This window comes from Chiloscyllium plagiosum, unplaced genomic scaffold (genome assembly GCF_037043375.1).
Source record: "Chiloscyllium plagiosum isolate Xiang-an unplaced genomic scaffold, Cpla_swu_hap1 HiC_scaffold_6, whole genome shotgun sequence".
In the NCBI taxonomy this organism is placed as follows: Eukaryota; Metazoa; Chordata; class Chondrichthyes; order Orectolobiformes; family Hemiscylliidae; genus Chiloscyllium; species Chiloscyllium plagiosum.
This window is the reverse complement of record NW_028270144.1, coordinates 105,497,552-105,641,730: the sequence shown is the minus strand read 5'-3', so window position 1 is coordinate 105,641,730 and position 144,179 is coordinate 105,497,552.

Sequence of the window (144,179 nt, the reverse complement as noted above, 5' to 3'; positions counted from 1 at the left end):
TCTATAAAGAAAAGAAAGAGAAAAAGAAGAATGTCAGACATTGTGACACTCTGGGTGTTGGCTCTGAGGGAGTTGGATCAGTGTCAAAGGCTCTCCATGTGTCAATAAAGGAAGACTTGGTTCTCCATGTTCTATGCAGTTATTTCAGGGAAGATGTGTTTTTCAGCTACCCCAGAAACAGGGTGCAGTCCTTTGTAAAAGGTTTTGCAGGAAATTTGCCTGAATATTTGTGAAACTAGCTTAAAGGAGAAGAAGACACACATTTCCAGTGAATCAGAGGGATGCTGGGGTGGGGGCATTGCTAATGGAATTTCTCTAGTCTCTTCTGCAGAACACTAGAAATTCCTGCACAGCCAGCAGCGATTGTTTAGTGAATTTGCCACCATAATAAGTATTGTATGTGTCTTTAATGGGGGAGGAACAATGGATATCTGTGTGCTTACAGGAAAAAGAGCTCATAATGTTTGTGCAGGTCTAGACCTGCATGAACATCCTGGAAAAGAAAGAGATGCTGAAGTGGGTTTGAATGCAAACAGACCTAATTAAGACAGACTGTGAAGTGGATCCAGAGCCTCAAAAGATTGAATACCCCAACATCTAGGCATAGAAGACCCTCTGATGAATAGAAAGCATTGTGCCTGGATGTGTACCTCAAGTCCAGATGATGAGTAGTTAGAATGTGTTGAATATAAACAGACCTCTCATAGAGTCATAGAGTCAAACACCATGGAAATCGACTTTTCGGTCTAACTATTCCATGCCAACCATGTTCCCAAACTAAAGTAGTCTCACCTGCCTGTGTTTGGCTCATATCCCACCAAACCTTTCCTATTTGTGAACTTATCCAAATGTCTTTTAAACGTTGTAACTGTACCCACATCCACCATTTCCTCTGGCAGTTCATTCCAAACACTAATTGGTCTCTGTGTAAAAAAACGTTGCCCCTCATGTCCTATTTAAATTTTTCTCTTCTCATCATAAAGATATATCCACCAATTTTGAACTTCCTCACCTTAGGGAAAAGACCTTTGCTATTCACCTTATCTATGCCCCTCATGATTCTAGAAACTTTATAAGGTTACCCTTCGACATCCTATGCTCCAATGAAAAATTCCCAGCCTATTTTTATAACTCAAATACTCCATTTCCAGCAACATCCTAATAATATTTTTCTGAACCCTTTCCCTGTTTAATAATATCCTTCCTAAAAGGAGGGACCAGAACTGCACACAGTACTCTAGAAAAGGTCTCACCAACATCCTGTACAATCCCAACAAGACGTCCTAACTCCTATATTCAAAGGTCTGAGCAATGAAGGCAAGTGTGTTAAACTCTGCCTTAACCACCCTGTGTAGCTGTGATGCAAATTTCAAAGAACTATGTATCTGAATCCCTAGGTCTCTCTGTTCTACAACACAGGGCCCTACTATTGATTTTATAAGTCTTGTCTTTGTTTGTTTTACTAAAATGTGATACCTTACATTTATCCAAATTAAACTCCATCTGACACTCCTCAGCCCATTGACCAAATTGATGAACAACTCTTTGTAATGTTAGATAACCTTCTTCACTGTCCACTATGCCACCAATTTGGTGTCATGCACTTACTAACCACACCTGCCTTTCAAACACAATGTTCTAGGTTCAAGTCCCACTCTGGGACGTGAATGCACCAATCAAAGCTGACTCATCAATATACAGGTACAATGCTTCAGATAGAACCTTGTCAAAAGACCCATGTATCTGCCTGGGGGATGTAACAGATCCCATGGTGATATCTTTAAGAATACCAGGGAAATCATACAGACCAATAATAGTCCCTGCAACAACATTACAACAAGCTGATTAGCTGTTTCTGTTCGTGGGAACCCGGATCTTGGAAAGGTTACTGAGTATTGGAGGACAACGAGCAAGTTTCTTGATAGTTACAGAATATAAAGGGCAGCAGTGGAGCTGACAGCACAGGGGCAGCACTATAAGAAGTACCTGCAAGCCTGTGAAAATGCTTACCTGACTACACTCGGAGTTTGCTGATAATAACTTGCAGAAAGGAAGTGAATGTATTAGATTAGATTCCCTACAGTGTGGAAACAGGGCCTTCAGCCCAACCAGTCCACACTGATCCTCTGAAGAGTAACCCACCCAGACCCATTCTCCCCTTTGACTAATGCAACTAACACTGGTGCTATGAGGCAGCAGTGCTAACCACTGAGCCACCATGCCACCCCCGTATTGTAGCCAAGTTTGCAGATGGTACAGAAACAGATGGAAAGGCAGATTGTGAGAGGGTTCCAATAAAGATATTGATAGGTGAAGCAAGTGAGCAACAAGTTGGCAAATGGAGAATAATGTGGGAACATGTGAAGTTGTTAATTTTGGAAGAGAGAACAATAGAATAGTATTATTTAAATGGAGAAAAACTACAGAAAGCTGCAACACAAAGGGACTTGGGAGTTATTTGTGCACAAAACACAGAAAACTAGCACACAGGTGAAGCAGGTAATTAGGATAGCTAATGAAATATTGATCATTATTTCAATAGGGTGGAGTATAAAAGTAGGAAAATCTTTCTACAAATATACAAGGTGCTGGTGAGATCACATCTGGAGTCTTGTGAGCAGTTTTTGACTCCTTATTTGATAAAAGGCATTTATTTCATTGGAGGCAATTCAGAGTGGATTCGCTAGAATGATCCATGGTTTGCAGGAATTTTCTAATGAGCAAAGGATAAACAGGTTGGGACTCTACTCACTGGAGTTAAGGAAAATGAGAGGTGACCTCAATGAAACTTATGGGTTTCTTAAGGAGCTTGACAGGATAAATGCTGAGGGGATGTTTCCCCTCATAGAGTCTAGAACCAGAGAGTATAGTCTCAAAATGAAGGACTTCCATAAGACTAAGACGAGGAAGCATTTCTTTCATCAGAGCATTGTAAGTCCTTTGAATTCCTTGTCACAGCGAGCAGTGGGGGAAGAGTCCTTGTGGTTATTTAAGGCTAAGATAGATAGATAGATTCTTGATTAGTTGGGAAATCAAGGTTCTAGGGAAAGGGCAGGAAAGTGGAAGAGTATAGGATCAACTATGATCCTATTGAAAGGCGGAGCAGGCTTGCTGGGCCAAACAGCCTATTCCTGTTCCTATTTCATATGTTCTCTCTAAGGTGCACGTGTGCAGGACTGTGCAGCCCTTTGTAATGTCCCAACTGTGATATAATTTAAAATGTCAGCATTGTAATGAACAGGCTGTGCAGAACAGTGGGCCGATGGGTAAGCTGTAAACTGCAAACAGAGTCAAGATTAGAGTGGTGCTGGAAAATCACAGCAGGTCAGGCAGCATCCGAGGAGCAGGAAAATTGACGTTTCGGGCAAAAGCCCTTCATCAGGAATGCTCGAGCAAATACTCTAGCATTGGAGAAGGAAGGAGGTGGGGGGTGGGTTGGGGCGAGAGAGAGAGAGAGAAGGTGGGAAAGATAAAGGGCGTAGGAGAGAGGGATCAGATTGGAGGAGGTGCAACAGCACAAAGAGATTGTAGGCTTGACTGGACTAGCAGCTAGGTCAAAGTGGAGAGAGGAGCTAATGGGTCCTGAAGTGAAATAGTGGCTATATAGGGGACTGGCTAAAATCTCAGTATATCTAGGCAGACTGAGCTTTAGAAGGTAAAGCACTCCAGATACATAGATCAGGGATTGTGGGGGAGATTTGATTGAATATCATACACTCACAGAGTCAAAGAGATGTGCAGCACGGAAGCAGACCTTATAGTCCAACTTGTCCATAACGACCAGGTATCAACCTTTGAGGTACAGGTTGACTAGCCTTGAATTGACTGAAGGTGATGAGGCACCTGCCATTTGGGAGTGCTCCAATCAGCCTAATCCTGTTTCTGTTACTCATCATAAATGGAGACTGGTCGATTTCCCCTCTTTACCCAGGGTTTAGCTGTATACCGAGCTATCTGCAATGGCTTAAATCAGATACGTTATTCCAGAATGGTGACAGCATTAAGGCTTCACTGGTTTGCTTTTGTTATGAAACCAGCTTCTTCAGAGTTAACCCATTTTTAGGAACCTTTGTCTTTGCACAATGACCTTATCCAAAAAGCGTAACAACTTCAAGCTCGTGCAATAACTGAATAGAAGCAATAAAGCCCAGAAGATACATTTAGTTTTTACAATTATTGTTCCAACTCTCTCAGGCATGGCATTACAGAATCAAATCATTGCCAGAAAACATTCTCTATTTATTTACTTGTTACTTGCTATGCCTGTCAACAGGAGACAATAAGCTTAAACAACTAAGAGTTGTCAAATCAAATGACACAGTTTCTCTTTGGATTGCTTTCATTTTGTATTCTTTCACAGGGCAGGGATGTCAGTTGGGAGAAGATAAACACAGTCATCTCTTCCATTGCAGACAGTCGACAATCTATAGCAATTGATCTTCAAACAATAGGACACAACAGAAAACAGCCCCTTACCAAAAATCAATGTGTTACTAAATTTATAAAGATGAAATATCAGTGATATAAAGAACCTTAGCCATGCAGGGTGTCAAGGTGATTTCTCACACAGTATTGAAGGCAGTGCCACTCGAAGGTCAATGCCCTTCTTTGCTCTGCCAGGGTAAATGCCAGACCCTCCTCTCTGTGACATCAACTTCATCTCTGTTGCTGTACCAACTTCCCACCAAGCCTCATGCTCTGCCACTCTCACTGTTGCATACAGCATTTCCCCTCACTCACTCTTGTTCCCCCTGAAACTCCCATGCCATTAAACTTGCATGGCGTCGGCACTGCCTACTCACTTGCCTGGCACATCTGACCACCTTCATACCACTTGCATCAGCACTAATAACTGTTTCAACCACTTCAATCTCACTTAATCACAAAACAGAACACAATAGGGCAGAAAGGTGCTGGATGGGAGGAAGGGTGCCTGAAATCAGGTTCTTTACCCGCAGTGTGCACTCCTAGAGCTGAGTCCTCAGACAGACAAGCCAATGGGAGAAGACATTCAGTTGGAGGAGGAACCACACACAGACCTCTTCAAAATTTTTCCCTACACAGGAGTGAGGGTGCTGGGCCCTCCACCTCCACTCTGCCTGCCTTCCTTCCCTCCTCTGACCCCTGGAAGTTCAAGCTGAGGGAAGGACATCTTGCTTCTAGGAAGAAGACCCTTAGCATATCAGAGTTGTCCAGAGACACCTGGAGCCCCAGTCAAACCTCCAGGGCTAACAGGCTCCACTCCCCATGAGAAACGGACGTTAGGGCAATGCTAAGTTTCAGTGGGACAGAAAGAGAAAAGAAACATTTTGAAGGCTCTTTAATGGCGCAGATTACAGTGCACTGTATATTAACTTTCTCTTTTATATAAATCAGCAGTAAGCTGAATCCACCAGCTTTCCACTCAGAATTCTATATTTAGACTTCCCGGTGCCAAGTTTATTCAGTGCGTTTGATTAAAATAGAGAGTTCCACAATAAAGTCATGCAGTTAATAAGGTGCTTAACAAACAGTAATCCTATTAATATCATTAATTGGCAACTTGCTGCTGCTTAGCAAGAAACCTGTCTTCGTAGATTTCCTACAACACGGGAGCAGGCCATTTGGCCCATCAAGTCCACACCGACCCTCCGAAGAGGGTCTCACCCAGACCCACTCTCCCAGTCCTGTAATTCTGCATTTCCCATGGCTAATCCACCTAGTCTGCACATCCATGGACACTATGGGCAATTTAGCATGGCCAATCCACCTAACCTGCATCGCTTTAGGGCAGCAAGGTGGCTCAGTGGTTAGCACTACTACCTCACAGCGCCAGGGGCCCAGGTTCGATTTCAGCCTTGGATGACTGTCCGTTTGCACATTCTCCCCATGTCTGCATGGGTTTCCTCCTGGTGCTCCAGTTCAAAGATGTGCAGGTCAGGTGCTTTAGCCATGCTAAATTGCCCATAGTGTTCAATGATGTGTGGATTAGGGGCATTAGCCGAGGTAATGCCCCTAATCTAGAGTAATAGGATAGTGGAATAGGTCTGGGTGGGTGACTCTTCAGAGGGTTAGTGTGGACTTGTTGGGATGAAGGGCCTGTTTCCACACTGTAGGGATTCTGTGATCTATGATCTTTGGACTGTGGGAGGAAACCAGAGCACCTGGAGGAAACCCACACAGACATGGGGAGAATGTGCAAACTCCACACAGGCAGTTGCCCGAGAGTGGGATGGGACCTGGCTCCCTGGTGCTGTGAGGCAGCAGTGTTAACCACTGAGCCACCGTACTGTCTTAGTGCCTGGCAAATGCATAAAAGGTGCAGTGAGTTGCTTCCAACATCATGATAGATCTCACTGGATCTCTCGTGCAACTCTGCCACAAACCTCGCCATAACCCATATCATTCAGGCCCCTATAAGATTCTGTCTCATTAAACTATTCTCTAAATTCTTTTACTCTCTTAATATAAATCTTAACGCTCATCAAAATGAAGGAAAGGAGAAAGGAGCTTTTATTTGAATTGATAACATGAATTGATAACATCTGTAGATGCATTTGCCACTTTAGCATAGTACAAACAACTTACTGGCCAGGTTGAAATTTTGTTCTATAATCCTGATACTCTGCCTTTCTGAATGAGATTGCCATCTAGCGCCTATCTGTATTGTTGTGTGTTCGCTCCATGCTCACTAAGAAATAGACTAAGAATTTTTAACTGCTTTCACATACAATATTACTGACATTATAGGAGAACATTTAATCCCCCATCCCAGAGGTCAAAGGTCAGCTTGTGTCTCACTACCCTGTTTGATTCCTAACTTGAATCCAATTAACTAAACCATTTTACCTTCATGTTAATGCTGCAAGAATGTTCAATGCATGAATGAGGAATGAAGTGATGCTGTATAATTAACTTTGAACTTGTTTAGAATAATACTGAAAGAACTTTGCACATACAGTAATCTGATCTGGTGGTGCCTGATGCTGTCACTGTGTGTGCATGAGAAAGGAAAATAACATGCAAGCATTTACACACAATGCATCTCATAGGTACATTTCCACTGTAGTTTAGATTAGAGTGGTGCTGGAAAAGCACAGCAGGTCAGGCAGCATCCGAGGAGCAGGAAAATCGATGTTTCAGGCAAAAACCCTTCATCAGGAAGGGCTTTTGCCTGAAAAGTGAATTTTCTTGTTCCTTGGATGCTGCCTGACCTGCTGTACTTTCCCAGCACCACTCTAATCTAAACTCTGGTTTCCAGCATCTGCAGTCCTCACTTTTGCCTACATTCCCACTGTACACAAGTGTACTTACACAAACGTATAAAAATGAAGCTGTGGGAGATCAGAACATCGCTGCCAATGCACTGAGACTCAAAACTCATGTCCTTTCTTGAGTTAAACATCGGTGATGCATGTGTATTTGTTTCATTTGTGGTTCGACAGTAGCCCCATTCTCACAATTACTAAAATCAGAAAAGGAAAAATTTAATAAAATTACCTAAACTGTTATCACATGCGAAAATATACAGTGAGGACACTGACATTTATTGTACAGTGCACATTTATAACTGTGCTGAAACAAGTTGAGTCACAGCTGATTATTTTTCTCTTCATTTACTATGCTTTGGTTTCAATTACCTCTCAGAGTGATAACATCAACCAGTTCAGAAATATTGGAATAATTTTGGATAAGACTTTTACCATGTTGCTTGCATAGTGGTATTCCAGATATTCAAAACAATGTTTTTAAGAATGCTCACCACATGTTGCTAAGTTAGACACAACACATGAGCTTCGACTCCACATGCTATTAATCTTCACAAAAATAAGATTTCCAGTTTTCACTAATTTAAACGAAAACAGTGTTGTGCTGTTTTTCCTAGACTGTAGTAAATGGTGCATAATTGGTTGGAAAAAAAATGTAAATATAAGTTAAAAACCTTCTCAATGGCTAATCCTTTCCAGCAGAAATGTAATCTATAATTGGAAATAGGATTTTTAAATTACCGCTGTCTAAACTTTTTCTTTATTCTTTTAGGGCACATTGATGTCACTGGCAAGGCCAGCATTTGTGTCCCATCTTGAACTATCCCGAAACTTAGAACATAGAACATAGAAAAGTACAGCACAGAACAGGCCCTTTGGCCCACGATGTTTTACCAAGGATTAATCCTAATGTAAAATAAAATAACTTAACCTGCGCACCCCTCAATTCACTGCTGTCCATGTGCATGTCCAGCAGTCACTTAAATGTCCCCAATGATTCTGCTTCCACCACCACTGCTGGCAATGCATTCTATGCATTCACAACTCTCTGCGTAAAGAACCTTCCTCTGACATCCTCTCTAAACTTTCTCCTAATATCTTCAAACGATGACCCCTCGTGCCAGTCAATCATGCCCTGGGGAAAGGTCTCTGGATATTGACTCTATCCATGCCTCTCTTTATCTTGTATACCTCGATCAGGTCACCTCTCTTCCTCATTCTCTCCAGAGAGAAAAGTCTGAGCTTAGTCAACCTCTCTTCATATGGCAAGCCCTCCAGTCCGGGCAGCATCCTGGTAAACCTTCTTTGCACCCTCTCCAAATCCTCTGTGTCTTTAGTATAGTAGTGATACCAGGGACTCACCAGGGACTTGTAGAGCTGTAGCAAAACCTTGCGGCTCTTCAACTCAATCCCCCTGTTAATGAAAGCCAAAACACCACATGCTTTCTTAACAACCCTATCCACTTGGGTGTCAACTTTGAGGGATCTATGTACTTGAACACCAAGTTCCCTCTGTTCCTCCACACTGCCAAGAATCCTGTCTTTAATCCTTTATTCAGCATTCGAATTCGACCTTCCAAAATGCATCACTTCACGTTTATCCAGGTTGAACTCCATCTGCCATTTCTCAGCCCAGCTCTGCATCCAGTCTATGCTGCACTGCAGCCTGCAACAGCCCTCAATAATATCAACAGCACCTCCAACCTTTGTGTCATCTGCAAATTTACTAACCCACTCCTCAACCTTCTCATCCAAGTCATTTATAAAAACTACAAAGAGCAAGGGCTTAAGAACAAAGCCCTGTGGGACCTCACTCAACACTGACCTCCAGGCAGAATACTTTCCATCTACAACCACTCTTTGCCTTCTGTCAGCCAGCCAATTCTGAATCCAGATAGCTAAGTCTCCCTGTACCCCATACCTCCTGACTTTATGAATGATCCTACCATGGGGAACCTTGTCAAATGCCTTACTGAAGTTCATATACACCACATCCACTGCTCAACCTTCATCGACCTGTCTTGTCACCTCCTCAAGGAACTCAATTGGATTTGTGAGGCATGACCTGCCCCTCACAAAGCCATGCTGACTGCCTTTAATCACGCTATGCCTTTCCAATAGTCATAACTTCTATCCCTCAGAGTTCTTCCTAAAACTTTGCTGACCACAGATGTAAGACTGACTGGTCTGTAATTGCCAGGGATTTCTTTATTACCCTTCTTGAAAAGAGGAACAACATTCGCCTCCCTCCAATCCTCTGGTACGACTCACGTGGAGAGTGAAGAAGCAAAGATCTTCACCAGCGGCTTAGCAACCTTCTTTCTCGCTTCTCGGAGCAGCCTAGGATAAAACTGATCTGGCCCTAGGGACTTATCAATCTTAATGTTTGCCAAAATTCCCAGCACATCAACTTCAACAATCTTGATCTACTCAAGCCTGTATCCCAGCTCCTCAAAGTTCTCATTCACAACAAGGTCACTTTCCTTAGTGATAACCAAAACAAAAAACTCGTTTAGGGCTTCCCCTATCTGCTCAGACTCTGCACACAAGTTCCCTCCCCTATCCTTGATTGGCTCTACCTTCTCCCTGATCATTCTTTATTCCTCACATATGAGTAAAATGCCTTTGGGTTCTCCCTAATCCTTCTTGCCAGCCTTTCTCGTGCCCCCTCCTGGCTCTCCTCAGTCCATTTCTGAGCTCCTTTCTAGCAAGCCTGTAATCCTCTAAAGCTGTGCTAGATCCTTGCTTCCTCCACCTTCCGTAAGCTGCCTTCTTCCTTTTGACGCGAAGCTCCTCTGTTGTCATTATCCAAGGTTTCTTAATCTTACCCCTTCTTACCTGTCTCAGAGGAACAAATTTGTGCATCACTCGCAACAACTGCTCCTTAAATAGTCTCCACATGTCTGCTGTGCCCTTTCTGTGGAATAATTGCTCCCAGTCTGTACTTCCCAAATCCTGTTTGATAGTGTCATAATTACCTTTTCCCCAATTAAACATCTTTCCTTGGTAACTGCTCCTTTCCCTCTCCAAGGCTGTGGTAAATGTGAGGCAGTTGTGATCACTGTCACTAAAGTGTTCTCCCACCGCGAGATCTGACACCTGTCCTGGCTCATTGCCAAACACCAAATCCAAAATGGCCTCCTCCCCTCGTCGTCCTGTCTACATACTGAGTAAGGTTGCTCCTGATGTGGTCTCCTGTACATTGGAGAGACTGGGCGCCTCCTAGCAGAGCACTTTAGGGAACATCTCTGGGACACCCGCACCAATCAACCACACCACCCTGTGGCCCAACATTTCAACTCCCCCTCCCACTCTGCCGAGGACATGGAGGTCCTGGGCCTCCTTCACCACCATCCCTCACCACCAGACGTCTGGAGGAAGAACACCTGATCTTCTGCCTCGGAACACTTCAACCCCAGGGCATCAATGTGGACTTCAACAGTTTCCTCATTTCCCCTTCCCCCACCTCACCCTAGTTCCAAACTTCCAGCTCAGCACTGTCCCCATGACTTGTCCTACCTGCCTATCTTCTTTTCCACCTATCCACTCCACCCTCCTCCCTGACCTATCACCTTCATCCCCTCCCCCGCTCACCTATTGTACTCTATGCTACTTTCTCCCCACCCCCACCCTCCTGTCATTTATCTCTCCATGCTTCAGGCTCTCTGCCTGTATTCCTGATGAAGGGCTTTTGCCCGAAATGTCGATTTTACTGCTCCTCGGATGCTGCCTGAACTGCTGTGCTTTTCCAGCACCGCTAATTCAGAAAATACATACTGAGTAAGGAAATCCTCCTGAACACACCTGACAAAATCGGCTCCATCCAAACCATCTGTACTTCGAAGGTTCCAGTCGATATTGGGAAAGTTCAAATCACCCATAACAACAACCCTGCTACATCTGCATTTTTCCAAAATCTGCCGGCCTATGAGTTCTTCAATCTCTCTACTGCTATTATGGGGTCTGTAGAAAACCCCCAATGAGGTGGCTGTTCACTTGCTGTTCCTAACTTCCACCCATACTGATTCAGTAGACAAACCTTCCTCGATAACCTTTGTTTCTGTAGCTGTGATGCACTCTCTGATTAGCAATGCTACACTCCCTCCTCTTTTTCCACCTTCCCTGTTCTTTTTAAACATTCTAAACCTTGGAACATCTAGCAACCATTCCTGCCTCTGTGAAACCCACATCTCCGCTATGGCCACAACATCATTGCCCCAAGTACTGATCCATGCTCTAAGTTCATCACTCTTATTTCTGACACTCCTTGCGTTAAAGCAGACAAACCTTAACCGATTCCTTTATTTCATCATGTGAGAGATTTAATACATGCTGTCACTGCCCCATCTACAACTGCTCCCCTCTCAGATATGTAGCTCGGATTCCCGTCCCCTTGCCAAACTAGTTTAAACTCTCCCGAACCACACGAGCAAATCTCCCACCCAGGACATTTGTGTCCCTTCAGTTCAGGTGCAACCCGTCCTTCATGTACAGGTCCCACCTTCCCCAGAAGATATCCCAATGGTCTAGGTACATGAAGCCCTCCCTCCTGCACTGGCTGCGCAGCCACATGTTAAGCTGCATTTGCTGATTGTTCCTCACCTCACTATCTTGAGGTACCAGTAGCAACCGGAGATCACTACTCTACTTGTCCTGCTCTTCAGCTTCCAACCTAACTCTCTGTAGTCACTTTTCAGATCCTCAATCCCTTTCCTGGCTATATCATTGGTACCAATATGTACCACGATTTCTGGCTGCTCACCCTCCCCCTTCAGAATCTTGGAAACCCGATCGGCGACATCCCGGACCCTGGCACCGGGGAGGCAAGATACGTTCCGGGAGTCCCGTTCCTGACCACAAAACCTTCTGTCAATCCATCTAACTATTGAGTTCTCTACCACTAGAGCTTTTCTATTCTCCTTCTGACAACTATGGCTTTCCCCTTGTAGGCCGTACCCACTAGCAGTATCCAAAACGGTATACTTATTGCTGAGGGGAGCGGCCACAGGGGATCCCTGCTCTATCTGTTGGTTCCCTTTCCTCCCCCTGACTGTAACCCAGCTGTCCTTATCCTGTGTCTGAGGAGTGACCACCTCCCTGTACATCCTCTCAATTTCTCCCTCAGCCTCCCGGATGATCCGTAGTTCATCCAACTCCAGCTCCAGTTCCCTAATTCGGTTTTCAAGGAGCTGGAGTTGGGTGCACTTACCACAGATGTAGTTGGCAGAGACATGTGAAGTGTCTCTCACCAGCCACATTCTGCAGGAGGAACATGCTATTGCCCTAACATTCGTATCCTGCTACGCTGAAAGCCTGACAGGACTAAACAAAGGAAGAGAAGAAACAAAATGAGGAAACCTGAAAACTTACCGAGTTTACAGGCTCTTACTTAGGTTAGAGGAGGTTGCTTGGAGGGAGGCCCTACAGTGTAGGGTCTCGGGTTTAGATCTCACCCACTTAAAAACTTCCCGGCAGCCCTCATTTCTCTCCGCCCTCTCTCCTCACCGCTCTGTTAAAAAAACCGTTTTATATTCACCTTCCCAGCAGTCCTTTGCTCCTCCCCCACACCTCTCAACAAAATCAAGTTTTTTGCAGGTAACTTGCTAGGGTGTGTCACAGTTTCACAACCATTTTTGTCGATATGGAGTCACATATATGCCAGATCAGTAAAGGACAATGGTTTTTCCCTGAAGAAGTTTAGTGAGCTTCGATGGGTTTTTACAGTAATCGATGGTAGTTGTTATGGTCACCATTGCTGAGACTAACTTTATAATCAATGTGTCTATCATAGTGGCTGGAATTTGGAATTTTAACCAGAGGTGATAGTTCAGCCCATTGGCTAAAACCAGTGGAGATAGGACTGTCTCCTCCAGTTCTAGAACCCAGAATCTGCTTGGGAAATTGGTTTATTGAAGACATGTTTTTTCTCACCACCAACCCTTTACCCCTGTGTCTCATGTCCTAAACAAGAGGGAGTTTCAGTTTCAAGAACTACCAGCTGTCCTTTTCTCTGCTCTTCCAATGAAACAGTTTGGTGTATTTCACCCAGTGTTTCAAGTTGAGAGTTAAAGATATCCCCATGGGTTTATAGTGATGGCTGGGTATGGGGTGGTGGTGGGAATGGAGGAGTTGGCCTGTTCTGCTATTCCTGTTCCAGTGGATCTGCTCCCCTGGGTATTATGCCACCAGCGCTAATAAATTGTGCCACCACCTCTTGAGGAAGTTTATTCATCTTGTGAAGATTTAAAATAGGTGACAGTGTGAACAGATATGGATTACTGGCCCATCAGCAAATAAAGTATTAAGCAATTGTTAGTGACAATCTCGAAACATTTTGCAGGAGTTGAAGAGCCTGAAAGAGCTTGTGAATTCTCTAGGGAGCCATGAATAGCTAATGAGGGTTAAACATTGTTGTAGTCCTCACAATCACACAATAATCTCAGAGTGAGGGAACAGTTGGGAATGTGCATCAGCTAATGGAAGATGCTTCCCCTGGAGACTGTTTAATTGAGGGCAATCTGAATTTTGAACATTGGAATAAGTTGAATTAGGATTAATCCAATATATTGTATTATCATTGATTTATTTTGCTGGCTTGTTGAGGTAGTGTGGGGCAATGTGATTGATAATTATTTAGTCTAGCCTTAAAAATGAAAAGAACTGCGGATGCTGTTAATCAGAAACAAAAACAGAAGCTGCTTGAAAGATCCTGAGCTCCACATTCCTGATGAAGGGCTTTTGCCTGAAACGTGGATTCTCCTGCTCCTCGGACGCTGATGACCTGCTGCACTTTTCCAGAAGCACCCTCTTGATTCTAATCTCCAGCATCTGCTGTCCTCGCTTTCACCTACATTCCTGTCTCAGGCTGGCTGCATTGCTCCAGTGAAGCTCAGTGCAAGCTGGAAGAACAGCACCTCATTTTCCACTTGGGGACCCTGTAGCCCTCTGGACTCAATATCAAATTCAATAATTTTAGGGCCTGAACTCCCCTATGCCCTTGTCTCCTACTACCTATACCAGTCTCATAGTCTGCCATTATACATTACCTATTGGTAACCACTAATGGTCTCAATTAACAGCTACTCACCCGCCCAGACAGATTATTATCAACTCCTTTGTCTGTCCTACTGTTCTTCTCTCTTTGGGCTTTATTCCTACCTGTTGTTTACTCCTTACCCCCTCCTCCCAACCTATCTTCTGCAAGGGAATCCCTGGAGGTATTTTGGTGATACAGGAATTTACTGAAGAAGGAAATCCAGAAGGCGAAAAGGAGGTGTTAGCTGAGAAGATTAGGTGAATCCAAAGAGGTTCTTTACGTATATTAAACAAGAAAGAATAACTAGAGAGAGAGTAGGACACACCAAGGACCAAAGTGGGCATAAATATGTCGAACCGCAGGAGATGGGCAAGGTCCTCAATGAATATTTCTCCTTTGTGTTTACTGTGGAGAAAGACATGAAGACTTAGGAACTTGGGGAAGTTAGTGATCACATCTTGGGGATAGTCCATATCACAGTAGAAGAGGCATTGGATGTGGTAGAATGTATGAAGGTGGATAAATTTCCTGGTCCTTACCAGATATATCCAAGAACATTGCAAGATGCCAAAGAAATTGTGGGGGCCCTGCCTGATATTTTTACAACATCGCTAGCCATGGGTGAGGTCCCAGAAGACTGGAAGGTAATAAATATTGTGCCAATAGACAATAGGTGCAGGAGTAGGCCATTCTGCTCTTCGAGCCTGCACCACCATTCATTATGATCATGGCTGATCATCCTCAATCAGTATCCTGTTCCTGCCTTATCCCCATAACCCTTGATTCCACTATCCTTGAGAGCTCTATCCAACTCTTTCTTAAACGAATCCAGAGACTGGGCCTCCACAGCCTTCTGGGGCAGAGCATTCCACACAGCCACCACTCTCTGGGTGAAGAAGTTTCTCCTCATCTCTGTCCTAAATGGCCTACCCCTTATTTTTAAGCTCTGTCCTCTGGTTCAGGACTCACCCATCAGCGGAAACATGTTTCCTGCCTCCAGAGTGTCCAATCCTTTAATAATCTTATACATCTCAATCAGATCCCCTCTCAATCTTCTATTCAAGCCCTTATGCAAGAAGGGCTGCAAAGAACTATAGACCGTAAGCCTAACATCGCTGGTAGGTAAGTTACTTGAGAAGATTCTGAGAGATAAGATATACATGCATTTGGAAAGACAGAGTTTGATTAGGAATAGTTAGCATGGCTTTGTGTGTGGGAGATCATGCCTCACAAGTTTGTTTGAGTTCTTGGAAGTGAGCAAGAAGGTTGATGAGGGCAGGGCAGTAGATGCAGTATATAGAGATTTCCGTAAGGCTGCTCTGGAAGGTTAGATCACATGGAATCCAGGGGGAGCTTGCAAATTAGATACACAATTGTCCTGATGGTAGGAAGCAGAGGGTGATATAGGAAGGATGCTTGTTGGACTGGAAGCGTGTGGCTAGTGGTGTGCCTCAGGGTCGATGCTGGGCCCATTGCTCTTTGTTATCTATATCAATGATTTGGATGAGAATGTACAAGACACGAGTAGTAAGTTTGCAGATGACATTAAAATAAGAGGTATCGTGGACAGTGAGGAAGGGTATCAGAAATTGCAGCAGGACCTTGCTCAGCTGGGGAAGTGGGCCAAGAAAGAGCAAATGGAGTTTAATATAGCTAAGTGCAGGGTCTTGCATTTTGCAAAGTCAAGTCAAGGTAGGAGTTTCATGGTGAATGGTAGGGCCTTAAGGAGTGTAGTGGAACAGAGGGACCTTGGAGAGTTCAGATGCACGGTTCTCTGAAAGTGGAGTCACAGATAGACAGGACAGTGACCTTCATCAGTCAGGGCATTGAGTATAGAAGTTGAGAAGTTATGTTGCAGTTGTACAGGATGTTGGTGAAGCTGCACTTGGAGTATTGTGTTCAGTTTTGGTCACCTTGCTATGGGAAGGATGTTATTAAACTGGAAAGAGTGCAGAAGAAACTTACAAGGATGTTGCCAGGACTCAAGGGCCTGAGTTATAGAGAGAGGTTGGACAATCTAGGATGTTTTTCATTCGAGTGTAGGAGACTGAGGGGGATCTTACAGAAGTGTATAAGATCGTGAGAGCCATGGATAGGGTGAATGCACTCTGTCTTTTTCCCAGGTTTGGGGATGGAAGGACGAGTGGGCATCAGTTTAAGGTTAGAGGGGAAAGAATAAAAGGGAAACTGAGGGGAAAGTGTTTTCGACAGAGAGTGGTACGCTTGTGAAATGAACTGCCAGTGGAAATGGATTAGGGGTGGTTACATTAACAACATTTAAAAGGAATTTGGACAAATACATAGATAGGAAAGATTTAGAAGGATATTGGCCAAGTGTAGGGAGATAGGGTAAGTGTTGATGGACATTTTGGTCGGTATGGATCAGATTGGGCCAGAGGGCATGTCTCGGTGCTGTATGACTCTATGACGTTGTATAAACCGACATTTTCTGAGCTACCATCAGTTCAGAGGAAGGGTCACTGGACCTGAAGTGTTAACTTTGACTTCTCTTCACAGATGCTGTTAGACCTGCTGAGCTTTTCCAGTAAGTTCTGTTTTTGTTAATCTAGCCTTATATTCAATTATAATTTTCAATGTGAATTTAGACAAAGCCAAATCTCCAATCTTGATCCAATTGTTAAATTCTTATCATGAATGTTATTGTTTTGATCTTGATTTGAAGGTTAAGCAACAGTCAAGCAGCACCATTGTGAATTATGTTTTGTACTTTTAATCAGAACGTTTTTCATGAAATATTGGTTGCATAACTGGTTTTTCTGATGAGAACAATATTTTGAATTAGACTGAAGTGAATAAGTGGATGGTATAAAGTTCACACCAGCCTGACTGAAAATGAAGATTTCCTGTTTAAAATGGTTCTGAACTGGTTTTGAGTGCGGAGCTGTGCAGTTCAAATAATCAAGTGTCAGCCCATTGCCTGGACCAGAGCCAATTCCCATTGATCAGTGAACACAATGGTGAAGGTTTACAACAGTGTCAGTGCTATTAAAATCAGAGACGGTTAGCAATTCGATTTGGAACACCACACAGGGCTTTAATATTACCCTCAGCAGTTTGGTTGACTTTGTGCTTCTAGAAACATAATGTTTAAATATCAGATTTTGAGAAACATGCAGATTAAAACAAATTCTATACCTTTCAGCTGCACATGTGTGTTCATTATGTACATCAATGCAAACAATACTTGTTGAAATTTATGCTTGCATATGTATCTCCATGACAAAACAATAAATCCTTAAATTAGTGCAGGGATCCTTTTTGCAGTAGAGAGCGGCAGGAGCTGGGCGGAAGTGAAGTCGGAGCACAGAGCTGGTCGGGAAGGTAAGTGATTGTTATTTAAGAACTTACCTCGACTCCAATGGTCTTTTCGCAGCAGAGTTATGGCAGCGCAGGCCGTGGACTGTTCCTCCTGCAGGATGTTTGAGGTAGGGGTGACCGCTGATGGTCCTGCCGACTTCATCTGCAGTAAATGCAGCCAGCTCCAGCTCCTCACAGACTGCGTTAGGGAACTGGAGCTGGAGTTGGATGAACTGAGAATTATTCGAGAGGCTGAGAGGGTGATAGATAGAAGCTACAGGGACATAGTTATGCCAGAGAACAGAGGTAGCTGGGTAACAGTTAGAGGTGGGAAGGGGAGGAAGCAGGCAGTGCAGGGATCCCCTGTGGTCGTTCCCCTCAACAATAAGTATACCGCTTTGGATACTGTTGGGGGACGGCCTAGCAGGGGTAAGCTGCAGTGACTGCGTCTCTGGCGCGAGGTCTGGCTCTGAGGCTCAGAAGGGAAAGGGGGAGAGGAGGAGAGCGCTAGTTATAGGAGACTCTATAGTTAGAGGGACAGACAGGAGGTTTTGTGGACATGGGCGAGACTCTCGGTTGGTTTGCACTCTGCGGGGGGGTTTAAACTAATTTGGCAGGGGGATGGGATCTGGACTTGTAGTCCAGCAAGTAGGTTAGCTGTTTTTCAGGATGTCCATGAATGTAGGGAGGCTGTGGAGAAGGTATCACTGACAGGGAATACTTGCAGACACAGAGATGGGTTCAAGTGTGTATACTTCAACGCAAGGAGTATCAGAAATAAGGTGGGTGAACTTAAGGCGTGGATCGGTACTTGGGACTACGATGTTGTGGCCATCACGGAAATGTGGATAGAAGAGGGAGAGGAATGGTTGTTGGAGGTTCCTGGTTACAGATGTTTCAGTAAGATTAGGCAGGGTGGTAAAAAAGGAGGGGGTGTGGTGTTGTTAATTAGAAATGGTATAACAGGTGCAGAAAGGCAGTTCGAGGGGGATCTGCCTTTGGAGGTAGTATGGGCTGAAGTCAGAAATAGGAAAGGAGCAGTCACCTTGTTGGGTGTTTACTATAGGCCCCCCAATAGCAGCAGAGATGTGGAGAAACAGATTGGGAAACAGATTTTGGAAAGGTGCAAAAGCCACAGGGTAGTAGTCATGGGCGATTTCAACTTCCCAAATATTGATTGGAAGCTCTTTAGATCAAGTAGATTGGACAGGGCAGTGTTTGTGCAGTGTGTTCAGGAAGCTTTTCTAACTCAGTATGTAGATTGTCCGACCAGAGGGGAGGCCATTTTGGATGTGGTACTTGGTAACGAACTGGGACAAGTGATGGGCTTGTTAGTGGGTGAGCATTTTGGTGATGGTGACCACAATTCTGTGACTTTCACCTTGGTTATGGAGAGAGGTAGGTGCGTGCAACAGGGTAGGTTTTACAATTGGGGGAAGGGTAAATACGATGCTGCAAGACAGGATCTGAGGAGCATAAGTTGGGAGCATAGGCTGTCAGGGAAGGATGTCGTTGAAATGTGGAACTTTTTCAAGGAACAGATACGACGTGTCCTTGATATGTATATACCTGTCAGGCAGGAAAGAAATGGTCGTGTGAGGGAACTTTGGTTGACGAGGGAGGTTGAATGTCGAGTAAAGAGGAAGAAGGAGGCTTACATAAGGTTGAGGAAACAAGATTCAGACAGAGTGTTGGAGGGATACAGGATAGCCAGGAGGGAGCTGAAGAAAGGGATTAGTAGAGCTAAGAGAGGGCATGAAAACTCTTTGGCGGGTAGGATCAAGGATAACCCCAAGGCCTTTTATGCTTATGTGAGAAACATGAGAATGACGAGAACAAGGGTAGGTCTGATCAAGGACAGTAGTAGGATACTGTGTATTGAGTCGGAAGAGATAGGAGAGGTCTTGAATGAGTACTTTTCTTCAGTATTTACAAATGAGAGGGACCGTATTGTTGAAGAGGAGAGTATGAAGTGGACTGGTAAGCTAGAGGCGATACTTGTTAGGAAGGAAGATGTGTTGGGCATTTTGAAAAACTTGAGGATAGAAAAGTCCCCCGGGCCTGACGGGATATATCCTAGGATTATGTGGGAAGCAAGAGAGGAAATTGCAGAGCCGTTGGCAATGATCTTTTCGTCTTCACTGTCAACAGGGGTGGTACCAGGGGACTGGAGAGTGGCGAATGCTGTGCCCCTGTTCAAAAAAGGGAATAGGGATAACCCCGGGAATTACAGGCCGGTTGGTCTTACTTCGGTAGTAGGCAAAGTAATGGAAAGGGTACTGAGGGATAGGATTTATGAGTATCTGGAAAGACACTGCTTGATTAGGGACAGCCAGCACGGATTTGTGAGGGGTAGGTCTTACCTTACAAATCTTATTGAATTCTTTGAGGAGGTGACCAAGCATGTGGATGAGGGTAGAGCAGTGGATGTAGTGTACATGGATTTTAGTAAGGCATTTGATAAGGTTCCCCATGGTAGGCTTCTGCGGAAAGTCAGGAGGCATGGGATAGTGGGAAATTTGGCCAGTTAGATAGAGAACTGACTAACCGGTCAAAGTCAGAGAGTGGTGGTAGATGGTAAATATTCAGCCTGGAGCCCAGTTACAAGTGGAGTTCCGCAGGGATCAGTTCTGGGTCCTCTGCTGTTTGTAATTTTTATTAATGACTTGGAAGAGGGAGTTGAAGGGTGGGTCAGTAAATTTGCAGACGATACGAAGATTGGTGGAGTTGTGGATAGTGAAGAGGGCTGTTGTCAGCTGCAAAGGGACTTAGATATGATGCAGAGCTGGGCTGAGGAGTGGCAGATGGAGTTCAACCCTGTCAAGTGTGAGGTTGTCCATTTTGGAAGGACAAATAAGAATGCGGAATACAGGGTTAACGGTAGGGTTATTAGTAAGGTGGAGGAGCAGAGGGATCTTGGGGTCTATGTTCATAGCTCTTTGAAAGTTGCCACTCAGGTGGATAGAGCTTGTAAGAAGGCCTATGGTGTATTAGCGTTCATTAGCAGAGGGATTGAATTTAAGAGTTGTGAGGTGATGTTGCAGCTGTACAGGACCTTGGTAAGGCCACATTTGGAGTACTGTGTGCAGTTCTGGTCACCTCACTTTAGGAAAGATGTGGAAGCTTTGGAGAGGGTGCAGAGAAGATTTACCAGGATGTTGCCTGGAATGGAGAATAGGTCGTACGAGGATAGGTTGAGAGTGCTAGGCCTTTTCTCATTGGAACGGCGAAGGATGAGGGGTGACTTGATAGAGGTTTATAAGATGATCAGGGGAATAGATAGAGTAGACAGTCAGAGACTTTTTCCCCCAGGTACAACAGAGTGTTACAAGGGGACATAAATTTAAGGTGAAGGGTGGAAGGTATAGGGGGGATGTCAGGGGTAGGTTCTTTACCCAGAGAGTGGTGGGCATGGAATGCGCTGCCTGTGGGAGTGGCAGAGTCAACATCATTGGTGACCTTTAAGCGACAATTGGATAGGTACATGGATAGGTGCTTAAGCTAAGACAAATGTTCGGCACAACATCGTGGGCGGAAGGGCCTGTTCTGTGCTGTATTGTTCTATGTTCTATGTTCTAAAAGTAGTCACTCAGAATTACAGCCACAATCTCTTGCAAATGCTTTTGTGTCTCGCTTGTTTACATTCTGATTTTAATCAGCATGTGATTTCTTAGCTTTATTTTGCACAAATTGTTTCCAATTCCTTCTCATGATTCATTTAAAAGATTATTTGTCTCTCTCTCTCTACAACCCCATATCCAAGTGTGCCACAACAAGCCTGAAGTGACTGTAAAATGGGAACCAAATTACCCTTTTATTACAAAATCAAAGCATTGGAAATCCTAGAAATCTAAAATGAAAGTATATGTTGGAGGTATTCGGCAAGGGTCGTAGCATCTGGGAACAGAGAAACAGAAATAACCTTTCAGGTCGATCAACTTTCATCACTTCTTGCCCCGAATGTTAACGTTGTTCTTCTTGCCACAGATGCTACTAAATCTGCTGTGGGTTTTTCGGCATTGGTAGATTAGATTCCCTACAGTGTGGAAACAGGCCCTTCAGCCCAACTCTGACCCTCCGAAGAGTAACCCACCCAGACCCATTTCCCTCTGACTAATGCACCTAACACTGTGGGCAATTTAGCATGGTCAATTCACCTGCTCTGTACGTCTTTGGACTTCTGCGTTACCTTTTTATTTCTTCCCTGCGTAGTGACTTTTTCTATAATTTAACAACACTCCTTTCCTCCAATTTTATTTAGAATCATACAGTCATAGAGATGGACAGCACAGAAACAGAAACTTTGGTTCAGTTTGTCCAAGCTAACCACAACCTAATCTAGTCTCATTTGCCAGCACTTGGTCCATATCCCTGTAAACCCCTTCTGTTCATAAAACCATCATTTAACCAGCCTCCACCACTTTGTCTGGCAGCTCATTCCATGCATGTACCACCCTCTGTGTGAAAATATTGCCCCTTAGATCCCTTTTAAATTTTTCCCTTCTCACCCTAAACCTATGCCCTCTAGTTCTGGACTACCCCACCCTAGAGAAAAGACCTTGTCTATTTATCCTATCCATGCCCCTCTTGATTTTATAAAACGCTATAAGAATCACCCCTCAGCCTCCGATGTTCCAGGGAAAACAGCCCCAGCCTACTCAGCCTCTCCTTCTCGCTCAAATCTTCCGACCCTGGCAACATCCTTGTAAATCTTTTCTGAACTCTTTCAAGTTTCACCACATCTTTCCGATAGGAAGGAGACCAGAATTGCACGCAATATTCCAACAGTGGCCTATCCAATGTCCTGTACAGCCACAACATGACCTCCCAACTTTACTGATGCTAAATTAGCTTTGATAGCATTATTTCAATGCAAGGACAATATAAGATCAAGAAATTTGAATGATGATAGAAAGCAAGTGCACCATGATGAAGCAGTATCTTGAATGAAATGCACAATTGTTTTAATGGAAACAAATCCTGTCGCTTTGGGTACATCCATTTGGTTAAGCTGCATTTCTCCCCAGAGTAATAACAGTGCAAAGATTCAGTAGAAGGATATTTTGTATTAAAACCTGCATGTTTGTTCAGCACTCCATGACTTTGTTTATGCATGTTGCAAATCAAAAGGGTTCTTATGTTTCATCTGTGTGACTCCAAATTCCATTTAGCATTAGTTGTATTGCAATGTACACTCTGGCATTGTCATTTTCATTGTATGTTTTATCTTATTAATACTACAAGCAAACTCACTCAGAGTAGGAGTAGGCCATGGCTGATTTAGCTGCACCCTTAACTTTAAAATGCTGCCTAACACCATCCACGTGTGCCTTAAAAACACCCCATGCCTGTCTCCACTGCTTTCTGGAGAAGAGAATTCCAAAGGCACTCAAATCTCCGAAGGAAAAACGTTTGTCCACTGTGGTTCACTATGGCAGCTCAATGGTTAGCACTGTTGCCTCACAACGCCAGGGATCCGGGTTCGATTCCTGTCCTGGGTGATTATCTGTGTGGGGTTTGCATTTTCTCCCTGTGTCTGTGTGGGTTTTGACTGGGCTTCCCGTTTCCTCCCACAATCCAAAGATGTGCAGCTTAGGTGAATTGACCAAGCTAAATTTCCCATAGTGTTCAGGGAATTGTAGGTAAGGTGTATTAGTCTGGGGTAAAATGTAGATTAGTAGGGGAACGGGTCTGAGTGGGTTACTCTTCGGAGGGTTGGTACGGATTTGTTGGGCCAAAGGGCTTGTGTCCACACTGTAGGGATTCATTTCCATCTTAAATGGAAGACTCCTTATTTATAAGCTGTGCCTCTGGTTCCACTCACTCCCTCTTTATAATAGTTGCAATACTCCCAGGATTCTGTGTGCCTCCTACTCTTCATTACTGAGGGAGAGGACAAGTCAACTGTTTCCACTTCTTCACAAATGCTAATCTGAATGCATTCTGATAAAACAGCCTAGAAAATCCCCATCTTTTGACTTACCTACCCTGTCTTCCTTTCCTACCCATGCCTAAGTTTGGAAGCGAACCAATTCTTGGTTTGAATCCATTTTTTCCATATCTTTTATAAACTTACACTATGTTATATGGTGTGGGGAGGAGAATATAGTTAGTTAGAGGTTTTATCCTGTAATCCTTTAGACATTGATTTCTCATGAACAACAGAAGGCTTCAACTTCAGGGAGATGAGTTACTAGCAGCAGAGATGGAAAGGTCAATTTTGTGAGGTAACATTCCCAGTATTGTTTGCCATTGGCCATTTAAGATAACAAGTCTCACCAAGAGGATTCCAACCAACAGTTATTAACCAAAGAATGTTTTGATATGAATGGCATATTTGGTTGATGAACCACATCAGTGAAACTATATAATCCATACAAGCTACAGCCCTAATTCTACCGTCCATCATTATATCACCAATGACTTAAAGCAAACCAATTGCACCAAAGTTACCAATAACTTCAAAAATAATACTGTGGTGATTGGAACAAGGGCCAAATGGATCTCATTAACTATGAGGTTGTTGATTGGGGTTGTTAACTTGGGTCAGTTAGAGAGCCCTGGCTAACAGATATAAACAGGAGATTCAGATAGTCTCCTCATTCTACGGGCTGGCTTGGAGTTGATTGGTCAGAGCCCATGCACTGTGTACATGTAAATAAAGGTTGACTTGGTGAATGTGATACTAGCCTCTGTGCAGTTATTTCAAATATCCATCACAATTCAGCTTTAAAGTGGGTCCTAATCATGAGGCTTTGGCCCTGACAACTCTGTGGGGTCATTTTGTTTGTGGAAGAGTGCGGGTTGATCATAGGTCCATATAAACATACAGCTAATTCCAAATTCGATAGACCGAGTATTACAGATAGGGGAAATATGTGAGAAAATTTCTGACTTTTTGCCTGACTACAATAAAATTTACTTTTAAGGAAAAAGCTTTTTCAACTTTCTGAATGCTGTCACTTTGAAGAACAGACACAAAATGAGCTTTCTTGCATGTTTGACCTAAGTGTTTATTTGCCACAACACCAAGAGTGTAATCACAGGAAACAGTCATTCCCTATCTACTGAAAAATAATATACACACGTGAAAGGATGATTTCAAGAAATGTAACATGCACATAAATTGGTTCAAGTTTTGAAAATCAATATTACGTTATTTCTTCAAAAAATGTGTTCCTCAGTGTTTCAGGCCTGAGTTGTACCTTTTTGGTTTATTGTGGAAAGAACAGAGATTGGAGATCTCCAGTGATTAATTCACAAGGCATTCTGAACAATGTTAAAAATCACAAAACACCAGGTTATAATCCAACGGGTTTAATTGGAAGCACTAGCTTTTAGAGAGCTCCTCCTTCATCAGGTGGTTGCGGAGTATAAGATTGTAAGACACAGAATTTGTAGCAAAAGTTTACAATGTGATGTAACTGAAATTATATATTGAAAAAGACCTGGATTGTTTGCTAAGTCTCTCATCTTTTAGAATGAGCATGTTGAATCAGTTCTTTCATATGTAAATCCCAGAATTTCTTTGAAGTTACATTCTCAAGTGAACTTTAACAATTGGGGTCATGTTGGCTCAGATAATGCATTTAAGGTGTGATGTGCACAGCGTGAGACTGACTGTGCCACAATGGGCAGACTGATTCAGCCCACAAAATTATATGTGTGTGTGGGTGTGTGTGTGTGTGTGTGTGTGTGTGTTGGTGGAAGAGAGAGGGGTGGGGTGGGGTGGTTATGAGTGTCTTTAAGAGAGTGTGTGTATGTATGTGAGTGTAAAGGGGTATAAGTCTTTGAGAGGGTGCATGTGTGCATGGGAGCATGTGAGCATATGAGAGAGAGCTTGTGTATGAGAGAGGGTCTGCACGTGTGTGTGCGTGTATGTGTGTATGTGTGTGCCTGTGTGTGTAGTGCAGTGGGGTCACCTGTAGTGTGACATGAACTCAAGGTCCCAGTTGAGACCATCCCCATGGGTACCGAACTTGGCTATCAGCCTCTGCTCGGCCACTTTTCGTTGTTGCTTGTCCCAAAGACCACCTTGGAGGAGGGTCACCCGAAGGTCCGAGATCGAATGTCCCAGACAGCTGAAGTGTTGTCCGACTGGGAGGGAACACTCCTGGCTGTTGATTGTTGTGTGGTCCCCATTCATCCATTGACGTAGCCTCAGCTCGGTTTCCCCAATGTACCATGCCTTAGGGCATCCTTGCCTGCAGCGTATGAGATAGACAACGTTGGCTGAGTCGCATGAATACCTGCCACATACACAGTGGGAGATGTCCCTAAGCATAATGTTGACATGCTGACACATCTTGCAGCGTCTACCGTGACAAGGTTGTATGGTATTGTCCTGAAAGCCGGGCAGTTTGCTACGAACAATGATTTGTTTGAGGTTTGGTGGCTGTTTAAAGGCGAGAAATGGAGGTGTGGGGAAGGTCTTGGTGAGGTGTTCATCCTCATTGATAACGTGTTGCAGGCTGCGAAATTATTCTGAACAATGGCAAGTTTCTGGATTTTCTGATTGAATCTGATTCAGGCCTCTGCAAGGAAAAGTCATAATCTTGCCGTTGGAAGAGAAATTCCATTTCTCTGCTTGAGGTGATTTCTTTTTTTCTGGGCAAAATAACTTCTCTCTAAGGTCTTGACACAGACTGGTTTCTAAATTTTAACTTCTGCATGTCTCAATGAGAATTCTTTAATCTGAAGAGTCCTGCTAGAATAATATGATCTTTGCTATTTCAAGGCAGTTTTGGGATTGCAACAATATCAATACTCAATAAAGCAATGAATATTCTCACGCTCCTCAGAATGATTTGATGGTATAAGCTATGGTTACACCACGAGAAAATAGAAGACAGCCATTCATAATAAAATGGTTCCTGTATATCATTTTTTTATTCGATTTTAACTTAGCAGATGCCATTTTTGGGTGATCATTTAATTGGACCATTTAATGTGAAGGGATGATGTTAGGTTGTCTCTTATTGGAGATGGTCATTGCCTAGTATTTGTTACTGCATGAATATTACTTGCCACATGTCAGCCCAAGCCTGGATATTTTCCGGGTCTTGCTGCATGGGATGCTTTAGTATCTGAGAAATCAGCTTTGGTGCTGAACTCTGCACAATGCTAAATGAACATCCCCACTTCTGACCTTATCGAGGAGGGAAGGTCATTGATGAAGCAGTTGAAGATATTTGGGCTGAACCATTCTTCGCAGTGGACATTGAAATCAGTCACCTTCTGTATGTCCTGCACCCTTGCCGCCCTCAGTACTTCCTCCAAATGGTGTTGGAGGAACACTGATTCATCAACGGAGTGAGGAGAATATGTGGTGATCAGCAAGTGGTTTCCTTGTTCACTTTGACATGGTGCCATTAGGCTTCCTGGGATCCAGGGTCAATGTTGGAGACTCCCAGGGCAACTCCCTCTTGACTGTTACACATGGTGCTGCCACCTCTGCTGGCCTTCCTGTTGGTTTGATATAAATAGTAATGGTGGTTTCTGGGATATAGTATGATTGTCTGAGTATGACTATATCAGGCTTTTGATTGACTAATCTGTGAAACAACTCTCTCAATTTTGGCACAAGCCCCCAGATATTAGTAAGGAGGATGTTGCAAGGTTCACAAGACTGTTTTTATCATTGTCAATTCTGGTGCCTAAGTCGATGCCAGACCTAGTTTCATTACTTTTTTTTGAGACTTTCAAGTGATCCCTCCACTGAGTGGCCTGCTTGACCACTTTGCTTCAGCCTCTTTGCTAAAGGGATGGAGTTACATGTAGGCCAGATCAGGTAAGAATGGCAGACTCCTTCCCTAAAGGACATTAGTGAACCAGATGGGTTTTCCTGACAATCAACAATGATTTCATCATTAAACTTTTAATTCCAGACTAATATTCAATTCAAATTCAACCATCAACTGTGGTAGGAATTGAACAGTGATTCCTAGAACATTACCTAGGCCTCTCATCAAACATGCCAGAAAGAGTGCAATACGCAGGCGTTCATGTGTAACTTTAATTTTAATGCTGTTATTAGTCTTACATTTCCTTACTAACAAACAACATCTCTGGCTCTGAAAATTTAATATTACAAATGGAGAGGAGCTTCCAATTAGAATTTTGTTTATTTAGTCACAAAATGTTAGAGTTTTTAAAATAGAATTAAGGTCATTTTGTTTCTTTCTCTTCCATTTCTCCCTTTTAATCTTTTATTTTATTTCTTTCCAATTTCTCGTTCGGCATGATTTTATGAGACATTTAAACAAATTCTAAATTTTAGAATTCTGCATGTCTCAATGAGAATTCTTTAATCTGACGAATCCTACTCTTAGAGATCACAGATCTCCTGTAATATCCGTTGTGCCGAATCAGGCATCCAATGACAGCAAGTTGCTGCTCCAAAGCTCACAAAACCTCTGAGCATTTCGAGGTAAGCTCTATTCCTTACATGCCACTGGCTTCAAAACCGAGAATATTTTTTTGCCAATCTGAAGATGAGGAAAACAGGTGGAGATGCCAAATGTAAAGGGACTCCAGCAACACTAAGCAGCTAATCAAGAAAGTATTAGCCCTTGAAGTAAAAAAATACAACTTTTAAGCAATTGGCAATCTATGTACAGAATTTAGGTACAAAACCCCCAACTAACTGCTGTAGAAAATGAATCTCAAAGCTCCAGCCTACTTTCCCAGACTGCAGCTTCAATTTTCACTGAAACTGGTGACTTCTTCAGCAATAATGTTGGAGGTAGTCAGTTAGATTTAATTTGGAGATTGGTATAGCAGATTTCCAGGCTAGCTTTATGTTCAATGTTTTACAGCTCCATTACTAATGGCTGATCTTTGGAAGGGAAACAGCCCTTTGCACGTATTGTGAATCACCGTTGCTGAAGTAACACAAACCAGGGATAAATAATGTAAATCAGTTTCTGAGCTGTCAAGTGCCAAATCTCTTGGGCTTAAATTCTCCATTTATTTGATTTGGAAGTGTAAGGAGAAGTTCCTTAGCAGCTGTAAAACTGATCTACAACATTGTGCACTCAGCTCTTATTTGTGCAAGCATGAAAAATTGGACCATAGCCTTTCGCACTTGTCACACTGGGAAAAGCACAGAGGAATGGACATGCGGATAAAGTACATATAAATCCAGAAACACAATGACAGAAGTTCGAGGCAAACATTGGATTCTCTTTGAATAAATTGCCAGGTTCTGCATCTTGACTATTTCATCACCACATTACCATTTGTTCTACAGGCAAGTAAGACAATTTAAAAACATACGTTGGCTCTATTAAAAAATTAGACTTCTCAAAATGTTGACCCGAAACAAATTAGAAGGTGATTTTAAATGGTACAGCATTTGATTAAGGCAGAGAGTGAGTGCAGGATTGCACTGCATGATTAACCCACTCCATTCTTTCCAATGGAGACAGCATGCACAATTTTGAGCTGCCTGCTCATTTTGATGATTCTAATGTATGGTTAGCACTGAGTGAGGTGATGCCCAGCTTTTAGCCTGAGCAGAAGACACCTTACCATGAGAGATGTGTTCAAACCACCCTGGAATAAATCAGTTTTAAGGGCAGCTGCATTTTGAGGATAGCAGGTGCAGGAACTCATGCTGGTTGTGCAACAGCCCTGGGAAAGACATGGTGTGGCAGGGACAAGGCTTCATCATTCTTCTTTTAAGCGCTGGAGGCCTTTGTACAGGAGATGGAGATAAAGGGACATGCCCTCTATCAACAAGGAATCAGGATACCAACAAGACAGTCACTTTGAGAGCTGTAGAAGTATTTAGTAAATGTGATTTGATTACCTACAGTGTGTAAACAGGTCCTTCGGCCCAACCGACCCTCCGAAGGGTAACCCACCCAGACCCATTTCCCTCTGACTAATGCACCTAACACTATGGGTAATTTAGCACGCCAATTCACCTAACCTACACATCTTTGGACTGTGGGAGGAAACCAGAGCACCCAGAGGAAACCCACGCAGACATGGGGAGAACGTGCAAACTCCACACAGAAAGTCACCAGAGGCTGGGATCAAACCTGGGTCCCTGGTGCTGTGAGGCTGTAGTGCTAACCATTGAGCCACCATGCCCCACATTGATGTCAACCAGGTAGTCTTAAGGACCTGGCAAGATGTAAACAGCTCTCACATGGATGGACTGTTACCATGCATTAACCAGCAGGATGCTCTGAGTGCACAATTTTCCATTGTTTAAATTTCACTCTCCTGTCAGTTTTCATTGGAAGCCAATGAGAAGCAGGGTTGGATATTCCCTCGTTGGGTTGTGATCCTGACATATATTCTAGGTCTGGAACTCCTAGGTGGGTGTGATTGGACATCACGGTGGCTCAGTTGTTAGCACTGCTGCTTTACAGCACCAGGGTCCCAGGTTCAACTCCAGCCTCTGGTGACTGTCTGTTTGGAGTTTGCACATTCTGCATGGGTTGCCTCCCACAGTCCAAAGACGTGCAGAGCAGGTGAATTGGCCATGCTAAATTGCCCATAGTATTAGGTGCATTAGTCAGAGGGAAATGGGTCTGGTTGGGTTACTCTTCAGAGGGTCGGTGTGGACTTGTTGAGCTGAAGGGCCTGTTTCCACACTGTAGCAAATCTAATCTAATCAGCATTGATATTTTTGGAAGCAGTCAACTTAGAAACTGCCTCCTAGAGCCATGTCCAATTAAGGACAATTTCCATCCCCCAAAGGAACCAGATATTTTTTTCCCTGACAATTGATGTTTCATGGTCATCTTTAGACTCTGAATTCAAATAAAAATTTGGAATTCAAAGTCCACCATTTGCCATAGTTGCATTTGAATCCAGCTCTCCAGACAATTAGCAAGACCTCTGGATTAATAGCCTAGTGAGAGTCTCACTAGAGCATTTTTTGGCTGATTGAACTGGACTAGGAGGAAGCCACTCATCTCTAGCAAGATCGGTCCGAGGCAGGAATGTGTCAGGTAGCTGTGCCAACATGCTTTTTGCTAGTTTCAGTTCTGGACACAAGCTTTAACCCACCTCTCTGGGAATATGATAATTCATCCAATTAAATCATTCAATTCACAATATCCAGGTAAAAATAGGTTTGCTTTTCTGTCAAATGTGATATGGTGTACTCATATTTGTTACACTGGCTGATAATGGGGAAGTGAGTCATTTTATAACAGAACTTTTCATGTTACCAAGAGGTCACATGTTTGACCATATTTTTTGGGGGGATGGCTCCAGTGTTACTTGATAATGAAAAGGTCTTCATCACTGAAACTCAGAAGCATGAATTTCCGTTTTGGCAGAAAAGTGAGCTTTCTACAATCACATTTAGTTAGTTATTTGCAATCACTCTCATTAGTATTGCCACTTATGCTACAGGGTTTTGTGACACAAGGACGTTGATGTCTCCAACAGCTTAAAGATTCAATAACTGCATCAATCTTCTGGCTGCTTTTCAGCTTTCACCTTACTCAAAACGCAAGAGTTTTATTTTTAGAATACACTGTGCAGTTTTCTTGTGATTATGAGAAACATCTAGTGAAGGTAGCACTCATTTGATGTGCAATTTTTTCAAAAATGTACTCCCTTGTTGTGAACTTCTGTTGGACCAGGGTGTACTTTGTTCTCGTCTGAAAGAGTGGGTGGAAATTTGAGTTACTGATGTTTGCAGTGGATCAATCCACGAGGACCCCTTGCAGAATGTGGTATCTGTTGCCTGTTATAGCAGTGAGCAAGACAGGATGAACATCCTGACAATGGCACTCCTTTTCTCATTCCCATCAGCTGCTTGTGGTTTTGCTTTCCATTCTCTATTTTGTTAATAACTCAGTCATTAATGCCCTCAACCATGGGTGAATATTGAAGGACAACTCACTATAATGGTTTGCCACACAAGCTCTGTTGGCAGCGATGTCTTATTGTGTGAATACCAAAGTGTTTTCTTCAATTCCCACCTCCCATGGATAGGAGGTGACCAAAGTCAACTAAATCTATTCTGAGCATTCCTCTTACTAACACCAACCTGGGGAAAACAACTCTGTTAATCAGTGGGTCTGATGCTTTCCAAGAGTATAGATGTTCCTTCCTTGCAGCTTAGATGAAAGATGGTGGTGGGTATACATAAGCAATATATATATTAAAAAAATGACCAAAACAAATGTGATACATGCAACTGAATGTGATGCTTGCTGTTGCTGAGCATAAATCTTCGAACTTAACAGAAGATGCATTCAGTGCTACATGGGTTAAACAATGGATTAGTTGCAATATTGTTAAATATGGTTTGTGTCACAACTAGCAGCATACATTAGCATCACTGCCTCTCTACAAAATAATGTTATAAATGCAGAAGAGAGAACAGATTTGGATAAATGGCTAACTTGCATTGTTCAAATCAGAATAAATTTTAAAAATTTAATTAACAAGTCTTTTGAAATAAAAGATATGAAGAAAGCGACTTATTCATATTTTAGAAATGACATTGCCGTTGCACTGACTGAATTAAAAATAATGGAGAAAAAAATCATACAAGTTTTAAATTTTTTTTATAAAACCCCAAGTTATTTGTTTACACAGGGCTGAATTCTAAACTCTGTTTAAAGGCAGCTGGAGAGTTGTTCAGTCTTGGTTATGCGTTTGCCTGCTTGGTGCATATTGGCCTGGTGAACAACAGTACATTCTGAAATCCTTCCTGAACCAACAGTTCACAGGTCAAAGACCTCTGGAACCAACTGTAAGGTACAAAGCAGCACTTAACCAGCAAGGCATAAACAACTGGTCAATTGCCAATGCTCCAAGGACTAGTTAACCGGACATTCAAAGAAAAACACACATTGCAAGTACCTCTCTATTTCTTAAAGGATTATATTTAATTGCTACCTGTCTTGAGGTCATTCAGATGTTTGAAACTTCAGAAGCGATTGCTTTACTGATAGCACTGAAAGCAGGAGATTCAAATGTTCAAAATGGATTTGAAAAGGGATTTGTCTAAGGTCACAGTGCCAGAATTTTCATTGTCAAATTCCCCAAAATTCCAAAATATCTGCTGAGGATAACTTATTAAACAGCCAAATCTCATGAGTGTTTGCAAATTATGACTTCTCGTAATAAGATGTATGATCACAAAACCATAAAACCGACTTCAGAACAAAGGCCTGTGTCTTTGCTTGAACTAATGTGACAAAAGACTTTTGCGTTTCTTTGTCTGTGAATTTCACTGATACCAATGCAAAAAGTTTTTAAAAAAGAGAACAGAGAGGTAATTACTATTAGAAAAGGCTGAAGAGACTGGACTCTTGGAGAAGATTAAGGGATAATCTAATAGAGATCTGTAAAAATACAAAGGTGTTCCCTTTGGGATGGAGTCAAAAACTAGGGGTCAGAAATATAAGATAGTGACTCAAATATTCAATAATAAATTCAGGAGAAGATTCTTTACTGAGAATGTTTAGGATTTGGATTGCCATAGGAAGTAGTTGAGGCAAATAACATGCATTTAAAGGAAAACTAAACAAGTATGTGAAGTAAAAAGGAATATAAGGACATGCTAATAAGAGTAGGTGAAACAAAGTGTAGGAGACTTGTGTGGATCACAGCTACGCAAACAGATCATTTGGGCTGAATATAATTTGATATCAAGAGTTTTTGATGGCAAAATCTTAAAGAGCACAGTAACCCTGAAGAGAAAATCGACTTCATAAAATGTGACACGGCTGCCAATGACCCAAATCATTGAAACATGTTAGAATAATCTATAAAGTTTGTATGGGTTTGTTTGTATCTGTATTAAAGTTTCCTCAAAATGAACAACTTTTTTGTAGATCAGACTGTATTTTGACAGCCTTATGCCAATGTATAATTTTATTATTGATTTATATAATGTTAATGAAATGAGGTGAAATGCTCTGAATTCTTGTACGTGTTAACTTTCTTTAAGTTACTTTGTCTATGAATTAGACATTTTCAACAGGTTTAAGTTTTTGATGAGCTCACTTGTTGAATTGGTTTATAGCTAATGACATACTTGCATTAAAAATGCTGCGATGTGTAAGATGATATTTATAATGCTACATGGTGGATAACTTCTAAATAAACCTATTGGACTATAACCTGGTATTGTGTGATTTTTAACTTTGTCCACCCCAATCCAACACTGGCACCTCCACATCACGTTGGATTAAAACATTCTTGAGTAAAATGTAATGGTAAGAAGGGGTTCAATTAACCTCTTTCATTGCATTCCCCCGAGTTCAGTGACTTCTCTGTGATCATGAATTGTCTATTATTGGCAAAAGCTGTATATTGTTGTGCTAATTTCAAAAGAAAGTTGCTGTGATAGGGGATTATGCATATGATGTCCTGAAATTTGAGTAAAATCACATGGAAAATACCAAGGGCTGGATATGAGCTCAGAGCTCAGGAGGGATAGGAATCAAGAATGTGATTTCAGGAAATGTGGTTTTTGAAATTACCTGCAGTTTTTGTTCCTGTAGGATTTTTATCCACAGCTGGACTGATTGAGTAAGGCAGAGAGCAGCTATGACAGGTGTGGGGTGGTTAGGGACTAGGATGGCATGAGAAATAGATCATGGAGGTGTTCAATCATAAGAGAAACGGCAGATGATGATTGAAGTGGTGTGTCTAATCATGGGGTTAGAAGCAGACAGATCATGGATTTATTGGATAGCTTGTAAAGCTGGAGACATTCACTTTTGATTTCCAAACCCACAATGAAGCCACCAAACCTATACATTATACACGGCTGAAAATGTGTTGCTGGAAAAGCGCAGCAGGTCAGGCAGCATCCAAAGAACAGGAGAATCGACATTTCGGGCATAAGCCCTTCTTCAGGAATGAGGAAAGTGTGTCCAGCAGGCTAAGATAAAAGGTAGGGAGGAGGGGCATGGGAGAGGGGCGTTGGAAATGCGATAGGTGGAAGGAGGTCAAGGCGAGGGTGATAGGCCGGAGTGGGGTGGGGGCGGAGAGGTCAGGAAGAAGATTGCAGGTTAGTAAGGCGGTGCTGAGTTCGAGGGATTTGACTGAGACAAGGTGGGGGGAGGGGAAATGAGGAAACTGGAGAAATCTGAGTTCATCCCTTGTGGTTGGAGGGTTCCTAGGCGGAAGATGAGGCGCTCTTCCTCCAACCGTCGTGTTGCTATGGTCTGGCGATGGAGGAGTCCAAGGACCTGCATGTCCTTGGTGGAGTGGGAGGGGGAGTTGAAGTGTTGAGCCACGGGGTGGTTGGGTTGGTTGATCCGGGTGTCCCAGAGGTGTTCTCTGAAACGTTCCGCAAGTAGGCGGCCTGTCTGCCCAATATAGAGGAGGCCACATCGGGTGCAGCAGATGCAATAGATGATGTGTGTGGAGGTGCAGGTGAATTTGTGGTGGATATGGAAGTATCCCTTGGGGTGGTGTGGGCGCAAGTTTTGCATTTCTTGCGGTTGCAGGGGAAGGTGCCGGGAGTGGAGGTTGGGTTGGTGGGGGGTGTGGACCTGACAAGGGAGTCACGGAGGGAGTGGTCTTTTCGGAACACTGATAGGGGAGGGGAGGGAAATATATCCCTGGTGGTGGCAACACGACGGTTGGAGGAAGAGCGCCTCATCTTCCGCCTAGGAACCCTCCAACCACAAGGGATGAACTCAGATTTCTCCAGTTTCCTCATTTCACCTCCCCCCACCTTGTCTCAGTCAAATCCCTCGAACTCAGCACCGCCTTACTAACCTGCAATCTTCTTCCTGCCCTCTCCACCCCCACCCCCACTCCAGCCTATCACCCTCGCCTTGACCTCCTTCCACCTATCGCATTTCCAACGCCCCTCCCCCAAGTCCCTCCTCCCTACCTTTTATCTTAGCCCGCTGGACACACTTTCCTCATTCCTGAAGAAGGGCTTATGCTCGAAACGTCGATTCTCCTGCTCCTTGGATGCTGCCTGACCTGCTGCGCTTTTCCAGCAACACATTTTCAGCTCTGATCTCCAGCATCTGCAGTCCTCACTTTCTCCTATACATTATACAGCCTTACATTTGCCAAGGCCTGTCAGCCACACCCAGTTCCACTGAAACCTGAACTTACAAGTCTGGTTGGATTCCGATTTAAGATTATAGCTTTTTGACCTCTTCCCCAAAACAAGCCCATCTGTTCTGGGGAATTACAACTCCATTCCGCTTTCAAATTTTTAAATCTCAGTGTGGAGCATGCACAGGCCAACAGCAAGCGGAAATATTTTTGGGGGCTATTTCTGTCCTTCTGAACTTACAAAACAAAAAATTACCTCAATCTTTTTTTTAAACGATTAGTTTGTTCAACAGTACATACAATTCAGTGCAGTGTTGGTGCCATATGCTCTACAGGTTCATAACGACAAAATTATACTCAGAGTTACCCAAGTCATGCCACCTTGATGCTGGTGTGTGAGTTCTTGCTGCCCTTCTCAAGATGCCATCCAAGAGGCCCACGGTTGAACTGTTCGCACAGTAGGGTGGAAAGTGGATGGGCACTATTTTCACAATGTTATCAAACCAACGAAAAGAAAAAGAATTGGTGAAGAAGGTGTTTGGATCGCTTGCTTTTATTGGTCAGTGCATTGAATGTAAGAGTTGGGGAGGTCATGTTGCGGCTGTACAGGACACTTTTGGAATTCTGCAATCAACTCTAGTCTACCTGCTATAGGATGGATGTTGTGAAACTTGAAAGGGTTCAGAAAAGACTTACAAGGATGTTGCCAGGGTTGGAAGGTTTGAGCTAAAGGGAGAAGCTGAATAGGCTGGGGCTGTTTTCCCTGGAACATTGAAGGCTGAGGGGTCACTTTATAGAGGTTTATAAAATCATGAGGGGCATGGATAGGATAAATAGCCCAGGTCTTTTCCCCAGGATAGGTATGTCCGAAACTAGATTGAGGTGAGAGGGGAGAGACTTAAAAGGGACCTAAGGAGTAACTTTTTATGCAGAGGGTGGCGCGTGTATGGAATGAGCTGCCAGAGGAAGTGGTGGAGGCTGGTACAATGACAACATTTAAAAGGCATCTTGATGGGTATAAGAATAGGAAGAGTTTAGAGGGATATGGGCCGAGTGCTGGCAAGTGTGACTAGATTAATATAGGTTATTTGGTCAGCAGGACGAGTTGGACCGAAGGGTCTATTTCTGTGCTGTACATCTCTATGACTCTAAGAGTTAAAAATCAGCAACTCAGTGAGTAGTGATGAGCAATCATTCAGTCAACTCTTCTAAGAGCTCCTTTGAATCCAGTTGTGTGATACAGCTAGATTGATATTGTACATGCAGGATTTCAAGTGCAGTTCCGTGCACTGGAACATGGCCTTTTGATAAGACTTATTGGGGTGTCTTGTCACATGAGCTCTGCCATTACATTGGCTCTAGAGGCTCTGTGAAAGCAGCTGAAGAAGCAAATGGCTCCATTTAGCAGTTTGAAAACAAATACTTGTAGAACAGATGTAGCAGGATATTGATGGCTTCCTCACTTTGAGATGACAAATTCTGAATGTCTCACACATTATTCAAAAAGCAGCCTGTAGTGACTGTAATGAGGTCAGCCAGGTGGAGTTCCCTGATTGGGGCTGTTAATCTGGTCCAATCAGGGAGTTCTGGCTGACAGATAAAAACAGGAGTGTAGGGGTAGTGTGGCCAAGCGTTCTAAGACGCTGGATTTAATCTCTAGTGTCTAGTGAGTCATGGATCGATTCCCACTGTTACCAGAGTCATGGATTATGCACTCCAGATAGTTGCTTGCCAAAGACAAAAACAAGAGTGTCAGACAACCTGCTCACTCTGAGAGCTGGCTCTCACGAAGTTGGATTAACATCAATGGCTCTCCACGTGTAAATGAAAGCTGACTTGGTGATGGGATACCAGCCTTTGTGGACTTAGTTAACAGCCTTTTCCCCAGTACCACAGCTGTGGCTCACTGCAGGCAGTAAAGTCAAAACGTGTCCTAACTGAACAATCATGTTTTATATATACTATGATCAAACTGAGCTGATCTTGACTAATTGCCTGACTTAACTCGAATGCATCATTCCTGTTGTTCTTGTTTCTATTTTTAGAACAGATTCTTGTATAAATCATTGCTTTCATGCATATGAATATTTATGTGATGAATAACCTATATTTAAAATAAACCTGACCCTGGTCCCTGATGGTTTCTAGTCTACAATTGTAAATTTATTTTTTTGGGAAGTAGAAGAAATGAACCCCGTGCAGTCTGGAATGATATTATAGTTATTTACTGGCATCATATCAACTGTATGTTTTCTCACAAAAGCTCCTTAAACTGTAGATTAGAGCTCTGTAGAAACCATACCCTGCCACAAGTTTGTCAGTTTGCACACAGGTTTGCTTACCCCCATTGGACTGTTAAAGGTTTCCCAATTGTTGCAAATCTCCCATAGCAGTAAGTATCTACTACACTTAATACACTTGCTCCACAAATCTCTAGTGTGGAAAATGATCATGTTGCTGATGACAGCAGCTTAATGTAGCCTCAGCTCTGTGGGAAATGAGGATTTCAGCTATGCTGCTGACATTTGACACTTAATCTTTCATTTACTGATCCCTACTTTTTCCTACCAAGTTCTTTCTTCCACCCAGAGACAACACTTCATTGAATGATAGTCTGCCATTATGTTTGAGCCTTTGGGAGCCTGAAAACTCTTGTTGCGCTGCAGGTAACGTCTTGAGAGTTTATGTTCCATGAAACCAAGAGACGAGAAAGGGAATTGCAAATTGTTTCTGTGGAGCCATAATTATCCCTCAGTGGCAATCCATATCAAAGCAAAGATCAATTTGAAGTAAAGATCACCTTGACATTTTATAAAACTTAAAGTAACATGTTGATGCCACTTTTACAGATATGACTTCAGTGTTGTGGGTTTTATGCATTTATTTTGCAATGGAAGTGGAAATATTGAAGAAAGCTAAAACATGGCTGTTTCCAATATGGCAGAATAATGGTCCTTCATATATTCAGGGAGGCCATGTGTGTTTCAAGGCTTCTTGTCCAAATTGTATTGCCTCTCTGTTTCTGCAGCCCTTTGCCATACCTTCCCCCCTACACCCACTTCCTCTGTAGGTTTAGGAACATGCCCTTTTGTGCCTAGGCATCCTATAATTACCAAAATATACTTACGGTCACTGTTAAGTTTCAAATTAGTGCAGACAAGTAAAGACAAAAGAAATATGCATTGGTCTTTAGGTCTATGATTCACTTTATCACAGATTGAGATAATTGGTTGATCCCGCAACCTGGTACTGCCAATAAGGAATGACTCTGACATAGAATGCAGGTCAGGAAACTCCATCCTCAAAATCTTTGCCTTTCTGTTCGTGAATTGTAATCAATTTGTTATTGATAGAATCCTACGGTACTTTCCTCTTTCAGATCATTAGTTTATTCTGGAGTATAGTTTGAGACCAAATTATTATCCATTTTTGTTCTGAATATTTAGCCTCGAGGTATCTCACAATGATGCTTTGTTAAATTCAATCTTAATATTAAAAATGAAGTCAATAAGGAAAGAGAAACCTATCATGTCAAATTGTGGTCTCTGGCATAATGAGCTCTAATTATCCAAAGTGTTCTTTGCTGTGCTCTCTGGGATCTGGAGGTTGTGAAGGGGAAGTTCTATTGACCTGACCTTGAATTAGGAAGTATTATGTTCTTTTACAAGACCTCAGGGAGAAATGGAATAAGCTCACATCCTGCAAGTATGGCTAACCTTTGTGTTTCTACATTGTTGCAGTGACTTCCCTTTGTAAGGGCGAGCACTTGAGAACTGTAATCAAAACATTGTTCGAGATGTTTAATTTGATGTCAGGTGGGACATTTATCAAGCAAGACAAGCATCAGGTTTGAGTAATCAGTGTCCCCATTAGACTATTTACTGAGCACATAGGTTTCAGACTGGACAGGCAAAGTACTTTGACACTGAAGATTTATGATAATGAGATACGTGAGTTAAAAAGGGTCAAACCTTCATCCAGCTAAATGGGGCCTTTCTGTTTCAGAATGTCAGGCGGTGAAGAATATAACTAGTCTATTCTTTCAGTACTTTACAAGCTTTCATTTATTGAGATGCACATTACAAGCCTGCACCACCAATGTTAATCTCAGCAGTTTTAGTCTGCTTCAATATGAGAGTTTTTTTTTAAACAAAATGTTATGGGGCAGGTGGAACTTGAATCTGGACCATTGGACCCAACAATACAGATACTATCACCATGCTAAAAAAAGTACCAATCTTATTTTTCTTCTTCATGGGACATGGGTGTCCTTGGCTAGGCCATCAGTTATTGTCGATCCCTAATTGCCCAGAGGATAGTTAAGAGTCAACCACAGTCACATGTCAGTTTGTTTCTCTGAAGGACATTAGTGAACCTATGAATCCGACAATTGATTCATAGTCAGCATTAGACTCTTAATTCCAGATTTTTAAAGTATTCAAATTCCACTATTTTCCAAAATGGGATTCAAACCTAGAGCATTACCTGGGTCTTTTGATGGATTGCCTTGTGATTAATACCAGTGGGCTGTCACTGTCCCTGCTCCCTAAAGGTATTTTCCAGGAACAACTGGGAAATTAAGCATCGGTGTCTTGGTTCAGATATAGGGACATTACCACTGTCTCGTAAGAATCCTTCCCCTGCTCCATTTTTTTAAAATCCCTGCTCCATATAGATATTTTCTAATCAACTTGTTCAGAGATGTTATTGCACAGAACACTGGATCAGGTGAGACTTGAACACAGATCTCTTGGTTCAGAGGGAGGGACTCTATCACTTCACCACAGGAGAGCAGGCAGGTAGAAAGGTGAGAGGTGTACTATCTTCAGGACAGTATCTTTGATGCCTGAAGGTTGCACCCTGAAAATTGAACCCATTTTCTTAAAAAAATTGGTCTACCTACCTGTTGAAGTACTCACACCATCAATATAAAATGATGGGGAGCATATTATTCAAGTTAATTGGCTTTTTAACAAGCCTAAATGACCTTTAATTATTATTTTAAATATAATGAGTGAGTTACCGATTTTAGTACCTGTTCCCAAGCATATGGGAATTTCAGGGCAAGTGGTAGGCCATCCAAATGGCTTATTTCATGAGCTTTGTCACTATTAAAAACACACCTGGTAGGGTCAAGTACAATCCAGGTGCAGGTTAAAATTGGAGTGTAGTCCTTATTCCAGTTCGTGTTCTAAGTATCTCAATACAGAATACAGTTCAGAAAGATTGATTTGTTCTCAACTTATCACGTAAAGCTAATGCTTCTTAGTAACTCATACTACAATTGAATTTGAAAGAAAATCTCAAGATTGACATGTTAAAATGTTCAAACCTTTATCCTATGAGTAGGTTTCACTTGTCACAAAATGGCATTCAAAAGAGATTGCATGCGACAGGGCTGGTTCTGAAGGGCAGAATATACTGGTAGTTCTTCTATAATACTATAGTTGCGTTTCAGCAAAACCTCGCTTAATAGAACATTGCTTAATAGAAATAATGGGGGCCTATTCAAAACGTGGGGTTAGAGGCAGCAAAAATATCACTCATCATCGCTCAAATATCACCCAAACATTGAATGCAAAGTCTAGCACAGCCTGAATGTAGGTTGAAATCATATTTATTTATGAAACAAGTAAATTTAACCCAGTGCATTTAAACAACAGAAGGAAGTTGCTCTCTGTACAGTATCTCTCACAAAAGGCTGCTGTGTCAGCAGCTGACATTGGCGCATGCGCAGAACAGCATGAAGACCGGCGTTGACATCATGCATCTGCAGAACAATACAGAGGCTTCAGCGTGGACATCGGCGCATGCGCAGAACCAAGCGTGCGAACCGGTCCCCTCTGGAACTGCGTTAATACCGAGGGAGGTAAGCATTCTCAAAAATGCTTTTCACTAATTCTTCAGCAAGATTATAGCCAAATTGCCTTGCCAAAGCATGCATTATCCCAGGACTACCTTTATCTCCATTTGGAGAGACTCATTAATCAGGGACATTCACCTAGATTTGTGAAGTGAGAGGTCATGAATTGTCAAATTTGATTCAACTTTTTAAGCAAGTAACCAGGAGCATTGATAAGCGTAATGCATTTGATATGGTTTTCATGGACTTTAAAAACACCTTATTTATAAGGTACCTCTTCACAGATTAGTCAAAGAAGTAACATGGGATCCAAGGCAAAGTGGCACATTGGATCCAAATTGGCTGAGAGGCAGGACGTAGAGGGTGATGGCAGAGACATGTTTTTATTACTGAAGTTTGAGTCCAGTGAGGTTCCATGTTGCTCAATGTTGGAGCCTTTGCTGTTTGTGGTTTACCTTCATCATTTGGGTTTAAATGGAGATGGTCTAATCTAGAAGCTCTCAAATGCAATGAAAATTGGTAGGGTGGTAAACAGTGAGTCATAAATTGCAGGAGGATATCCACAGATTGATCAGGAGGGCAGAACAATGGTAAATGGACTTCAACCTGGGCAAACATCTGCTACCAAGGCTACCAAGACGAGCCATTCAGTGAGATCACATCTGGTGTGTGATCTAACTCCATATATCAGCCTTTTCTTGACAAACATTTATCTACCTACCTATCTAAAATTAACAACTGATCCAGCAACTATTTTGAGGTGAAGAAAGGATAGATCAGGATTCATTCTGAATGGTATGAAGTGAAATACAGGGGATGTCCAAAGAGACTTCGGGGTTCAGGTGCATGGAGCAGAAAATAATCAAAAAAAGCTAATGGATGCTGACCTTTATACGTAGAGGACCATAATACAAGGATGCAGATGTTATGCTGCAGTTATACAAAACCCCTATTTTGACCCCTTGGAGTACTGTGACCAGATCTGGGCTTCACATCTTATGAAGCATATACTGGAGAGGGTACAACATGGGTTTATAATAATGATGCCTGGACTTCAGGGGTTATGTTATGAGGAGAGATTACTTTATAGAGTTTAGAAGGTAATCTAATCAAAGTCTTCAATATATTAAGGACAGTTTAGATAAAGATAAACTGAACCTGAATTCTCAAGTCTCTTCAGACATCCACTATATTTAACTTCATATAATCTAGAATGTATCTTTTCTAGACTGTATCTGGTCTATCTTTCCTTCGGTCCAAAATAGATAACCTCCCACTTCTTACATTGAACTCCATCTGCCACAGTTTTGCCCATTCACAGTACATATCAATATCCTTCTGTAATTTTAAGGTATTATCTCCTAAAAGTTGGTTAGCTCAACTGGCAGGACAACTAGTTTACAATGAAAAGTGATGTTAACAGTGTGAGTTCAATTCTCACACAGGCTGAAGTTACTAGTAAGGATCCTTCTTCCCTCTCTCTCTCACCTGAGGCGTAGTCACCTTCAGGTTAAACCATCACAAACAACCCAAGAGATCTTGGAGTGCAAGTTCGTAGCTCCTTGAAAGTAAAGTCACAGGTAGAAAGGATAGTGCTTGCCTTTTTTGGTCAGTGCATTGAGTATAGGAGTTGGGAGATGATGTTGTGGCAGTTCAGGACATTGGTTAGGTCACTTTTGGAATACTGCATTCAGTTCTGTCCTCCCTGCTATATGAATGATGTGGTGAAACTCAGAAGAGTTCAGAAAAGATTTACAAGGATGTTGTCCGGGTTCGAGGGTTTGAGCTATTGGAAGAGGCTGAATAGGCTTGGGAGTTTTTCCCTGGAGTGTTGGAGGCTGAGAGGTAGCATGGATGAATTACATCAATGGGTCTATTTCTGTGCTGTACAGCTCCATGACTCTAAATAGTGTCTCTCCATTGAAAAGGCAGCTCTGTGGTCCGGTGAGACTGTGGCAACTTTACGCTGTCTACGATCCCAACTGACTTTGTGTTCACCGGCAAATGGTATCTGACTTTGGATGCCATTATCGAAGTCGTTAATAAACAATGAGTAACTGAGGCCCTAATACAGATCTTTGTTTGAGCCTCTTTTTAAGCAATGAATTCTTGAAAAATCCCAAGATGTCAGAATGTTCAACTCCCTCCTGCAGCTTGAGGTGAGCTTTTCCTGGTTCATGTCATATCATGTTGAGGGTTCCCTTCAGTTTCTTTCTAAACACTTGCACAGATTACCAGGAATACCAGGATGGATTCTGTTAATGTGAATACTAACATGGAAGCCTGACCCAAGAGATCTTGACATTTTATGTTTATATGTATTTCCAAATGGAAAAAAGGTAACAGTTTCTCTTTTGGGGTGGCCTTATGCTATCCTTATTAATACATATTTCTATATGCTTTCCAAAACGGAATCATTGAATAAAGGTTCAATTTCTTACACCTCAAGGCTTAAGCACCAAACTCCAGGCTAACACTCTACTGCAGTACTTTGGGAATTATGTGCTGTTGGAGATATGTCTTCAAGATGAGAAGGCAAACCAAATCCCTATCTGCTGGGATCAGGTAGATGCAAATGATCCTGAAGTAATATTTCAAAGAAGGGCAGAGGACTTATCCCTGGTGTCCTGGTCAATATTTACCCCTCAATCAGCATTGTAAATAAAAGCAGGTTATCTGGTGATTATAATGGGAGTTTGCTGTGAGCAAATTGACAATTATTTTCCGCACAGTGCATTCAAATTTGCTTCGCGGCAATTTTCCAGACCAACTCTGAGCAAGTCCAAAAAGCACACATCAATGATTTGTGGGTTTGCATATGACAGTTCACTTGCAAACCACTACTGATGGCGTTTATAAAGTATAGGTTGTTCTGCTATAATAGGTGTTATGTCAAAGCAAATTTGGTGTAATGCGATTGATGAATTGGGGACACTGTTTCTAAAGTTCAAACTTTTAAAACGTTTGTTGGCTGATGTGATTACATTTTAAGTGTTGTTTCTAAATTGTGATTTTTCTGTAATGCAGGGTTGCACAAGAACTGACTGTAAGCTTACAACACTTCATCCTGTGGGTTCAGCCTTAGCATTGACTTCCATTTCAAATTATCCAATGTCATTATAGGCTGATTAATACCTCCAATCAATTCACCTTCCCTCTATCTACATGGAAAAGACTCCATGGCATTATTTGAAGAAGAGATGGGCAGCTCTCCTAATAACCTGGCTACTATTAATACCAACATCATAAATAAAGAGATTAACTAAAACAGAAAACCGAAAGAACTGCAGAAATCAGAAACAAAACCAAGAGATTAACAAGCCTCTTTCTCAATGTCATTTGTGGGATGTTGCTGTGTGGAAATTAGTTGTTGTTTGCTATATGACAGAAGGGACTGTCTTCAAATGTATGTTTCTTTGTGAAAATAACATCTAATATAAGTTCATCCCCTCAAAGTATGTTGTAAGCAGCAGAATACAAAAAGCCGAAAGTTTTGGAGTTTATGTAAATTTCAATTGGGTGGCATATCTTGCCTTTTATACAGTGGCATAGACTGGAACCTACAGTGAATTCTTCAAACTTTATCATGACTGACAGATGAATTTCAGGGCAAGTTCCCAATAGATGTGAGATTAAATCCAAATGACCACATCTCTTCTCTATGATAGGGTTGTGTCTGGGAAGATATCCAGAGGTAAAGCATCTTTTGCACAGTAATTTTAATTCTCTTTCTTGAGGTCCATGACAGATGGAGCTGATTTATGCAGATATCCTCACAAACTGCACTTCTTCATCTTCCAATTTTCTCAGCAGCCAGCCAACCGTAATTTTTCTCTTCATAGTTTTCAGTACGTGATTGAGGAAGGAAATTACCATTTAGAATATCACTCGGGTTTTTTCTTTTGTTTTGGTGCTGGAGATTTAACTGTCAGGGAAATACTCGATCAGTGAACCGCAGAAGTGTTACGGTGCATGGAGGAACCTTTCAACCAATTGTGCCTGTGCAAGCTTGTTAAAGCAATATCTCTGTAAATCACACATTTTAAATGCCGAAGCAAAATGCTGTCCCTGCGCTGCAAATGTGAAATGAAATCAGAAAGTGCAGGAAAAGTTCAGCCTTTCTGGCAGCATTAGGTGTGAGACAGAGCTGCAGACTTGAAACATTTACCCAATTCTTCCGATTTGGCTCAGAATCCTCACTTCCAACCCATATCAATTTAACCCTTATCTACGTCCCTTTCCATGATTTTCATGTCTGTCTTTCAATGTGGAATCCTTCATAACTCACCTAGAGCAGCAATCTCACAGGGAGCAGCATGGAGAAACACTGTGGAAGTATCCTTTTTATTGCGCTAGCTGCAGTAAGAAGCAAACAAAATATTCTGCAGGCTCTTTGAGAATCCAAGAAGACATGGTAAATGGGTCAGGGGATAGAGGAAGGCAGGTGAAAGGCTAGTAGGGGCAGTATGTGAGGGTATAGGGGCCAGGTGGTTGGGTGAGGGAGTACAGTGGCAAGTGGGTGAAGGAGCAGATGGAAGGGTGAAGGAATAAGTTGGCAGGTGAGTGTGAAGATAGGATTCCTGTTGCAGCTTGGGGTTGATGTGTTGCATCAAGTGTTGGGGAGTGGGGAAAGCCATGTCAGCTCATTTGGGTGGGTCAGCGGTGTAGTTGGGAGCTGAGGGTCTTTGTGGGATTGTCTGTGTGCTCACCCTCAGCTGATACTTCCCAGTGGTGGTTAGCCATTGTTCTTTGCCTCTCAGTAGCAGGGTGAGAAAAAAGGCCTTGAGTGTACCTCAGATAGAGCAGGTATTGAACCCACACTGTTGGTATCATTCTGAACCATATTCTTGCTACTCAGCCAACAGAACAAACCAGACCTTGGAGTGGAAGGTATAAGAGTACATAATTATATGGCTCTGTTCAACCCTTGATTCCCAAGAGGGTCGATGGTTATCAAGGCGAGGTAGGAATATGGGGGGATGCGGGAAGCAAAAGTCACAACAATTGAAGCCAAAATAAATCCAACAAACAAGATCAAAATAAAATCCACAAAGTTTTGCTGGTTATTCTGAAGAAATTAGTGAGAAGAGAGACATTTATTTTGTTCCATTGTCTTTAGTTGACTAGGCCCAAGCTCTGGAATTCCCTCCTTATATCTCTCTTAACTCACTTTCTTAGTCCAACCATTTTATTTAAATGCATCTCTTTCATCAAGCTTTTCATTATTTGGCCAAATACCTCAATGTAATTTGGAATATACTTTATTTTATGACTAAGCATGGGATGGTACCTAAATGGAATGAGCTGCCAGAGCAAATGGTGGAGGCTGGTACAATTACAACATGGCTGGCTATATGAATAGGAAGGGTTTAGAGAGATATGGGCCAAATGCTGGCAAATGGAACTAGATTAGCTCGAGATACCTGGTCGGCATGGATGAGTTGAACCAAAGGGTTTTTAGATTAGATTACTTACAGTGTGGAAACAGGCCCTTCGGCCCAACAAGTCCACACCGACCCTCCGAAGAGCAACCCATCCAGACCCATTCCCCTATATTTACCCCTGCACCTAACACTACTGCTAATTTAGCGTGGCCAATTCACCTAACCTGCACCTAACCTGCACCTGTGGGAGGAAACCAGAGCACCCAGAGGAAACCCACGCAGACACGGGGAGAATGTGCAAACTCCACACAGTCAGTCGCCTGAGTCGGGAATTGAACCCGGGTCTCTGGCGCTGTGAGGTAGCAGTGCTAACCACTGTGCCACCGTGCCGTCCACTGCCACCGTGCCGCCCACCATGCCACTGTGTTTCCGTGCTGTACATCTCTATGACTCTCTATGACACCTCGGGGTGTTTCACTATACTAAAGGCAAAATTACATATATATCAAAGTTTGTGAGAAGATTTATAGCTCGGGTGCTCGTTGCTGTGGTTCTGTTCGCTGAGCTGGGAATTTGTGTTGCAGACATTTCATCCCCTGTCTAGGTGACATCCTCAGTGCTTGGGAGCCTCCTGTGAAGCGCTTCTGTGATGTTTCCTCCGGCATTTATAGTGGTTTGTCTCTGCCGCTTCCGGTTGTCAGTTCCAGCCGTCCCCTGCAATGGCCGGTGTATTGGGTCCAGATCGATGTGTTTGTTGATAGAATCTGTGGATGAGTGCCATGCCTCTAGGAATTCCCTGGCTGTTCTCTGTTTGGCTTGTCCTATAATAGTAATGTTGTCCCAGTCGAACTCATGTTGCTTGTTATCTGCGTGTGTGGCTACTAAGAATAGCTGGTCGTGTCGTTTCGTGGCTAGTTGGTGTTCATGGATACGGATCGTTAGCTGTCTTCCTGTTTGTCCTATGTAGTGTTTGTGCAGTCCTTGCATGGGATTTTGTACACTACTTTGGTTTTGCTCATACTGAGTATCGAGTCCTTTGTCCTGGTGAGATGTTGTCTGAGAGTGGCTGTTGGTTTGTTTGCTGTTATGAGTCCTAGTGGTCGTAGTAGTCTGGCTGTCAGTTCTGAAATGTTCTTGATGTATGACAGCCAGACTACTACGACCACTAGGACTCACAACAGCACACAAACCAATAGCCACGACAGTGGGCGGCACGGTGGCACAGTGGTTAGCACTGCTGCCTCACAGCGCCAGAGACTCGGGATCAATTCCCGCCTCAGGTGACTCTCTGTGTGGAGTTTGCACATTTGCCCCGTGTCTGCATGGGTTTCCTCCAGGTGCTCTGGTTTCCTCCCACAATCCAAAAATGTGCAGGTTAGGTGAATTGGCGAGGCTAAATTGCCCATAGTGTTAGGTTAAAGTAGGGGAATAGGTCTGGGTGGGTTGCGCTTCGGCGGGTCAGTGTGGACTTGTTGGGCTGAAGGGCCTGTTTCCACACTGTAAGTAATCTAATCTATTCTTAGTAGCCACACACGCGGTGACAAGCAACATGAGTTTGACTGGGACAACACTACTATTATAGGACAAGCCAAACAGAGAATAGCCAGGGAATTCCTAGAGGTATGGCACTCATCCACAGATTCTATCAACAAACACATCGACCTGGACCCAATACACCGGCCACTGCAGCTGACAGCTGGAACTGACAACCAGAAGCGGCAGAGACAAACCACTATAAATGCCAGAGGAAACATCACAGGAGGCTCCCAAGCACTGAGGATGTCACCTCGACAGGGGACGAAATGTCTGCAACACAAATTCCCAGCTCGGCAAACAGAACTACTCATGTAACTTGCTATTTTAGAAACATATTAATCCGAGAGTGTTTTCAAAAAGACAGTAACCTTGAACTTGGGAATTACAAACCTAATCATCTCACATTGGTAACTAGCAAAACTATTTAGCTGATCATGCAAAGTATTATTGAAAGTATTACTAGTGGAGCAATGAGACCTTTGTAATTGTGGTATAAAATACAGGTTATTCTCTAAAACTCAGAAGTAATTCAAAAGCCTTAGATTCTTGTTTGAATAAAAACAGCTAAAATAAGCTGGGAAACTTTAAAATGACCACCAATGTAGCCTGAACTAAAATAACAAAGCTTAATAGGAATTTACAAAGGACCATCTGAACAACATTGATGAAACTGTTTATCACATCGTGAAAAGGCCATCCGAGGATAATTGCAAGGAATGTGTAGTTCACAATGCCATCTTTAAATATCTCTTGGAATAAGATTTCACACCAGGTATTGCTTGAACAAAGATCCTTTTCTGAAAGTTGTTATTGCAAAAAGCAGGGTTGAATCCTCCCTATCGATATCAAAGGAATACTGGAGAATTCCAAAAATGGACCACAGAAACTCTTTGCTTAAAAAATGGATTTTCTTCACTGTGAACTAACAGCAACTATTCACACACTGAAAGTGCCATCCATGATTATCAGCTTGTGATTTTGGCCACAAAAAAGAATAACATTAAGTAACGTCAAGAAGAACAACTCTTTGCAGAATGTAACATCTGTCTCTTTATCACTTTGGAAACAGTGTGCGTGATTCTGCAAAATAATGAGCCCTGAGAGAAAACCACGAGTGAACTGATACTTTTTAAAATAAGGAATCTCCACACAACTATCTCCAGGTGAACAATTGAACAGGCTCTGAGACAAACTCACTGTAACTCCAAGATCAACATGGGGCCATATAATTCTGTCATCTAAGAAGTATTTCTTTTTACTTCAATCCCACCTCTCCTTGCCCTGTCTCTTGTTCAACATAAAAGCAGAAAGTGCTGGAGAATCTCAGCAGGTGAGCCAGCATCTGGGCGAGAGAAATAGAGGTAATGCTCTCAGTCCAGCATGATTCTTCTTTGGAACTGAAAAGAACTGGAAAATAGTCGTATTTCATGATATGTACAGTGGAGGGGGGTGCACGTGGAATAGAATGTGAGGGTACGCAGAGCAAAAGACAAAGGCAATGATAATAGTGGTAAAGGAGAGATAGAGATGTAAAATAGGTATAAATGCTTTGAAGACAGTTTGTCAACCACATCGCTGTGGGTCTGGAGTCCAATGTAAACTGAATTAGGCAAGGATGGCAGATTTCTTGTCTTAAAGGGCAATAGTGAACCAAATGGATTTTTATCATATTTGACATCAGCTGCAAGGTTGCCATTAAGGGGGTTCTAGACTGCCTGTCCAGTAACCGGTATGAAGCTGCAGAAATGACCTGGATGGAAACCTTTTGTTGAAGACTCATCCTATGGCCATCATTGGCCCCAGTAGAAGAGGTGTTTCATTGCAGTAACACTGGATTGCATCACATGGTCCGGTCTCCTCCTTTGGACAGAGAACAGCTCCTCTGTCATCTACACAACTTTCCAGAGATTACAACTAACTGCATCTTCAGCACATCAGGAGGCTACCTGTGGTGGTAAGCTCCACAGGTGGGGTCAGTGCCGCAGCAGCTGGGGGTTGAGGCTAGTCTGAGTTCTTCATTCATTCATGTGGCAGCCCTTAGTGGAGCCATGGTAGACAAGCAGGAGGCTGGAAGAACCTAGAAAACCAGGCAGCTTCAGGAGGTGGAGAAGTCAATGTTTCGGGTGTAACCCTTCTTCAGGACTGAGGGTAGATGCCACCTGGCTTGCTGTGTTTTTCTAGCCTCCTACTTGTCTACCTTGGATTCCAGCATCTGCAGTTTTTTGTCTCTAACTTAGTAAAGTCACCATAGGGGCAACCATAGCTTCTGTGCATCAATTTACTGAGGGGTTTCAGAAATAAAGCAGCACCTTTAATAATGTGATCATTCAGCAGACGTAGCACACAAAAAAGCATATGAACAGTATTCTCCAAAAACTGGGACATAGAAAATCCCAATAAAAAAGCCGTCATTATCCAATATCAGGCCACAGTTGCTCAAGCCTATTGATGCATAGACAGCAGGAGATTGTACTTGTGGCTGTCGTAGTGAGGACTTCTTTCACCCAGTCCCGCTCCACCTTCAAAACCCCACAGAACCTATGAAAAGCAGCGCTGCATATGTGATAATGTTGTGAACTTGTGTACAAGGTGTGAAGTTCACATGCAGCATTTTATGATAACAAATGTCTTTCACCTGTAATGTGTGGGTGTCTGTTTAGTGCTTTTTTGAAAATTCATATGTGGGACATGGACATCACTGGCTGGCTTGCATTTTAATTGCCCATCTCTGGTTTGCTCTTGAGGTAGTGATGGTGAGCTGCTTTCTTGAACGGTGGAAGTCCATATGCTGTAGGCTGACCCACAATACCCTGAGGGAGGGAATTCCAGGATCTTGAAGGATCACATGAAAGTGGAGTCCCCTTTTCCTCCAGATTGAAATATTTACTCTGCCCACTGCAAGTGTGGTGACAGCCATTTTCATTTCCACTGCATCTTGGATGCATTGATGAATGGAAGGAATCAGAGGTTGCACTTCATGAAGTGAGTCACAGACTCAGCCTCTCAGTCGACGTGCCCCCTTCTCCAACTTATTCTCTTCTTGGTTGTCCTCCCTGTCAACCCGTGTCTGGACATAGGAGATAGAGCAAAACATTTCCTGTTCATGAAATCATTCAGAACAAGTGAGCAAGGTTTAAAAGAATTGGCCAAAGAAGCAAAAACAATGTGAAGAGCTTTCTCATACACTCAGTGGTTAAGAGTGTGGTGCTGGAAAAGCGCAACAGGCCAGGCAGCATCCGAGGAGCTGAGAAAGTGATAGGTAGATGAAGGTGAGGGAGAAGGTGATAGGTGAGGGGGGGGGGGGGGGTGGTGGTTTGTGGAGCACTTAGGTGGGAAAGATGATGGACAGGTCAGGAGGGCGGTGCTGAGTTGGCGGTTTTTTCAGCTACCTTCCCCTCAAACCCACCTCCCTCTCATTTATCTCTCAGCCCCCCAGCCCACAAGCCTCATTCCTGATGAAGGCCTTATGCCTGAAACATCGATTCTCCAGCTTCTTGAATGCAACCTGACCTGCTTTGCTTTTCCAGCACCACACTCTTGACTCTGATCTCCAGTATCTGCAGTCTTCACTTTCTCCTACTCAGTGGTTAAGGTCTAGAATGTTCTGCCTCAAAGGCGCATTCAACTGTGGCATTCTAAAGGGAATCAGCCTGTTGTCTGAGAAAGAAGAAAGTGCAGGTACACAGGGAGAAACCAGAAGAAACGCACTGAAGGGCTTGCTCTCTTGTAGAGGCAGTGCAGATGTGATGGACTGAATGGTCTCCTGTTGCACCATTACAAATCGATGAATATGTGATATGAAAGTGTCCGACTGAATGTAGCCAAGGGAGTTGCAGAATGGGAACATATTTCTGATCTGTTTTTAGTATTATTTCAGTACTTAAGCTTTTAAAAAGAAGATTAATATTGAAAGGTTTAATAATGAGCAAAGGTCAATGTATTTTGGCTTTCTGCATGTCTTCACAGAGACTGTGTGTTCTTGTCTGGACACATATTTAAAAATATCAGTATCCTCGGCAAACTTCAATGATGGATAAAGTTTTGACTGACTGAAAGGGAAAATTGAAGTCTGAGACTGAGATCAGCCTGGTGGAAAAGACTGGTGGAGCCTCTGCATTGTGATTCCATTGGCATATACCTGGAGCTGAACTGTCAGGAGCTAATAGAAAATAAAATCCAACATTTTAAAAAAGATATAGTGCATCAATGTATGCTATGAATAACATGTACACAATACACAAGATATTACATTTATAAAAGATAAATCAGAAGCACAAAAAACATCACTCTACTATAAGCATAATTTTGAATACTTCAAAGTAAGTTCACAACTAATGACTTCTTTATTTCTTTATGCAAGAAGTGATTAATACCTGGAATAATCTCATGGCTCCAGAAAAACTTTGGAGTTGAACAAGAGCTCATTTAATTCTGCTCTAAGGGTTTACAGATTTTGATGGTAGAATGAGATAAGCAGGCCAAATGGACTCTTTTATCTGGACTTGCCTTTTTGACCTGAAATACTAGTTGCCAAACAACTCATAGATCTTGAATGGTTGTAATAGAGGGCAACAAGATTAATACTTGAACAATGGGTTGAAATTGCAAGAGAAACTTGACGAAGTTGGATTTTACTCAGTCCCTTCACATTCCTTCAAATGTAAAGAAAATTGAAATTATGAAGTAGATTGACAGAACTGGACAATTTATTCTGATAAATGACTCAAAACCCAGAGAATGTTCTTCAAACATTAGGAATGTGGGATTCCAAAGGAATTGAAAAATACCTAAACCATGGAAAGGAGAATATACATGGAATATGTCACCGGGGAAGGCAATTAAAGAAATTAAGTGGGTTAAAGAAATGAAAATAAATGTTTTTGGAGATAGTTGGGAGCCAAAGATGAGAGCAGTCAACACACGATTAGGCTTGTTAAGTGAAATGGTCTTTCCCTGTCTTCAAATGTCCTGCATTCCGATATTGAATTGCTTTTTCTTTAACTTTCAATGTGGCAGAGAAGGATCCAACCAAATAATTCTAAGTGGAGTCCGCTGAGCAACACACATTTGTCTTCAGTCTGTGCAGTATATCACTAACACTCCATAATCTGTTCTCTTGTGCATTATTTCTCAATGGGGTTTATGAACCATATGTTCATCATAATATGAGCAGCATTTCGGGTTTTGAATAAAAATGCTTAAACAATAATAAGTTTCTCAATGTGACTGTAGTCAAATTGCTTCAGGCTATCATGTTACTTGCCTGTCATAATAACAAATGATTTGGGACCTTATCTTCAAAATGGAATTTTTTCTATGAAACCTCTTTAAATTGCTGCATTTGTTTATTATTTATGCGTGGTATATATTCACTTGAGACAAACAGTAAAAGTTTACTGAATCTCAATGGTAAAAACCAAGTTTAGCCTCAGGGCAGTCTGCAGTGGGGCCCCATTGTAAGGTTATTTTACACAAAAAGGTTAAAAGAAAGGAGACTACTGAGATAATAGTGAGGGAGAAAAAAAAGATCTCTGAACAAACCCCATATGGAAAATGTGAGCTGAGTTCTCCTCACAGTAGGTCTTTTTTTTAAAGACCACCAGTGAGGCTTCAAAATATAATTTTGACCAATTGTATTGAGTTATGCAACTATTTGAGAGACATGTAATGTTTCACTTAAGGCTAATAATCATTCATATGATTCTAACAATTAGAACAGCAGACAGCATTAAAACTACTAGAGCAAATCATGCCAGGGCGTTGGCAATATCATTATTTACTTTTGTAATTTGGAAGCTAAAACCGCTAACATGGGAAGCCGCACAAAATAAATTCATGACGATGGGCCCCTTAATCTGAGCAGGTTTTCTGAAGTGAATGTTTTTTCCCATATGACCCGTATATCTGACCCACTGTCAGCACAAGAATAATAATGCAGATTATAAACATAAAAAAATAAATATTAAACACAGACAGTCATTCCCACAGATATCATTCTTTGACAATGGCCCAGTCTTGTAGGTAGGTAATAAAAAGGAATTACTGGTTGAGATTTTCATATGTAAAAAATTTCTGCAAGATATCTTTTTGTCTGTATGTTTTTAATATTGATTCAATTTGGAATGCCTTGTGTTGTGTTTACTGCCATTGGGACTGCAGAGATCAAGTTCAGATACTTTGTGAATAACTACTTTCGCAGATCTATTATTTGGTCACCATGTGGAAAGTTTAAGCATTTTCATTCGGACATTATCTCACTAAGTCAGATATTATGAGGAACAGTAGTGACGATGCTCACAAATCATTCGGTTCATTTAGTAAAACCCATAGAATTATAAGTCAAATTGGATTAATTTCTAGTGGATATTGGGATGATTAAATTGCAAGTCTAGGGATGACTGAGATATGCTCAGTTCAATTTGGATCAAACCAATTAAATTCATGCCAAATTGATTTTTACATTTTTAATGACATTGCAAGCACACAGAAATGTTGGTAACCTAATCAACAAGATTGATTGATTAATTAATTAATTAATTACCAACCAGCTCGACGTCATTGTTGCCTCTGATGGGTATTTCTTTTGGTAAAATGTTGACTATAATTTTATCCAACTAGCTCTTCATTCACACTTCCGAGACATCATCATTTTGGACTATTGTGATAGAATTATGCTGGTGATGTATTTCGAAGAACAAGAAAATGCATTTTGATCTCTATGCACTGAAATCTCCTCATCGGAGTCAGGATTGAGGTTTTAAAAGAAAGCTTTGCTTGGTCCAATACCACGTCATTGCAATTTTGATGCTGTAAGTTTTGAAAACTTGATGTGGAAAAGTGTATTTTTTTCATGTCGGCTGATAAATATATTTGATTTTATAGTTTTTAATATCTAACTCGTGACATACATTTCTACATTCAATGTGTTACATTACACAAAATTGACAATATATCTGATTTGATTTTTTTATTGTCACATGTACCGAGATACAGTGAAAAGTATTGCTTTGCATGCTATCCAGGCAAATCATACTTATGTAAGTAAAAGAGGGCAGTAAAACAGAATGTAGGATATAGTGTTATAGCTACAGAGAAGGTGCAGAGAAAGGTCAACTCTAGTATGTGAGAGCTCCATTCAAAAGTCTGAAGTCCATTCAAAAATCTTTTAGATCTCTCAAGTTAATTAGCCATTTACTTCTCACAAGCACAAAAATAACCAAGTTAATCTCGCTAACTGAAATATGCAACACCTTACTCTTATGTGTCAGGCCATTATTTAACAGAAGTATTGGGCTCCTGCCTAGAGAACTGGCATAGACCTTGTGGATGCCCCATTGAAGTAAGTGGTGCTGAGACACACAAATAGATAGTGTTTGGTCTTCCCCGGGATCAACGGCCTTGAAGGTGGGTCTGAACCACCTGCCAAGAGTTGTGGTTGTTGCTGGTTCAGAACCTACCTGAGGCCTAGGATTGTCATAAATATAGCAGAATAAAATGCATTTGACTTGTAAAGCATGTGCTCTGAAATCTCACATGTTCCAAAGCACAATCATTGGTTTTATTAGATCTTACTATCTCTCATTCTTTCATTGTGAAGAAAGTAAAGTGTCGGTTCAGCCAAATTGAAGCAAACGGGAACGGGGGGTGGTCAGTGGGGAGAGTGGCACAAACTAAGGACTGTTGAAGGGAACAGTGCATCTTATGAGCATGCAATTTACAAAATGTAAATTACTAGAAATGTAGTTTACTGGGAACTTTGCCTTAACTGTCACAGCAGTATAACAAGTTGAAGTGGCTGATGTTTCTCACCAGAAATGTAAAAACCATGACTATCTATGGTGCAGCAAGCCAGAAATTCCACTGAGTCAATGGAATCCATTGGACAAATAAAATCAGTTATATGAATATACAGTTCAAAGTTTGCCTCTTTCATGAAAGAAACATCTGGAAGTTTGTGTCCAATCAAGCAACAGTAATGACAAATGGGTACCAAAACCTCCAGTGACTGTCAGCCTTTAACCTAGCATATGTATGCTTGGCAAAAACTCATTCAGCTTCCTCTTTGTCGCTTAAAGTGAATCCAAGAAATATAAAACTGAGAGTTTAATGTACTTCACTGTTTTTAAAATGCATGTCTCTGGTCCTCCCAAGCTTAAATAATTTGTCACCTTCCGTCAAACCTGAACACTTCATTATTATAAGACCATAATTTTCTTGGAGTCAGGACATTCCCACAGTTAATTACCATCATTCTTTTAGTTAACATGAGTAATGAAAGTTTCTTAACCTAACTCAATCTGGTTAGGGTCTCTTCTGAACATTTCCCTGGGTTTCATTGTCTCCCAGCTTGAGAAACTATCAAAGTTGGACACAGCACAATATAAATTTTTTTGAGGATTTCGGGAATTCCTATCGTAGTTTCAGCTGAAAATTCATTGATAATGCCCTGAATGGTCATTTTTGATGTTTCCTCAAGACTTCTAATGGACTTTCATTGAAGAATGCAATGAAAATTCTTGAGATGTATTTTAGATGCAGTCACACAAGACTGTGATTATTTATAATGCTATGTTACATTTCTGGCATAGGTGAAGTCAATGAGAATAAGAGCACATGAAATAGGAGCAGGAGCAGGCCATCTGGTCCATCGAGCCTATTCCGCCATTCAATCAGATCCTTTCATGGACTCAGCTCCACTTACTCACCTGCTTGCCATAACCCTTAATTCCTTTATTGCTCAAAAATCTATCTATCTTTATCTTAAAATACGTAAAACAAGGTGGCCTCAACTGCTTCAGTGGGCAGGGAATTCCCCAGGTTCACAACCCTTTAGGCGAAGAAGTTCCTCCTCAAATCAGTCCCAAATGTGGTCCCCCTTATTTTGAGGCTATGCCCCCTAGTCCTAGTTTCACCCACCAGTGGAAACAACCTCCCTGTTTCTTTCTTATCTGTTCCCTTCATAATTTTATATGTTTCTATAAGATTCCCCCTTATTCTTCTAATTTCCAATCAGTACAGTGCTAGTCTGCTCAACTTTTCCTTTTAAGTCAACCCTCTCAGTGCCAGAATCAACCTCATGAATTTCCTCTAAAACCCCTTCCAGTGCTGTACATCCTTTCTCAAGTAAGGAGACCATAATCGTACACAGAATTCGAGGTGTGGACTCACTAGCGCCCTATGCAGCTGCAATATAACCTCCCTGATTTTAAACTCCATCCCTTTGGCAATGAAGAACAACATTCCACTTGCTTTCTGAATTAGCTGCTGCAAAGCGCCAGGGATCCAGTTTCAATTCCCGCCTCGGGTGACTGTCTGTGTGGAGTTTGCACATTCTCCCCGTGTCTGCGTGGGTTTCTTCCGGGCGCTTCGGATTCCTCCCACAGTCCAAAGATGTGCAGGTTAGGTAAATTGGCCCTGCCAAATTGCCCATAGTGCTAGCTGCATTAGTCAGAGGGAAATGGGTCTGTGTGGGTTACTCTTCGGAGGGTTGGTGTAGACTTGTTGGGCCGAAGGGCCTATTTCCACACTGTTGGGGAATCTAATCTAAAACACTTGCAAACCAACTTTTTGTGATTCATGCATAAGGAGACCCAGGTCCCTCTCGGCATGCTGTAATTTTTCACCATTTTAGTAATAGTCCATTTTGCTGATATTTCTACCAAGATGGATGACCTCACATTTACTGACATCCCTCCGAATCAAAGGAAAACGGGTTGGTGCCGATTCACCGTGGCACATTCGCCACCGCCGATTAGCCACTGCCGGTTCACCACCCACGTTTCTCCACTGGGGTCGTTTGACCTCTGGAGACTATTCGCCACCGGAAATATATATATGTACTGATTGTTTTCCCTCCCGACTGTTCTTTCATACTTCTCAGTCCCCTTTATTTATACAACAACATAGTACATACTGATTAAAAAAAGAGGTGAAATAAATATCATTTTATTGGTTTATACATAAAAATGAGTTACAAACACTTGCGGTGGCGAATCGTCCTCAGCGGCCAATGGGCGGTGGCGAAGCATCCTCGGTGGTGAAAGGTTAATCAGCGGCGGCGAATGGTCCCATCCCGAAGGAAAACACCCACACCTAGATCCATACTGAGCTCAGAAGAAGCTGGTCATTGTTCTGCTGTGGAAAATCATTTCCAGTACCCAGGAGATCCTCAGGGTAGACCCAACCTCTTTAGCTCCTTCATCAAAGAGCCTCCTTCGTTATAAGGTCAGAAGTGAAGATATTTATTGACAATTGCACAATTGGTACCACGCTCAACTTCTTGGATACTGATATCCACATGCAGTAAAACCAGGACAATATAGAATAAAATAGAAATTTATTGGCATGTGTACTTTTACATGAAAAATACAGTGAAACGTTTTATATATTGCCCTACCATGGTGCCTATAGTAATGACAGAAGTCATACATAATAATGAAAAGTAAAGTTGAGACCAAGTTAATCACAGTTCAGTTAATGGCTGCTGGGCTCCGGGAAAGCTGATGCAGGAAGAATGAAATATCTGGAAGATGCAGCTCGGAGGAGACTGCCTTTCTGGGATGACACCACCACACGGAGCCAATGGTATACTGGGCCGGAGATGTCCCCTGAAGAAGATGGCCATGCCGGGCTGCTGGAAGCCACCTCGTCACACCTCGTCACTGGGTCAGGATAAGCCTTCTGCCGACACCTTTAAAAGAAGGTAAGATGAACTTTGATAATAATCATATAATTATATAAGAACAACTAAAATAATATTTAAACTTAGACTGCTAAATAGCAAAGTTTAGATCAAAGTGATGCTGAAAAGCACAGCAGGTCAGGCAGCATCCAAGGAGCAGGAAAATTGACGTTTCGGGCAAAAGCCCTTCATCAGGAATAGATGAAGGGCTTTTGCCCAAAATGTTGATTTTCCTGCTCCTTGGATGCTGCCTGACCTGCTGTGCTTTTCAGCACCACTCTGATCTAAACTCTGGTTTCCAGCATCTGCAGTTCTCACTTTTGCCCTGTTAAATAGCAAATAACATCAGCACTACACACGCTAGATAGCTGGCACATGGCTCAAAATAACTTCAATAACACAAGTTCAATTCCCATTCCAGCTGAGCCAGGTTTGGGACCTGCTACCTCCCTCTGTTCTGAGAGTGAAGCTAATGACAGACCATTGCTGACAAAAAGAAAATACCTCAGGATAAAGCAGTAGTAGGTGGCAAACAATACGCTAAGGATATGTCCTCAGGTAAAGCATGAATAAGTGCCTTTCTCACACAAAGAAAACATGGTTCCCAGTCTATTCAGTGTTTATAACATTTCTTTCCAGTTCAAAGTGAAATTCCATTGACCTAAACATAGATAATGTACACTGTACATTTAAGGCAGAGAGTGATGTCGTGGTAACTTCACTGGACTAGTGATCCAGAGGCCCAGGCTAACGTTCTGATGTAAGAAGTTCAAAACTCACTGGTAGAATTAAAATTCAAATAGAATCAAGAATTGGAAGCCAGATTCAGGATATCAAATTTTAGGGCAGGAAATCTGCCATCCTTATTCTCTCTGCTGACATGTGACTTCAGACCAACAGTAACTACATTCTGAGCCTTGCAAATCATTTGGTTCAAGAACAATTTGAGCTGGGAAACAAAGGCCGGCATTGCCAACAACAATCACATCCCATGAGAAAGCAAGTTTTTTTGATGATTAACCATGTCCTTCGAAGAAACAGATTCATCAATTCTCACACTACTTCTGGTAATCCTTTAAAATCTCATTATTATCAATCGATATAGTTATCAATTTTTGCCCATGGTCATCACATCATCACTTCTATAAGATAATTTTGGTATTTTTCACATATAGGTCCTTGATGATCTAAACTGCTATTTGAAGATTGGTAATGTATCTTGCAGGAGTAGTTCTGCTGCTTGGAGTGTAAATTCTCTCTGTTCAGTTTCAGCTGTGACCTGATGTTTTAGTTGTTTAGTGATGTAGTTTTGTCCAGTTGAAATTTAATGATGAATTTCGTGGCCCACAAATCTTAGCTGTTTCCAGCAATCACTCTTGCCAATCTATATCTTAAGAAAATAGAGCCTGTTTTCATCAGTGTGGATCTTAGCCTAGATTGTGCCTTTTGAATTGATAGAGACTGTGGGTGGCAAGGCTTTTGTTGAAGATTGTCCTTTAACTATATACAGGACAGAGTTTTACACAAAACTTCACATAGAAAGTCTCTCAGTAGATTCTGTTATCATGTAATTTACACCATTGATAATACAAATAATTGTTTAAATATTTAACATTAACCCTTTACACTCAGGGATCCACTTGTGTGGAGAGAATCTGCATAAGGGAAATATTCATATGGTCTTTATTATTTCTTTGTTAATTCTCAAAATGGCCCAAAACTACATTTAGTGTAAAAGTGTACAATAAACTCGAGCAAGCCTCTGCATTCATCATTTTATATCAACTCACTTTTTCATTTAGCTGAAAGGAGGCAATGCAAATTTAAAATATATCTATCATCAGATGTCACCTGTCATATATCCTGGAAAATAGTTTTGTGATATAATTGTTGGAAATATTAAAATCTTTCTATTAAATTCCAATGTCAACTGTTTAAATTGAAGTGTTAATCCCTTTATTTTAGCGTGTCTATTAAAACAAATGTTAACAGAAATGTCTAATTTAATGTCAAGTCTCAGTCTTGAGCATCAAATGTCCTGAGACTAGAGTCAGAGGCAATGACACCATTTATATGGAAGTAGTTAACTTCTCCTATATTTGGTTAAGTAACCACACAGCAGGTTAGGAATGTCTGCTGAAATCGTGAATTTGTCTGTCAGTCATTGTAACTCAAATATTAATCTGTTTATTTTGCATGTTGCAGTAGCAGTAATTTTTCACTAGAGTTATTGTTAGGATGCAGGTTTCTGCATTCGCTTATATTAGCTGCAACAGTACGAACTCAAGTTGTTCATTAGAAGGAATGATGAAATCTTCTAAATTAACCAGCCAGAGAAATAGCTATTTTGTTTTTGTTAATTACAGAGGAACTTCGATTATCCGACATTTGATTATCCGAATATTGGATTATCCAGCAAGATCGCAAGGTCCTGATACTTGGCTAAACTATGTTATCCAGCATTCGATTATCCGTAATTCGATTAACGGATCTAAACACTCCCTTCCTATGTCTTTCGGATAATCGAGGATCCTCTGTCGTGGTTTCATTGCTCACTGATGGCAAATGAATGGTACTACTGAAAGACCTCTTTCTACATTTCCAGAAAACCACAGTTCCTCTATTCTACAGCAGGAGAACCAATAACCTCACCGCTGCAAGTACCGATGCATGGGTTTCAGTGACTTTCTAACCTTTCTAAGCATTCAGAGTTAGGGTCAAGTCCATAAGACCATAAGACCATAAGACATAGGAGTGGAAGTAAGGCCATTCGGCCCATCGAGTCCACTCCGCCATTCAATCATGGCTGATGCGCATTTCAGCTCCACTTACCAGCGTTCTCCCCGTAGCCCTTAATTCCTCTAGACAACAAGAATCTATCAATCTCGGCCTTGAAGACATTTAGCGTCCCGGCTTCCACTGCACTCCGTGGCAATGAATTCCACAGGCCCACCACTCTCTGGCTGAAGAAATGTCTCCGCATTTCTGTTCTGAAATGACCCCCTCTAATTCTAAGGCTGTGTCCACGGGTCCTAGTCTCCTCGTCTAACGGAAACAATTTCCTAGCATCCACCTTTTCCAAGCCATGTATTATTTTGTACGTCTCTATTAAGTCTCCTCTTAATCTTCTAAACTCCAACGAATACAATCCCAGTATCCTCAGCCGTTCCTCATATGTTAGACCTGTCATTCCAGGGATCATCCGTGTGAATCTCCGCTGGACACGTTCCAGTGCCAGTATGTCCTTCCTGAGGTGTGGGGACCAAAACTGGACACAGTACTCCAAATGGGGCCTAACCAGAGCTTTATAAAGTCTTAGTAGTACATCTCTGCTTTTATATTCCAACCCTCTTGAGATAAGAGACAACATTGCATTTGCTTTCTTAATCACGGACTCAACCTGCATGTTTACCTTTAGAGAATCCTCGACTAGCACTCCTAGATCCCTTTGTGCTTTGGCTTTATTAATTTTCTCACCATTTAGAAAGTAGTCTATGCTTTTATTCTTTTTGCCAAAGTGCAAGACCTCGCACTTGTTCACGTTAAATTCCATCAGCCATTTCCTGGACCACTCTCCCAACCTGTCTAGATCCTTCTGTAGCCTCCCCACTTCCTCAGTACTACCTGCCTGTCCACCTAAACTTCGTATCATCGGCAAACTTCGCTAGAATGCCCCCGGTTCCCTCATCCAAATCATTAATATATAATGCGAACAGCTGTGGCCCCAGCACCGAACCCTGCGGGACACCGCTCGTCACCGGCTGCCATTCTGAAAAAGAACCTTTTATCCCAACTCTCTGCCTTCTGTTAGACAGCCAATCCTCAATCCATCCCAGCAGCTCACCTCGAACACCATGGGCCCTCACCTTGCTCAGCAGTCTCCCGTGTGGCATCTTATCAAAGGCCCTTTGAAAGTCTAGATAGACCACATCCACTGGGTTTCCCTGGTCTAACCTACTTGTTACCTCTTCAAAAAATTCCAACAGGTTTGTCAGGCCTGACCTCCCTTTCACCTAACACTACGGGCAATTTAGCATGGCCAATTCATCTTAGCAGGCCTAAAGTCCTAGGGAGTGTTGCTGAACAAAGAGACCTTGGAGTGCAGGTTCATAGTTCCTTGAAAGTAGAGTCACAGGTAGATAGGATAATGAAGAAGACTTTTGGTATGCTTTCCTTTATCGGTCAGAGTATTGAGTACAGAGTTGGGAGGTCATGTTGCGGCTGTACAGGATATTGGTTAGGACACTGTTGCAATTCAGGTCTCCTTCCCATTGGAAAGATGTTGTGAAACTTGAAAGGGTTCAGAAAAGATTTATAAGGATGTTGCCAGGTTTGGAGGATTTGAGCTACAGGGAGAGGCTGAACAGACTGGGGCTGTTTTCCCTGGAGTGTCGGATGCTGAGGGGTGACCTTATAGAGGTTTATAAAATCATGAGGGGCATGGATATGATAAATCGACAAAGTCTTTTCCCTGGAGTGGGGGAGTCCAGAACTAGAGGGCATAGGATTAGGGTGAGAGGGGAAAGATATAAAAGAGACCTAAGGGCCAACTTTTTCACACAGAGGGTAGTACATGTATGGAATGAGCTGCCAGAGGAAGTGGTGGAGGCTGGTACAATTGCAACATTTAAAAGGCATTTGGATGGGTATATGAATAGGAAGGGTTTGGAGGGATATGGGCCAGGTGCTGGCAGGTGAGACTAGATTGGGTTGGGATATCTGGTCGGCATGGACAGGTTTGACTGAAGGGTCTGTTTCCATGCTGTACATCTCTCTATGACTCTTTTCCTCTCCCCTTAAGACATTCCAGAAATCCTTCCTCCTTCACCTCTCGTATTAACTCTTTATCTGGCTCAGGTTCAACCTATATTTGACCATTGCTCCAGAGAAGTGCCTTTAAATGTGCACTGTTACTAGGTTTTAAAAAATTCTCAAGGTCAGGTTCATAGGAGAGTAGTCTGACACAGAACAAACGACCAAGAGGCGAGTCTGCTAGAATATGAGCATTTTATTCCCCGCAGCGTCGCCACAACCAGGTCTCATACTTACAACGGGTCTGGCTTATACTCACTCTACATGTTACCGGAACTGGGAGCCGTCAGTTCTCGTAGAGCGGTTGCCAACAACCCACGCTCGGCGGTTAAACGTAACCCCGGAGCAGACTCCCGGGTCTGGCTTATACTCACTCTACATGTTACCGGAACTGGGAGCCGTCAGTTCTCGTAGAGCGGTTGCCAACAACCCACGCTCGGCGGTTAAACGTAACCCCGGAGCAGACTCCCCGAACTGGAGACTTTTCCAGCTGATATACTCTTTTCCAGATATAAACATTCATGTGAACAGCAGAGCAAGGCTAAAAAACACATTCCATTCTGGTTACATACAGATAAGAAGATTCACACGGGGAGGTGTGTAATAAGATTCACACGGGACTAAGCAACACCTCCATTCCGGTTAGATTCACACATGTATTGGGACATAATTTTTAACCGTTTCACCACATTCCACTGCTTGGCCCAATACATGTGTTACATTATGATTCACACATGTATTGGGACATAATTTTACACCACATTCCACTGCTTGGCCCAATACATGTGTTACATTATGCTTAATTCAGTTCAATTCGTTTCAGTTAATTTCAGTTCAGTCAATTCAGTGTAGTTCAATTCAGCTCAGTTCAGGTCTGTTCAGTTCAATTCAATTGTGTTCAATTCAGTTCCGTCCATTTCAATTCAATTTAGCTCAGTTCCATTTTGTTCCGTTCAATTTGATTCACTTCAGTTCCACTCAGTTCAGTTCAGTTCAATCCCATTCAATTCTGTTAACTCCGCTTCAGCTTTTTGGACATGCCCACATCCTCCGCTGTACCCCAGGCAAGGGGTTCTTCGGCAGGACTGGGATCCTCTCAAGGGTGGACAGCAGCGACCCTGGGGTTCCTCCGGTCGCCCCCCACCATTTCTCAAACAAACTGCCACGTACATGCCCACATCCATGCCATCCCGGGACGGTCGGGACCTCCACAGTTTGTTCTTCTGGTTTCTTAGTCTTTTTCCAAAACATTGTTCTGTATCAAAATCTCTCCTCAATTGCGATTGACCCTGCTCGCAGCGCCAAATGTTTTAAAAAATTCTCAAGGTCAGGTTCGTAGGAGAGTAGTCTGACACAGAACAAACGACCAAGAGGCGAGTCTGCTAGAATATGAGCATTTTATTCCCCGCAGCGTCGCCACAACCAGGTCTCATACTTACAACGGGTCTGGCTTATACTCACTCTACATGTTACCGGAACTGGGAGCCGTCAGTTCTCGTAGAGCGGTTGCCAACAACCCACGCTCGGCGGTTAAACGTAACCCCGGAGCAGACTCCCGGGTCTGGCTTATACTCACTCTACATGTTACCGGAACTGGGAGCCGTCAGTTCTCGTAGAGCGGTTGCCAACAACCCACGCTCGGCAGTTAAACGTAACCCCGGAGCAGACTCCCCGAACTGGAGACTTTTCCAGCTGATATACTCTTTTCCAGATATAAACATTCATGTGAACAGCAGAGCAAGGCTAAAAAACACATTCCATTCTGGTTACATACAGATAAGAAGATTCACACGGGGAGGTGTGTAATAAGATTCACATGGGACTAAGCAACACCTCCATTCCGGTTAGATTCACACATGTATTGGGACATAATTTTTAACCGTTTCACCACATTCCACTGCTTGGCCCAATACATGTGTTACATTATGATTCACACATGTATTGGGACATAATTTTACACCACATACTGCAAGGGTGGGAAGAGGGTATGGAGTAAGAAATGGGTGGCAGAATCCTAAATAGGTTTCACATGGGTTATAGTGAGATTTGTGGTAGAATCAGATGAGGAGTGTGGTGAGGCCTATCTCAATGTCAGGAGCATCTTGCTGTATCATTTAGATATTTCTAATCAACCTGTTCAAAGACATTACTACAAACCTCTGTAGTAGGTGGAACTTGAGGCCAGACCTCCTGTTCTAAGATATGGACACTATCATTGCACCCCCTGTGCAGTTCACTACATCCTTCATGCTTTTGATAAGAGGATGCAACACATACATGTTGCCATTATCTCTTCCCCTTGTATCTGGCTATAATTAGGTTGTTCCTCCTTCAGAGGTTTGTTCCTGTGACCATGCTATTACTGTGATAACTGTTGCTGATCCATTTCCAGACCCTATGCCTCTTGAAGAGGAGTTGTTTCCTGTTGCCAGCCTGGGGCAGAGACCGTCAACAGAGTTCAGCCTTAAGTCTTTGTTATCTAGTTTCTAAATATACTTTTAGCGGATTTGTCATAATTATTGATAACACATATGGAAAACGCAGATGAATGCATATTTCTCATATGTGTCACTTCAGCTTCCATTGCATTCTCTTTGGGGTATCAGTTCTGAATGAGACATTTAAGCCGCCACACATCTGCATTTAACTAGAATTGCTGTGACTATTATACAATCTCCAGCACTCTCTGTTGGAACTGGAGACAGAATGCTGAATTAGGGCACCAGTGAACTGATAGCTGAACTATGTTAAACAACTTGAGGTTCTCCATCATTGAACTGAACCTGCTCAAGACTGAACACCATCCTAGAAGACATATTATCAATGGCATGGTTTTTAAATGTAAAAGGTATTCCCACAATTAACATAGTATCTGGGAACCGAAAGGAAACGTGCATGAGATTATGAACAAGCATAAACAAAATTATGTTTGCCATGAAACAAAAGATTAAGACAGATGTTCAAGAAATTGTACTATATAATTCCTGATATCACTGTATAGTAATTATTAGTTGAGATCTGCACAGCAATTACTTAATCGTTGCGGTTCCACATGACTTCGTACTCTTGCATTCTAACCTGCATTAGAATCTGCAAAAAATTGATATCTTATCAAACTCTTTCAGGTTTTCAAAAGGGCACACAAAGTTCAGTATGGAGTCAAATTGTCACGATCTGTCCCTGCTCTCCTCTTTTACCCTTTCTTAGTTGACTTCAACAAAGGTTTAGCACAGAGTTATATCGCATTTCAATTAAAATGTAGTGCTAAACCAAAATATGGAACCAATTATAAGGTTTTCTTGAATGCAAGAGGAATAAATTTCCTAACACCGAGGAAAGTGATAAAACATTATATCTAATGCTTACTCAACTATAAGTCTTACATTTTAAAAGAGTCAAGTACATTAGAAAGATAAGGGATGTGCATTTTAAAAAGCCCTTAGATCCTTGAGTTGACATAGCTGAACCTGAGGCAATGGTTGTTTCACTGATATCTTTGTATCCTCAGCAGTAATAACAGTGTTGGAACAGCATCACAGACACAGCAAGAGAGACTCCAAAGTTGGTGGGTCCTGTGCAGGCGGTGGCAGAAGTAAATTGGCCTACCAGTGAAAGATAGGAGAAAGTGAGGACTGCAGATGCTGGAGATCGGAGCTTAAAAGTGTGTTGCTGGAAAAGCGCAGCAGGTCAGGCAGCATCCAAGGAGCAGGAGAATCAATGTTTTGGGCAGAAGCCCTTCTTCAGGAATGAGGAGGGTGTGCCAAGCAGGCTAGGATAAAAGGTAGGGAGGAGGGACTTGGGGGAGGGGCGTTGGGAGTGCGATAGGTGGAAGGAGGTTAAGGTGAGGGTGATAGGCCGGAGAGGGTGTGGGGGCGGAGAGGTTGGGAAGAAGATTGCAGGTCAAGAAGGTGGTGCTGAGACTCACCCTCACCTTAACCGCCTTCCACCTATAGCATTCCCAAAGCTCCTCCCTCAAGTCCCTCTTCCCTACCTTTCATCTTAGCCTACTTGGCACACCCTCCTCATTCCTGAAGAAGGGCTTATGCCCGAAATGTCGATTCTCCTGTTCCTTTGATGCTGCCTGACCTGCTGCACTTTTCCAGCAACACATTTTTAAGCTACCAGTGAAATATGGCAGCTTTGATGTTAGTTACATCTGGTGTAGACAGTGGTGAGGTGGCCGTGGTTCTGAGCTGGTTCGGCTGGTTGTGAGAAACAAAGCTCACTCACTTCAATAATTTCAGTCCATTCCAAGATCTGAAGCAATCAGTATGTTTATTATATGCTTGCAAACATGGTGCCTAAAATAGACACACAGAGTTTAGCAAGTACATATCTTTTATAGGATTCACTACTCCCAACCCGATACCCATTACTATTGTCTATCTCTTGCTGTATTCGGCCTTGTGCATAACAAAGTACAAGTTTTACTCGGCCATTTTACCACATCCTGCTGTGGCCCATTGTTAGGTATATCCTTCTTCATGATTATCTACTTCCTCCACATGTGCGATTTCCTCCCTTTCCCTAACCATATTGATCCTTATGACCTTTTAATTGGGGTTTGTTTTTGTGTTTTTGCAAAAGTGGGAAACAGAAGCTTATAACTAATGCTTGGACAAGCGTATCTGGCTTAACCTACATCCTCACAGCACCTTATCTATTTGTCTACCATTGTTAGCAGGCACGTTTCATTCTTGCATTCACATTTTAGCTAATACAAAAACAATGATATATTTCCTCCACATAGTTTTCATTCTTGTTGACTCAGCTCTTGGGTTGAAACAATTATACACTGGTGTGAGTGCATTTACCTTGCATAAGTAATTATGATTACAGAAGTAGCACTACTTTACCTATATCCCACAATTTCCCCCTTTTTCTTTAATTACCATTTGTTATCTTCTGCATTTTTCTTTTAAGCATCGCCCCCAAAATTTGCAAGCATCATTCCGGTGATTTCATCCATCTTGGTCTCACTCATCCCCTTATTATTTAATCGATAAAGTTCCTCTGCCTGATTCCCTTTTAGGGGCATCTGTTTCATTAAGGCTGCCTCAATCAGCCTCTGGGTGAGCCTTCGTATACAGGGTATGATACAACAGCCAATGGCTACCAATACCCCGGCTACTACTATCAGGGAAGTAAGGATGGAAACCACCACCCCCTTCCATTTTCCAAACCAGGATTCAAGCCATCCCATGAGAGATGTGTCTACTCCTGAATTCTCAGCCAGTTCCTCTGCTCAGGTAGTCAATCCCCTTAAGGCCCGAGTAATTGAACCATCAGGTGCAGTGTTATTAGGAATAAAGGTACAACAGCTTCCTCCTAACATCACACACACACACACCCTTTTTCCGCTAAAATTATATCAAGGGCCATTCTGTTTTCCCATGCCATCCTACTTGTCGCATCAAGCTGTTCTGATATTCCTTTAACCGCATCTCTTGTATAATTTATAAATCGCTGTTGATTATAGAAAATGTAATTTATCCAATCTACATTTTTATTAATTGTTACCCACCAAAAGAGAGCTGACTCAAAGCCTGCTGCAATCTGATTACGAGCCTTGAATTCATCATGTACTCCCCTAGGGACTCCTACCGAATCGAGATAAATCCTGTCATCGAAAGAAGTGTCTAACAGTGATCTCTTACTCCTTCCCTTTTTCCCTACTAATTTTTCCTTCTCAAATACCAGGGTAAATGGAATTGCCAATTGCACAATTGCACATATCCCTCTCCAATCTGGAGGGAGGGTGGGTCTCAGTATTTTGCATCCACAGTACCACCACAGATCCGCTCGGGGAACCTTTAGTGCTGAGTAGTTCCCTCCCTTGTCCGCTTCGATGACATTCTTAATCTCTGTACATAAGTTCAGCTCCCCCAAATCTCTGGACCGATTTGTACCTCGTCTACGCACACACGACGTGTGATTTCCAACTGCGGCTGAAAACGTAGGGGGGGGCTTTTGAATCTTTCTTCTCCAAGGGAGGGAACATCAGAGATAGGGAGGTACAGTTCCTATCATTCCATGCAGTCTCATCCTGATACAGGGCTATCATACATTTCATGCCCTTCCTGTCTCGCTTCCACCCGAGCGGAAAGGGAACCATCTGGGCCACTGGTCTACCGGAGGCACATGCGTAGCAATTGCCCTTGTTCAGACTTTTTACAATATACTTTACCCATTCAACCCAGGCATTTGCATCCCTGTACCCAGTTTCTATTTCGATGGTCTGTTTTAAGTCCTTTACCTCTATAATTTTTACTACTTTAAGGTCATCGGGAGGGGTGAAAGGTTGTACCTTATTGTCCAGTAGTTCTACCCGTTTTCCCTGTCCTACACTAATTCGAAAACAACAGCCTGAGAAATCATTCCCGTTTGCTTTCATTTCTCTCCCAAATGTTTCATTTAATTGTATCTCATAGGTGACCCCCCCCCCCCACCCAGACTTGCTTCGTGCCATGTAGTTTTCTTTATCGTTAAGTATATTGGGTTACACTTTTTATCGGGACAATCAAGAGCTGGTCGGAAGGAGGCCCGGTGTACTGTGACGAGACCATTATACCAAGTACCATCCCCGAGGCCATCCCCATAGGACTTAAGATGTATCTCTGAGCTGCTGTCTCTGACTATCCACATCCCCACAATTTACTAAGCTGCATACATCAGCGTCTATTACTTGTGGATTATCAGACTCAGGAACCGTTAATAACACATATGAAAATGATATTCGACATAATCCCAATACTAAGAGGGCTAGCATCATAACTCTAAACATACCCAGCATTCTAAAAAAAACATGCTGAAGCACAAAAAGACTTAATATACAATCCTATAGAAATAATCCCGCGCTCACGTCGCCACTGTATAATCAGTTACTCAAAGTCTCTATAGCCTGAGTTTCAGCGGTTCTTGCATTGATTCGGCTGTCCAGACTTCTTCTTCAACTTGAGGGTCCACTGGCCATTTGATCCGAGTGTAGTGAATCCAGCCTTTCTCCGCCGTCCTTATTGCCGTTTCGGTAGTCAAAAGAGCCTGGTACGGCCCTTCCCAGTTCAGCTGCAATTTAGTCTCTGTCCATGATTTTACTAAGACCCAATCTCCCAGCCGGATGGGATGAACGGTGAATTCAAGGGGCGGGATCTGTGCCAATAAACCCTGTTTCCTGAGGAAAGACAAAGAGGAGGACAAGCCCAGTATATACTTCTTTAAGAACAAGTCTTTATTTTCGGGAATTGGCAATTCTCCATTTGTTCCCAGACAAGGTAATCCAAATAAGATTTCATAGGGGATAGTCCCAAATCTTTCCTTGGGGCTGTTTGTACTCGCAAGAGAGCTATAGGTAAACATTTGGTCCAAGGGAGTCTGGTTTCTATTATCAATTTAGAGAGCTGTCGTTTGAGTGTTTGGTTCATTCTCTCAACCCTTCCTGATGATGGCGGGTGCCATAGAGTATGGAACTCCCAGGAAATTCCCAACCCTTTCATTTCCCCCTGTAACACTTTAGAGGTAAAATGAGTTCCTTGGTCGGAATCTAGATGGTTCACTAGCCCATATCGGGGAATTATGTGCTCTAATATTGTTTTAGACACCCCACTCGCAGTGGCAGTAGCTAGGGGGTATGCCTCAACCCAACCAGATAGATGATCTACTATGACCAGCATATATTTTAGTTTTCCTACTCTGGGTAGTTCAGTATAATCTACTTGTATACTCTGGAAGGGTCTCAATCCTGGGTCTCTTCTTCCCAGGGTCCCAGGTTTTCTCAAGACTTTCTTATTTACCTTTCTGCATATTATATATCCCTCCCATATTTGTTTAGCAATTGTATATATTCCTTTCCATCCATATTTCCTAAGAACTAAATCACACATTGCCTGTACTCCCCAATGGCTGCCTTGATGTAGGACGGCCATAATTTCTCACATCATCATTTTGTTTAACATTTTCCTTCCATCAGGTAACATAACATTCAATACCCGTCTGCTGTTTTTGCAGCCCCTAAATCTTGCAATTCTTTTTCCTCTCTTTCAGTAAATATAGGAGCTTCCCGAGGATCTAGGACAGTAGGTATTAGGGAATGAATCACCACTTCTTGTGCGTTCAGGGCGGCTTCCCTAGCCACTTCATCGGCTAATCTATTTCCCCTAACTTCTAGTTCATTTCCTTTCTGATGACCATTTACGTGCACTACCGCTATTTCTCGGGGGATTAATAGGGATTCCAAGACCCGTTTAATCAACTCCTCATGTGCTAATTCCTTCCCCCGGCTATTGATCAGTCCTCCTTCCTGCCATATCTTTCCGAAAGTGTGCACAACACCAAATACATATTTAGAGTCAGTGTATACTGTTCCCTCTTTATTTTCTAATGCCCTAAGGGCTCTTTCCAATGCATAGAGTTCGCAGGTCTGAGCTGACCACCCATTTGTCAACCTTCCTGCCTCTACCACACTATCTTTCGTCCCGTCTACGACTGCATACCCATTATGTCTTTTCCCTTCAGTGACCCAGGATGATTCGTCTATAAAATGTCGGGCTCCTGCATGAAGCGGAACATCTCTCAGGTCCATGCGGACCTTAGTTTGGTATTCTATAATGTCAAGGCAGTCGTGCTCTGGATTCTGAGGAGATTCTCCTTCCCCTTTCCAAAGAAAGGCAGCTGGATTTAAACAATTGTCCATGACCAACACTAGATCATCCTTTTCTATTAATATTGCCTCATATTTCAGAATCCGCGAGTCTGTCAACCATCGCCCAGCTTTTTGGTTTAGGATCGTTCTCACTTGGTGTGGGGTGTTTACTATTAGGGCTCCCCCAAATATAAGCTTTCTGCTTTCCTCCACCAACAGTGCAGTGGCAGCCACGGCCTGCACACACTCAGGCCATCCCCGGAATACTGGATCCAATAGCTTCGAAAGATATGCTACTGGCTGTTTCATTCCTCCCCACCTCTGGGTTAATACTCCCAAAGCCACTCCCTTATCTACGGTAGCAAAGAGGTGGAAAGGTTTATCTAGGGAAGGTAAGGCTGACATGGGGGCATGGATCAGATCTCTTTTGAGTTCCTCAACTAGTTCTTTTTCCTCATCATCCCAACTTAGACACTTTGGTTCCTCCTCTAATAGTTTGAGATATAATTTCTTAATTTTTTGAGCATAAGAATCAATCCACAATCTGCAATATCCCGTTAGACCCAAACATTTACATAACTCCTGTTTAGTCCTGGGCAGCGGCACCCCACTATTCCCTCTATCCGTTCCGGGCTTATCTTTCGCTTTCCCTCACTAACTAAATATCCCAAGTATTTCACTTCTCACTCCACATATTGTAGTTTGTTTTTAGATACTCGCAGTCCCTGCTGACCCAGGAAATTCAATAATTTGTTAATGGCTTCTACTACTCTTTCTCTTCTTTTTCCTGTTACTAAGAGGTCATCTACATACTGCAACAGGGTAGTTCCCTCGGGGCTGCTAAATTTCTCCAATATTTGTTCTAGCATCTGTCCAAATAAATTTGGGGATTCCGTAAACCCCTGGGGGTGCACGGTCCACCGGTATTGCTGCTTCCGTCCTCTCTTGGGGTCTTCCCATTCAAAGGCAAACAAATTCCTACTTTCCTCCGCCAAGGGACAAGCCCAAAAAGCATCCTTTAAATCTATCACACTAAACCATTTGTGGTCATGAGGGATGTTACTTAATAACGTATAGGGATTTGGCACCACTGGGTGCCTGATCTGTACTATTCGATTCAATGTTCTCAAATCCTGCACCAATCGATAAGTTCCACCGGATTTCCGCACTGGTAGAATTGGGGTATTATAAGGAGACATACATGGCTCCAACAGTCCATCTCTAATCAGTCCCTCAATTACTGGCTGCAGTCCTCGTTTACCTTCTATTGAAATGGGATATTGTCACTCACAGACAACGACCCCTTTCCTTTTTAAACTTATTTCTAGGGGAGGGATCTGTAGTTTTCCACGATTCCCTTCCCTAGCCCATATGATAGGGTATATCTCTCTCTCCACATCCTCTGTCAACCACATCCTCTGTCAACATTGCCATTTGTACAACTAATTCTTTTTTTAGATTAGATTACATTACAGTGTGGAAACAGGCCCTTCGGCCCAACAAGTCCACACCGACCCGCCGAAGCGTAACCCACCCATTCCCGTACATTTACCCCTTACCTAACACTACGGGCAATTTAGCATGGCCAATTCACCTGACGTGCACATCTTTGGACTGTGGGAGGAAACCGGAGCACCCGGAGGAAACCCACGCAGACACGGGGAGAATGTGCAAACTCCACACAGTCAGTCACCTGAGTCGGGAATTGAACCCAGGTGTCTGGCGCTGTGAGGCAGCAGTGCTAACCACTGTGCCACCGTGCTGCCCAATCTCCAATCCTAAGAGGATAATTAAATCTCTCCCTAGTAAGTTACTTCCTATGTCAGGGACATACAACAGTTCCCCTGTGACTCTATCCTTAGGACCTTCTATCATCATAGGTTCAAATACTGGAACAGTACATCCTTCCCCTTTTACCCCGGAAACAGTAATTGACCGTGTTGACCCCTGACACCCCTATTCTTCATCAAAATTCATAAGCAGAATTGCTTATGAGTGTCCCTTTGTAGATCAGGACACTCCCGCTTAAAATGCCCTATCTTTCCGCAATAATAGCATCCTACCTGTGTAGACTTCCATCTCTGCCCCTGTCGCCCGAACCCTCTATCAAATGCTCCCCCTTGTCCTCTCACTCTCCCTCTCCCTATCCCTCTTCCTCTCTGTCCTACATGCTGCCACTCGCCGCTCCGGTTGCTCACTATTGTTCCATTCTTTTCTTAACTACTTCATCAACCGTAGCTACCGTCATTTTTGCCTTCTGTTTTTGGCTTTCATCCTCTCTCTTTACAAACACTTTCTGTGCCTCTCTTAACAATTCATCTAATGGTTTTTCACTCCACCCTTCTATCTTCTGTATCCTTCTCTGTATGTCTGGCTATGCCTTTGTCACAAAATGTACTTTCAAAAGACCCTGTGCCACTGGGTCCTCAGGGTTCATTCCAGAGTATTTCCGCATTGAGTCTCTTAATCTTTGCAAGAAAGCTGAGGGAGTCTCATCTTTCTCCTGTCTAACTTCAAAGGCTTTAGTCAAATTCTGCGACTTCGGAACTGCCTCTCTTATTCCTTTTAGAATCAGGTCTTTCAATTCCCTCATTTCTTCTCTATGCTCCGAGTTTTGACTTTCCCACTGGAGGTCTCTGAGGGGAAACTTCGTCTCTCCATGTTCAGCATCCCCATCTCCAATGGGATGTTCCCTGTCCCATATTTTAATGGCTGCTCCTCGTATAAGTCCCCTTTCTTCCCCAGTAAATAGTATATTCAAAATAGACATTAACTCAGCCCACGTATACAGACTGGGCCCCAAACATTGATCAATTTGTTCAGACAACCCCACCGGATCCTCCACCAGGACCTTCATATTCTTTTTAAATGTTCTGACCTCCCCATTGGTGACGGGGGCACTTACAAACCTAATCTTTTTGTCCCCTATTGGTACCTCCTGAAGAGGATAAGTCTATACATTCTTCCCCTTTTTTTTGTTTTTGTTTCTCCCCCTTAGGCTTTGGTTGAGATACTCCGGAGGCCTCCTCTACGTCTACTCTATCTTCCCTTTCTTTTGTTGAGGATTGAGGGTCGGGAATAACAACATCCCCGTCCACCGCCCCTTCGTCCTCCTCTTGTGGGTCATCCGTTCCCTGTCCGTGTCTGTCTGTGTCTCCTCCTCCCCCATTTTCTATCGACTTTCTTTCACAGTCTGATTCAGATGTCTCTCTTGTGGGATTCGTACCAGTCGCCCAAGGGAGCGGACCAAACCTGGACATGAGACCGCTCCTCAATTGGGAACGGGACGTGTCTTCCCAGTGTCCAGGGCCAGCCACTCCCCCCGGCAATGGAAGAACATCCTGGACGGCCCCCAATTGTGAGAAACAAAGCTCACTCACTTCAATAATTTCAGTCCAAGACAAGATCTGAAGCAATCAGTATGTTTATTATATGCTTGCAAGCGTGGTGCCTAAAATAGACACACAGAGTTTAGCAAGTACATATCTTATATAGGATTCACTACTCCAAACCCGGTGCCCATTACTGTTGTTTATCTCTTGCCGTATCCGGCCTTGTGCATAACAAAGTACAAGTTTTACTCGGCCATTTTACCACATCCTGCTGTGGCCCATTGTTAGGTATATCCTTCTTCATGATTATCTACTTCCTCCACATGTGCGATTTCCTCCCTTTCCCCAACCATATTGATCCTTATGACCTTTTAATTGGGGTTTGTTTTTGTGTTTTTGCAAAAGTGGGAAACAGATGCTTATAACTACTCCATGCACAAGCGTATCTGGCTTAACCTACATCCTCACAGCACCTTATCTATTTGTCTACCATTGTTAGCAGGCACGTTTCATTCTTGCATTCACATTTTAGCTAATACAAAAACAATGATATATTTCCTCCACATAGTTTTCATTCTTGTTGACTCAGCTCTTGGGTTGAAACAATTATACACTGGTGTGAGTGCATTTACCTTGTATAAGTAATTATGATTGCAGAAGTAACACTACTTTACCTATATCCCACATGGTAAACCTAAATGGACTTCTCTTTAAGCTATAACTTTTCATTTCTCTCTTATTTTTAAACTATCAAAATGATGTGTACTGTGGCGACAAATGAAAGCATTTCACTGTATTTTATTTTATTTCTCACTGTAAAATAAATGTGACAATAAAAAAATCATTCATTCGTTCATTCAAAAATTTGTAGAATGCTTGAGTTCTTGGTGAATGGATGTTTCTCACATTTGTTCCATCATTGATTGTGCCTTTTGAAATGATGACAAGGTAACAGGGAGAGAGAGAAAAAAATCTTTCATATTTTGCTGTTACCAATCCTTGTTTTTCCTCTATGTCTGCTGCTCTGCAAAGCATCTACTGAAATATTGTTCTTTGTACATTTTTGAGTCTGGTTCCACTGTCTTTCCAAGCTGGATATACGCAAACAACCCTTTCATGTCCAGAATGCACAACATCTAATACAAGTAGAAATTAAAACAGGGGATCTAAGTTTCTTAACTCCTCCCTCTCTTGACAGGTTTCAGTATCTTTAGATAAAATATTTTCAGTTCAGCTGATCTTGTTTATTTCACATTAGGATTCTGCACATGTCTCAATTTGTGGACAGGGAGAAAGTGAGGACTGCAGATGCTGGAGATCAGAGTCAAAAGGTGTAGTGCTGGAAAAGCACAGCCGGTCAGGCAGCATCCGAGGATGATGAAGGACTTATGCTTGAAACATTGACTCTCCTGCTCCTCGGATGCTGACTGACCAGCTGTGCTTTCCCAGCACTGCACTTTTTGACTCTCAATCTGTGGGCAGGTGATTACTAGAGCTATTTTAGGTTCATGTTTGGTTCTTCTTTTAAAAATGTCTATGAATGCAACAGGTATTAAAATTAGATGATGTAAATTAAAAATTGTTTTACCACTATTGTGACAAAACAGAAGCTATCTTATTTGTGGGGTAGCACTACATGTTTTGTCACCAAATATTAGTGAGGAAGACTTTGCAGGGTCAACAGGTCTGTATTGTTGTTGTTTCCAGTACTAATACTGGACAATCTGTCTAACTTCATTTATTTCTGACTTTTCTCTTGTGGTTTATACATGTAAGTGCCTTGCTAAGTTTATGGAGCAGTTAGGAGTCAGGCACACTGCATCACATCTAAACCAGGTCAGGTAAGAATGGCAAATATCCTTTCCTAAATGGCATTTGTGAACAGGATGGTTCACCCAGATCGTGTGATAATCAATGACACTGCGTGAGTGGGGAATGTCTCTCTCTCTCTCTGGCATCCTGTTGTGGGGTCAAAATCCTGGGACTCCATCCGTAACAACACTGTGGTTGTATCCATCCTTCATGGAAGGTAATGGTTCTAGAAAGTAGCTCACAAATGTCTTCTCAAGGGCAGCTCGGAATGGGAAATAAATGCTGGTCTACCCAGTGACACTCACATCTCATGAATGAATATAATAAGAAACCTGTGTCTATGAAGGAAACCCCACTAGTGAAAAGCAACACACTGTTGGAAAGATACTCCTTGACAATGATTTGTCTCCTCATACCCATTGCGTGGGCATCCCTGGCTGGGTCCAGCAATGCCACTGCCCATACTTTTCTCTAGAGCTCCAGTAATGGTCCTTCTTAGGGGCTCCGTTGCAATATCAGAGGGGTCCAACATTCCTGGACTTTGCAAAGAAAAGCAGTTTTTTTATCCAGGAAGGTGGAGAAAGTCCTTGGAGTCGGACCGCTGACTCTGATTCAGTTCAACTTATTACTTAAGAAACTGTGAACAACTTGCAAGACAACAGTCAAAATGGAAGATAGCATTGCTTCCAGCGAAGCTGCTAATTGATCAGATAACATGAACCAAGAAGTATAACAATGTGGGGAAGCGTGAAGCTACCCAGAGAGAGAAAGAGATCCTTCAGTCCAAAGTGGACCACGTTAGTATTCAACGTCCTAGAATTGTTGATTTGTACAAGTGACAGTGGGAGGCTGCAAGGGAAACCCATCAACTAGTCATGAGACCAGAGAGTCTTTTCAGCTCTTCAGCCAGCTGCCTTCCACTTTGCCGATGTCTTAGCCCCTCAAGTGAAAGACAATAGGACATTTACACCCTACACATTCTCTAGGAGAGTAAAGAAAGCTGTTGGAGATTAGTTGCCCTGAGACATAGAGAGTTTTTTTTTCTGCTAGTGTATGGGGAGGGAGAGTTAATGGGATGTGCAGTAAACATGTTAGATGTTTATGATTAAATGTTAAAAAGGGTGTTGTAGAAGAACTTGGGGTGAGATGCAGAATCAAGGGAGTTGTACTGTTACTCAGGCTGCAGTTACAGAATTTTCGCAAAATGAGCCATCAATAGAGACATCAAGTCATATGGAATTGGAGCCTGGATCTGTGGGGCTTCAAGTAAGTTGTCCTCTGTTTACCATCCTCTGTACATATGCATTCAAATGAAACCTATTGTTGGTTACTCAAAAGATCTCACATTATCACTGTACTGTATATCCTTTGGAAGGTGTGCAGTTCCACAGTAGCTGTTGAGGCAGTTTTTACATTAAACTCAGAACAGAAAACCAATCAAACCAGTAAAACTTAGGAAATGACGCATTAGAAAAGTTGAAGAGACTTTACTGCAAAATCGAGATGGCCTACCTCTCTTTTATTTGACGTTCAAGCTGCAGCATTTTTGCATGCCGGAGAGGGTTCCTAATGGTCCTTGCAGCTTTGAGAGCTCTCCAGTTGTTCTTAAATGGATGGTGTAAAAGATTGTGTCTTTTTATGTTTCTGTATTTTTGATTCTGGACTGAAATGGGCAAAGGACTTAAAAACCAAAGATTGTGGAAAGGTTTGTGGCACTTTTTATAAGTCTGTTACCAGTAAGTGCTGTTTACTCTGCTGGCAGTGAGGGAGATAATGACAGACAAACTGGACCTAGGAAGTGTGTGTGGAGGGAAATTCAGCCAGCAACAAGCAGCTGATGGGTCTGTGGATGATGACAGTCATCAATGACAAAGGTCTTCTGCCTGCCAACAACTGTGTGATTGAAACCAAGGGAGCTGAATACCTTCCAGGTGTGAATATTTGCTCAAAAGCCATTGGATGGATGAAAAGGATGGAGCTGACCTTTCTCTGCAGTAAAAAAAACACGTCAAACTCTAAGCAAGCATGTTTACTTTCCCTCATCAGTTACTGTAAGCTGTGGCTCTTAACCAATTAATCAGAAACTTTATAAGGTGTTCCAGTTGCTCTTCGGCTTCTGAAAGCCGGGTGAGAAAGAACGTTGAAAAGCAGCAAGTCCTGTCAAGCTGAAAGGATCATTTTAGTGAGCCCTGGTGGCTCATTGCTTAGCACTGCTGTCTCACAGTGCCAGGGACCTGGGTTCAATTCCAGCCTTGGGTAACTATCTGTGTGGAGTTTGCACATTCTCCCTGTTTCTGCGTGGGTTTCCTCTGAGTGCTCTGGTTTCCTCCCACAATCCAAAGATGTACAGGTTAGGTGAACTGGCCATCCTAAATTGCCCATGGTGTTCAGGAATGTGTAGGTTAGGTGCATTAGTCAGGGGTAAATAAAGGATAGTAGGGGAATAGGTTTGGGTGCGTTATTCTTCGGAGGATTGGTGTGGACTTGTTGGGCCGAAGGGCCTGTTTCCACACTGTAGGGATTCTATGACTGAGCTGCCTTCCATTTGCCTATGTTTATTGTGTCGGTATGTGTGTATTGGGGAAAATTTGTAAGGAGGTTAGAGTTTTAACTAATGAAGTTATTTGCCAACAGTTCATAGTAGTTCCCCTGTAGCCAGAAACTATTTATTTGTAATAATCATTTTTATTCAATATAGAAACCTGGTTGGTGCTTTCAGTCACTCTTTACTTTCACTTTTCCATACTTTTATAAAATATTTGATGTTTGTGATGACTAAGGAAATAGCAGAGATTGATTTTCGATGTACTGTCTGACATAAATCAAGTCTGTGAACCCTATTTGCCCCTCATTCTCAGTCAGAATCAATACTCCAAACCCTGCCTGTTATCAGTGCATTTTGATATTTTCTAACATGGTAAACAATAATCTAAGGATATGAAGAGCTCAATAGAGTTATTTTTGTTACATTTTCTTAACATGAAAATATTTTTAAAATTTACCTTTTATTACAATTCATTACCACAGATTTTAATGATTCTAAAATAAAGTCAGGCAATACTGATGATTTGATTGTTTCAGACTATTGTATACTCTAAAAGGCGTCTGTGAGCTTTTACCCCTGAAACCTTCAGTGATGAAAGGAGACAGGAAGCATTTGAATGCTGTGTTCTAAAGTGGATGCTTAATGAATGCTTTCAAGCTTTCTTGCATGGCCAATGCCTTATTGATGTTGTATTCTGAGACTTAGATGAGCATATTGAAAAGTTACGCATCACTGCAAATTTACAAGACAGGAAAAGAAATGAGGAAATAGTCTTCTGGTTGCCTCTGATAATAACAGATTTTTAATTTCCATACACTGACACATTCTACTTGAGCTAAAACAGCAGTCCAAGATTTTCATTTAAAGTTATAGTCATATGATTTTTTTTAATCAATCAATACATGAACAAACCTGCAATGCTATAAGTGTTGAAGTATTATTGAGTACATTTTTGTCAATATGATCATTGCAATTTCAAGTTAATAATGCTATTTTTGGAATACATCTACATTAATACCACTGTTATTTGGGATTTGTCACAAGGCCAAATACATCTCCTACCTCCAGTTTGAACTCAATTTGGTGATGGGAACATTCCATTTGGTGTAAATGCTGAATAACTTCTGGAAGCAACCTCCTATTGTTTCCTAACATCCCTCTGTATAAGAAGTTCTGTTTGCCAAATCCTTGAGGAACTTGAGCTGGAATAGTAATGCTGAATTTTAAAAAAAACTTTTCTTATTCTTTAAAATCCATATATTTTATTCCTGGTTTTCGAGTGTCAGTCAGTGTGTTGAGGATGCAGGAAACTTTCCAGTTTCTGATGGTTACTGTAGTTAATTATCTCTGCCTTAATGATTTAGGCAATCTCGGGTTACTTTGTAAATCTATTGCTTTGTTAAAATTCTTACACCGGATGTGGGTATCACTGGCCTGCCCAGCATTTATTGCTTGTGTCTAATTTCTCTTGGAAGAAGTAGTGGTGAGCTATCTTCTTAAACTGCTGTAGTCAGTGTGGTATGAGATTTCCCACAATGTTGTTAGGAAAGTAGTTCCAACATTTTGACTCAGCAACATTGGATATGGATTCAAGTCAGGATTTGTGTATGGCTTGAGGGGAGCTTGCAGTTTGTGGTGTGCCCATATATCTGCTGTCCTATGCTTCCAGGTGGTAGGGGCGGAGATTCCAAAGTTGCTTTGCAGGACCCTTGGTAATTTGGAGCCTTGCTGTAGTGCGTCTTGTAGATTGCTGTGATTGTGCTTCAGTGGTGGAGGGAGTGAATATTGATGGTGTTGGAAAGGAAGCTAATCAAGTGGGCTGATTTGTCTCAAATGGATTGCACTTCTTCGCTGTTGTTGGAGCTATGCTCATCTAGACAATGAAGAGTATTACATCACATGCTTGACTTATGCCTTGTTGCGATGGACAGGTTTTGAGGAGCTGGGAATTGAGTTACTCACTGCAGTCTTTAACCTACTTTTGTAGCCACAATACTTATATGGCTAATACAGCTCAGTTTTTGGTCAATGGTAACCCCCAAGATGTTGATTGTGAGGAATTGAGTGATAAATTGAACAATTGAATGCCAAGGGGTGATTATTAGATTCTGTCTTGTTTGACATGTGTACTACCTGGTATATTTGTGCTCCAAATGTTACTTGATATTTATCAGTCCAAGCCTGAGAATTGATCAGATCTGGATACATTTGGAAATGGACTGCTGACATATCTGATGTGTTATGAATGGTGCTGAAAATTGTGCAATTATCAGTGAATATTCTTACTTTTGACCTTATGATGGAGGGAAGGTCATTGATGAAGTAGCTGAAAATGGTTGTACCTAGGACACCAGCCTGAGGGAACCCTGCAGCAATGTTCTTGGACTGAGGCGGTTGGCCTCCTACAATGATTTTCCTCTCTGCCAGGGTATGACTCCATTCAGCAGAGTATTTACCCCCTGATTTCCATGGACTCCAGTGTCACTAGTTCTCCTTCATCCCATACTTGGTCAAATATTGTCTTGATTTAAAGTCAACCCATTCTCCCTTCTCTGCATGACTTCTGCTCTTTTGTTCAAGTTTCAACCAAGGTTGTGATAACTGCAATCCAATGATCAAGGAATATGTTCATGTTTCCAAGTGTGTAGAAAAATGTCCACTTACCCGAGTTAATATGCCGGGTATTCCTGTTATCATGAGAACTTGTGTTATAGCTATGAATATGAACTTGTAAATAATCTAGACATTTCTTCTGTAATTCCTACGAACTGGGGAAAGAGCAGAGAAAGTTATGGCATTATTAGACTTATAACTCTGCAAGGATTAACCAGGGATTTTCTGACCCACTCACTATCATACCGGCCATTCAGATTCAATGTGGATCTGTCTATATAAATTCTAAACTATTGAGTGTAACAAGATTTTACTGGTCTTATGACATTCATTTTAAAAGCATTGTTCTTGATGCCACATTGATTGAAAACATCTTGTGACGCTGCAAAGGAAGCAGATTAACTGGATGGTTGCACAAACCATAGCATTTCAGAAGGTAAAAGCATAGGCTGCAAGTGGTGTTGCCAGAAAGTCATAACTTAGATAATTAAGCAGATTTTTATTAGACAAAGCAATGCATATGTGAGGTCTTTGCATCTAATTAGTGTAGTCTCTTAAGAAGAGAAGTGGAACCTCCAGCTGCTGCAAAAGTTTCATCTTGTGGTAATAATATATATGATGAATCAGTAGTAGATATATTAAATTCAAATTCTACACATCTGTCCAGTGAGGTTATTAGTGTGTTGTGTAAATAGGACCCAATGTCTGTGGGTGGCATTCAGAATTCGATTTGAAGAAATCATCACATTCTAGTTTGCCTTTCCAGTCAGTTGTAATCCTGAGGCAAAAGCCAAGCATATGTTCATGGATATGGCACTGTAATATGAATTTGGTTATAAATAAAAGTCCAAATTATTATATTTATTGACAATGAGTTTGAAAGATTGAGTTTAATGCTGGTTGTGGTCAAGTTTGCTTTTGCTGCTGTTCTTGAGGGTCAAGTGAATACTAATTTAGGCTACTGGTTTCTCATTGATTAACAATGTTTCTTTTCTTACATGAGGGTAATCATCAGAGAATAAAAGGTAAATTGGAGATCTATTACTTTGCGCATGAACAGAAACTCTTCATAATGACTGCAACAAAAAATGGTATATCTGGTGCAGTGATGGTTATTAAAAAACATGAAAAGAAAGAGCAAAAGTATAATGGGAGGCAATGGGCTAGTGGCATTGTTGCAAGACTAGTCATGCAGGAACCAAGGAACTGTTCCCAGGACCCAATGTGGCAGATAGTAACATTTAAATTCAACAAAAAGTCGAATGGTGATCATGAATAAATAATAAAACCCCATCTGGTTGATGAGTATTTTTTGGGGAAGGAAATCATAGAATCCTGATAGTGTGGAAGCAGGCCATTTAGCCCATTGAGTCCACAACACCTGTCTAAGGAGGAGTCCACCCAGATCCACACCACCCCTGTAACCCTGCACTTCCTACAGCTAATCCACCCAACCTGCACATCCCTGGACACTATGAGCAATCTAGCATAACTAATCCAACTAGCCGGCGGGAAGAAATGGGAGCACCTGCACGAAACCCACTCAGACACAGGGGAAATGTGTAAACTTCACACAGACAGTTACCTGAGAGTGGAATTGAACCCAGGTCTCTTGCAATATGAGTGTGGCAGTGCTAGCCACTGGGCCACTGTGCCACCTCATGTCATCCTTGTCTGGTTTAAATGTACATCCAGGCCCACATCAATGCAGTTGCTTGCCCTCTGAAATAGCCTAGCAACTCATTCTCTTGTATCAAAGCACTTAAGTAACAAATCTCAAAAAAGGAATTAAACCAGATGGATCACCTGTCATTGACCTATTTGGTGAATCAATACTCCTCTATATGGGATACCACTTGGAGAAAGTACTGAGGGTGGCCAAGGTTTGGAATGTACTCTCGGTGGGGGGACTTCAAATATCTACCACTGGGAGTGGCTTAGTAGCACCATTATTGACCGAGCTTGTTAAGTCCTAATAGAAATTGCTGCTCGAATGAGTGTGCAGTGAGTGGTGAGGGAACAAACAAGAAGGAAAAACATACTTGACTTCACCCTCAATGAACTGTCTGCTGCAGATACATCTGTTCAAACAGTATTAGTAAGTGTGACCACTGCACAATCCTTGTGGAGACAAAGTATCATCTTCACATTAAGGATACTTTACCTCATATGTGTGGCACTATCACCGTATTAAATGACACAGATTTCAAACAGATCTAGCAACTCAAGGCTGGGAATCCATGAGGTGCTGTGGCCCGTCAGCATCAGCAGAATTGTACTCAAACACAACCTCATGGCTTGGCATGGTCCCACTCCATAGTTGCCAACAAGCTGTGGGATCAATCCTGGTTCAATGTAGAGTGTAGAAGAGCATGTCAGGAGCAGCACCAGGCAGAACTAAAAATGAGGTATCAACCTGATGAAGCTACAACACAGTAGTAATTCAATGCCAAGCAGCATAAGTACAAAATCATAAACAAGGCAAAGCAAATCCATAGCCAAAAGGTCAGATCTCAGCTCTGCAGTCTTGTCACATCCAATTGTGCATGGTACTGGACAATTAAATGACACACTAGAAGAGGAAGCTCCACAAATTCCCCCATGCTCAATGATTGGGAAGTTCAGTACATCAGTGCAGACGATGAGACCGAAGCTACAATAACCTTCAGCCAGAAGCACCAAGTGGATGATCCACCTCGGCCTTCCCCAGCATTACAGATGCCAGTCTTCAGCCAATTTGCTACACTCCATGGGCTATTAAGAAATAGCTGAAGGCATTGGATACTGAAAAGGCTGTGGTCCCTAACAACATTCCAGCAGTAGAACTGAATGACATGTGGTCTTGATCTTGGCACAATCCTAGCCAAGCTGTTCCATAAAGCTATAATAATGGCATCTTTCCAACAATATGGGAAATTGCCCAGTTATGTCCTGTCTACAAAAATGAAGGCAAATCCAAGCCAACCAATTACAGCTCCAACAGTCTACTCTTGATCATCAGCTCAAGTGATGGAAGGTGTCATCAACAGTGCTACCAAACAACAATTGCTTAGCAGCAATCTGCTTAGTGAGGGATAGTTTGAAATCCACCAGTGCCACTTTGTTCCTGATCTCATTACAGCCTTGCTTCAAGCATGGACTGAATTTCAGAGGTCAAAGTGATTGTCTTTGACTTCACGACTGCATTTGACCTGAATCTGAGCAAAAGAGAAGTCAATGGGACTTAGGTCAGAAGTGGAGATATTTGCTGATGATTTTACAATGTTCAGCACCATTCATAACTCTTCAGATACTGAAGCAGTCTGAGTCCAAATGCAATATGATTGGTACAATATTCAATTTTAGTATGGCAGGTGCCAAGTAACATCCACACCAAACAAGTGCTAGGCAATGACCATCACCAACAGGAGAGAATCTAACCACTACCCCTTGGTATTCAATGGGATTACCATCACTATATACAACCATATCAACATCCTAGGTTGATGATTGACTAGAAATTGAACTGGACTCACCATATAAGTGTACGGTTACAATAGCAGGTCAGAGCCTAGAAATAGGAATAGTTTGCGATTTCCCTGAAGATAACTTAGCTACAAGGTTTATGGAACTGGTCGTGATCTCTATACAAATCAAGTCCTTCCAAAAAGAACTTCTGGACAAACTTAACAAACATAGATTTGACATTCTGCTGGAAGGAGAGTGTTAGTTTAGAGCAATTATAGCAGGCCAGCAGTGTCTAACTCTGGAACAACTATTGCAGCCATCAGTAGAACATCCAAATCTTGTATGGGGTATGATCTGTTTCATGCACTAATATGGTGTCCAAGATTTTGTGACGTATGCAACCACGTTCGACAGGAGGACATCAGGTGATTATGTGTAACAAATCCAGTCAGTCAGAGAAACTCAAGGTACAACACAGCAGCATGTGAAGGACACCCGATCAAGGAATAATGCCAAAGAAATTTTCAAATTTCTGTTTGTGATACACAATTATGCCATCACCATTCAAGAGATAACTGCAACATTACAGCTTACAGACTCCACTCAAAGAGTATGTGTGGTAAACCTGATGCAATACATGGACGCCACTCTTCACATTTATCCAAGTTATGTATTCCAAAAGATTGTACAATGTGCTTTATCTGCCTGGATTGACACTAGTGCCCGTACAAATTTCAACAAACCCCATCCTTTAATGCATTCACTCAGAGGCTGGTACAATGTGATGCAGTGCAAATAAGATAAGCTAACTGCTCACAACAGGTCTGACAGCCCATGTGTTGGCATTACCCATCTCAATCTAGGGGGTATAGCTTTAAGGTGAGAGGGAAAAAGCTTAAAGGGACCTAAAGGGCATTTTTTTTCATGTAGAGGGTGGTGCATGTGTAGACTGAGCTGCGAGAGCTAGTGATTTAGGCAAATACAATTGCAATATTAAAAGGATCTGGATGGATACACGAATAGGAAGGGTTTAGAGGAATATGGGCCAAATGCTGGCAAATGGGACTGGATTAATTTAGGATATCTGATTGGCATAAATAAATTGGAGCAAAGGATGTTTTCGGTGCTATATAATTCTATGACTATGACTTTAAATGTCAATAAGGTTTCTGAAGGTGGAACAGATGGGCATCTTTTACTGTTCAACTAGTATGCATGGATCTATGTATTATCAAGATGTTATCAAGACATAACAAATCCATTAGTTACAACATCAAAGATTTCAAATTGCAAAATCAAGTTTATCCATGACCTGACTAACATTTACACAGAGCAGTGTGATGCCACTAGCAATTTTAAAGACGATACAATGTTATATCTGAAACGATGATTCCCAACTCAACATCTACTCTCCTTGTTCATATTGCAATCAGAGTGGAAGCTTAAACTGGAGCATGGATTCTACAGTACAAAACAACAAGTTCCGGAAAGTCAGCCAACGTGCTGATTAGTGAAGCTTCATCACTTACATTTTGAAGAAAGATAGCACTACACATGTGTGTATGCAAGTTATTGTTAGTGTTGTAAATAAACTTCAAGATATTTAATTCAACGAGAACATGATTTTCTGTGGTACATATGGGCCAACATACAGATAATCACAAAACACAATGGGGTTACATCGCAGAAAGAAAAAGATGAGGACTGCAGATGCTGGACATCACAGCCAGAAAGTGTGGCACTGGAAAAGTACAGCAAGTCAGGCAGCATCTGAGGAGCAGGAGAGTGTACATCACAGAAGAAGGTCACACAGCCCACTGTGTCTCTTTTATCTCTCTTTGACAGCAACTTAGCTTGTCCCACTTCTTCATCTTTCCCTCATAGCTCTGAACATTTCTTTATTTCTTTAGTTAAGTGTCTATCTCCCTTTGGCAAACCATGGTTGAATCTGCCTCTTCCATAATTTTGGGTAATGCACTGCAGATACTGAATGCCATGTGGTTGGTCACAGGTCATTTATGCAGTGAGATGATTGCAGCATCCATTTCTTGCTGACCTGGGTCTGTGCCTCCTGTGCATGATTTATTCTATTCTTGACCAGCTGTTGGATGGAAGCAAAAGAGGGAAACCAGAGGACAAGTCACTTGGGGAGTTGTAGCTACCTCACCTTTGTGAGCCAGTTTATTAGCTAGCATGCTAAGAGACCAACAAATTTTGGAAATCATGGGCGATACAAGTAAATAAAAATTGTTTTGTTTTGTTTTTTACTAAACAATTATCACTACAGCTAATTATAAGGGACCGAGGAGTCTTGTTACATCTGACCAACCCTAAAATTCTATTCTTTTCATACAATTTGCTTTCTACTGTTTGTATCCCACAAACCTCTCATGAGGTAAGCAGCCCATCTCCAATAATAGCAAAGGGTACTAAAAGGATCCTATCTCTTCTCTTTCATGCATTTAAGCAGTATTTAATCACATTAATAAAATAGTATAATATTAATATTGGCCATCGCTTGCAACCTATGATTATGCAGAAAAACCAGAAACAATTCTGGTATAGAAGACTATCATAAATCTTTGAATTAATAACAATACAATGTTCCATCATACATAGATAATAATATTATCAACATTCAGTTGTGGTCATTATCGCATTTTATACAGTCAGTCAAACTCCTTTCAGAGTTTAGTCTCAGACATGGTGTTAGAATGTGGAACACTACTAGAAGCTATTCAGACCAATCTGCCCATCCCATTCTATTACATAGAATTGTAGAATCATGCAGCAAACAGGTCTTTTGGTTCACCATGTCTATGCTGACCAACAAACACTGAACTACACTAATCCCATTTACCTCACTTGGTCCATAGCCTACTGTGCCCTGGTATTTTAAGTGCTCATTCAGATATTCCTGAAATATTGTGCGTACCTGCCTCCACCACCTACTCAGGCAGCACGTTCTGTATTTCTATCAGACTCTGCGTAATAATTTTTTTCTCTCACGTCTCTTCTAAACTACTTACTCCTCACCTTAAACTTAGGCTCCTCTGTTCTTTGACAAGTCTGTCATGGGGAAAAGATTCTCACAATCTACTCAATCTATGCCTCTCATCGTTTTGTATAGCTCAATCAGATCCACTCCACCTCAGCCTCCTCTGCTCCTAGGAAAACAAACCCAGCCTATCCAGTATCTAATAGCTGAGACTTTTCAGTCCAGTGAGCATCCTGGTAATCTTCATTTTCGTCCACTCCTGTGCACACACATCATTCTGATAGTATGGTGACCAAAACTGCACACCGTGTCCCATCTGTGGCCAAATCAATGTTTTATAAAGTTGTAACAAGACTCCTTGTCTTATATTCCAAGCCCTGGTTAATGAAGGTAAACATCCCATATTCCTTCTTCACCACCTTGTCTATCTGTGCTGTTGCAGAGGTGCTGGTGTTGGACTGGGGTGGGCAAAGTTAAAAGTCACACAACACCAGGTTATAGTCCAACAGGTTTATTTGGAAGCACTAGCTTCCGGAGCACAGGAGCCTTTGAAAAGGTCCCACATGGAAGGCTGATCAAAAAGGTAAGAACCCTTGGGATCGAAGGCAAGTTGCCAAACAGGATCCAAAACTGGTTTTCAAATAGGAAGCAAAGGTTGATGAAGGAGGGTTGTCTTTGTAATTGGAAACCTGTGACAAGCAATGTCTCACAGGAATTGGTGGTAGAACGCTTGTTGTTTTTTATGTACATAAATGACTTGGATGCGAGCGCAGAAGGTATAATTAGTAATTTCGCAGCCGAACACAAAAATTGGTGGATAACAACTGAAAGAACTGTGGATGATTTTCTACTGATTGTCCTTTTATGATTGAAAGATTTTCAGATTAACGGCATGATTATTTTGGAAAGAATATTGCTTGGGGATATAAATAACTCGTAGCTATGGATGGTAATTTTAATGTTTGCAGATTTGCATTATTCTGAAAATCTTTACACAAATCTGCTCAACCTTCTGTCTTCTGTCTAATGCTATGTAGTTATTTTCAGTGTGGTTTGATATAGTTCTATTTGAAGAGTCCAGTTGTTTTCAAAGCAGAACTTTGAAAACTTTGAATGCATTGTGGCAGCTTTAGCCTGCAGTGTTTACCAATGACGTAGTGCCCCAATGTCATTTCAAAATGTCTTGATAATGAGGACATGCTCCCAAATTATCATATTTGACCTCTTGGTCAAGTAATTACTCACTGAAATGATCTGAATCTGAAAATAGCTTTGGCACTGTTTCCATAGAACATATCCTTTTTACTTTGCATTGTTACTTACCTCTAATGAATTCATAAAGAATTGATTTTCTACTGATTGTCCTTTTATGATTGAAAGATTTTCAGATTAACGGCAGGATATGTATCTCTCTGAGTATATGTTTGTGTGTGTGTGTGAATGGATGTATGCTTGTGTGTGTGTGTGTATGTCTGTGCGTGTGTGTGTGTGTATGTTTGTGGTTAGTTAGTATTTGTGTTAGTATTTGAGGAACAAGTTGTTGTTAACGATGAACCAGGTTATAATAATTTCATAAGAATGAACAGGTGAATTGTCACATGAATGTAACATTCATTGGAGATTATAGATATTGGGAACCAGGTATCATGATGAAACTTTGGAACAGTTCAACTGAACAGATGTTCGTTAATCTACTCTCTGTATTTCTTGAACATCAGATCTTCCTGAAAACTGAAAGCTGAATTATTCAAATATTTGCCCATCAGTGATCAAAGTTAGTTGAGTGAAAGGAATTCAAATACAGAAATATCGAGTGCTGTCAGGATGGGTTTGTTTAATAAGTTCAGTGATGAAAAGGATGTAATACACTGATTGTGCCATTTCTGAAGTTTCTGAATGACAATTACACCCAATGTATGACATTCAAATTACTTCTCAAAGAAATGTCAATGCAAGTTTACAAAGCTCAGATTAACATATGCTGATTGCCTGTTCCAGATAATTCTTGACCAATGTTTTACCATTTTCCCTCATTTATTATTATTCTGCATTCTGCATCTTTATGATATAGAAACCTTTTCGACAGTGTGGTCTGAGTTACAGATCCATTCAAAATAGCCATCTCTATCAGATTATGAATTTCACCATTTGCTGGCTGTTAACTTTGAGTGCCTTAACTGCTTCATCCTTCTGTGAATTGTTTTATTATAGTAAATCTGGCCGACTGAGAATTTCTCAAAGTGAACAAGTCTATGTCACAGGCAATTTTGATTTTATTTTATGACCTTGTCTGGATGATATGCTAAACAGTATTCTCACACAGCTTGACACCCCTCCAGAATCAGTAAAGGTTAAAGCAATTTGCAGTAATGGACTGGATGAAAAATGCTCTCTAGACTCTGCTGTCAACAATATCGCAAATTCTGGTCAGACTGTCAGTCCTTCATTAAATGTTGATTAGAACAGTAACAGAATAATCTATTATCAGACTGCTTGTTCAATGTCCAGCATTTCATAGGCAGAAGGTGCTTCCAGTTAAATATTGGGAAGACCAAAGCCCCTGATTTCATTCCATTCTTGGTGGTAAAAACAATGACTGCAGATGCTGGAAACCAGATTCTGGATTAGTGGTGCTGGAAGAGCACAGCAGTTCAGGCAGCATCCAAGGAGCAGCGAAATCGACGTTTCGGGCAAAAGCCCTTCATCAGTGTCCAGCTACCAGATCCCTCCCACACACTGGTAACCTCCAGAAGCTGATCCATACTGTTTGACTCTGAGATGAACTTCTGAAATCATAATTGATAAAACGTAGAGCTGAAAAGGCACAGCAGGTCAGGTAGCATCGGAGGAGCAATAAAGTCAATGTTTCGGGACGGGACCCTTCAACAGGAAATTATATTCATGGCATCACAGAAATGGCTCATTTCCAACTCTTTAACCTTCCAAATTTCACTCCTGTCTCAGCTCATCTGATGCTGAAACCCTCATTCATGCCTCTATTATCTCTAGACTTAACTAACATATTTCTGGTCAGCATCCTACAACCTATTGTAAACCTCAGGGCTTTCAAATCTCTGCTATGTGTATCCTTGTTTGCATGACATCATGTACACTTATCACCCATCTGACCGAGTAAAGCAATAGCTTAATCTTACAATGTTCATCCTGGTTTTTAAATGCCTTCACACCCTCAACTCCCCCTCCTCCTATCAACTTCTCCAGGACATAATCCTTTGAGAAGTCAATATTCTTCTAATTCTGGTCCTTTGAAAATTCATGATCATAATTATTTCACAATTGGTGGCCATGATTGCACTTTAAACTTTGATAATCCCTCCCTCGAGCTTTCTGCCTCCCTTTCCTCCTTTAAGATGCTCCTTACATGTAGCTTTTGCTTCAATGACAAAAAGTAGCATCCAAGTTCACCTGGTGATATGAACGAAAAATGAACAGTTGACCTGTATTTCTATGGTAATGGGACATTAAAAATAGGGAAGTCTTACTTGAACTATACAAAATACTTGTCAGACCACATCTGGAATACGGTGAACAGTTTTGATCGCTTATTCAAAGGAAAGATACACTGGTATTGGAGGTAGTCCAGAGTAGATCCACTAAATTGATGCTCAATGTGGAGGGATTCTCTAATGAGGAGAGGTTGACTAGGTGGGGCAAGTGCTCATTAGAGTTTAGAAGAGTGAGTGAAGACCTTGTTGAAATGTACAGATTCTTAGGGGGCTTGACAATGTAGATATGCAGAGGTTGTTTCTTCTTGTGAGGGAGTCTAGGCCAGGGGCATAGTCTTTGCATCATAATCCCACTTAAAACAGAGATGAGGAGGAATCTCTTCTCTTAGAAGGTAATAAATCTGTGGAGATCTTCGCTGCATACGGCTGTTGAGTTTGGGCCATTAAGTATATTCAAACTGTCCAACATGTCTTATTGCTGCAATTAGGAAATGGAGCAGAGGAGGATTTTCAATGAATCTAACCAATGGCATTACCTGACCTCAGGAGTGTTTGACTGTGGTGTCCAAATATATAAATACTACAAAAGTGAGAATCCAGTCAGTTAAAAATGCTGAGAACAAATTTGGATTTTATCAGCAGTGATAATAAAAGTGAAGAATTATTGATGACTTCATGAACTCCGTTGGTTAGCCCTCAGTGTTTATCTCAGGTTGTGAACATTATTCTTTAACTAATTGATTTGTTCATGGGATGTGGGTGTCATTAGCCAGCTCAATATTTATTGCTCAGCTCTAGTTGCCCTTGAGAAGGTGATGTTAAGCTGCTTTCTTGAACTGCTGCAGTCGGTGGGCTGTAGGTATATCCCCAGTGCTGTTGGAGATGGGGGTATCAGGATTTTGACACACTGTACAAAAACAGTGGAAGCTAAAGAGGCTGCTCAGCATTGATTCAGCAAAATGCTCTGACATTAGGCTCCCCACGCCATAAAAGGAGAGAATACTAGCTCTTGCAGAACACCAGGACCACTTCTATGGGCATGTGAAGACATCCTTATCCCATCAACCAAATCAGTAGCTCTCTTTATTCTCTTTATTCATATTAACCTACTGTTAGTGTCATTCATTTCATACCATTTTTAACCACTTGCCATGATATTGTTCTCTGGAAAAATGACCGGGTTACTCCAAAAGCCACAAGATCTACATCTGAGAACAAAAATTCCAAGGACTCATCGGAAGCATCAGCTGAGACTGCCTCCTGCACCAACTCAGATACTGACACCTTGCTGGAATGGTAGGTGTAGAAAGTGCTACAATCTGGTGAGAACCTCACTGTGACTGCTGTGCAACAGATTAAGAATGAGACGCTCCAGGCTGGGGCCACTTGGAGGTCTGCAGGAGACTCGGGACCTGCTCAGCCCCAGGCAGGGTCAGTAATCTGGGACAGCAGTCATATGCACAGGGAGGAACAGGAAGGCACATGGGTATCTGGGACACAAAGCCCACTTGGATGCAACACAAATTTCAGGCAATAACCATCTGCAAAAAGGGAGAATCATCATCCCTTAACATTCAATAACGTTACCATCACTGAATCCCCAATTATTAACATCCTGGGGGGTTAACATTGACCAGAAATTGAACTGGACTCACCATATAAATACAATGGCTATAATAGCAGGTCAGAGGCTAGGAATCCTGCAGTGAGTCACTCAACTCCTGAGTCACCACAGTCTGTTCACCATCTACAAGCACAAGTCAGGAGTGTGATGGAATTGTCCCCATTTACCTGGATGGATGCAGCTCCAACAATAGTTAAGAAGCTTGACACCATTCAGGACGAAGCAGCACGCTTGATTGGCATCACACCCACAAATATCCATTCCTTTCACTACCAGCACACTATAGCAAGTATATATCATCTACAAGATACGCTGGAGAAATTCTCCAAAGGTCCTTAGTCAGCATCTCCCAATCCCATGATTACTTCCATCTAGAAGGTCAAGGGCAGCAGATACAGGAGATCACCACCTTCTGCAAGTTCCCCTCCAGGCCAATCACCCTCCTGACTTGGAAATATATTTCTGTTCCTTTACTGTTGCTGGGTCAAAATCCTTGAATTACATCCCTGATGATCAACGGTAGATGGACCACAGCAATTCACAGAGGCAGCTTTTCAAAAGCATTTAGGGATAAGCAATAATTGCTGCCCCAGCAAGCGGTGCTGCCATTCCATGAGTGAATTGAAAATAGTTGCCCAAAAGCTGCATTGGTGTAGCAACTCATGTGACCATCTGTCTTTATCCACCACCTCAAGGATTCATTTGTAAATGATGTCTACACTGTCTTCCTCATCTCTATCTATTATAGTCTTCATTAATCCAGAATTCAACTGTCCGGCTCCACCACATAAAGTCTTGAACAACAATAGCTCCTGCTCTTTTATATTGCACTGACTCCATCAGAAAATCCATCTCAAGACTGTTGTTTTGATATGCAAGTTCCTCCCCCTTGGTCTTGCAATGTAGTTACTGGAAATTCTTGCCTCGTTGTCTTTTGACTAAATCGCTGCTTGATTGTTGTCCTTCCTTCCTGCTATAAGAGACTGAATTTCCATCCATTAGTAATTCATTTGTGTTATTCCAAAATATCAACCATCAGATGCCTCACAAGGAATTTTGTAAAATACCTTTTTGAAGTTCTCATACTCCTCAAAAATGTCACTTACAGGCATATTATTTATATTACATAGAAATCACAAAATGATTCATTAAGGTTACACTCTGGGGAGAATAAAACATTTCTCTGTAATATCAATGGAACCACGTGGGATTAAAATTCCAATTCACATATAACTTCCGACATTCTAATTTTCTTTACTTCTCTGAAGTGTACCATCAGCAGAATTTATGGTCGAGAGCCAAATTCCAAAGCTAACTTCCTTTGTTACCTTTTGCCAAGTCTGTGGAGGTCTCTGCAAGTAAGGTTTTCTTTAGTTCCCTCTCTAAATTCCTTTATTTGTTACTTTGTTCCTACCTCTTGCTTTCAGTGCATGTCGGGGCATTTGTTCACATGAAGAGAACTATACATACATGCAAATTCTTGTTGTGCAAGAGTTGCAGCCAGCATCAATGGAATATTCTAATTATTTAGCTGCATTTATATAAGTAGTGAAAATTAACCAGTCCACATTGAAATGAATGGTCAGATATTACTAAGCATTTGAGATTATTTAATAATCCTTGTACATACATATCCCTATTACTTTCAATCACAAAATAATATTTATCTAAGAGAGTTAACAAAGCTGTTTGTTTATGGATTTTATTGATGTCCCATGGGGAAGAAGTGGTTTGAGAGGTGAAAAGGGAGGTTGAGGGGAGTGGGATATTTTTCAAAAAACATTCAAATGAAGTCTTCTCCTAGTTTAAACCACAAATATAGCACATTTGCTTCTAATTATGAGACTATCATTGATCTTGCCATACATGAAGCCACTGGGTAGCAAATGCTTTGCGCATAGCATCTGTTGTCACATTGTTTTCTAATTTAGTCTGCTGAAACATAAATTTTTTGAAGAAAACTCTGTGAATTATTCAATAGAATGTTCATGAACAAACTGCACTCGCCATTTTTATTATTCAATATATTCCATACGTGCATCTGCTAACAAAATGTTTTTGAAGGTTATCCACTGTGCTGAATTGAGCTTTTGAGACAATACCATATCATTAATTATGTGCTCAGCTATTTTTTTGAAAGGATTCGAGTTTCAGTTGTCAAGAGACAGTTTCATAACAGATTTACATGATATTCCTCTCTTCACTATTTAAAATAAAGTGCTTGAGTTTTATCTGCATTTGCAAACAAACAGTGGTAACCAGGGAGAAAACCAATTACACAATGTAATAATTTGTAGAAGCTTGGGCTTCAGTGAGATATACTTGCCTAAAGAGATACACTACACCTAATCCTCCTCAATATCTTATGGATATTTATCACTTGCTCCATGTAAACAAGTCTGTGTCCAACACATTAGTGATATCCCTGGATTGCACAGTCTCTTTTGTAAGAAGCTTTCTATGATCAGATTTCCAGGTGCAATCGCAAACAACTATTTCTCAACTTATATATTTTTGAGTTCTTGCAGGAGGTCGCTGAGATTCGTTCTGTTATTTCTTTTAGTGAAATGACTTCCCATGATGAATAAATATGGATAGGGTTGTTTGAAAAAAACAATGTTAAGATCTATGGGCTGAATTTTACCCTTCCCCAATGGAGGCTGGGAAAGTTGATGGCAGGGAGATATATTAAATCCAATGGCCTCTGTATCCAACCACTTCTGTCTCCACCATAGTTTTTGCTGGTGGGTAAGGTGGTGAGAGAGCCCAGATGCCTGTGGGTGATTGAGGCCCTTCAGTTAAAGTGACTTCCCAGTTCAGAGCCTCATTCTGTGGCTATTGGCACTTAAACAGTGGCAGGATACCCTGTGCTAAGTGGCCAGCACGACAGAGTTTCCTCATGGGGTGCTGGCACGTAGTGCGGTGCTTCCTGTGGGTTTATTGGAGGGCATCCCGTTCTTCCAGATGCCCAGGTTTCTCTTCAGGTTTCCCCACCAACCCCTTTAATCTCATAAGCTTAATACCCCACCCCTCATTCCCACTACGCTTCTTGGCAGCACAAAAACAAAGGAACTGGAGGCATGTGATGTGACACTGAGTCACAGCTTGAGTCAGGTACAATGCTTCTCATGCTCTGTGTGCAGTACCAGTGGTAACCATTGCCCCCCAATGGCGGAGTCACTGTGGCAGTCAGGATGGAGTAAATGCAGGGATCATGGTTCCCCATAAAATCCAGCCTGGCATCCATTTCAATGCCCTTGAAAGCTTCCTAAATGTCTGACCTTTAGTTTCCTCATATTTACATTTTTTATATATTTATTCTTGAGTGTGCATCACCCAGCCAACGCTACTTCACATCCATAATTTTGAGAAATTGGGGTTGACCTGCTTTCTCAAACATGTGTATTTCCTGTGGTGTAGGTGCACCCACAATGCTGTTGGGCTGGGAGTTCCAGGATTTCGGCAGTGAAGGTACGATGATATATTTCCAAGTCAGGATGGTGAGTGGCTTGAAGGGGAACTTGCAGATAATGGTGTTCCCATGCACTTACTGCCCTTTCACCTCTAGGTGGTTAGAGATCACAGATTTGGGAAGTGCAGTCAGAAAAGTATTACTGAGTTGCTGCAATGTATCTTGAAGATATTATGCACTGCTGCCACACTGTGTTGGTGTAGAGGGAGTGAATGTTTCTGAATGAGGTGCCAATCAAGTAGGCTGTTTTGTCCTGGATGTGGTTGTGGAATCTGTACTTTTTCAGGCAAGTGGAGAGTAAGTCATCACAAACTAGTCTTGTAGATGGTGGACAGGTCTTGGTGAGTTATGAAGTTGAGCTACTCACTGTAGAATTCCCAGCCTCTGACCTGGTTTTGTAGTTACAATATTTATATGGCTGGTCCAGTTCTGTTTCTAGTCAGTGGTGATCCCAGAATATTGATAGTGAGGGATTCTGCGATGTTAATACCATTGAATAACTAGTGAAGATGTTTAGATTCTTGTTGGAGATGGTCGTTGCCTGGTACCTGTGTGGTATGAGTGTTACTTGCCATTTATCAACTCAAACCTGACTTTTGTCTGGATGTTACTGCATATGGACATAAACTGCTTCAGTACTTGAGGAGTTACAAATGGTGCTGAACATCATGCAATTATCGGCAAATATCACTTCTGACCTGAGGGAAGGCATTGACAGAACAGCTAAAGATGATTAGGTCTACGACATAACTCTGAAGAACTCCTACTGCAATGTCCTGTGAATGAGATAACAGACTTCCAACAACCATAGCCACCTTCCTTTGAGCTTCCTTCCTTGTTCGATTCCCATTGAACTCCAATTGTACTAGGCCTCCTTGATTCCACACTGTGTCAAAAGCTTCCTTCATTCAACAGCAGCCATTGTTACTGATTTTCTCTCTTGAATTCAGCTCTTTTGTCCATATTTGAACCAAAACTGTAATGAGATCAAGGCTGAGTGGCCTTGAAGAATCCCAAACTGAGTGCCACTGAGCAGGTTATTGCTGAGTAAGTGCCTCTTGATAGCATTGTCAATGACTCCTTGAGTCACTTTACAGATGACAGATGGTCATTGACTGGGTTAGATTTTTCTTGCTTTCCCCTTGTTCGTAAGCTCCGAATTGACATGTTCCTTTGTATGACCAAGACTGTACAAATATTAAGATATTCTTTAAAGGTTTCTTTTGTTGAATTAAAATAACAGTTTTATTAAATGTGGTTAAAAACAGACAAGTTGGCCAATGGAGGGGTAATTTTGAAGGGCTTTATTGCTGATGCACAGTATTGCTAATGGCAAGTGTTGTTCTGACATTTGAGTGTGCTGAAGCCTTGTCTCTTCCTGGCACCTGGCAAGGTTAAATATGAAGTAAAAACGAGTAATAGATCGTCTCTTATCTGTAAACACAGTATTTTATGTGTACAATACAGTGGTACGATAAAATGAAGACCCTCACGAACGTTTGCGGGTACGATCATTCCCAAATTTGTTTCCTGAAGTTCAAAAAAAATGGTGCTTGTAAAATGTAATGGATTGAAGAATGATTCCAATCTTGGCTTCTTGATAATCCATGTATTTTCCAACTATAGTAGGAAGAATATATGGCCATGCCACAATACAGATGTTGTACTGCTTTTTTTGTCCTTGGCTCAAATTTTATTGTTTTCCACACCATTTTGTGTTTGCATCGGATTAGTACCCAAGGTTGTCTTGATGACCCAGCAGCTTTTAAAGCCCAATTCGGAACTGACTCACCTCCCTGCATGGATCAACGACCCTGGCCAGTTCACCAATCATGTATTCACTGTTAGTATAGTGTCGTTTGCTGGGTGATTTGTGTTTTTGATGCTCCGGTGTAAGTATAACTTCTGTGCTGCTTCAAAACTTGTCTGAGACATTTTCCAAATAAAACCCGAAAGAACTGCAGATGCTGTAAATCAGAAACAAAAACAGAAGTTGCTGGAAAAGCTCAGCAGGTTTGGCAGCATCTGTGAAGAGAAATCAAAGTTGACATGTTGTTTCATTCACAATGTTCCTCAGAACTGCTGCTATTTGGAGGCCTCCTGGCTGCTGGTCATGTAGTGTTATCTTAGTCCTTAGTTCATTAGGATACTCAACCCTTAAAGTAGTCTCACAGAGCACTTTCTTGTTGAAACTCATGGCAACACGAAGTTCAAAAAGATGAATTTATGATTTTTTTATCTTAGCAGGCTCTGTAAATATACAGTACCAGCACAATAAGACCATGAATATTACAGATTTCCATCTGTAAGAATATTATACTGTGACTGTATACTCACCATGCTTGATGGCAGCACTGTTGAGCACCTCGTGAAAACTTTGACTAAACACCTAGATAGAAGCTAATGCCAGGAAAGGGGAAATCCATGGTACAGACATCACTAGATCTTTATGGTTAGCTTTCTTTGAGATCAGGATTAAACACCATCACTTCATTGCCAACTGTGAAATCTAAGATGTTTCAACCAACTGATTTCATTATTTCAGAAGTATGTGTGTTCAATGTTGTTTGGAGAACATTTCTTTTGGTGACATTAATATGTCACATTGACTAGAATCATAGAATCCCTACAATGTGCAAAGAGGTCATTTGGTCCATCAAGTCCACACTGACCCTCCAAACAGAATCCAACCCAGACACATTCCTTCACCCCCCACCCCATAACTCTGCATTTCCAATGCCAATCCACCTAAACTGCACATCTTTGGACTGTGGGAGGAAACTGGAGCACCTGGAGGAAATCCACGCAGACACAGGGAGAATGTGCAAACTCCACATATATATTTGCTCAAGGCTGGAATTGAACTCAGGTCCCTGATGTTGTAAGGCAGCAGTGCTAACCCCTGAGCCATCATTCAAATAGCACTTTTCTGTATTTATAATGGAAAAATAATCTCTTAAATCCTTGAAAAGTTTGGAATATCTCCAATAACTAGACCCGTAAAACCATCTCTTTAGAGATAGGTAAATTGCTAGCTTGTCAGCTGTATATGTCTATTATATTACAGGGCAATAAAATGTTACTTGTGATTTCTTGCAAATTCTTATGTGACTTCTAATCTTTTGGCCATTGCCCATATTAATCTTTAACTTAATTTTACCCATTTGGTTACTTTATGGACCTGTATCATTGTTACCTCAATTGTCTTTGAAAGTTATCTGAACCCTTCGGTATCAAATATTAATGACCCCCTTCTTAGTGTAGCCATGTAGTGACACAAATACTTTTTCAGATATGAATCAAAAAATATGTAGGACCGAAGAGGGCCTAATGTTTAGTTAAAATAATAATAGTGTAAAGGGAATATCGTATATCTGGTTACTGCATATTTAAATGATCCTCAGGTTTGACATTGCAATAAACTCTCACTCCATGCCTTGGCTGTCATGCATTCATTTCCCTAAAAATGTAATTAAAGTTATCTTTTCATCATCAAATTTTCGGTTGCCCTATCTAAAGCCTTTATAAACCTTATATACTTTCATAGTTTGTCACAGAGCTTTCTGTTCTCCAGTTATTCTTAGTTTTACCCAACTCACCTCATAATCTATCTCATTGATTTGTACTATTATGGTAAGAGTATAGTACAGAATGTAGTTGTTAGTTCACTGTGTCTAGTCAACTCTACCAGACCACCTCAGCTGGTTTCCCTTTTGCCCTGCAGACTGTACTCTTCAAAATTCTCAAATTCTCTTTTGAAAGCTGCAATTGATTCTGCCTCTACCCAGGGTGTGCATTCTAAATCCTAAACACTTGCTGTGCTATGAAAATTTCTCTTGTGGTTGACATTTTTTTTTGTCATTCACCTCTAGCTGGCATCCTCAAGCATCTGCCAATAGGAAACTCTCTCCATCCACTCTGTCCAGATTCACTTTCTCTTCATCCACTCTGTCCAGACTCGCATGACAGTGAACACCTCTAGGCTCCCCATCTCAATCCTTATAAGATGACTTTCTTCAAAATTTCTCCCATTCAAAATTAAAATTTCTCCCTTTACTTTTGACAGAACTGTGTAATAACTATTCCTAACTTGAAATGGTAGACAAGTGAGTAGCTGACAGCATACTACATAACTGGCCACAAGGAGGTGTGTGAGGGCAGTGTAGTCTGGCATGCCTATCAGTAGAAGGAAAGAAAATCTATTACTTTTTATCGGAATTATTTTCTTGTTATGTGACCTCAAGCTAGTGCTGCAAACAGTAAAGAAAGGAATCCCCAGATGGCACATATTATCCAAAATATTTGGTTCTAAAATACTGCCCTGTTATCTGTTAGTGGGTGGAAGCATTTTGTAACCATATACTTTCAATAATACATCCCACCTGGAGCCATCTGACTGGAATCCATGCCCATTAATAAGCAATACTTTCACAGCTGCTCTCAACCAACTTTGCAGTGGATATGAACTCAAATCCTATTTAAGAGGACATAATGGGGTATAAAAATCCTGCTTTATTTGGCTTTGCATATGTGTAATTTATGGGTGGCACGGTGGCACAGTGGCACAGTGGTTAGTACTGCTGCCTCACAGCGCCAGAGACCCGGGTTCAATTCCCGCCTCAGGTGACTGACTGTGTGGAGTTTGCACGTTCTCCCCGTGTCTGCGTGGGTTTCCTCCGGGTGCTCCGGTTTCCTCCCACAGTCTAAAGATGTGCAGGCCAGGTGAATTGGCCATGTTAAATTGCCCGTAGTGTTAAGTAAGGGGTACATGTAGGGGTATGGGTGGGTTGCGCTTCGGCGGGGTGGTGTGGACTTGTTGGGCCGAAGCACCTGTTTCCACACTGTAATGTAATCTAATCGAATGTGGATTTTGTTTGCAAGGGAAAGGTGTCATTTGATAAAATCAATATATTGTTCTAGAAAATTAACATTGGATCCAAATTGACAAGAGTGAGGAAAATTAGAATCTGGGGACCGAATCATATAAGGGTCTGTGTGACATGGCCGATAGCAAGATATGTAGCAGAAACAGGCGACAAGAGTATTGTGGCTCATCTCGATGTTAAGATCATTGCATTCCATTGTTTCATAAGCAGCGTGGTGAGATTCTCATTAGGCAGTGACCAGATGCCAATTAACACAGCGCCAGATGCCAATTAACACAGCGGGTCGGTGTGGACTTGTTGGGCCGAAGGGCCTGTTTCCACACTGTAATGTAATCTAATCTAAAAACACCCATTATTGATTGTTAAATGCCTTGTTAACACCACAATCCATTTTGTTAATATTCAGACTCCCACCTTTTCAAATAAGTTCAAGGAACGTGGGTTCAAACACCACCACTGGCAAACAATGAAAGTTAAATTTCATCAAGATTTGGAATGAACAGCCAGCCTAACGGTAACACAAACATTATGAGTCGAGAGGGCCTGTTCCTGTGCTGTACTATTTTACTGTAACTATTGATTGATATGACTGAGGAATGCTGACGACCAATACAAGCTTCCTGGCTTTGCCTCTGCACTGAAAGGGAGGGCAAGACATAAGGAATTAGAACCTGGTATCTCTTACTAAGGGGGCAAAATACAAAACAGCAAAGCAAGGCAGGGATCCTGTCAGCATAGATCGGGTCAAAGTGAATGAGAGCTAGTGAAGAGTCCAGAGATGCAGTTTGGTCCAGTCCACGAGATTTGTGCATGTCCCTGAGTGCATAATGTCCTTGCTACAGCACTACAATGAGAGTTGTATTCCACATTCCAGTGCTGTATGCTTTTTAACATTTGTTGGTAATCAGTGGTTAGAGAATAACACTTCAGTGAGATGGTCCAAACAAATTAAGTGGCAGGTGATTAATATCAGATGACTGTGTGGCCACAGTTGGGTCTTTGCTATAATTTAGCATACCAGTACAGGCATCCCACGCACAAGAGTCTGTGGTCAATCAGAGGGAGATGGTGATGGTAATGCACCAACCAGTCAGAATGGCATAGGGCCTGGAGGGGAACTTTCAGGGAGTGGCATCCAACTGCTGCCCTTGGCTTTCTAGATGGGAGAGGACATGAGTTTGGAAGGTACTGTTGATGGAGCATTTGCAATTTTCTTCAAAGCATTTTATAGATGGTATACACTGCCATTGCTGTGTATTGTTGGTGAAGGGAATGAACGTGGAAGGTAGTGAATGGGATCTCAGTCAGGAGTTTGTTCTGCCTTGGATCATGTCAAGCTTTCTAAGTGTTGTTAACAGCTGTATTCATCCAGGCAAGGGGGGAGTATTCCGTCACACTCCTGACTTGTGCAAATGCATTGGGGAGTTAGAAATTTCTAGAATTCCCAGCCTCTGATCAGCTTTTCTGGCCACAATATTCATATAACTAGTTCAGTTCAGTTTCTGGTTAATGTTAGCCCCCAGGATGTTGATAATGGGGGTATCAGTAATGGTAATGCCACTCATTGTCAAGGAATAATGGTTAGATTCTCCCTTGTTTAAGTTGGTTGCCATGACATGGAGGTGCCGGTGTTGGGTTGGGATGGACAAAGTTAAAAATCATACAACACCAGGTTATAGTCCAACAGGTTTATTTGGAAGTACAAGCTTTTGGAGTGCTGCTCCATCATTAAGTAGCTAGTGGGGCAGGATCACACCCACAGTCACATTCATGCGCACACTCTCCCACAGGCATACACTCCATCATACTTGTGCACACAGTCTATCAAGTACACACACACTCTCTCTCACACACACACTCACACACTCTCTCTTATACGCACATACATTCACGCACACACACACACATACATATAAATCTGTGGAGTGAACTTGCATTTGGGATTTCTTTTGCAGGCACATTCTATTTTGTTCAAAAAGCACACAATCTGTAGGCAGTCAGTCCATGTGAAATTTTATAAATTCCTACTTTGAAAATAGAACCCGTCTGACTCAAAGTTGGGATATAGACAGACTCTAACCTCACATTTTTAATGCATTGTCTGAGCTGAGGTGTTACCTTTCTTTTATAAAACATTAAGTTATCTTGGGACTGTGACTCGAAAGGAGTTCTGGGATTTATGAATCGAAACCTGCATCCCCATTCTAAGTGATTAAAGACTTAACAGCAATCTAGGTTTGTTTAATACATTGCATTGTGTGACACTTTGATCTTTTACTATAAATTCTGTGTCCTATGATCCTGCCACTTATCAATCTCAGTCTGGATGTTGTCCAGGACTTGCTGTATACAAACATGGACTGCTTCAGCATCTGTGAAATCACAAATGCTGCTGAACATTGTGCAACCATCAGCAAGTATCCTTACTTTTGAACTTGTGAATATCATTGATAAAACAACCAAAGGTGTTTGGGTCTCAACTCTACCTTAAAAATCTCCTTCAGTGATGCTGTGGGACTGAGATAATTGACCTCCAACAGCCACTTTCTTTCTGCTAGTGGGTATTTTTTAACCTCTTGATACCCATTTACTTCAGTTTTGCTAAGGCTCCCTGATACCAAACACAGTCAAATGTTGCCTTGATATCAAGAGTAGTCACTCTAACCCACCTCCAGTGTTCAGTTATTTTTCCATGTTTGACCAATGCTGTAATGAGGTCAGGAAATGCATGGTCCTGGCAGAACCTGAACTGGGCATCGCTGAGCAAGTTATTGCTAAGTAAGTAATTTGGATACAGAACTGGCTCAAAAGTAGAAGACAGAGGTTGGTAATGGTAGAGAGTTGAGTTTCAGACTGGAGGCCTGTGACTAATGGTGTGCCACAAGGATCGGTGCTGGGTCCACTATTTTTTGTCATTTATGTAAATGATTTGGATGTGAACATAGAAGATATAGTTAGTAATTTTGCATATGACATCAAAATTGGAGATGTAATGGACAGCGAAGAAGGTTACCACAGAGTGCAACGGGATTTTGACCAGATGGGCCAATTGGCTGAGAAGTGGCAGATGGAGTTTAATTTAGATAATTGCGGGGTGCTGCATTTTGGAAAAGCAAATCAGACCAGGACTTATACACTTAATGGTAAGGTCCTGGAGTGTGTTGTTGAACAAAGAGACCTTGTAATGCAGAATCATAGTTCCTTGAAAGTAGAGTCACAGTTGGATAGGATAGTGAAGAAGGCATTTGGTATGCTTTCCTTTATTGGTCGGAGCGTTGTGCATAGGAGTTGGGAGGTCATGTTGTGGCTGTACAGGACATTGGTTAGGCCACTTTTGGAATATTTCATCCACAGGAAGGATGTTGCGAAACTTCAAAGTGTTCAGAAAAAGTTTACAAGAATGTTACCAGGGTTGGAGGATTTGACCTATGGGGAGAGACTGAATAGGCTGGGGCTGTTTTTCTGGAGTGTCAGAGGCTGAGGGGTGACCTAATAGAGGTTTATAAAATCATGAGGAGCATGGATAGGGTAAATCAGCAAAGTCTCTTCCCTGGGGTGGGGGAGGCCAGAACTAGAGGGCATAGGTTTAGGTTGGAGGGGAAAGATATAAAAGAGACCTGATGGGCAATGTTTTCACGCAGAGGGTGATGCATGTACAGAATGAGCTGCCAGAGGAAGTGATGGAGGCTGGTACAATTACAGCATTTAAAAGGCATCTGGATGGACATATGAACAAGAAGGGTTTGGAGGAATATGGGCCAAGTGCTGGAAAATGGGACTAGATTAGATTAGGATTTCTGGTCAGCATGGACAAATTGGATTGAACGATCTATTTCCATGCAGTATATCTCCATGACTTTATAAGTGATGCTTGATAGCACCGTCAATAACCATTTTCATCACTTTGCTGATGTTTGAGAGAAGACTGAGAGGGCAGTCACTGGCTGGATTGGATTTGCCCTGCTTTTTCTGCAGTAGATTCCTGAGCAACTTTTCATATCGTTGTAGGTTTACTGGAACAGCTTGGCTCGGGGCACAGCAAGGTCTGGAGCATGTCTTCAGTACTGTTGCTGGAATACAGTTATCGTCCATATTCTTTGCAGTATCCAGTGCCTTCAGCTGCTTCTTGGTATCACCTGGAGTAATTGGAATTAATTCTGGCACTGGTGATGCTAGGGATATCAAGAGAGATCAAGAGGCTTCTTTCATTTAAACCTGGCTGATGATGATTGCAGATGTTTCAGCCTTATCATTTGCACTGATGTGCTATGCTCCTGCAATGTTGACTAGAAAAATGTATTCAAAGGATGTGAACATCTCCAGCTCAATGCATTCATTGTCCATCCCTAATTACCCAGAAGGCAGTTAACGGTCAACCACATTGCTGTGAGTCTGAAATCATATCGAGGCCAGACCAGGTAAGGATGGCCAATTTCTCCCCTGAAGGGCTTTAATGAATTAGATGAATTTTTATGACAACCACAATACTTGGAATTAACACCAGATTCCCAAATAGTGGGAGGCAGATAGAACAGCAGATTTTGTGATCAGATTTCTGAGTGCAAAGCATATGGAAATCATAATTAGAAACTCCAACTACCTGAATATCAATTTGGATAAAAACAGTATGAATGGCACAGAGGGCACAAAATTCTTGAATTCCACTCAAGAAAACATTTTGTTTTTAGCAAGCTGGACTAAGTCCAATGAGATGGGTACAATTCTAGATTTAGTCTTAGGAAATGAAGCTGGACAGGTGGATGAAGTAGCAGTGGGTGACCATTTCAGCGACCATATGCAGTTAGATTTAGCATCACAATGGAAAATAACACTGACAAAACAGTAACAGAAATTCTAAATTGGTAGAAGACAATTTTTATGAAGCTGGGAACCTGAATACAACTACTTAAATGAAAATCTGTGAAAAATGAATATTCAAAAGTAAGATTTGATAGGCACACAGTATACATGTCCCACAAGGAATGAGCATACAGTATAGGCTAAAGCTGAAAAAGAAAGCTAACAGCTGTCACAGAAGTTTCAGTTCTGCAGAAAGCTTCAAGGAGTCTGAAAATAAAGGTGTGAACTGCGAAAAGAAATAAGGAAAGCAAAGTGAGTTTATGAATATATAATGGCAGGTAAAATCAATGTCTTTGCTCAGTACATTAGGATCAAAAGGCAAGCAAAAGGAAAGTGTAAGGCCTTTCAGAAATCAAGTAGGTAACTTACAAAATGAGGGCAGGGTACTTAATGAGTATTTTTTTCTTTGTCTTCAGAAAGAAGTGGGATGATGTAAACCTTCTATTTATAAGAAAGAGAAGTGTGAAAGCTTCAATAAGCAAAATGTGAGGAAAACTACAGAGTAACTAACATCCTTGAAAGTGAATAATTCACTAGGACTGGATGGTATGTAAACCAGGACGTGAAAGGAAGCTGGGAAGAATTTATGGATGTGCTGAGGATCATTTTCTAATCCTCACTAAATATAGTGGAGTTACCAGAAGATTAGACTTCTGTGAGTGTCATAGCATTGTTTAAAAATGGTGCAAAGGCTAGATAAAATAATGTCAGCTTGGTACGTCTGACCTCAATGGTGAACAAACTATTGAAATCTATTCTGAGAGACAGGATAATCATTCACATGAAAAGCCACAGATGCATCAGGGATAGTTGGTGTGGCTTTGTTAAGAAAAATCATGGTTTTCTACTTTAATTCTTTGAAGAATAACAAGGAGGATTGATGAGGTTAGTGCAGTGGTTGCTGTTTACATGGAATTAACAAAGTCCCATATGGCAGATGGGTTACAAACAAACAAGCACATGGGATACAGTGGAATGTATTCACTCATATGTGGCATCAAGGAGATATAGCAAAACTGGAAGCAATGGGTATCAAGGCAAATGTTTTGGAGACATGCCTGACACATGGGAAGACCGTTGTGGTTGTTGGAGGATAGTCATCTCAACTCCAGGACATTGCTGGAGGAGTTCTTTGGGGAAGTTGTCCTAGACCCCGTCTTCAGCTGCTTCATCAATGGCCTTCATTGGGTTATTTGCCAATGATTGCACTATGTTCAACACCATTCACGACTCTTCAGATACTGAAGCAGTCCATGTTCAAATGCAACACAATTTGAATACTATCCAGGCTTGGGCTGACAAGAGGCAAGTTACCTTTATGCCACACAAATGCCAGGCAATGACCATCTCCAATAAGAAACAATCTAACCACTGCCCCTTCACATTCAATGGTGTTACCATCAATGACCCCCCTACTATCAATATCCTGGAGATTACCATTAACCAGAAACACAACTAGACTAGCCACATGAACAAAATGGCTACAAGAGCAAGTCAAAGGCTAGGAATATTGCATGAGTAACTCACCTCCTGACTCCACAAAGTCTGTCCATCATCCACAAGGCAGAAGTCTAGAGTGTGATAGAATACTCCCCACTTGCCTCGATGGCTGCAGCTCCATGAACACTAAAGAAGCATAATACCATCCAGGATAAAGCAGCCCACTTGATGGACAGCAAACCCAGAAGCATTTACTCCCTTCTCCACTGATGCTTGGTAGCAACAGTGTGTACTATGGACAAGATGAAGTGTAGAATTTCATCAAGGATCCTTAGTCAGCATCTTCCAAACCCATAACTACTTACATCTAGAAGGACAAGGACAGCAGATACTTATGAATACCACCACCTGCAAGTTCCCCTCCAAGTCACTCACCATCCTGACTTGGAAATATATTGCCATTCCTCTACTGACACTGGATCAAAACCCTGGAATTCCCTCCCTGAGGGCATTTTGGCTCCACTTACAGCAGGTGGAAGAAGTCCGCTCAAGAATTTCAGGAAGTCAGCTCATCAACACCTTCTCACGGGCAGCTAAGGATGGGCAATAAATTCTGGTCAGCCAGTGAAGCTCAAGTCCCATGAATGAATTTTAAAAAAATGCCGGAACTATTGGTGAGGCCACAACTGGAACATTGTGTAGAGTTCTGATCATCACACTATAGGAAGGACATAACTGTTCTAGTGAGAATACAGAGGAGATTGACATGAATATTACTGGGGATTGAAAATTGCATCTCTGAGGAATCATTGAACAGCTCGTGTTGTTGTCCTTAGAACAGAGGAGATTCGGGGATGATGACGGTGACTTTATTGAGGCTTACAAAATTATGATGGGACCTAGATACATTAAATGAGAAAGACCTGTTTCCCTTGATGGAGAGCTCATTTACTGGGGGCACAGATTTCTGGTTAGCATTATAAGAATTAGACCAGATATGAGGAAATCTTTTTCACTCAGTTGTTGGTGGGTATCTTGGATTTTGCCTTTGGTTTTTCAAGGTAGAAACCCTCAATCTCTTTAAAGTTACCTGGATCTGCAGCTGAACCAGTGCTCGATGATAAGATTGGAATGGATGCTAATATTTTGTGGTAGTGCAGAAATGATGGGATGAATGGTCTCTTTCTGCATCACAGGTTCTCTAAGATTCTATGATTGAACCTTATTTTACTAAACTATTAGTCTATCCATATATTTTTGTCAACGTTGTTTTACCTCAACATAGTTCCATTACAATTTTCAAAACCAGAGGGAAAGGGAAATTATCTTTTCAAAATAAGGATTCTTTTAACTTCCACTTTTCTGATGGCATTAGTTAACAAATTATGGTGAAACAGATGACTCTTGGTAATTAAATCTGTCTTCAAAAAGTTGCTTTTTGACCTTCCATTGATGCATTCTTAGTCAATAGGATTTCAATGATCTATTGATTACATAGTTAAATCAATCTAAGATGCTGATTTAATGAAAAGTACATGGTTGAGACATTTGTACTACATATCTGGAGGCAATGTTCCTCTATTAGTTTGCCATAGCAATCTGAGAGTTCTCCATGTGGGCTGCACGCAAATTGGACCCTTTAAATTACCACATAAGAAATTTAAAGGCACCAACGATGTGAAGAAATTGGTCCTTGCCCTCAAAATCAGTTAGAGGGAACACTGATTGGAGCAGTCAGCTTTTGATTCAACATTTGTTTGTTCTAACAGATGTTATAGATGCCAAGGTACAATTTGACAGAAAATGGAGAGTTTGCCAAGTGTCAATGTTAATCCTTCCCTTAGCCAACACATGAAACTGTCTGTTTCTGCTGTTTGCAAAATGACTGTTGTTTTTGCTGACATAACAAGTAAAGTATTACAATGTTGTATGAAATGTTTTACATTATTTCTGAGCTGGAATATGTTTTTCATCTTCATTTTTCAGTGAAGAAAAATGAAACCATTGTGTCTGAGGAAAAGAATTGTGTCTTGCCTTATTTGTAATTAGGTTTCTGTCACTACCCCAGTATAAGGTGCATTACATTTTTCAATACACGATGAACAGATGTTTCAGTTTACATTAGAACATTCTTTGAGGCAAATTAATTGCTCCTGTGCCATCTCCTGAAGTTTGAATATCATAAAAATATTATCATCTGAAGTAAAACGCTAACTTAGAAAATTGATTTTCTCCACTTCCTTAGAAGGAATGAATGTCAATGCAGGGCAGAAGGGTGAATAGGAAACTTAATGCACTCTCATAAAACTGTCCCAATGTTACAGTACTATTCCTTTTCTCGGACTGGAGAAAAATTCTGCTTTCCCCACCTCCTGTGTGGAACTTCATGTCATTTTTGTGTACAATGAATTCATTTTAAAAGATCCAATTTCTCCCACCAGGTGTTGGAAACTGCATTCAACACAAAATTGTGATATTTCTGAGTACTTGATGAATCCCATATTTCAATAGAATGTGATATTAACTTCACTCTTTCACCTCCCAATAGACTCTGTTACATATGATGTTTCTCACAGAATGAGATGAAAAAAACTGAACAATGTTAAGTTGACTTCAGTGTGACTTTGCCCAGTACAAACAAAAAGAATGATATATTCATACCTCCTGGTTAATTTTTAAAATGCATTTATTCATCCATAAACATTTCTTGATTGTGTTACTGTTTTAAGTTTATTAATTGTAATTATAAATATTTGCTCAGTTAAAATCCCACACAGAGACAGAACAAAAATGATACAATAACACAATATAATTGTACAAGGTGGAGATTGTTTCCTGAAATATAACATTGACTTAAATTGAAGTGGATTTACCTAGCGTATGATGGATTGCTATCCTATTTTTTGACAAGCAGGGCTCTGTAGGGGGTTAGTGAACGGCTGTCTCCAGCAAGTAGTACAGGTCATCTGGTCAGTTCGGTTTCATTTTTACAGTTTTAAAAAGATCTCTCTAACAGACCATGAACTCACATGAAAGAGCTTTGTAAAGCAGATCTTCTGTATGGAGAAATCTGTCTGCTCTCTTTGCGCAACTGATTCTGTTCTTTTTTGCAGAGAAACTTTGATTCCCTAATAGCAAATCAATTGAACTTTGTCCACTTGTGATCACAATCAAAAATAATCAATCTTACACTGTGCTTTATTAAAAGAGGGAGCACTACAAGAAATGCAATTCTTTTCTTCAATAGAGATCTCACACAGTGCTCAACAATCAAGAGTCAACATTGTGCAGTATCAGCATTATGCAGACTAATCTAATTTTAGGACTTACACCAATATGAAGACTGGGGTCCTTTTTTCCAACCTTAAACAAAAGAGCAAACTGTTCTTACAATTGGCATCAGCATTGGTTCAGCAGTTGACTGCCAGTGAGTGGCCACATGTGTAGGACCCTGTTTCATTGTCCTAAAGTGATGCAGAAATGTTAGTATAACCTGGAGCCTCACCACTGAGGCAGTGGTGATGATCTCTGGAGTCACTGTACTTCCAAAGTTCCCAGATTTCCAGGTCCATGCTTTCACTGAGCCTTTCACAGCACAAATAATAGCCAAAACTGTTTTGCATTCTCATAAAGTGTGGAACAAAACTGGCCCAGCAATGTGACAGCATCATTTTCACTGGGCCTTCTTGAAATGCTTCCTTCACAGTAGTGTTTGTGACTTGTGAAGGTGGGAGGGAGGGTTTTACCTGGCCACGTTTAACTTGAAGTCATGACACTTCATCGGATCTGGATTCAATTTTGAAACCTCTGAAGGAAACTCCCTCCTGAATATATGTGGCTTGCTGAGTCATTTCAGAAGGCAGCTAAGAGTCAAACACTTTCTTATGGGTCTGGTGTCACATGTTGGCCAGACCTCATCAGGAAGGCAGATTTCCAAATGGACATTTGTAAGGCAATTGGGTTTTTAAGATAATTTGCTGCGGTTATACAGGTTGAGACCACTCTTTGAGTATTGTGTGCAATTTTGGTCTCCTAGTCTGAGGAAAGACATTCTTGCCAATGAGGGAGTCCATCGAAGGTTCACTCGACTGATTCCCGGGATGGCAGGACTGACACATGAAAAAAGATTGGATTAACTGGGCTTGTATTAACTAGAATTTGGAACAATGACTAGAGAATCTCATGGAAACATTTACAATCCTGATGGGGCTAGACAGACTAGGTGTGGGAAGAGTATTCCTGATATTTAGAAAGTCTAGAGCTAGAGATCACAGTCTAAGAATAAAGGGTAAGCCACTCAGGACTGATGAAGACCTTCTTCACTCAGAGAGTTGTGAACCTGTGGAATTCTCTACCACAGAAAGCTGTTGCTCCAGGGAAAACAGCCCCAACCTGTTCAGCCTCTCCCTATAGCTCAAATCCTCCAACCCTGGCAACATCCTTGAAAATCTTTTCTGAGCCCTTAGATATATTCAAGTGGGAGCTGGACATGGCCCTTGCGGCTAAAGGGATCAAAGGGTGTGGAGAGAAAGTGGGACTGTTACTCTGAGATTGCATGATCAGCTATCATCATACTGTATGGTGGCGCAGGCTCGAAGGGCCGAATGGCCTACTCCAGCACCTGTTTTCTATGTTTCTGTATTTCTATAATTGACAGTGGTTACATGGCCATGGTGAGACCTTTATTTCCAGATTTTTTAAAATGTTTGAATTCACAGTAGAGTGGCTGTCATTTCACATTTTATTGAAAACTCTTAGTGGTTAGAAACTTGGGCCTATAAATTCGAATCCTTGTTTCGTAAAGGATTATACAGTCATTGATTCATACAGCGCAGAAAAGGCCCTTTGGCCCATTAAGTCTGCACTGACACAACATCCACTAAAAGTCCGCGAATCCCAATTTCCTGCACTTGTCCCATATCCTTGAATATTATGATATTTCAGTGCTCATCCACATATTTTTTAAAGGTTGTAAGCTTTCTGGCCTGCATTACCTTCCCAGGCAGTGCATTCCAGATTGCCACTACCCTCTGAGTGAAAATGTTTTTTCACAAAGCTCCTGTAAATCTCCTGCCCCTTACCCTAAAACTATGCCCCCTAGTGATTGACCTCTGAACCAAGGGGAACAGCTATTCCCTATTCACCCTGGAAATACCCCTCATAATCTTATATACCTCAATCATGTTCCCTCCTTAGTCTTTGCTACTGTAAATACACTTACAGGTAGATATAGAGTCATAGAGATGTACAGCATGGAAACAGACCCTTCGGTCCAACCTATCCATGCCGACCAGATATCCCAACCTAATCTAGTTCCACCTGCCAGCACCCGGCCCATATACCTCCAAACCCTTCCTATTCATATACCCATCCAATTGCCTCTTAAATGTTGCAATTGTACCAGTCTCCACCACTTCCTCTGGCAGCTCATTCCATACCCGTACCACCTTCTGTGTGAAAACGTTGCCCCTTAGGTCTCTTTTATATCTTTCTTCTCTCACCCTAAACCTATGCCCTCTAGTTCTGGACTCCCCGACCTCAGGGAAAAGACTTTGCCTATTTACCCTATTCATGCCCCTCATAATTGTGTGAACCTCTATAAGGTCTCCCCTCAGCCTCCGACGGTCCAGGGAAAACAGCCCCAACCTGTTCAGCTCTCCCTATACTCAAATCCTCCAACCCTGGCAACATCATTGAAAATCTTTTCTGAGCCCCTTCAAGTTTCACAGCATCTTTCCGATAAGAAGGAGACCAGAATTGTACGCAATATTCCAACAGTGGCCTAACCAATGTCCTCAACATGACCTCCCAACTCCTGTACTCAATACTCTGGCCAATAAAGTAAAGCAGACCAAATACCTTCTTCACTATCCTATCTACCTGCGACTCCGCTTTCAAGGAGCTATGAACCTGCACTCCAAAGTCTGCTTGCTCAGCAACACTCCCTGGGATCTTAGCATTAAGTGTATAAATCCTGCTAAGATTTGCTTCCCCAAAATGCAGCACTTCACATTTATCTGAATTAAACTCCATCTGCCACTTCTCAGCCTATTGGACCATCTGGTCAAGACCCTGTTGTAATCTGAGGGGTAACCCTCTTTGCTGTCCACTACACCTCCAATTTTGGTGTCATCTTCAAACTCACTAACTGTACCTCTTATGCTCGCATCCAAATCATTTATGTAAATGACAAAATGTAGAGGACCCAGCACTGATCCTTGTGGCACTCCACTGGTCACAGGCCCCCAGTCTGAAAAACAACCTTCCACCACCACCCTCTGTTTTCTACCTTTGAGCGAGTTCTGTATCCAAATGGCTAGTTCTCCATGTATTCCATGAGATCTAACCTTGCTAACCAGTCTCCCATGAGGAACCTTGTCGAACACCTTACTGAAGTCCAGATAGATCACATCTACTGCGCTGCCCTCATCAATCCTCTTTGTTACTTCCTCAAAAAACTCAATCAAGCTTGTGAGATATGATTTCCCACGCACAAAGCCATGTTGACTATCCCGAATCAGTCCTTGCCTTTCCAAATACATGTACATTCTGTCCCTCAGGATTCCCTCCAACAACTTGCCCACCACTGATGTCAGGCTCACTGGTCTGTAGTTCCCTGGCTTGTCCTTACCACCCTTCTCAAACAGTGGCATCATGTTAGCCAACCTCCAGTCTTCCGGCACCTCAGCTGTGACTATCGATGATACAAATATCTCAGCAAGTGGCCCAGCAATCACTTCTCTAGCTTCCCAAAGTGTTCTAGAGCACACCTGATCAGATGTTGGGGATTTATCCACCTTTACCCGTTTCAAGACATCCAGCACTTCCTCCTCTGTAATATGGACATTTTGCAAGATGTCACCATCTATTTCCCTACAGTCTATATCTTCCATATCCTTTTCCACAGTAAATACTGATGCAAAATACTTGTTTAGTACCTCTCCCATTTTCTGTGGATCCAGACAAAGGCCGCCTTGCTAATCTTTGAGGGGCCCTCTTCTCTCCCTAGTTACCCTTTCATCCTTAATGTGTTTGTAAAAACTCTTTGTATTCTCCTTAATTCCATTTGCCAAAGCTATCTCATGTCCTCTTTTGCCCTCCTGATTTCCCTCTTCAGTATACTCCTACTTCCTTTATACTCTTCTAAGGATTCACTCAATCTATCCTGTCTATACCTTACATATGCTTCTGTCTTTTTCTTAACCAAACCCAGCATTCCCTATGGGGAGAAAGTGAGGATTGCAGATGCTGGAGATCAGAGCTGAAAATGGGTTGCTGGAAAAGCGCAGCAGGTCAGGCAGCATCCAAGGAGCAGGAGAATTGACATTTCGGGCATGAAATGCCAGAAACATTGATTCTCCTGCTCCTTGGATGCTGCCTGACCTGCTGCGCTTTTCCAGCAACCCATTTTCAGCCCAGCATTCCCTATATCTACCATCCCTATATCTACCAGCCTTTCTTTTCACCCTAACAGGAATATACTTTCTCTGGATTCTCATTATCTCATTTCTGAAAGGTTCCCATTTTCTCGCCGTCCCTTTACCTGCGAACATCTGCCTCCAATCAGCTTTCGGAAGTTCTTGCCTAATACCGTCAGTTCTTCTATAACATGACGTTTGTGTTCTTGTGCAACCCTGCGTTATAGAAAAATTGCACTTTAGAAATAGTGCTTAAAATGTTGGTGATGTAGTCGCGTTACAGCCAATACAGGTTTTAAGTGCTCGTGCTTTAGAAACAATGTCCTCAATTCACCAATAGCGTTACACCAAATTTGTGTTGAAGATACATTCATTAAAGTAGAATGAACTATTTATTATGCACTTGAATATAATATTTGTTGATATATTAGTTGAGAAATGTATATGTGGTGAATAGGTGTTTATGAATAAGAGTATTTTTAAAAAGAAGTTGAAGTCTGGAAATTGGACATTATTATGTAATTTCGGGATGATTCCTCAGGTTTGCCATGGTCAATACTGGCTGAGTTGGCATAGTAGGTGTTATAGCTGAAAATGTGTTGCTGGAAAAGCGCAGCAGGTCAGGCAGCATCCAAGGAACAGGAGAATCAACGTTTCAGGCATAAGCCCTTCTTCAGGAATCTTCAGCCCTTCTTCAGCTTATGCTCGAAACGTCGATTCTCCTGTTCCTTGGATGCTGCCTGACCTGCTGCGCTTTTCCAGCAACACATTTTCAGCTCTGATCTCCAGCATCTGCAGACCTCACTCTCTATAGTAGTTGTTATAGCAAAGAATGGAGATTGTGGGGCATGGATTAGCACAAAGTTGACTTGAGACCAGTAAAGGGACATGGAGATAGAAAGAATGGAAACATTGTCATGGACAGTATGAAAGGTTATGGGGGTGAGGGGGTGGTTTGGGCAGTGCAACCACTGTGGGAGTTGATGGTTGGTGTGAGGCATCTTCAGGGTTGGGTAAAGGGATACAGGTTGGGATGGAGGTATGAGAGGGAGATGGTATGAATGAGGCCTGTGGAGTGTGTGATAGATGAAGCAGTGTGAAGGGTGAGGACGGGATAGCTGTTTTATGGTTTATGTCTTTTCTTTAAACCTCGCCATAATGTTAGAACACTGAGGCAGACTTTATTCCCAGCCCATCTGAAGTGACTTGCTATTGAACAGAGGGCTGTCAGATCCTCATTATCATTGTAGTTACAAGGGATCACAGAGCAGACAAGTTGACTTGCTTATTTCCCCTTTGGAAGGGCTGTTGTTTGAAGTTCTCTTCATGTCCATTGGTATGTAATCCATGAGTCTCTCTCTCTCTCTCTCTCTTCTCTCTCTCTCTCTCTCTATCTCTCTAGGCAGCAGCCATTTTTGGCATATCTACCCCTTTTTACAAAATGCATCTTGGAACTAAGTGTTAAAAACACCCACAGTACTTTGCAGTTCTGACCTACGTATTGACTGCTCACATCTGGAAGGGACATAGCCTCCAGTCAAAAATATGCATCATATAACCTTCTATGGATTCTCAGAAATTTGCTGTTTTCTTGGGGAAGATCAATGGAACAGGTATTACTATTAGATTTAAGAAGCTGTCTGAAAATGGAAGAAAATTGTCTTTGAAAGTTATGACTTAACAAAACAGGGAAGTAGAAACCCAGGTAGAAAGAACCTGAGCAACTGTCTGTGAGAAGGTCTGTAATTCCATGGACATCGTAATGGATAATAAATAAAGAAGGGTATGTTCCTTTAGCTTGTTCAATGTATAAGTTATTTACATCAAGAAAACATTGTTTAATCAATAGTGTTTTTATACAATTGTTATAGCTAATGTCTTAAAAAATTGAATTTTTCTCATGCCGTTCTTTTAGCTATTAATTAGAATGTTAATGCATTTTTAAATATTATCAGTGACAATGGTGAATGTAACAATGAGAGTTTGCAGTCTGAGTGTTGGGAGATCTTAGGTTCTCAGGTGAGATTTCCTCACTTGGCAGATTCAGCACCAGCAATGTGATGGGCCTCCAAGTAAGAGCTATCTTTACAAATGGCTTTTATCGGCTTACTTTCTTATCTGAAGCAACTTAATGACATATTTGGCATAGTTTCAGAGTTGTTTTCATGAAGCCTTTTATCTTTTTTTATTCTCCATCATGAAATTGATTCAACGCTGTCAGTAAATCGTAAAAGATCACACTTGGGATTTGTTTATAACATTTTGCACCACATGATCTGACCATTATAGTCATGTCTTCATTATCCATGCCTGGCAATCAGCTTTGTAAAAAAAACCATTGGTGTTAGTAATCTTGCCTTACCATCTGATCTTCATTAGTCATTTCAGCTTAGGTGAAATTGATTCCGATTCTTAATGTGGTGTGCATATGTTGTTCAACATTCACAGGCTTCAAGCAGACCTGCCAAAATGACGATCTTGTATATTTGAGCTTGGTCTGCCAGCTGATGCCTCTTTTGTCCCAGAAAGATGCATGGTGTTTGTCAAAAGCTGACCTAGCTTTAGTGTTTGGATGGCGTGGTTCTGTATCAATGTGAACTTCTGTTGACAAAATGCTGACTAGGTATGTGAATCTATCCACAACTTATTGCATTTGATCACTTCTGGGGATGATTACTGGAATGTGATCCTTGCCTGCAAATGGTTGGAAGAGAATTGTGGTATTTTTAAGACTGATTGTCATGCAAAATAATAAGTAAGGTGCTGCAAGTTGATTCATGGTCTTTTGTCTATCATTCAGGAAGTGGGCCACAGGAAGATGAAATGAGAGTTTACAAACAAGTTCTTTCCCCACTTTTGTTTTAGTTTGTAGCCTTCTCAGGTGGAAGAGCTGCTGAGTAGTCTTGAATCTGATCTTGACTATGGTTTTGAGGTTATTTTATCTGCAGTAGCAAGGAAAATGCTGAGGAGTGATGGTGCAAAGACCCAACCTTGCTTAACACCTGGATTAGACTGAATTGCCTCCATCTTCCATTATTTGAAACATCATGGAATTATTTGCCTACTTCAATGATTGTGTCTGGATGATTTAACAACATCTTTCCTGCTAACAGTTTCAGTTTCTTTTTAGTTATGTTGACATTGATGATCATCTGAACCCCAGCATTCCCCAGCACCCACCAAAAGAATTATTAAACAAAATATTGTAAAAAGGAATTGAGCTTTACTCTTGCACAGATCCTTCTTACAATGATGAGTGATTCCCTGTTATTTTCACAGATAAAAGGGCATGCCTCTCCTTTAAAGACATGGGCAAGATATGTAACACTGTGGAGACCAAGACAAAAGTTGATTGAGGAAACTGACTAAATGCTCACATTTCACTAGCCCCTGATGTCTCATGGCCTCTAGGTACCTGAAACTAAGGTATTTTATGTTAAATTCCATCAAAGGTATCAGTACAGAAAAATATCATCCAGCCCAAAACCAGTATGAAGATTTCCACCTCCCATCATCTTATTCGATCAACATATTATTCTGTACTGAGCCAGCTTCCCTGAATGGAATTTGTGCTATTCACCTTAACCACTGACTTGATGTGCTTTTTAATGTCAGAGGTGGATGGGGCAGCAGCTAAAACAGACCTGGAACGTATCCGGCCTCAACTTCACTTTTCAACCACAATCTGGCTGACAGCGTTTTAAAACTATGGGCAGTAAGCCCACTCTGGCACAACTCGATAGGATCCTCTTACACTGATCGGATCAAAATACTATAATTGAAACTTCATTTTTTTAATGTGATGTTTGAATACAAATCCAGATAAGAGGCCAGCAATGTGGGTATTTGCATATTTTGGTTAAATGTCCATATGAGTGAGCAGGACTGATCTTTCCCTTGCACTCACATCAACTACTCTTATCATCCTTTTTGAATCCCTTCCTACTTATATTTTGAGCTGGAGATGATAATCCTGGAAATAACCTCCTGCAGACCAAATCTGAATGTATGGTCACTACTTTCACTGTCTAACTTTAATGGTTGATGCAGTTGGAATCCTGTCAGTTAAAATCATCCCAATATAACTCCTGTCACTCTTGGTCAGGCATATCTGCACATTCTCACATAAGAGTTAAAATCAAGCCCACTACCTTACATTTCTTCCATATTTTCAGATGTGACATATCTAAAGCCACGTTCCCCCTTAAAAAGTTTACAGAGAAATATGAGTAGGGTTACGGGGAAAGGTTGGCAGAATGGCACTAGATCATGATACTTACTCGGGAAGCTGGTGCAGATGTGATGAGCTGAATGGTGCCCTTCTGGCTAATAACAAAGGTTGGTTGATGATGTGGGTTGAGCAGCACCTTACAGGAGAGAGAGGCAGAAAAGCAAGAGGTATGAGGCACGAGTTTTAATGTTGAACTTAGATGATTGACTCCACAGCTGTCAATGACGGTACAAAGGAAGCTGAGGGTGTACTAAAGGCTGACATTTTCATAACGTCTAACTGGGTTAGCAATCTCCAACTGCAATCTTCAGGTCTCATTATGCTTTGAGTAGAGGTAAAAAGAGTCATTGTAGTTAACAGCTCAGAAAGGAAAACATCTCTCATTGATTTTCCAGTAATGGATGGTGAACTGTTCAATCTTTGAAATAATATTTATATACATAATTTCGTATAAGAAAACAAAAAAACATCTCTGTTCTCACTGGATGGAATGGATGAAGATGTATTTCAAAGAGTTTGTGCGTGTTACGGCATTAGTGATTTTCAAGATCAGAAACTTACACCATGTAAAATCACAGTGGTATCTTTTCTAAATAAAGAATTCACAGCAGACTTCCAGTTAATGAGGTACTTATAAGCTAGTGGACACTTGGGTACAGAAAGGATTGTTCGCCTGAATGTACTGTGCCAAAACAGAACAGCTGATCATCAGGAACAGATGGCTGAAAGACGTAGATGCTCAAATAAAATCTGAAATATGCCCTCTTAGAGACTTTAACGTAATTATGGTCTGTTGAGCAGGCAGGAATGTACATCTTCACTTATTGTATGCCGTCTGGTTGACTTATTTGATATGAAAGGAAATTCCATATTTCATGATCTGCATTTCATGTCCATGGCCCGATAGATTTATGAATCTCAATAACTCTGTTTTTGCAAATCCTAATGTTCCCCATCACCTCATTGAATTGTCTCCAACCTCCAAATGAAATTCCAAAAAAAAATGTTTACTTTGCCAATAATGTCTGTAATCTCAATTCCATGGTTGAACTGGTAATGACCTGCCCAAGTATCCCATTATATTTCTGTAAAAGGTTGCTTCATCCATCTGTCAGTGAGCCACGTTATCAGATTCTGTGTTTCTGTCTTTTCCTTCCCCAACACTTTGCTGACAAGAACATGGCTGCCTTCTCTGTGATCAAATTGCATGTGCCTTTTCTTGTGCTTTTGATTGGAATTTTTTTACAGGGAGTAAGATATCTGCTGTTAATAAAATGTGCAAAAATACCAATTCCAGCCAGGGATACATCAGAATAGACTAGGCTAAAGGTATCGACTGGTGAATCTTCTCTTAAAAAACTTTGAGGATCTAGAACTACATCTTAGATGGCTTAGTGGCTTTGTCACTCAATTCCTAATCCAGAAACTCAACTAATGCTCTGGGAACTTGACACGGTAGGTGGTGGAAATTGAATTCAGCAAATAGGAGAACCTCAAATTAAGAATCTTCTGATGACCATGAAACCTAATCTGATTGTTGGACATAACCATTTGGCTCACTAATGCCGTTCGGGGAGGAAATTTGCCATCTTTACCTGGTCTGACGAACGTGTGACTCCAGACCAACAGCAATTTGGTTGACTCTCAACTGGCCTCTGAAAAAGGCCTAGTAAGTCACTCAGCTCGAGGGCAATTAGGGACAGCCAATATATACTGGCCATCAATGATCCATGTCTCGCAAGTGAATTTTTAAAAAAATCTGGGTGCTTAAACGGCAGGTATCAAAGATGCACCAACTACATTCACTTAAGAACCGTGGTGTGTCGCTCAGTTGGGGACACATGATATCTAGATATGCCTGGCAGTGCCCATTCTGAGGTAATGGAAGTGCTGCTGAGCACCAGATTGACGAAGAGGCAGGGAGAAAATTAATTTCAATGGAGCAGGTGCAAGGTTCAATGTACATGGCCATTGGAGACATCCACCTCCATGATTTCTTCACTCAGTGGCAAGTTTATGACAAGGGCAGATAGTTGCCGTGCCATTTACTGGCAATGAGGTTTGAACAGCTTCAAAAACAACAGGCCATTTCATCTCAGCTCCTGGGGAGTTGGCACATTAACGTAGCCTGTGTGCTGCTTGCAAGATTCCAGCGTTGCTTTGACTGGAAACTGCTGCTTCCAGGCTCTAACTAAAGGTCAGATATCCTTTTGCCAAAAGCCTCAGGATTCACTACTTTTCGGATGAAGGATATTTTTGGCTTTCATATATAATAGAGTCATAGAGATGTACAGCATGGAAACAGACCGTTTGGTCTAACCCGTCCATGCCGACCAGATATCCCAACCAATCTAGTCCCACCTGCCAGCATCCAGCCCATATCCCTCCAAACCCTTCCTATTCATATACCTATCCAAATGCATGACCAGAATTTCATGCAATATTCCAACAGTGGCCTGACCAATGTCCTGTACAGCCGCAACATGACCTCCCAACTGTACTCCAGTTTTAATCCTTTGTTCTAACTTAGCAATAGGCTTAAAATTAAGCTCATATAGTCTGCTTGAATTTCTGGGATCCGTCAAGCTTGCTGACTGTGTTGGCAAATCTTTGCTTAATGAATCAGTTAAATAATTCAGCACCATTATTACTTCCTGTGATGGCTGTATCTAACCGTTATTGATTATGTTGTGTGCATGGATGTGTACAAATAACTATTTGTAGGGAAGAATCAGGCCTGAATTGATCACCAGGAGACTTGCATTTAACAGGGTACACTTAGGTCCGTGATAGGTTCATTTAGGCCCTGGGGAAAAGGCTTCGCTTTCAGATCCATTCAGGTTCAATCAAACCATGTGATTTATTTTTCCAAAGGGTCCGAACACAGTGTGTCCACGGGTCCAATTAGGTCTGCCTTAAAAAATAACAAGCTTTTAGGTCTTTTTGGTTTTTGGATGTGTGGATAACACATTGATAAACACAAAAACCAATCATATCTCCATGCACACTATCCTCACAGTAATGTGACATACCCTGATATAGCCCAGATTGACTTAATCTGATTATCTCCCATTCTCAAACCTTCTCTTTGTTCTGGGAAACTGTACAAATTATCCATTTACAATTACACATGTGTACTTCAATGCTACACCTTAGGTGAAATGGCAACTCTTACTGATATTACGAACAGAACCACAACATCTTACTGATATGCCACAACAAGGACACAGTGCTGCGGGACACACACCCAGCTCATGGACTGTGTCTCTGACCACTTCGAGCAGCTGACTGACTGAGTTTAACCCCTAAACTAATATCAGAAGGTAACCTTGAATTACACATAGAGATCCCTGACTGAATGGTATCTCTCTTGACTTGAGGACGGTTAACAAACATGATAAGCTTTCTTGCTTTTTGACTGTGCTAAATGGCAGTACGGTGAGCCTGGTACCTCGGGCTGAGGAAACAAAATGCAAAAAGGCAGAGATGCTGTCAGCAGGAGTGCTATGACAGAAAGTGTACAGGCTAGAAATACAGTTCATGAGCTGGGTGAGTGTCCTTGCTGTAACATTACAATAAAGGTTGCCCTTTCACCCAATTTGTAGCATTGAGGGGAATGGAGAGGGTGAATAGCCATGGTCTTTTCTCCCAGGACAGGGGAGTCCAAAGCCTGAAGGTATAGGTTTAGGATGAGAGGGGAAAGATTTAAAAGGGACCGAAGGGGCAACCTGTTCACACACAGGGCGGTGTGTGTATGGAATGAGCTGCCAGTGGAAATGGTGGAGGCTGGTACAATTTATAACATTTAAATGGCATCTGAATGGATATATGAATAGGAATAGTTTAGAAGGATATGCTGGCAAATGGGACTAGATTAATTTAAGATATCTGGTTGGCATGAATGAGTTGGATTGAAGGATCTGTTTCTGCGCTGTACAGCTCTATAACTCTTGTCTTCACAAAGCAACCCAGAAAAGGGATACTTTTTGTTTACTGCTTTCTCACTTCCAAGTTTGACCTTACTCAATAAACACAGAATATGCTGAGCATCGACATTAATTGAATCTTTATTCTCATTTATTTCCATTTATGTCACAAATTAGACAATTGATTCCCAAAATGAAAGTAATAGTTTGAAAACTGATGCATTATGTAAGCAAATGCTTCTGCAACCTTATAAGAAACCTGGGTTTCATAGCAGCGTCGTATCATTGGCCAGAATCCTGCTGGGGAAGCTGAGATCCTGCCACCTGTCTTCAAGGCTTGTGCGTCGATCAGTGGGTAGCAGCACCCTGGGGTGGTATCTGGCGACTAACTGAGAATGTCAGCGGTGAGTTGTCTTCACAAGTGTCGCCAGGAGTGACCTGGAGATGATCTGTGAGAGAGATGGGGTCTCATCATGGGGGCTTATCATTAATAACAATGGGAGCCTCTCTACAGCCTTTGGAAAGAAGCTGGTGTTGTATTTCCTGTGTTGTTGCTAAGTAACACAGATTAAGGTGGTGTGAATTCAGTTCACTTGAAAATGTCATTCAGATTTCTTTAATGGCTCTGACTAAACCTTACAGTTAGAGAATACTGAACCTATATACTCCTCTAACAACACCTGTGCTGGACTGCATTTGCTGGTTTTTATGTGATTACATCCTGATCTAAGCAATAATATAATTTCCACTCTTTTTCTAAAATATAATTACCTGCATTAAGAATGAAAATACATTTACATTAGGTATTTGCAACGCTTTTTACGCAGAAACACTATTTGAAAAGATTGTGAGATTAAGGACATAATCTTACAGAGGCCTGAGCAAAGGGGGCTTTGGTGGGGTTGAGCTATAGTGTGTTTCAAAGTCAGGAGTAACTTGCACCATTTTTTATGCATTTACTGAATGGGAAGGCAAGTTTCTCAATGAGTTGCCAGTTAAGGGGAGATTCTGATTGTTTAAACATCTTATTAATGTTGCAATTCATCTCATTAATATTCAGCTTCCTATTTTACCAAATGAGCCAAATGTGTATTCTCCACACAAAAGTCAGAGTGAGTACCTGGCCACCTCAGCTTGCTGCTGGCTGTGAACAGCCTCCATGTTGTTCAGCACCAGGTTGTGCCTCAGAGTGCCATCCATGGCCACCAGCTGTACACAGCACTCTTCCATCTGACATTTACCAACCCCTCTTTCCCCACTGGCACCTGTCCCATCCTCTTGCAGGATTTTCAGGAAGCACAGACCTGTATTGCAAAATACACCAGCAACTAGCATTGAAAGGCTGAAGTTGGGACAGTTTGCTCACACAGACAGGCACCCAGCTCATGATGTGAGCCAGGTTGCACCTCAGGGCTACTCTCTTAGCACTCACTCACATAGCGCCTACCTGCATGCGTACAGCATCCTTGTCTTGGCTTGTTAGTTGGTGCATTGCTACTTTGGCCAGATCCAAAGGAAACCAGTATTGTCATATTGATGTGTTATGGTACACATGTACACTGGCAGAATGCTTGTCAGTGGGGATTTGTTCAGGGTTGGGAATAGGGAGGGTGTCTTGCTTCATGGCACAATAAGACCAACTGCATGTGCCTACTGGTGTACGGAAAACACCCTGCACGTGTATTCAATCCAATGGCCATGTCAGAAACTGGGTGGGTTTCAGTTTAGTTAAGAGGGGGGCAACTTCGGTCGGTGGGGGGGGGCTGGTGGCTTCAGTCAGGGACACAGACTGCACTCAATCCAGGGACTTGGGGCCACTGTTAGTCACAGCTTGGCATACTTGCTGTCAGGGGATCTGTCTAACTGCAGTCCAGGGAGTGGGAAATGGTCAGTCCTGTCGGGCCAAATCAAGCTGTCAGGCAAATTGAGTTCATCCGGAGGCTTCATCTGGAGGCTCACTGATGATGTTACCTCGTATGGTGATGAAACGTCTGAAAATGAACCTTCCAGCTCAGCGAGCAAACCTACATCCAGAACCTCAACCTGAGCTGCAAATCTTCTAAAAAAAAGTATTATTTTCCCTGAAGCTATTCTTGGAGTTGATGGCTGGTGATCTATTAACTTTATTCTGGTGTTCACCATTTATCATTAAGTGAAGCAAACTGCTGCTCAGGACTTTAAAAGCTGCTGCATCAACTCCCTGATTCCCCATTACTAAAATGACAAACTGGCATTGTGTTGAACCAGCAGACTACAATAATACTTTTAGAGCCAATACAACCAATTTTGTTCATTGGTCTCGGTAATTGGGGGTGTACAAACGGGATTAGAGGCTTTAAAGTAGAAAGATGGTGAGGTCAGCCTGGGTGCTTAAATTAAGCCACACCTAACAATGGGACCATCGCAGGGAATGGGTGTTTGCCTTTTAAAATCAGCCTTTGTGATCTTGCTGTACTGCCAAGGCCTGTGTTGTTGTCTATCCCCAGCTTCTCTTGGCAAATGTTACTCATAATTCTTCTTGAGCCTCCACAGGCCCTGGTCCAAAGGGGCAGTTAGATAGGAGTTCGGTAGAAGTTCTGGAATTTTGAACCAGTGCTATGGAAGGGTGGACATTAAATACTATACATTAGAATGGTGTAATGTGATTGGAGAGGAACATAGAGACACCTGATAATCTGCTTCCTATAGATACTGGAGGTGACAATGGATGATGACTTAGATAGTGGAATAGCTAGTTCTGACTCTCCATCCATGCTAACACAATAACCTTGGAACAGTACGTGAGCTAGAATCCAAACCTTGAACAGAAGACAGGGATTAATTAAAAAAAAGAATCATGTACTCTGACATTCACAACCACTGATCTCGGGGAGTGATCTGTTTGAAAATATATGATGCAGGAAAATAGAATAAGTATGGGGGGGGCATGGTTTACTGTTTGTGTACGAAGCGCCTGTGAACAGAAGTTTATTAACAATACAATAGAGGGTGACCATTTAACACATCGTTGTTTGAGGAAACCCGGCATTGCACAAAATTGCAGTCAGAATTGCTGTCTCAGTTCAGTGACAGATACAGAGGCACAGTAACTTGCTTTGTATGAAGTACTCACTCACATTTCTGACACATTGGAAGGTGCAACTACGTCATGTTATATCCTAGCAAGATAGAATGCTGGTTTGTTAGTATTTGGATTTAAGAGTTTGTAGAAATACCTACAGCAGGATAATTTCAGCAATGTTCAACTTCATTAAAACTTACGTTTTCTCTACTATTCTCTAAATGGCGTTTGAACATTTGTGTGTTCCAAGAAGGTTTGTGAGGCACTAACCTATTCCTCAATAACATATTGTTACCCATTTTCCTCACTATTAATATTCTTTTTTTTCAGTTTTTAAGTAACAGTAAGATGGGTTATACAAATTGAAATCCAATTTCTAGGTTGCATTGTTGGCTTGCTCATACTTGTGTATTTATTGATTACATCATTCAAATAATTGAACTCAATAATATTCTCTTTGAAATGATTGTTTTCTTTTCGATAATGCTAACATTTATTTCATGTGCAGTATATTCTGGGAAATGAACTGTGATCTATTTATGTGGTAATCATTTGATCCATTTTTAAAAAGTCATGATCAATAAGTTGACTGGTTGTTGAGCATTGGTAGTGGGAAGAAACGATGACGGCAGAATAGGACACTCCAACCAGAGCTCCTTTGCTTTTTCTGTTATTTCTTGTTCCCTTCTCTTTTTCTTCCTTTTTTTATCCCTCTTTTGGTGCATTCTCCCTCTTGATGTTCACCTCCCCCATGGCAGGCCTTGTCTCTCAGCAGCGTGTAGTGGGACCCAGCCTGGTCCCTTGGCAGTATGTAAGCTGGTCTCTCAGCAGTTCATGGCATCTCTAAGCCTGGTCTCTCAGTAGTTTGTGGTGGGACCCAGCCGAGTCTGTCGGCGGCTGGTGGCAGGTCCTGGCCTGGTCTCTCAGCAGTTCGTGGCAGTGTCTCAGCTTGGTGTGTGAGTGGATCCAGACACTGGGGTAATTGGAGAAATGGCAGCTCCAGCAGCAGTGACGGTATCTCCAGCAGAGACATCAAGAACAGACAACTGAGGTCTCCCCAGAGAGTGAGATAAGCGGAGGACTCATCAAAGACTATTGAACTTTTAATTTATTCCATTATTTTCCTAGTTCAAGCTACGAAAGACGTTAATGTAAATTATTACGTATTTCTTTATTTTTCTACTAATCTACAAAGTAATGCCTAAATTTTTAATTCTCATTTCTCTTACTAGATGGAGCCATGTGCGGCGACATTATGCACTTTTCACTGTACTCCTGTACTTCTGTACTTGAGTACATGTGACAATAAAATCTAAAATCTAAATCTGTTATCAGAAAGGAAGATATAAATGAAGAATCTTACATGCTTTTTCACGAATATTGAAAACTCAGCCACACAGAGTAAATCTGTAAATAATAATGGACTCACCATTTATATAATTCATTTGATTTTCTAGATGTCCCTGGCCCACACAAAACAATATTCAGAGCAAACATATATTTTGCAAACCCAGTTGGTCTTTGGTTTTCCTCAATGGTTAACATTATGTTTTTAATCAGCCTTGGATTTTTACATGAGACTTCATTATTTAGTCCAAAGTGAAACAGCAGCAAATAAGAGACTTGGAGACAGGTAATATGTAATTCAAAATCACCAATAAATAAAACTTAATAAAGCAACCAACCTGAATAGCCCATTAGGAGAATGTACTAAATAAAGAAATAAAGCAATTCAATCAAATTTCACAATATTTTGGGGTGGGATAATCAATGACAAGTTACACTTAACCATCAGATTTAATGTAACCTGTAACTTGCTCCAGCAGCATCTCTCCCCCTTGTAGACAAATAAACATCATGGCTTGGATATTGGAACTAGTGTTGAAGGAACTACACTTCATTGACAGTTGCTAAGTCAGTCCAATTTTAACTGACTGAAATTCATTTGTTCATACAGTATTAAAATCAATCCCTGTAAAGTTTCTACTCACATCTCGGTGCAATTTTCTCCTAATCTGACAGCTTTTCCAATGCATTGTCCTTTTACATAATAGCTGCAGCATCTACAGTTAGGGCAAGAAATAACCAGGTTCCTCAGTCAATCAGATTGAAGAGCCCTTATTGAGACATGCATGTTTTAATAGCAGAAAATGCAAATTTAATTCAAATTTGTACAAAAAGTGAATTAAAGATTAAAACAAAAGAGCTTCAGTATGAAAAAGACAGACATTACAACTTTCAAAAAATAATTTTCAACACTAATCTTCTGTCAATGTAATAATACCCTACATTTGTACAATTAAATTTTCAAGGCCAGAGAGGATCTCCAGCTATAAATAATACATATTCTGCTATTAAAAACTCACTCCTAATTGCACTAACACTATTTTTTATTTAGCAACTTATATGGAGAAAGTAATCAGCAAATACCCCAGTGCACAACAATGCAACCATTACAATTGAAAAGCTGCTGATGGGGGTTGCAACAGTGTAACCTGTATTATTTTGGTTTCCAGCTTTACCAGAAATTAACTCAAACTAATTTTCAATTTCACTCACTGATATTTGCATTTCATGTTATAATGCATTACATTTTGTCCATGCTGCAGACTGTGGAAGCTTATTTTTCTCTTTCTGAATAAACGTCAATAATGACAATTGGCAGATATGCCTACTTTTATACCTGTAACAGCTTAGTTAAAGACATCGTTCAAAAAGCCCTAGCAAAATTGGAGTCAATGGGAATCGGGGAGTCACTGGTTGGAGTAATACGTAGCACAAAGGAAAATGGTTATAGATTAGATTACTTACAGTGTGGAAACAGGCCCTTTGGCCCAACAAGTCCACACCAACCCCCCGAGACCCATTCCCCAATATTATGAGCAATTTAGCGTGGCCAATTCACTTAACCTGCACATTTTTGGACTGTGGGAGGAAACCAGAGCACACCCACACAGACACGGGGAGAATGTGCAAACTCCACACAGACGGTTGCCTGAGGTGGGAATTGAACCTGGGTCCCTGGTGCTGTGAGGCAGCAGTGCTAACCACTGTGCCGCCCATATAGCTGCTAGAGAGCAGTCATCCCAGCTTCAGGACATCTCAGGAGGCCATCACATGAATTTGTCAAGGTAATATCCTAGGCCCAACCATACTCTGTTACTTCATTAATGATTTTAAGTCCATTTTAAGGCCAGAGTGGAGATGCTCACCGATGATTGTACAAAGTTAAACTGCATTTGCGACTCCTCAAATGCTGAAACAATCCATGTCTGAATGCAATAAGATTTAGAAAATTGTAGTTTTGGGCTAATAAGTGGAAAGTAATATTTGTGTCACACAATTTCCAGATAATGACCGTCTCCAACAAAAGAGAACTGAACTGTTACCCCGATGTTCAATAGCATTAACATCATTGAATCTCCCATTATCAACAATCTAGGAGTTATCATTGACCAGAAATGGAACCAGACTGGCCATATAAATGCAAGGACTAGGAATCTTGCAGTGAATAACTCCCCTTCTGACTCCCCAAAGCCTGTCCACCATCTATAAGGCAACAAGTCAGGAGTGTGACGGAATACTCCCCATTTGCTTGGATAGGTAAACTCCATCAACACTCAAGAAGCTTGATACCCTCCAGGACAAAGCAGCCAGCTTGATCTCCAGGCAATGTAAAGGGGTAAATTTTCAGATTAAGCACTTTTCTTTGGTCTGAGACTATCTTGACATATTAAATTAGAAAGACTTCTCCAATCAGGAGAAGGTGACAGAAAGAAGACTGGCAGGAGGAACATATTAAATGCATTTGCCTTAATGTTTTGCCAAACTCCTCAATTTTCTATAGTTTTATATATTTTATTGTTATTATGTCAGATTTCCAGGGTTCATTGCTGAAACAATTTGTAACATGAATTCCACAAATGTTTGCTGGTTATTGATGTGGTATTTAATTACTTGAGAAGAACAGCCCACATTTCCTTTCCCAGGAGCATTCTTTTCAGTACTGACATGATCATTATTCACCTTCAACCTCTAGTCACATGTGACTGTTATCAAAATCAAATGCATATTCAGATATCACTTGTAAAGCAAATTAAGTCAAATGACAAAATAAATGATGACTCTCGCCATAGTACTGTGGATACTTTCTGGTTTCTTGATGAAGCTAGTTCACAGTTATTTTTGAAAGTTCGTTAATTGATTTGATAATCGTTAACATTGATGCATCACTTGTTACAGCCCACATACCCAAGTTACAAATGCAATCTTCTGAAAAACATTTGAAATAAAACACATTTTATTGTACTTTTCAGCTCACTGCATCATTTTAAAAATTTTATCCTTTTAGGGGTGAAATTATTTATGAACCTAATTATGTCTGAGTCATTTTCTGATTACTCATAATAATCATAAACAATACCCAAGGTATTCTTGCCCTTTTAATACAGATACCATACAGTGTTTTATACCATAGATTGTATAAGGCGTCACACTGGCTGTATCACACTCAATACTCAGGCAAGAGAAAACTTTGTTGAATGCATACTTGAAGTTGGAATCAGTTGGAAAGGAATGTGACTGGAATTGTTATTTTGGTGATCATAGTATATTGGTTTAGTGGATGTTTAAACAAATGCATGTTGTCAATATTGTGTTATGAATCTTTCTAAAGTTGCAAATTAAATAGAGTCAGTCTTGGACCAATGGATAGAACTTGAGTCTCTGAGTCCAGCTTTGTATTTTCAGGTCTCCCTCCAGAGTCTTAAGTCCAAATGTTATGCTGGAACATCAGTGCAGTAGTAATGGAGGTCTGAAATGTCATTAAGTCTATCCTTTAGGGGAGACATTAAGCTAAGGGTTCACCTCATTCTCAGGTGGATGTAGAAGGTTCAGTGGAACCATTTAAATAAGGACAAGGAAATTATCCCAGTTTCTAGACTTGTATTCACTTAATATTCACTCACTTGATATTCCGAAACAAAACAGTTGATTAATCTCACTGCTGTTCTGAGGAGCTTGATGCAAACAAGTTACCTGTTTCTAATACACAACAGTGACTACACTTCAAACATACTGAATTGGTTGCAAATGGGTATGATTTGAGATCCTGAGTGACATTATAAAAATGTAAGTCTATGTTAGGTCTCTAAAAACTGCAGTGGACCAAAGGCTAGTGGTAATGGACTAGGAGGGAGATGGGCTAGTAGTTGGGAAGTGAGAGCTCGATGCTTTCCTAACCCTGGGGAACATTGTCAACAGCAAGACCCTGAATGATGCAGCTCACTGTCTGATGGTTGATTTTACGATATAAATGGCTAATTAAGGGCTACTTCCTTCCCCCACAAAGATTTTGTCATTAGAGGATTATTAGAGGATACATTAAGAGGATCAATAAAACACATGGGAAGATGACTAGGTAATTTCAGGCGTCTCCCAGTTATTGTGTTATTGCTTTAAGAGATGGAAATGGTAAGGCAAAGACCACTTGCTATGTGCGGTCCAGCTAACGCAATGTTTGATGAGGATGCAGTTAGTTGTAACTGAAAATTATAATCTGAGTTGTTAAACCTGAACAAGATTTGCAAGTAATCCAAATCAGCATTACTTAATCTTTATTACTTATAGAATTAGAATCCCTACAGTGTGGAAACATGCACTTCAGCCCAACAAGTCCACACCGACCCGCCTATCAGTAACCCACCCAGACCCATTCCCACACCTTATATTTTCCTAATGTGCCTAACCTACACATCCCGGAACACTGTGAGCAATTTAGCATGACCAATTCACCAAACCTGCACACCGTCAGATTGTGGGAGAAAACCCATGCAGCCACAGGGAGAATGTGCAAACTCCGCACAGACAGTCGCCCGAGGCTGGAACCAAACTGAGGTCCCTGGTGCTGTGAGGCAGCAGTGCTAACCACTGATCCACCGTGCTGTTCTACTTGCCAATAATATAAGAAATGCAAACCAGTGATAAGCACTGCTGATTTGCCTTAAGAAGCAAAAACAGTGGTGCAAGCTTAAAATTACAGAAAAGGATCTCAGAAGTTACATTTATAATGGAACTCAGAAAAAGAAAACCCACCAAGTAAACAGTTCAGTCAGAGAGTTGGTTCCAAAATGGGGCCGTAGAAGCTGCAAGACCATTGAAACTCACTGAGGGTGTGATTCCCACACAAAAAGAAAAAGCATTAAAGACAAAAGAAAACTCAAGCTGGAAAGCGAAAGGAACCAAGCAGAGGCATTGTTAAATCACCACAGAGAACAACCATACAGAAGAAATACTGCTATAAATCCCAACGACATTGATAGGTTTTGTAAAAGAAAGGGATGATGAGAAATTTGACAACCAAATTCCCCAGAACGAATTAGAAAGCCACAAATGTCCTATTGAAATTTAGACTATTTAAACAGACAACAAGGCTATTTTTTTTAGATTTAGCCACTGTAGAACCAGATAAGTGAGCAGTGAAAATAAAGATAGCATTTAGAAAGTAGGTTCTCACATAATCAATACTGTTTCAAGAGGACTAGGGAAATCTTGCTATGTCAAAGAATCAAATTCATGTAAAAGTAAATGCTAGAATTTACCATATAGACCACACTAGGCAAAACTACAAGAGTGAACTGATTGTTTTGTCAGTACATTGTGTGACAAGGCTGAGAACTGAGATTTTTCAGAAGCCAAGCTATCTGAGTGGATAATGGAGTCAGTTATTGTTTCAATGCCCTTCGAAAGCTTTCAAAGAGACTTCTTGGAGAAAAAGAAAGGCCATGATCTCAATTGCTTAAAGATAGTAGAAAATATGAAGCCATTGCAGCCAGACAACAACATTTGCAAGCGGTACTGATATTTGCACAACAGTATGGAAGCAAGCAGGCTCTGTGGGGGAAGTGTTGTCTATTGCCCGCACTGTGAAATTGTTCTGAATTCTAAGATCTTCGCAAGCCATGAGCCAGGCAGTCCAAAAGGACACTGGGCTCATCTATGCAAAAAATCTTATTCTAAAAATACAACCGAAGCCTAGAATTGAACATGACAAAACAAAAAGCAGGTTTGTTGGTAAGGATGGCATTTTCCCTACCTGAAGGGCATTAGCAAACTAGATGCTTTTCTTTCCTGACAACCAGCAATGATTGTATGGTCACAAGTCAACTCCTAAGTGCAGATATTTAGTGAATTCAGAGTCTACCATTTGTCATGGCAGGATTTGAACCTAATCCCCCCAGCACATCAGGCAGGTCTCTGGGTTAATAATACCACAAGGCCATCACCTCCAGTAGGTGAGAGACTGCATAAAAACAAGCACATACATTTGTTTAGGAAGAAAACTGACCAGGCTGAAGATTCAGAATGGAAGAACATTCAATTAGAAATCAAACTGAGATTCCATATTATTGTTAGTAACATAATATGCCACAAGGGGGCCTCTTGTGGCGCAGTGATAGTGTCCCTATCCCTGAACCAGGAGGCCTGGGTTCAAGTCCAACTTGCTGCAGAGGTATGCAACAACATCTAACATGCTGGAAACAAATTGGCAAACACCTAATTAATAAGGGCACAGTGGTTAGCACTGCTGCCTCGCAGCGCCAGAGACCCGGGTTCAATTCCCGACTCAGGCGACTGACTGTGTGGAGTTTGCACGTTCTCCCCGTGTCTGCGTGGGTTTCCTCCGGGTGCTCCGGTTTCCTCCCACAGTCACAAAGATGTGCAGGTTAGGTGAATTGGTCATACTAAATTGCCCGTAGTGTTAGGTAAGGGGTAAATGTAGGGGTATGGGTGGGTTTCGCTTCGGCGGGTCGGTGTGGACTTGTTGGGCCGAAGGGCCTGTTTCCACACTGTAATCTAATCTAATCTAATCTAATAACTGGAAAGGGGAAATAATCTCTCAAAGCAAATTACCAGAAAAGGATCATGTTTACACTCAGTACACTTAAACCCTAATGACTAAAGAACCCTTCCACACATTGTTCTAAACATTCCTGATTCAATCATAGTAATTAACAAATTGTAGCACATAACCAATACTTAGTCTCTAGGTGTTGTTGTATCTGTATCTGTATCTGAATGTATCTGTTCTTTTCTTTGATCTGTTTTTTTTTGTCTTCTTAGTGTTCAAGTACTTATTTAATTTCCTTTTAAATGATATTATGGTGACAACTGCAATGGTCATTTTCTTCAAATTTCATATTATCATTTGATATACAGTGTGAATATTACTGAAACAACACCATTTGGTATACAGTGTGAGTATTTCTGAAACAATACCATTTGATATACAGTATATTACTGAAACAATACCATTTGGTATATAGTATGAGTATTACTGAAACAATACCATTTGGTATACAGTGTGACTATTGCTGAAACAATACCATTTGGTATACAGTGTGACTATTGCTGAAACGATACCATTAGGTACACAGTGTGTGTATTACTGAAACAATGCCATTTAGTACACAGTGTGTGTATTACTGAAATAATGCCATTTGGTATACAGTGTGAGTATTGCTGAAACAATACCATTCGGTACACAGTGTGTGTATTACTGAAACAATAGCATTTGGTGTACAGTGTGAGTATAGCTGAAACAATACCATTAGGTATACAGTGTGAGTATTGCTGAAACAATACCATCTGGTATACAGTGTGTGTATTACTGAAACAATACCATTTGCTATACAGTGTAAGTATTACTGTAACAATACCATTTGGTATACAGTGTGCATATTATTGAAACAAGGTCATTTGGTATACAGTGTGAGTATTACTGAAACAAGACCATCTGGCCAAACATTTTTGTCTTTTACTCCTGGCGTGTACAAGACAAAACCTTCAACAAAATGTGACTTCTTTCTCAAATTTAAGTGTCTTATCATTGTGTTCAAATCCCTTCATGGCCTTGCCTCCCCCTACCTCTGCAATCTTCATGGAGGTACATGACCTTCTGAAGTCTCTGCACTTTCCCTCAATTCCAGATTCTTGCACATCTTTGGTTCCTTTTGCCCCACTGTTGGCAATTCTGCCAGCTCTCAAGCTTCAGAATTCCATTCCTGAACCTCTCTGTTTCTCAAACTCTTCCTTCTACTTAAGGACACTCCCTCAGACCCCCTTGCTGTCCAAGTTCAGAAGACAAGTCATATTGGATTTGAAACATTAACTCTGTTTCTCTTTCTACAGACACTGCCAGATCTGCTGAGTTTCTCTTGCACTTTCTGTTTTTATGTGTGGCCACATAATTACTCACCAGTCCTAATATTTAATTATGTTTACTATACCAAAGGTGCTACGTAAATGCAAATTGTGCTGAAGTATGTTTATATAACCTCCTGTGTGAAATATTTCCCTCCAACTTTAACTTATTTCTTTTTGTGAGTCATGAGTCTATTTTTCTAGTTTCTTTTAAATACAAATACAGCTCCTCCTGTTGTCTGTTTGCAATTTTAGATAAGAAAAGTGTCCCCTTTTTCTTATCTAAAATTGCAAATTGTCAACAGTAGGGACTGGGCTTGTACAAAAAAAGGAATGTTTTTCTTTACATCTGCCTGCAAAAAATATTTATTTTAATACCTGATGGTTTACATTAATTTCAGGAAGAAAAAAAACTCCTTGATGCCCTTTCCATAAGGACTTGATACTAACCAAACTTTGACCACCTTTTTTCTGTCAGTGCTGATAAATAACTTTGTGAAGAAACCTACCCCACAGTGCACATTTGAGTAATAGTAGCTATAAATTTTATTTTATCCGGGGTACCCATTCCATTGCTTACGCATTCCGACCCCTGCACCCATAAGTCTTTTGAGAAAATATGCTTTCAATCAATTACTCACAGGACTGATTACATGCCAGAATTATAACTATGTGCAGAGATGGGATGTTCCAATACTACAAATCCAGAACGTCATCACCCCAGGGAATCTCCCATTCACAGCCTCCAACCTCATAGTCAAAAAAACCGCACCATCCGGTTCTACCTCTCACCCAAAATTCACAAACCTGACTGCCCTGGTCAACCCATCGTCTCCGCGTGCTCCTGCCCCACCGAACTTATTACCTCATACCTTGACACTGTCCTGTCCCCCTTAGACCAGGAACTCCCCATGGACACCACCCATGCCTTCTACCTCCTCCATGACATTCGTTTCCCTGGCTCCCAACACTTCATCTTCACCATGGAAATTCCAGTCCTTATACATGCCCATCTGCCATGGTGAAGGCCTCCAAGCCTTCTGCTTCTTCTTCTCCCACTGACCCAACCAATACCCTTCCATCAACATACTCATTTGATCGGCTGGACTAATCCTCACCGTCAACAATTTCTCCTTTGAATCCTCCCATTTCCTTCAGACCAAAGGGGTAGCGATGGGCACCCACATGGGCCCCAGCTATGCCTTTCTCTTCAACAGATTAGTGGAACAGCCTATCTTCCGTAGTTACACTGGCATCATTCCCAACCTCTTCCTCTATTGCATCAATGACTGTATCAGTGCCACCTCATACTCCCACGAGGATGTTGAACAGTTCACCAACTTCACGAACACCTTCCACCCTGACCTCAAGTTCACCTGGATCATCTCATACAGCTCCCTCCACTTCCTGGACCTCTCCGTCTCCATTTCCGGCAACCAACTCCACACAGACATCTACTTCAAATCCACCAACTCCCACAGCTACCTGGACTACACCTCCTTCCATCCTACCCATCCTGTAAAGACACTATCCCTTACTCCCAATTCCTCTGCTGCCACTGTATCTGCTCCCAGGAGGTGCAATTCTACTCCAGAACATCCCAGATGGCCTCTTATTTCAAGAAACGCAATTTCCCTTCCCATGTGGTCAACAATGCCCTCCAGCATATCTCCTCCGCTTCCTGCACTTCCAACCGCAACAAGGATAGACCCCCATCAGGAATGAAGAAGGCTTTTCCTTGAAACATTGATTCTTCTGCTGTTCGGATACTGCCTGACCTCCTGGTTTATTCACTTGGCACTTCTAGCTGAAGGGTGTCCCTTTATCTTTCGCACCTTGTGCTGGGCAATTCCAGCCTTAAGGATGGGGATATTTGTTGAGCCTCCTCCACCAGTGAGTTGTTTAATTGTTTCCACCATTCACAAATGGATGTGGCAGGTTTGCAGAGCTTAGATCTGACGTGTTGATTGTGGGATCACTTAGCTCTGCATATCATTTGTTCCTTATGCTGTTTGACATGCAAGCATGAAAGTGTCACGAGGTTGGATCTATGTTTTTCTGCAGTGGATGTGCCAAATAGTAAAGGTTACATGACTTTGGGCAGACTAGGAAGGACACTTGTACATGATTGCATTTTATTCCAAATATCCCCCATTTTAATGCAAAGAAATTGGGGAAAAATTAGGTTTGCATTATCATATGCTTTATGAGTTAGTCAATTTACCCAATATACACACCACTGTTCTCATGCATGATCAGTTTGTTACTCTTGTCAATCTCGTGTGCACGTTTTGTACAAGAGTCTTTAAATTATGCAGGTCTCAAAATGGCACATGTGTATGTAGTTTCTGTTGGTTGTTCATCCGGCTGAAGTTGTTTGCCCAAGGAATAACATTCCTGTGCCATTTGTGAGTAATACCTGTTATTGTTCCATTTCTGTTTGTGAATTGCTATGGACTTCTGCGTCTGGTGGTTCATGTGTGTTCTGTGCAGGTGGTGAGTTCATCTCTTCCTGAACAGCCATCTATAGTTGAGGAATAGCTTCTCCAGTTGGGCAAATGTGCCTCTAGCTGTGATGGCATATCTGTCGTTTACTTCCAGTGTGTATGATCAAGATGGCAACTGCTCTAAGCAGGCCTCAAATTACCACTTGTGCAGACTTCTGTTGAGAGTGTTGAAGGTTTGTACCCTGACTGACTCTCCAGTGATTAATTTTAACAATGTTTAGGCAGTCTTGTCAAAAGAAAATTTGGCTTTTTGCCATTTCACCTCAATTTTATCACTCATGCTCATTACTGCTTCTGGTTTTTTGTGCTATAGAAAAAGTTGTTTTGACGCAATGTGACATCTGTCTTTGCACTGGATGACTTTCCATGTTTTCAGTAAGTGTGTCTTTCCATTCAAGAATTGCCTTGTATACATTTGTACAAGGTAAAAACAATGACTGCAGATGCTGGATACCAGATTCTGGATCAGTGGTGCTGGAAGAGCACAGCAATTCAGGCAGCATCTGACGAGCAGCATCCGACATTTGTACAAGATCTACTCAATTTCTTTATGACTCGTTTGGTGACTTTAATTGCCACCTCAGCCTTTCCATTTGTCCAGCAATTATATGGAGATGATGTGCAGTGTTGAATTTTACAACCTTTTTGGTAGGACTGAAAATTATTCACGTGTGAACTGAGAACTATTGTCACTTGTCACATTATCAACTGCTGAAGTGTACTTTGAGGCATTTGACCATTTCAGCTGCTCCACCGCCCAGCAGTCAAAATAGCCATCTACATGACAAGGTTATCAGTTCTTGCAATTGCAAAGAGATCTACACCCAGTTTCATTGATGCTCTGCCTGGAATATCATCTGTCATCAGTGGCTCTCTGGTTTACTTTGCTTGGTCTTCTCTGTGCTGGTGGATGTAGTCCTTGGTTTTGCTGCTCGTGTTTGGCTAACAGAGACTTGACTCAATTCCTTGATAGGTGCACTTTAGCATCCCTCCTCCCAAATCCTTCAGGGCAATGACTCTATTTTCTTTGTACAACACATCACCTTGAGCTGTCAATTCACCTGTGTGAGCCCAAAATGCTTTAATCGTAACAGAAATGTCCTTGATGTTCTTGAGTCACCTGTGGAACCCATAGAGATTTCACCTTATGACATTCTTAATTTGAACAAGGTGCTTGGCTGTTATATTCCCTGTCTCCACTGGGTTGATGATTTCTAGTACATGCCAAACTGTTGCTTCACATTGGAGTTGTACACACTAACACTGTCGTGACATCCTCCACTTTCTTCATTGGGATTGCAGCTCCATGTCTGCTATGTGCACCAGTTCTCCTTGCTTGTATGTCACATCCAAATGGTATTTCTGTAACCAGAGTAACATGTTACAGCAGGCAGTAGTAGCTTGAGGAAATGTTTTGAAGTAGCTTGTGGTTGGACTGTCACTTTGTCTCTTCCAAGTAGTTATTGATGAAAATATCCCCAAGGAAAGACATAGAAAGGCACCATTTATTAATCTGGGCATAGTGCCATTCTGTTTGTGTTAACAGCCTTGATACAAATCCAGCTGGTTGTCCTTGCTCCAAGTCCTGCCCTACTGATGTCGCACCGCAGGATGACTTCATCCATGATGTTGTAGTTTTTCATTACTGATGGTGCTATTATTAGTTGCTTCATTATGGTGAAGGTTTCTTCTTGTTCTGTGCCCCAGCACCACTGCTCATCCTTTGCCAGGAGTGGGTATAATGGTTTGATAGGCATAACAATAAATTGGGTGAGAACTTTGGGAAATAGTTGACGAATTGAATAAATCGTTACAAGAGCCATAGAATCCCTACAGGGTGGAAACGTGCCATTTGGCCCAACAAGTTCACACTGACCCACCAAAGAATATCCCACCCAGACCATTCCCCTACCCTATTACTCTACATTTACTCCTGACTAATGCACTTAACCTACACATCCCTGAACACTATGGGCAATTTAGCATGACCAATTCACCTAAGGTGCACATCTTTGGACTGTGGAAGAAAGCACCACGCAGACATGGGGAGAATGTGAAAATCTGCACAGACAGTCGCCCAAGGCTGGAATCGAACCTGGATTCCTGGTGCTGTGAAGCAGCAGTGCTAACCACCGAGCCACCATGCTGCCCAAGCATGTAGGATTTCTCACTTATTTGATTAGATTCCCTACAGTGTGGACACAGGCCCTTTGGCCCAACCAGTCCACACAGACCCTCCGAAGAGTAACCCATCCAGACCCATTTCCATCTGACTAATGCACCTAACACTGTGGGCAATTTAGCATGGGGCAATTTAGCATGGCCAATTCACCTGGCCTGCACATCTCTCGGACTGTGGGACGAAACTGGAGTACCCGGAGGAAACCCATGCAGACACAGGGAGAATGTGTAAACTCCACACAGATAGTCACCCGAGGCTGGAATCAAACCTGGGACCCTGGTGCTGTGAGGCAAGAGTGCTAGCCACCGTGCCACCCCTATTTGATCAGTCATGAGTATACAGTGAGTACAGCATTTTGCACATATGTTGCACTCATCTGGGATTGACTTAATGGTTCACATTCTGCTGATAAATTGAACAAATCCAGAAAATTGACCAGAGTCAATGGTATAGTGTGCTGTACTACAGTGCAGATCTCATTTGGTCTATTAAGGGTTCCCAATCTAAACCTTCGACTTGCTCTGACTAAGGTGAGTTGGCTTGCTATCAATGATCTGCGAATCCAGGTCCTTACCCATGTTGTAGCAATAGGCTTGCACAGTAATTGGTTCTGTCAGTCTGATAGTGGCACTGTGATACTGCCTCAACCTTATGTTTGCAATCTTCATTTGTAGCTTGCTATTTTGAGACATTTCACACAAGTTTGTGAAGGTGAGGTTGTTTCATGACGCAGCGTCTATCTAACACTTAATGTTCACCTCATGTTCTTCTGCAGTTCTTTACTTCAATTGTCATCAATCACATCTCATCAATAGTCCTGACTAAACCAACCTGTTGTATAATGTTGAGTAATTCATGACATATTCAGCTGATATCACTCCAGGGACCATCTGTGCCTGTTGTTGTACTTCCTTTCAGCCAAAGATCTGCATGCAAAATAAATCCACTTCCTGCTTTCCCTATACTAAACTGGCCTTCTTTTTTTCTGCACGATGTCGTCTGCAGTATTTTATCTGTGATCATTCTAGCTTTTGTGCCCGGACTATTTTTCTGCTTAAGGAAAGACCTGATCTGTTCTATCATGAATATACTCTAGTTGCACTTCAGCACAGATGAACTCTTCTCCTGAGTTTAATTTTCTTATCTCTCAGTAGACGTACTCCCACTGCAAAATTTCTTATACATAACCTTGATTAACTCATTCTTTCATTGTGAATATTCACAAGTTTAGTTAATGCCGTGATGTATTCATTGATGGACTCTTTTTCATTTTGGTCCCTATTACTTAACACTCATACGAAACATCCCCGTGCGATTCAAGAGTACCTTCAATGCTTTTAAAATTTCTGCCATGTGTAATTTCTGCTCTTCAGAGAGATTTAGGATGGAACATGCTTCTTCCCCAATAGTGATAAAAATGTAACAAATTGTAATGTTATGTATTGCTCAACAAATCTGTTACTATTTCATAATTTTGCCTTTGTGCATGGAAGCAATTCCAGTTTTGCTTCACATCCCCTTCATATCATTTGAACAGGAGCTGGTGGGGAAATGCTGCAGCCATTTTCATTTCCACAATTTGCAAACTATCACTTACTTCTTTGGTTTTTTTTGGTTTCCCATAATTCTGAGTGCTCACCTCAGGTTCACTACTGTGGGTGTACCACAGAACTGTGTGTTCAAAACAAGGTATTTATTGAAGTGAGTCTAAAATGCCTACCTTGACTGTGTGAGCCCACAAGGAAACCTGAAAAAGAACTGATAACTCCCTCAGGTGACTGTGTGGAGTTTGCGCATTCTCCCCGCGTCTGTGTGGGTTTCCTCCGGGTGCTCCGGTTTCCTTCCACAGTCCAAACATGTGCAGGTAGGTGAATTGGCCATGTTATAATGCCTCTAGTGTGCAGGCTGTGTGGATTAGCCATGGGAAACGTATGGAAGGAGGATGGAGCAGATATTCTTCAGAGGATCAGCGTGGACTCAATGGGCCAAATGGCCTCCTGCCAGGCTGTGAGGATTCTATTACTTTTTCAATATGACTTGATTGCAGATAGAGTAACTTGGGAACTAACAGGTGCATACCATCAATTTACAGTGAATAAATAAAGCTCAATGGAGTGAGCAATATATTTGTAACATTGGTTCACATCCATGTAGCCAAATGAGATTAATATTCTTTCTATTTGGTAATGACAACCATCATACGTCAAATGACATTGGCAGTCTCAACTAGTTGCATCAAGGGTGTCAGCCTACAGTGTAAAATTGCCTATAATGCGACACTAATTGGTCACTTTCAGTCAGACAGGTCATCAGTGTGGTTGGTCGAGGAAATTGAAATGTTTTGTTGGTATAGCAGGAGTTGTTTGAGGTTAATGTTAAGAGACACTGGGGCAGAACTGTGATAATGTCACTACTAAATTGCCTTGCCCCGCATCTGAATGATTTTGACACTCAATACAAAGTCACAGAAAATGTTAAATGGATTAAAGTGATTAAGGTCAAACAACAATTGATGCTATCATCTATTCTAAATAAATGTTGCTGTGATGATGTTTTGGGAGAATTATTTTCCTCATGATGGGACCAACAACCGGGATATAAAATTAAAATATGTGTAATTTGTTTTGGTT